A 121,896-nucleotide genomic window follows, 5' to 3' on the forward strand; every position below is an offset into this window, starting at 1 on the left:
CCCTGCCCAGGTCCTTACCACAGGGCCTGCACCTTTCAGAACAGCCCCGAGGCCCTGCACCTCCCAGACCACAGAGCCCTCAGACCTGGAGCCATCACGGCCACTTGCCTCATACTAGGAAAAAAGCTGCACTCGCTTGAGCTTCCTAGTTATGCTTTGGGCTCTTGCTGAGTGTCTCCCTGTCTATGTCTGTCTCTGTCGCTCTCAGTAGAAGCAGAGTCCTTTTCTGAAAGGCCACCTCAGGTGGGGGCATGTGAACTGTTTCCATGTGTCCAGCCACAGACGCAGGCATGTGGTTCTTGAATTCTGGGGAACAGAGGCTTCCTTGTGGCACATACCGTGGGTCTGCGAGGTCTTCTGCTCCCCTGCAGGGACACTGCCCACTGGCTGGCGTGGCCTAGGGGGGTCGATGTCTGCCTTCTCGGGTGTCCTTGAGGCAGGAAATCCTCCTGAGAGTATCTGTCTCCCAAGCTGGCATCAGCCTGTGCCCTACACCTGAATCTCAGGCTATCCACCATGATGGTTAGGATCAACACCCCTGAGGGTCCCTGCCCTGGCCCTCCTGCCTGCCTCACCCCACAGGTCCACCCGTGCTTGCCCCAGGCACAGTGGAACCTTACCCACTGGAGGCAGTTCCATTCTAAACACCCTCAGCTGCACACAGGCAGCCAGGATGCTCCCGGCACAGCCTGACCTCATGGCTGAGCCTCTCTGGACTGCCAGACACCATTCAAGCCCTCGGTCTGCAGGTCAGATACACCCTCCTTTGTTCCCTAGGAATGAGAAGGGACAAGGCTGCAGCCGGCTGGGTTAGCAGGGGAGGTAGCTATCGGTTATGAAAACTGGGGAGTCAGTTGTATCAGCAGAAGCAGAGGTGCAGACAACACTCACTCATCTCAAGAAGAGGCCACTTTGGGGGCAAAACTGTCTGTGCTCAGAGGCTTCCAGGCAGTGGCATCTAGAGCCTCTGCCACCGTCTGCCAGGAGGTGAACGTGTGTGTGTGTGTGTGTGTGTGTGTGTGTGTGTGTGTGTGTGTGTGTGAACGGGGGAATCAGATCACATTCACCTCTGCATACCTGAGGGTCACACTGTATCTAGGGACCAAAGACGTCTTTCCCCTGCTCACTTTCCCCTGTTCCTTCCTGCCTCAGTGGCTGAGCTTCTGTGTGCAGCCAAGTGTGAAGGGAGGAGCAGCTCTTCCTTCCTTCTGTCCTTCCACCTTCCTTCCTTCCTTCCTTCCTTCCTTCCTTCCTTCCTTCCTTCCTTCCTTCTCTCCCTCCCTTCCTCCATCCCTCCCTCCCTTTCTTCCTCTTTCCTTCCTTCCTTCTTCCCTCTCTCTTCCTCCTTTCTGTCCTTTTCCTTTCTTCTTCTTTCCTCCTTCCTTCCTCTCTTCCTCCCTCTCTCCTTTCTTCTTCCCTTTTCCTTACCTCCTTCCTTCTTCTTTCCTTCTTCCTGCTTTTGCTTCCCTCCCTCCCTCTTCCTTTCTTCTTTCCTCCCTTCCTCTCTTCCTCCTCTCCACAGACCTCCCTCTAAAAATGCACGAATAGCTCTGATTTGATGTTGAGACAATATCACGAGCCCCCGCCTTTCTTCAAGGTCATCACCCACCTGTGGCCTCTCAAAGGCCGGCCCTCGTCAGAGCCCACCCAGCCATGTCAGGGCCTCTCGGAGTACAGGTGGTGGGGCCACGTCGCAGGAGGCAGGCACAGTGTCCTGCTCAAGGTGTGCTGGGCCTCCTTCCAGTCCCAGAGCCCTGCTGGCCTTGTGTAACGGGATGGTGCTGGACCTGGTGTCCAGCAGCCCTGCCATGAGGGCTGAGCCCTTGCTGAATCATGGGTAACCACTTGGTCCTGCCCCCCAGGACGGACAAGTGCCCACATGCCCTGGACAGACAGCTGGTAAGAGAGGCAGAGCTGATGTGAGCCAGGCACATCGATGCACGTCTCCTGTGCTGCTTAGCATGCCTTCTTCAGAGGTAGGAGATCCAATGATCAGCCACAAGAGATGACCCCCTCCCCAAAATATCCCATCATGAAGCAATACGCTTTTCATATCCGCTGCCCACTGAAGCCTATTGATGTCCATCAATACCACTGATGCCCGCAGATCCCACTGATGCCCACTGACGGGCAGAGAAGATGGTGCCTCCCACGGCAGAAGGGTCCCACTTGAAGGGTCTCCTGGACACCGGCTGCCATGGACATCCCAGCAGGCCACACAGGGTGGGATGGGCAGTATGCTGTGGTCTGGGTGCCCACTGATGCTCACTGATGCCCACTGAGGCCCACTGATGCCCACTGATGTCCACTGATGCCCACTGAGGCCCACTGATGATCACTGAGGCCCACTGATGACCACTGATGTCCACTGATGACCACTGAGGCCTACTGGTGTTCACTGATATCCACTGATGACCACTGAAGCCCAGTGATGTTCACTGAGGCCCCCTGATGCTCACTGAAGCCCACTGATGTCCACTTATGCCCACTGTTGACCACTGAGGCCCACTGATGATCTCTGAGGCCCACTGGTGTTCGCTGATATCCACTGAGGCCCACTGATGATCACTGATGTCCACTGATGCTCACTGATGTCCACTGATGTCCACTGAGGCCCACTGATGATCACTGAGGCCCACTGATGACCACTGAGACCCACTGATGTCTACTGATGACCACTGAGACCCACTGATGTCCACTGAGGCCCACTGATGATCACTGATGTCCACTGATGCCCACTGAGGCCCACTGATGATCACTGATGTCCACTGATGATCACTGATGTCCACTGATGTCCACTGAGGCCCACTGATGATCACTGAGGTCTACTGATGTCTACTGAAGCCCGCCAATGACCACTGAGACCCACTGAGGCCCACTGATGATCACTGATGTCCACTGATGTTCACTGAGGCCCACTGATGATCACTGAGGCCCACTGATGATCACTGAGACCTACTGATGTCTACTGAAGCCCGCCGATGACCACTGAGACCCACTGAGGCCCACTGATGATCACTGATGTCCACTGATGTCCACTGAGGCCCACTGATGATCACTGATGTCCACTGATGACCACTGAGACCCACTGATGATCACTGAGGCCTACTGATGTCTACTGAGGCCCACTGGTGTTCACTGATGTCCAGCGATGACCACTGAGGCCCGCTGATGCCCACTGATGATCACTGATGACCACTGAGGCCCATTGGTGTCCATGGGTGCCTGCTGGTGCCCACTGAGGCCCTCCACCAGTGGACTTACTTTTCCTAATTTTCCTTCCTCAGTGTGGGTGGGATGAAATAGTCACGCAGAGCTTTTTTTTATTAGGTCGGGAGTCAGAGAAAAGAAGGGGAATGCACTGGAGGGAGGGACAGGTGGGGTGGATTGGAACCTGGCTTCCTTCTCAGCACCAGGGGCCCAGAGCTGAGCAAGTGGGGTGGAACGGAACCTGGCCCCCTTCTCAGCATGAGGGCCAAAGCTGAGCAGGCAGATGCCCTCTGAGGGCCACCCACACAGCTGCAGCATGTGAGAGTGTGTCCCCACAATGCCACCATGCCATGACATCTCCCATTGTACTCACCGTCACAGGAAGTCCAGAGCCAAGAGTGGTCATCCATCCCTACAGGATCCCCAGGGTCCATCGGGCCCAGGGTGACCACAGGTAAGCTTCCCAAGCCTGTACAGTCACCTCCAGCTCACCTCTGACCTCTGCACTTAGGGCACGCAGGGCCTCTCTGGAAGGAGGGGGAAGTGGCCAGGCCTGGCTCCATGTCCTGTGGGATCAGGGACCCTCAGGGAGCCCACAGGGGACACGGGGACCAGGACCTCAGTCCCCGGGGAGCCCACGGGGACACGGGGACCAGAACCTTAGTCCCCAGGGAGCCCATGGGGACATGGGGACACGGGGCCCAGGACCTCAGTCCTCAACACCCATTAGCCCCAACCCTGGTCTCTAATATTCACAGAACCAGTTTTATTCAAGGTGAAGAAATTCATTATGAGCTTTCTCTAAAACTGCCCCAAGAAATGGAATTAGAGGAGAAACACTTGCCCATTTTTGACAGATTAAATGTCAAAATATCAAATAATATTTCTGCTAACCTGCAGACCCTAAATTAATCAGTACAAAAAAGTGATTAAGCACAGGGAGGCCATAAACCATGCCTGCCAAGGTAACATTTAAAAAACAACACAAAGGAGTTTCCTGATCTATCAGAATTTCCCACTGGTGGGGTGTCCCAGCCTGCTGGGCCGGCAGCAGTGACCGTGGGCACTGAATACAGCACCTTCCACCAACCATTCAAGAGGCGCAGCCCCCCGGCCCCGTCCCTTCTAATCACCCACTGCCTCCAGGTCTGCCTCCAGCTCCTTTCTCCCCATCAGAGCTCGGATGGAAGCCAGGCTCACGGCGATGCAACTCACACACACAGCTGGTGGCGTTAGTTCTGTCTGAAAGCCCCAGGAGGACACACTCAGATTTCCACCCCCTGAACTCGAGAGAGGTGTTGTGGAGGGCATCTGTTTGTGCCAACTTGTGACAACAGCCACAGAAAATTAGCACCTGTGGCATGCGTTAAAACACAATCAATTCCTCCTTCCTGGGGAGAAGCTTGAGACCAGGTCAGTAGAGCTTTGCCTGCCAGCTTGGCATCTGCTGAGAGTGCCTGCCTAAGTCAGCAGCTCTTTCCTAAGCCTCTGAGGGGGAGGGGGTTCTGTGCAGGACACCGACGTCTTGTCACATGCTGTCCTGCACGGCCATGCCTGGTCAGGTGCCTCAGACGCCCTCACTCACAGAGGTGTGGGCAGTATTGTCCCTGCAGCCAGGGCTGGCCTCTGTGCTCTTCCTGCACGGCATGCCCGCGCTGTCTGGGTGAAGTGTTCTGGGCTCTTCCGTGCTCTCTGCTTCACCTGGAGTCAGTGTCGGGGAATCGGGATGGCTTTGTGTGATGACCTCTCTGTGTCAGGGCCAGGAAGCGTGTGTGCATAGGTGCATGTGAGGGAAAGGGGTGTGTGTGCACATGTGCACTTGCATGCCTGTATATCGCTGCCATTTGTACATATTGGCGCAGTGCATGTTTGTATGATACATGCATGGGCAGGTGCGCACTCCTGTGTGTGTGTGAAAGTGCATGAGCATCTTCTGTGCACACACGTGGATTTGCGTATCCATGTGTGCACACATGCATATGTGTACATGTTGTGTACATGCACATATGACTCTGTGTGTGTGCGTGCGTGTGTGTACCTTTGCTCGGCCAGACATCTGCTTCCCTTCCCTTCCCACTGTGAGCCTATGACAGTCTGCCGTCTGGAGCGTGTGTGCCCCTCCCTTCTCCCCACCAGCTACCCTGGAGGCGGCTCTCAGGGCCATGGCGGCCTGGCTGCCTCCTCCGGGGAGAGCTGTAGGCTCGTGTGGGAAAGCAGCTCATAGTTTTCCTTAGACACAGTGCTGATCGCCCTGAAGAATCCCATGGAAACCAGGATGCCAGCGGCCCTGCCCTTGGGTCCGGGGGGAGCAGGCGAGGTGGGAGAAACAACCTGTCCATACCTCAGGCGAGGGGGGTGCCAGAGAGGAGTCGCATGAGAAGAGAGGGGATGGGGGCAGCTGTGGGCCTGTGCGTTCAGGGAGGTACTGGCCATTATGAGCATTACGACAGCAAAGCAGCTGTTGAGTGTGGTTGTCTCTGGCTGCTGCAGGCCTGTGCTCAGCTGTCCTTTCTGGCCCGAGGCTGGGGCCCGGTCAGTCCACCTAGAGCCTGCAGGTGGGGGTCCCTCACCCCAAGTTCCCCTCCTAACCCCAGCCAGGAGGCAGGGCCAGGCATCCACGGGCGTCTGGGCTTGAGCCCTTCTGCACTGTCCACTGTGGTGGCAGGAAGAGCGGCCAGCAGCCCTCAGTGCCCCTACCTAGGCCCTGCAGTGTCCGGCCTGGCTCTGCAAGCACTTTGGGGTCCAAGCGTCTTTCAGGAAGCCCCCGGGCCGGCCAGCTCGTCTTCTCACACTCCTCTCGGGAGTAGGGAGGTGCAGTCCTTCTGCCCTGTCCGCGCCTGCTGCCGCAGGCCTCCACATCCTCTCCACGCTGAGCCTCGCCTTGGGTTCTACGACCAGCCTGCCCAGCTGGCACTGAATGCAGTGTGTCTGGAGCGCGGGCGCTGCTCCGACATCTGCATCAACCTGCCCGCAGCTTCCCAAGGTCTTCTTCCCTTACCGCGGTCGAAGCCAGGGTCGAGGTGGCATGTGTGGAGGGGACAAGGGGAGGTCTCTGCTCCTCTGCAGCGAGGCTTCCGGGCCACATCCCCCGTGCAGACAGGCCTGCGCGGCTTTGAATGGCTTGAGGAGAGGAAGGTACTGACACCTGACAAGTTTTATTGTTACATGTGCCTGTCCGGCTGCAAGCACTTGTTACACAATGCAGGCCGAGGTGTTTGCTAAGTGCAAGATGGACTCTGCAAAAAGATAGGGCAAAGAGGGGGAGAGGGAGGGCAGAAGAGCTGGGGGGAGGAGGTACAGAAATAGGAAACCAGGGGGGAAGAGCAGACGGAAGAGTCTGTGGGGTGAGCACGGGCCCCCCACGACTGCCCGTGTCACCAGCCGGCTGCCACCACGTCCACTGCAGGTGTGAGTGGCCTCACTGGCCACCAGAGAGCAGAGCTTTTTCTGCATGGCACTCGACAGGAAGGGGCTGGTGAGCAGGGCACTCGACACCCCGGGCAGGGGACAGGGAGGGGCTGGTGCCGGGCTGGTGAGCACGGCGAGTGGGAGGTGGAACGGGGTTTCTCAGCCAGGCTGGCTCTTCTTAGGATGGGGGACACTGGGCAGCAGTGAGAACCCCAATGCCCGCCTGTTCTGGAGGGGCCGTGAGGCCCCGAGCTGTGTCCCTGCCCGAGGCCCCAGCTCCTGTCCGGGGCAGCTCCGGGGGTCACGAGATGGGCAGCCATGGCGTTGAGGACAGAGTGGGGCACGCGGGCCCCTTAGGAGGGGTAGCGCGGTTCACAGGTCCCTGGTCCCTGTGCTTTGGGTGCTGTGAGGACTTGGGGGACCTCCGGTCGTGTCAGGACCCAGGACGGAGCTCGTTCCCTGCCGTCGGCTTCCCGGGTGGCTCGCGGCATCACACCTCGGTAGAGATCTGAAGGACGGAGGGAAACGGGGCTGGGAAGGGAGTGGAGGACACAGATGTGCGGACGCCTGGAAGGTGAGGAGGAAAATGGACGGGAGGAGCTTTGAAGAAATAAGGGAACCATTGTTTCCCCTGAATTTGATGAAGTTGTACATTTACAGATCCAGAAAAGCCACCAAAATACCAGGTGGAATAAATACAAAGAAGACACAACTAAACACAGCACAATCAAACTAAGAACCACAAACAAAGAGGAAAAAAATTGGGCCGGGAGTTTGGCCTAGTGGTAGAGTGCTTGCCTAGCATGCATGAAGACCGGGGTTTGATTCCTCAGTTCTACATACACAGAAAAAGCCTGAAGTGGTGCTGTGGTTCAAGTGGCAGAGTGCTAGCCATGAAAAAAACCCAAGGACAGTGCTCAGGCCCTGAGTTCAAGACTCAGGACTGGCAGAGAGGAAGAAAGCAAGCAAGCAAGCAAGCAAGCAAAGAAAACAAAAGAAAAGAAAGCAAGCCAGGAGCAGTGGCTCACACCTGTCAACCTAGCTGCTCAGAAGGCTGAGATCTGAGGATTACGGTTCAAAGCCAGCACGGACACTAAAGTCCGTGAGACTCGTATCTTTAATTAACCACCAGAAAAATGGAAGTGGCCCTGTCCCAAGGAGGAAAGCAGCACAAAAGCTGCCTTACTGGAACATAGGAGTGTGTTTAATGATCCAAGAAAGATCGTCACCCACACCTTTTAAATGTATTATGAGCAAACATGACCACCGAGCACGGAGCTACGGAGCTACGAGCAGACATGGGCGCTGGATTGCGCCCGGGGCTCTGGGGTCCTGGACACAGGAGGCATTGCAGCCTGCAGGGAACATGGCCGCCCCTTTCTCCACGCACCAGGCCTGTTGCCCGGCCACTCCAGACACCACAGAGAGCCAGGCAGGAGGAGCGACCTCACTCACGGTGAAGGGCAAATAAAAACCCTGGTACAGATCAGGTTGAGGATAGCAAATTTACATCTATAAGATGGGTAACAAAAAGTGCTTACATTTTTCTTTTCTTTATTTTCCCAGTCTTGGGGCTTGAGCTCAGGGCCTGAGCACTGTCCTTGGGCTTTCTCAAGGCTAGAGCTCTACCACTTGAGTCACAGCACCATTTCTGTATTTTTTTCTATGTATGTGGTACCGAGGAATCGAACCCAGGGCTTCATGCACGCTAGGCAAGCACTCTACCACTAGACTAAACTACCGGCCTTACACTTTTCATTTTCAATCACTCTCAATTTATAAACATCTTTATTCGGTTTTCACTTTGGATTGGGGGAGTGGATCATTTAAATTCTAATTCCAGTAGCTCAAAATACCAGGACTGTTATTCTTGCCCATTTTTTTTTCTTGGAATGGATCAAAAGTTCCTTGCCAAAAGAAAAAATAATCATAATAAATAATGAATACAGAGAAAATACTAATGCTTAATTTTTCAGGCTTCCATGAATATTTCAGCAAATAATAGAAAGGTCTCTTCAGTTTCAACAAGAAGGCTGCCAGGGTGCAGGGAAGACCGCGTGCTTCCTCCCCCCGCCACGGTGTCCCTGGTGAACATCCACACAGGAGCGACGTCCACACACGGGTTCATGGAACACACTCATGAGCACACACGCCCCTCACCCTGTCCTGAGCTCAGCCTGGCCCGTGTGAAGCTCTGCCTGTCTTCCAGTGAGCTCACCCCTCCTCAGGCTGAGCCAGTACAGAGATACAGAGAACAGTCAAAGCATCCCACGGCACTCGCTAGCACCACCCACGGCTCAGCTACCAGCACGGCTACCAGTGTCTAAACGTGAAAAGTGGGGCCCCGGTCACAGGCCCGAGGCTCTGCTTCTTCTGAGCAGATCCAGGCCAGGGCTGTGTCTGGCCTTGTCACCATCCACGGAGGAGCATGGCGGCGGCGGCGTGTGCCCCAGGGCTGCACTCACACACTCTTCCCCTGCAGGCCCACGGGGGTGACACTGGGCCCGGGGCCCTGCTCACTCCAAGGGGCAGGAATGTCTAGAAAATGGACTGCCTGTCTATCAGGGGTGTGACATCCACCATAACGCAGTGCAGGCCTCATCCCAGACATGCTTCCACAGCGACCTGTCCCAAACACACCACTACATCCACACCTACCCCAATACCACACATACCTACCACATCACACCACATCACACCACATCACACCACATCACATCATCATCATCATCACATCATCATCATCACCATCACCATCATCATCATCATCATCATCATCATCATCACCATCACCATCATCATCATCATCATCACCATCATCACCATCATCATCATCATCATCATCACCATCATCATCATCATCATCATCATCATTATCACCATCACCATCATCATCATCATCATCACCATCATCACCATCATCATCATCATCATCATCATCACCATCATCATCATCATCATCATCACCATCATCATCACCATCATCATCATCATCATCATCATCAACATCATCATCATCATCATCATCATCATCACCATCATCATCATCATCATCATCACCATCATCATCATCATCATCATCATCATCATCATCATCATCACCATCACCATCATCATCATCATCACCATCATCACCATCATCATCATCATCATCATCACCATCACCATCATCACCATCATCATCATCATCACCATCATCACCATCATCATCATCATCATCATCACCATCATCATCATCACCATCATCACCATCATCATCACCATCATCATCATCACCATCATCATCACCATCATCATCATCATCATCATCATCATCACCATCATCATCATCATCGTCATCATCACCACCATCATCATCACCATCATCAGGGGTTCTGGGAGCCTGGCAGAGACTGCGATCTGTGGGCACACCAGAGCAACATGCTGGGGGCCGGGGGCCGGGGGTCGGGGGTCGGGTTCGGGGGCTGGGGATCGGGGGCCAAGCCTGTACCTCACACATGTTATTCCATCAGTTCTTCCCCGTGATGTTCCAGCTCTCAAGTGCCGACAGCCCCCCTGCCAGTTTCTGCCATGGACAGTGGAGAGGACTTGGCCACGTGACCTTCAGCCACTCTTTGGCATGAAAGCACTTCAGCCGCTTGAGCGTCAGCTGCTGCCAGGTGCAGCGTAGCCCCCAGCCTGGCAGAACCATGAGAACAGTAAGGCAGGCAGACCTCTGGCTCCAGCCCAGCCTAGCTGTACACAGGTGCTTAATGAGAACTAAATAAGAATTAGGGATCTGGAAGATAGAAAATGATCTGGACAATACTGGCTCATGCCTGTAATCCTCCCAATGCTGATATCTGAGGATTGAAGTTCAAAACCTATGACTCTTATCTCCAGTAAAATCTACTAATAAAACGGAGTGGCGCTGTGCAGGTGGTAGAGTGTTAGCCTTGAGCTAAAGAAGCTTGGGGATAGCCTCTCGGCCCTGAATTCTAGCCCCAGGCCAGGCACAAAAGAGAAAGAAAGAAAGAAAGAAAGAAAGAAAGAAAGAAAGAAAGAAAGAAAGAAAGAAAAGAGAAAAATGACAGGATCAAAAACAATAAAAATCCAAATCCAAAAGATGATTCTTAAACCAATAAAATAGAAATAATTAGCAAATCTAACCAGGAAGAGATATAGAAAATAAGAAAATCAGGTAGGAAAAAAAACCTTTTCCTCTGAGGCTCTTTCTTGGGATTCTGCAAATTAAACTGATAAAAGACATTAGCAAGAGAAAAGACTAAGTGTACACACACACACACACACACACACACACACACACACACACACACACACACAGCGCTCAAACAGACAGCACCAGGGCTTGTCCATCAGGCCCTGATAAGGAGGGATGTGCGGAGAGGCTGTACTGGTGGGCAGAGACTGAGGCGTTCTGGAGAGGACCTGGACAAGCCATCTTGGAAGGTTTCCCTCTGCAGAAGGGCCCGTCACGGCAGGAAGCAAGCCCCAGCTGCCAGCCCTTCCTTCTGTCGACCCTGGGCTCACAGCCTTATGCAACTGGCTCCTTTGAGAGGGGCTGAAAGTTGACCCAAGCAATCAACCGAAACCAGCACACCGGTCTACACAGGAAGCTGGTGCCTTATCACTTGAGCCACACCTCCAGCCCTAGGAAAAAATTGACAGGATGTGGCTTAATTAAAATAGCTCTGTGTCAGATGGTGGCTACACTTAAAATGGTGATGCTTACGTGAAGCAACCACCGCCCGAGGGGCCTGCGTGGAGGGCGGACTGGCTTCTGCTCACACAATTTCTCCCATGGCGGGCAGTGGCTCCCTTGCTTTCACAAGCGCTGAGGCGTCCCTTGAAGGTGCTCCTGGCAGCTGGGTCCTCTGGAAAGTCTGCATTTATGCAGGGGTGAGGGCACAGAAGACGCCTTCTCGGATGGTTGACTGTCATTTGTGTATGCAGGGGTGGGGGCACAGAAGGCGCCTTCTCGGATGGTGGACTGTCATTTGTGTATGCAGGGGTGGGGGCACAGAAGGCGCCTTCTCGGATGGTTGACTGTCACTCATGTAAGCAGGGGTGAGGGCACAGAAGACGCCTTCTCCCATGGTTGACTGTCACTCATGTAAGCAGGGGTGAGGGCACAGAAGGCGCCTTCTCGGATGGTGGACTGTCATTTGTGTATGCAGGGGTGAGGGCACAGAAGGCGCCTTCTCAGATGGTTGACTGTCATTTGTGTATGCAGGGGTGAGGCACAGAAGGCGCCTTCTCGGATGGTTGACTGTCACTCATGTAAGCAGGGATGAGGGCACAGAAGGCGCCTTCTCCCATGGTTGTCACTCACAGCATGTTGTTGTAGCATATTCTGCGTCCACATGCACCCACATATGCAGACCTGTGCACACATCTAAATAAGCACATGCATGTTCCCACACATAGACACATGCGTGCATGTTCCCACACATAGACATATGTGTGCATTTCCCACACATAGACACATGCATGCAGGTTCCCACACATAGACACATGCATGCAGGTTCCCACACATAGACACATGCGTGCAGGTTCCCACACATAGACACATGCATGCATTTCCCACACATAGACACATGCGTGCATTTCCCACACATAGACACATGCGTGCATTTCCACACATAGACACATGTGTGCATTTCCACACATAGACACATGCGTGCATTTCCACACACAGACACATGCATGCATTTCCACACACAGACACATGCATGCATTTCCCATAGACACATGCATGCATGTTCCCACACAGAGACACATGCATGCATGTTCCCACACATAGACACATACATGAATTTCCCACACATAGACACATGCATGCATTTCCACACATAGACACATGCATGCATTTCTCACACATACACACATGAAGGCATGCACATGTACACATACCTCAACATGCACACAAAGACCCATGCACCTGCTCCATGCAACCGTGGAAGGATGCAGTCCAATTCCATAGGTCCTGACCAATTCAGACTGTGAATGCTGTGCCACGCACAGTGTCTCAGCCCCCACCTCGTGTTAGAGGCCAATAGGCCAATCCGTATCGATAAGCTCACTTGTTGATATGGAGACACAAATTTCAAGTCAGCATCATCAATCGGAAAGAACGAGGAAACTAAAAAGGAAATTACACCATGTCTGGATGGCACTCTGCACATCTGAGAGGTGTCAGTCTCTCTAAAGTCATCTACGTCTTGAATACAATCCCAGGGACACTGCCAACAGTATGCTTTCTGCTTTATGTGTTGTATTTTTAAAAAACTAGACCATATTCACATAGAAATAAACATGCAAACAGAGCCCTGAGAGATGCAGTAACGCAGGCTTTCGGGGAAGAGTGGCCTGTCACAGCAGATGCTGAGACACGTTGTACGTCGGAACAACCCAAATAGCTCTGGGAACACTGCGGAGGCCGTGTGTGGCTCATGGAGGCTGGCGTGCTGGGAGGGGAAGCCGGGCTGCACCACGTGCCGGAGCCTAGGCAGTGTTTCTAGGCGCTGCACAGAAGCAGCCTGAGGATTTACACATTCTTCTGGTTAAAATGAAAATAAGCTAAATCAGGGACAACAGCAACAAAAGTATGAGATACACTTGAAATACAAATCACAAAGTGGTGCTCCTTAACACACACAGTGTGTGACAGAGATCCCGCTGACACTGCCAAGGTCTGGCTAACCACAGTTTGTGGAAACTACGACGGCCAGCTGACCAAAAGGACATGAAGTTGAGACCTGCAGTTAAGCTGCCTAAATTAGGCCCTAATAAAACAAATGCACGTTAGAACTACGAGAGGAAAGCTGGTCTCTCATCACACTGGCAATAGTCAACGAGTCTGACAGCAGCCTGTGTAGACATGATGTGAAGACGCTCAGAACTTGTTCTTGTCAGTAGACATGTAAATCATCGGCAGAGTTCAACGGCGTTTGCAAAATGCTAGATGCATAAGATCCTACTGCTACAACTCCAAGTGCAGGAGCCTCAACAGACAGGCAGACAGACAGACAGACAGATAAACAGTCAGGCCAACAGGCAGACAGGCAGGCAGGCAGATGGCAGACACACAGACAGACAGATAGATGGAGAGACAGATAGGCAGGCAGGCAGGCAAACAGATGAGTAGACTGTCATGCAGACAGATGAGCAGTCAGGATGGCAGGCAGACAGGCAGACAGGCAGACAGATAGACAGACAGGCAGGCAGACAGGCAAACAGGCAGAGAGGCAGAGGGCAGATAGACAGATGGGCAGGCAGAAATATAGACAAACAGGCAGCGAGAAAAGTGGGCCAATGTACAGACAAGAAGGTAGGCAGACCGGCAGAGATGATCAAGATGCATACTTTGGCGTAGGGACTGAATCAGGAGGAAGAAGAGCGGGAGTCAGGTGTGGGCAAAGTGCTAAGCCCCTTTCTGTCCATGAACACAACGAGGAAAGCCTTGCTGTCTGGCTGCTCGTGTAGCAGCTTCATTCCTGTGCTTACCATAGGCCTGAAACCAGCACTGTCACCTGTCCCCGGCAGCCCGCGCTCAGGGCCGAGAAGTGTAGGCTCCCTCGGGTCTGCGAGGTGGGGTCTGTGAGTCTGGATCTCAGTCTGGGGTCCAGTGCTACCTCCAGATGCCACCACAGAAGCCGTCCGTAGGACACCCCGTGGCCTCGGAGGGAACGGGAGCCTTCTCAGTGGGCGAGGGAGACAGGTGGTGTCCCAAGTGTTGAGCAACTTTCTTCTTTCAGACGTGGAGCCCAGCGTGGAGCCTGACTGCAGGGTGACAGGGACATCCTGCGGCAGGTGCAGGCCACATCTAGAGGAGAAGACTGAGAGGGGCAGCCAAGGGAAAGCCAGCAGGTCTCCACTGAAGCTGCCCGCTTGCAGGATATGGAGCCAGGGCAGGGTGCTGGGCGGCCTCTGCCTTGGTCCTGCTGTTGGTGAGGGACAGCAGGGAGGGACAGCAGGGAGGGACAGCAGGGAGGGATAGCAGGAGGACAGCAGGAGGACAGCAGGAGGACAGCAGGGAGACAGCAAGGAGGGATAGCAGGAGGACAGCAGGAGGACAGCAGGGAGACAGCAGGGAAGGACAGCAGGGAGGGATAGCAGGAGGGGTGGCTTGGAAGCTCTTGAAGAAGACATGGACCTCAGGGGCTATGGGAACCCCCCACAACCTCCATTCTCAGTCCTCAGGCAGGCAACGTGGGGGGTGGTGACCGGAATGGCCTTGATAAAATGAAACACATTTGGCAAGAAAAATAACTTGTGTCACAGTGTTGTATTTATGACCACTGCATGACCAGAAAAATGAGCTTTACTATTTAGTGGCCTCAGATTCAGAAACTCTGACTGTGTAATGTTTGGGAGACACTTCCTTACAGAGTAAATATTTTATCACACGGCGCTGAGAATCTTCATGGATAAAGAGAGACCCACTTGAGGGCTGTTTTGTGAATGAATGGATGATTACATTGTGGGGGCTGGCATCTAGCTTCAGGTTGGGGCACTGCTCCAGAAGCTGAAGCAAAGCGGATTTTTTTGCCAGTCCTGGGCTTGGGCTCAGGGCCTGAGCGCTGTTCTCCTGCACTCTCAAGACTAGAGCACTGCCATTTGAGGCACAGAACCACTCAAAGCTTTTCCTGTGGATGTGGAACTGAAAAATCGATCCCAGGTCTTCGTACATGCTAGGAAAGCACTCGACCACTAGGCCACACTCCCACCCCAGCATTCAGGTCTGAAAATGACTTGAGAGGCTGTTTTTCCATGTGTGCATGGCACCATACTACAGAAAGAAATCTTCATCATTTCCTGGATAACAAGTGCAGCCTGAGGTCCTCTGGACATGCTGGACAGCTCTGCCACATCTAAGGAAATCCCAGGTCATCTCCACAGCCCATCCCCACAGGTCATCCCCACAGGTCATCTCCACAGGTCATCTCCACAGCACATCCCCACAGGTCATCTCCACAGGTCATCTCCATAGATCATCCCCACAGGTCATCTCCACAGGTCATCCCCACAGGTCATCTCCACAGGTCATCCCCACAGGTCATCTCCATAGATCATCCCCACAGGTCAGCTCCACAGGTCATCTCCACAGGTCATCTCCACAGGTCATCCCCACAGGTCATCCCCATAGATCATCCCCACAGGTCATCGCCACAGGTCATCTCCACAGGTCATCTTCACAGGTCATTCCCACAGGTCATCTCCACAGTCATCCCCACAGGTCATCTCCATAGATCATCCCCACAGGTCAGCTCCACAGGTCATCTCCACAGGTCATCTCCACAGGTCATCCCCACAGGTCATCCCCATAGATCATCCCCACAGGTCATCGCCACAGGTCATCTCCACAGGTCATCGCCACAGGTCATTCCCACAGGTCATCTCCACAGTCATCCACACAGGTCATCTCCACAGGTCATCCCACAGGTCATCCCCACAGGTCATCCCCATAGGTCATCTCCACAGGTCATCTCCATAGATCATCCCCACAGGTCATGTCCACAGGTCATCCCTACAGGTCATCTCCACAGGTCATCCCCACAGGTCATCCCCACAGGTCATCTCCACAGGTCATTTCCACAGGTCATCTCCACAGGTCATCTCCATAGATCATCCCCACAGGTCATCTCCACAGGTCATCTCCACAGGTCATCTCCACAGGTCATCCCCACAGGTCATCTCCACAGGTCATCTCCACAGGTCATCTCCATAGATCATCCCCACAGGTCATCTCCACAGGTCATCTCCATAGATCATCCCCACAGGTCATGTCCACAGGTCATCCCTACAGGTCATCTCCACAGGTCATCCCCACAGGTCATCTCCATAGATCATCCCCACAGGTCATCTCCACAGGTCATCTCCACAGGTCATCCCCACAGGTCATCTCCACAGGTCATCTCCACAGGTCATCCCCACAGGTCATCTCCACAGGTCATCTCCACAGGTCATCTCCATAGATCATCTCCACAGGTCATCTCCACAGGTCATCCCTACAGGTCATCTCCACAGGTCATCCCCACAGGTCATCCCCACAGGTCATCTCCACAGGTCATTTCCACAGGTCATCTCCACAGGTCATCCCACAGGTCATCCCCACAGGTCATCTCCATAGATCATCCCCACAGGTCATCTCCACAGGTCATCTCCACAGGTCATCTCCACAGGTCATCCCCACAGGTCATCCCCACAGGTCATCTACACAGGTCATCCCCACAGGTCATCCCCACAGGTCATCTCCACAGGTCATCCCCACAGGTCATCTCCACAGGTCATCTCCACAGGTCATCGCCACAGATCATCTCCATAGATCATCCCCACAGGTCATCTCCACAGGTCATCTACACAGGTCATCTCCACAGGTCATCCCCACAGGTCATCCCCACAGGTCATCTCCACAGGTCATCCCCACAGGTCATCCCCACAGGTCATCTACACAGGTCATCTCCACAGGTCATCCCCACAGGTCATCTCCACAGGTCATCCCACAGGTCATCCCCACAGGTCATCTCCATAGATCATCCCCACAGGTCATCTCCACAGGTCATCTACACAGGTCATCTCCACAGGTCATCCCCACAGGTCATCCCCACAGGTCATCTCCACAGGTCATCCCCACAGGTCATCTCCACAGGTCATCCCACAGGTCATCCCCACAGGTCATCTCCATAGATCATCCCCACAGGTCATCTCCACAGGTCATCCCCACAGGTCATCTCCACAGGTCATCCCCACAGGTCATCCCCACAGGTCATCTCCACAGGTCATCCCCACAGGTCATCCCCACAGGTCATCTCCACAGGTCATCCCCACAGGTCATCCCCACAGGTCATCTCCACAGGTCATCCCCACAGGTCATCCCCACAGGTCATCTCCACAGGTCATCTCCACAGGTCATCCCACAGGTCATCCCCACAGGTCATCTCCATAGATCATCCCCACAGGTCATCTCCACAGGTCATCTACACAGGTCATCTCCACAGGTCATCCCCACAGGTCATCTCCACAGGTCATCCCCACAGGTCATCCCCACAGGTCATCTCCACAGGTCATCCCCACAGGTCATCTCCACAGGTCATCTCCACAGGTCATCGCCACAGATCATCTCCATAGATCATCCCCACAGGTCATCTCCACAGGTCATCTACACAGGTCATCTCCACAGGTCATCCCCACAGGTCATCCCCACAGGTCATCTCCACAGGTCATCCCACAGGTCATCCCTACAGGTCATCTCCACAGGTCATCCCCACAGGTCATCCCCACAGGTCATCTCCACAGGTCATCCCCACAGGTCATCCCCACAGGTCATCTCCACAGGTCATCCCCACAGGTCATCCCCACAGGTCATCTCCACAGGTCATCTCCACAGGTCATCCCCACAGGTCATCTCCATAGATCATCCCCACAGGTCATCTCCACAGGTCATCTACACAGGTCATCTCCACAGGTCATCCCCACAGGTCATCTCCACAGGTCATCTCCACAGGTCATCCCCACAGGTCATCCCCACAGGTCATCTCCACAGGTCATCCCCACAGGTCATCTCCACAGGTCATCTCCACAGGTCATCGCCACAGATCATCTCCATAGATCATCCCCACAGCCCATCCCCCCAGGTCATCCCCACAGGTCATCTCCATAGATCATCCCCACAGGTCATCTCCACAGGTCATCTCCATAGATCATCCCCACAGGTCATCTCCACAGGTCATCCCCAAATGTCATCTCCACAGGTCATCTCTACAGGTCATCTCCACAGGTCATCCCCACAGGTCATCTCCATAGATCATCCCCACAGGTCATCTCCACAGGTCATCCCCACAGGTCATCTCCACAGGTCATCCCCACAGGTCATCCCCACAGGTCATCCCCACATGTCATCTCCACAGGTCATCCCCACAGGTCATCCCCACAGGTCATCTCCACAGGTCATCCCCACAGGTCATCCCCACAGGTCATCTCCACAGGTCATCCCCACAGGTCATCCCCACAGGTCATCTCCACAGGTCATCTCCACAGGTCATCTCCACAGCCCATCCCCACAGGTCATCCCCACAGGTCATCCCCACAGGTCATCTCCACAGGTCATCCCCACAGGTCATCCCCACAGGTCATCCCCACAGGTCATCTCCACAGGTCATCCCCACAGGTCATCCCACAGGTCATCTCCACAAGTCATCTCCACAGGTCATCTCCACAGGTCATCTCCACGGGTCATCCCCATGGGTCATCTCCACGGGTCATCCCCACGGGTCATCCCCACGGTTCATCCCCATGGGCCAACTTCACAGGTCATCTCCACGGGTCATCTCCATGGGTCATCTCCACGGGTCATCCCCACGGGTCATCCCCACAGGTCATCTCCACAGGTCATCCCCACAGGTCATACCCACAGCTCATCTGCACAGGTCATCTCCACAGGTCATCTCCAAAGGTCATACCCACAGGTCATCTCCACAGGTCATCTCCACAGGTCATACCCACAGGTCATCTCCACAGGTCATCTCCACAGGTCATCTCCACAGGTCATCTCCACAGGTCATGTCCATAGATCATCCCCCCAGGTCATCTCCACAGGTCATCTCCACAGGTCATCTCCATAGATCATCCCCACAGGTCATCTCCACAGGTCATCTCCACAGGTTATCTCCATAGATCATCCCCCCAGGTCATCTCCACAGGTCATCCCCACAGATCATCTCCACAGGTCATCTCCACAGGTCATCTCCACAGGTCATCCCACAGGTCATCCCACAGGTCATCCCCACAGGTCATCTCCACAGGTCATCTCCACAGCCCATTCCCCCAGGTCATCTCCACAGGTCATCCCCATTGATCATCCCCACAGGTCATCTCCACAGGTCATCTCCATAGATCATCTCCACAGGTCATCCCCACAGGTCATCCCCACAGGTCATCTCCACAGGTCATCTCCACGGGTCATCACCACGGGTCATCTCCACGGGTCATCCCCATGGGTCATCTCCACGGATCATCCCCACGGGTCATCCCCACGGTTCATCCCCACGGGCCATCTCCACGGGTCATCTCCACGGGTCATCTCCATGGGTCATCCCCACAGGTCATCTCCACAGGTCATCCCCACAGGTCATAGGCACAGCTCATCTCCACAGGTCATCTCCACAGGTCATCTCCACAGGTCATCTACACAGGTCATCTCCACAGGTCATCTCCACAGGTCATCTACACAGGTCATCCCCACAGGTCATCCCCACAGGTCATCCCCACAGGTCATTCCCACAGGTCATCTCCACAGGTCATCTCCACAGGTCATCCCCACAGGTCATCTCCACAGGTCATCCCCACAGGTCATCCCCACAGGCCATCTCCCCATGTCATCCCCACAGGTCATCCCCACAGGTCATCCTCACAGGTTATCTCCACAGGTCATCCCCACAGGTCATCTCCACAGGTCATCTCCATAGATCATCCCCACAGGTCATCTCCACAGGTCATCTCCACAGGTCATCTCCACAGGTCATCCCCACAGGTCATCCCCATAGGTCATCTCCACAGGTCATCCCCACAGGTCATCCCCACAGGTCATCTCCACAGGTCATCCCCCCCAGGTCATCTCCACAGGTCATCTCCACAGGTCATCCTCACAGGTCATCTCCATAGGTCACCCCCACAGGTCATCTCCACAGGTCATCTCCACAGGTCATCCCCACAGGTCATCTCCACAGGTCATCCCCACAGGTCATCCCCACAGGCCATCTCCCCATGTCATCCCCACAGGTCATCCCCACAGGTCATCCTCACAGGTTATCTCCACAGGTCATCCCCACAGGTCATCTCCACAGGTCATCTCCATAGATCATCCCCACAGGTCATCCCCACAGGTCATCTCCACAGGTCATCTCCATAGATCATCCCCACAGGTCATCTCCATAGATCATCCCCACAGGTCATCTCCACAGGTCATCTCCACAGGTCATCTCCACAGGTCATCCTCACAGGTCATCTCCATAGGTCACCCCCACAGGTCATCCCCACAGGTCATCCCCACAGGTCATCCAGACAGGTCATCTCCACAGGTCTTCCCCACAGGTCATCCCCACGGGTCATCTCTACAGGTTCATAAGAAAGTGGCTGCTCAAGCTAGCAATATAAAGAACATAACTGAACATATAGTACATGCTGCATATGATAAGCCTGTAGCCAATCACATGAAGTAGGAGTAACTAAAGCCATATTATTTAAATTCAAGAACAAGACAGAGTGTCCACTCTTATTTAATATGGTGTTTGACTTCTTAGCCAGAGCAGTAAAACCAGAGAAATAAGTAAATGTGATACAAATAGGGAAGGGAGAGATGAAACATTATTTGTAGAAAACGTGAATCTCTAATTAAAAGACCCCAAAATTTCCACTAAAAAACTTAGGTCTGATAAACATTACAGCAACAGTGTAGTAGGGTATAATATATTAATAGATAAAAACCAGCAGTTTTTCTTTATATCAATACTGAACAGGCAGAGAAAGAAACTGGGAAAACAACTCATTCACAAAAGCCTCAATCAAAAACCTAACAGAGGAAGTGAAAGACACCCTGCAGGGAAAATGCAAAACCCTGGAGTAGGCCCTGGTACCACACTGGGGAAGCTCCTGCCTAAGGGTGAGGCCTGAGTTCTGTCAGGGAATGGCCATATGTGCCAGCAGATCCTATCAGTGAAGCCAGTATGCGCACAAAACCAGTTTCGTCAAAACAAAACTCAGGTAGCCAGAGGCCATTTCATGGGAAAGCATTTATTTATTATGTATTTATTTATTTTTTGTGCTAGTCCTGGGGCATAAACTCAAGGCCTGGGCACTGTCCCTGAGCTTCTTTTTGCTCCAGACTAGCATTCTATGACTTAGCCACAGTTCTACTTCTGGCTTTTCAGTCAGGTAACTGGAGATAGGAGTCTTGCCCAGACTGGCTTTGAGCGGTGATCCTCAGACCTCTGCCTCTCGACGGGCTTTGAGCAGTGATCCTCAGACCTCTGCCTGTCCACTGGCTTTGAGCGTGATCCTCAGACCTCTGCCTCTCCACTGGCTTTGAGCAGTGATCCTCAGACCTCTGCCTCTCGACGGGCTTTCAGCAGTGATCCTCAGACCTCTGCCTCTCGACGGGCTTTGAGTGGTGATCCTCAGACCTCTGCGTCTCCACTGGCTTTGAGTGGTGATCCTCAGACCTCTGCCTCTCCACTGGCTCTGAGGGGTGATCCTCAGACCTCTGCCTCTCCACTGGCTCTGAGCAGTGATCCTCAGACCTCTGCCTCTCTACTGGCTTTGAGGGGTGATCCTCAGACCTCTGCCTCTCCACTGGCTTTGAGGGGTGATCCTCAGACCTCTGCCTCTCCACTGGCTTTGAGGGGTGATCGTCAGACCTCTGCCTCTCGACGGGCTTTCAGCAGTGATCCTCAGACCTCTGCGTCTCCACTGGCTTTGAGCGGTGACCCTCAGACCTCTGCCTCCCGAGTAGCTGGGATTGCAGGTGAGAGCCACCTGGAGGGGCGCTTATTGCAAGCACAAAGGAAACATGCTGCAGGCCCCTGTCTCCCAAGAAGCCAGCTATCCACCTTCTACAACCTAAGGACTAAGTAGGCCCCCCCTGCCGAGTCCATGGCCATCAGGCCACTGTTAACAGGATGATTTTAAGCCTGTGCCAAAGATTTAGGCATTTGTGTTTTCATGATGCACATGTGAGACTTCTTTTTGTTTTAGTACTGGCTCATTTACTGTTTAAATACCAGATAAACCTTGAAAAACACGGAAGAAAGTATGAGATGGAAAGATCTCTCATGCTCATGGGTACAGTTAATACTGTGAAAATCACTGTATTGCCAGTGAAACCCCCACCAGGATTGCAATGTCACTTTCACAGGAGTAGAAAAGCCGAGGGTTTTCTTTTAAGTTTAAATTTTCTTGTAAAGGTCACGCACAGAAGGTTGCAGTCACAGAATTCAGGTAATGAGTGCATTTCTTTCTGAACAGCGCTTCCCCTCCCTCGATTTCTCCCACTTTTTCACCGCCCGGCACCCCTTCCCAGCAGTGTCCAGTGAATGTCACCGTGGCACTGGCTCACCCTTTGTCCCCTCATTTCTGATTCCCCTTCCCTCTCCCAAATCATATAAACTCATATACAAGACGAAGGGCACAGAAATAGGGAAAAAATGGCGACCACAGGGAATAAATCACAGGACAGAAAAGAAAGGGGAAAAGTACCCGGACATGGTACAATTAAAAAGCCTCTGGTCTCCATTTCTTGGAGCTCACCTCGAGGAGCAGGCTTACCTGTGGTGTTGAGCCCCGCGTCCTCTCTTTCCCCTCGCTGGCAGCTGGAATACGATTAGGAGAGGACAGTCAATTCTAAAGCTCCTACGGGAACGTTAGGCTTCAAGGAGCCCGGAGTGACTGCTCAGCTTCAGCCACGGGGCCCAAGAGAAAGCCGGCCTGGGAAACGAGTGCTGCTGCTGCGGGGATGAGAGATGAGCAGGGAGGAAAACCGCGCCTACGCGGGAGCAAAGACTAAACGTCGAAACGACCGTGAGAAAGTGTGCAAGAGCCCTGCGGGAGGACACGGGACGCTAACTGAGGTCAGGACGGACACAGGGAAGGCGTGAAACGACAGCGCGTCCATGGCCAGGGAGATCACCGCGCTGTCAAACCCCAGAGCAGACGGCCCTGAACTATCCCGAAGGTTCCAGGGACTAACAACCTGCAGGCATCGCCTCCTCCCCACACAGGCCACGCCCCTTCACAGTCCAGGCGCCTCCTCCCCACACAGGCCACGCCCCTTCACAGCCCGGGCTCCTCCTCCCCACACAGGCCACACCCCTTTACAGCCCGGGCTCCTCCTCCACACACAGGCCACGTCCCTTTACAGCCCAGGCGCCTCCTCCCCACACAGGCCACACCCCTTTACAGCCCAGGCTCCTCTTCCCAACACAGGCCACGCCCCTTTACAGTCCAGACTCCTCCTCCCCAGCTCCCCACACAGGCCACACCCCTTTACAGCCCACGCTCCTCCTCCCCACACAGGCCACACCCCGTAACAGCCCAGGCTCCTCCTCCCCACACAGGCCACACCCCTTTACAGCCCAGGCTCCTCCTCCCCACACAGGCCACGCCCCTTTACAGCCCAGGCGCCTCCTCCCTACACAGGCCACGTCCCTTTACAGTCCGGGCTCCTCCTCCTCACACAGGCCACACCCCTTTACAGCCCAGGCTCCTCCTCCCCAGCTCCCCACACAGGCCACGCCCCTTTACAGCCCAGGCTCCTCCTCCCCGGCGCCGCACACAAGCCACGCCCCGTTACAGCCCAGGCCTGGGTGCTGGGCGCCCTAAGGCAGTGCCCAGTGGGGTTTTCTGCGTGGCACCCACTCCTTTGCGGAGCTGGCTGGACCGTGGATGGAGGGCGCGTGGATAAAGCGGTCGTGAGAAGCGCTGTCCCCTGTCCTAGGCAGCCGAGCCAGGGGCCTCCTGAGCCAGCTGCAGCCAGTTCACGCCCTGGTCTCCGCGGGCCCCGCCCACCGGCCGTCTGCGTCCCGCTCGTCGCTAGGCAACCGCCGTTGGTCCCGGGCAGCGGTGGACTGATCTGGGACGGAGGCACCATGGACCTGGTCATCACACAGCAGCTGGCCCGTGCAGAAAGCTACCAAGGTACCCTGGGCCTGCTGCCCGCCTCCGCAGAGGCCTGGGGCTCCCTCCTCAGCTCGATGGCAGCCCCCTTTGCGGGCTGGACCAACCCAGCCGCGGAGAACCTGAAGTCTCCTGTGCTGCCACGGCTGGACTGGGGCTGCACTGTGGCTCGGAGCCATTCGTTTGTCCAAGGATAAGCCCGGGGCTCCCCCAGACTCCCTGGGTCAGCCAAGCCCAGGGCTCTACCCGGCCCCCCTGGGTGGGACAGGCCCTGCTGGGTGGGACAGGCCCTGCTGGGTGGGACAGGCCCCGGGCTCCTCCAGGCCCCCCTGGATGGGACAGACCCCGCTGGGTGGGACAGGCCCCGCTGGGTGGGACAGGCCCAGGGCTCCCCCAAGCCCCCTGGGGGAGGCTCTCGCCTGACACCTGCACCTCTGCCCATTTGGTTCCCGCACGGATAGATGGGGAGGCCCTGGAACGAGCCTACCAGCTGATCAAATCTGCCAACCTAGGGAAGTCTGAGTTTGACCCTTCAGAAAGCTTCAGCCCAGACCTGTTTGTGCTGTGTGCAGAGCAGGCCTTTAAGGTGACTGGCGGAGGGTCCAGGCTGGGAGGGCAGCGGGCCCTGAGGGCATCCCTGTCCCTGCATGAGACTACCTGAAGAGGCCAGTGAGGTGGCGAGTGTTACTCTATGAGGGAGGTAGGGGTGGGTGCGTGGGAGACCCCGTGAGGAAAGGGGGGTGTGACCCTGTGGGGGAGGGGTGGGTGACCCTGTGGGGAAAGGGAGGCACCATCTGGAGTGCCTTTCAACTCTTTTCTGTGTGCTGTCTTGCAGATGGGGCGGCCAGAGGTGAGTGAGGACTGCATCCAGATGTACTTCAAGGTGAAGGGACCTGTCACCCAGTTTCTGGGCCGAGCACACCTGTGCAGGGCCCAATTATGTGCCCCACAGTCGGTGGACAACCTGGTGAGAGCAACTGGATCCCTCCTGCAGCCTCCACACCACTCCGGTCTTGTAGCGGGGTCTTAGAATTGTGTCAGCATGGAGTGAAGTGGCCAGATAGGTGTATTCACGGTGACTCCAGTCACTGCCTGGCGGGTGACAGATAGGTGGGCAGATCTGCCTGGCTTGAATTGCAGCGACTTTCTGTCCTCTGTCCCTGCAACTGGTTCTGAGGGAGCAAAGGGAGCTGGGGAAGGCTGGTGCCAATAGCTGGGGCTGTGGTCTCACTCAGGCTCCCCGCCCCACTGTGTGTAAGCACCCTGTCTTCAGTATGAGTGTCAGAAATGACAGCAGTGGCCCTTTGACTTGTGTGTTCTTTATTCTGTTTTAGGAGCAGTTTGAAAATTGTGTGACTCAGTACATGAAGGCTATAAACTTTGCGAAAGGAGAGCCCAGGTAGGCCTTGGTGAGGGTCTGTCTCTGACTGGGTGATGCCAACCTTAGCAGTGGATTTATCTTCTTGGGAAGTCCAGTTCCCCTTTTGGTTTGGTTTTGTGCTTTCAAGGGTGTTGGATCACAGGGGTGTCTTTTTTGTTGGTGGTGGTGGTGGTCGTGGGGCTTGAACTCTGGGCCTGGGCACTGTCCCTGAGCTCTTCAGCTCAGGGCTATTGCTCTACCACTTGAACCACAGCGCCACTTCTGGTTTTCTGGTGGTTAATTGGAGATAAGAGTCACATGGACTTTCGTGTCCTGGCTGGCTTTGAACCGAGACCCTGAGATCTCAGCCTCCTGAGTAGGTAAGATGACAGGTGTGAGCCACTGTGCCCGGCTACACAGGGGTGTCTCATTAGTGTGGGACCTGACCGTGGTGTCACACGTGCCCATGGAGCCACGCCTTCCTGTGTGGGTGCTGGTTTGGGATTTGTAGATGGTGTGCCCCATTGTCTTCTCCATGGCCGGTCCCCTGGGCCCCTCACTCCCAGCCTCTCAAGGTCAGCATCTCAGGCCCTGGTGGCTCAGCTCTGTCACCCTAGCTAGTCAGGAGGCTGAGATCTGAGGATCAGTTTAAAGCCAGTCTAGGAAAATGGCTATCTACAGCTTTAACCACCCCAAAACCCAGAAACAGAGCTGTGATTCTAGCTGACAGAGCGCCAGCCTGAAGTGAAAATGCCGAAGGACAGGGCCTAGGCCCTGAGTTCAAGCCTTAAGACTGAAGCCAATAAATAAATAAATACATAAATACAACTAAAAGTATTTCTCCAAGTGGACTGCCGATTGCCCTGGGCCAAGGGCTCCTGTCTCTGCAAAGGTGTCTTGCTGAAAGTACAGCATAGGTGTCCATTAGGTGAATGTTTTCTTCTCCAGAAACATGGCAGCCTTGACACTGTTAAGCCTGTACCTAAACTGGAATGGATGTGGCATGTGGGGTGAGGGACCTCCTGCATTCTTCTGGTGCCCACAGCTGGCCTGTGATGGGCTTCCCTGGCCCACAGGCTTCCCCCAGGGCTGGGCCCTGTCCTGAGCCAGGCCCGGAGGACAGCAGGGGTTTGCAAAGGAGCCTGTAGTGGACCCTGGGACAGGAGCCTGAGAGCAGGCCCCGAGGGCATCTGGGAGGAGGGCTAACTGGGGACCAAGAGGAGCGTGGTGCCAGGCATTGGGCAGGACATGAGGTACCTGAACCCAGGGGGAGGAGCAGCTCCGCCCAACTCCATCCACTCAGCTCCACCTTCCACAGCAGCCAGTGTGTGGTCCTTCCCTGCCTTCCCTCCCTGGCTCACAGCTTTGCAGAATGAATGAGAATGGCCCAGTCCAGCCTTGGGGGCCATGCAGAGTCATCACCACAGGCACAGCACAGGCCAGGGAAGGCCTCCTGCTGCACATGCAGGGTGGGCGAAGTCCTTGAGACGGGACCCAGCGGCCTCTCTTGGCTGTGGGAGGCACCCGCTCTTTCTCCCGGCCAGGACAGGGAAGCCAGAGCCCCCGGGGCCTGCTCCGGATCCTGACGTGGCTCCTGCCTGCAGGTATTACTTCCTGGTGTTCAATGCATCCGTGCTGTACTGGCACATGGTGAGGCCGTTCCTCAAGCCGGGATATCACCACTTAGTGATCCCCAGCCTCTCGCAGATTGTCAGTGTGTTAAATCAGACGGAGGAAGAAGACACGGAGTGGCGAGCGGAGCTGATGCTGTAAGTGGGGTCCCTTCCCTTGCCCCTCAGGCGACAGACCCCCTTCTCTCTGTGGCCCTGGACTGCAGTTTTGCACGGCCAGGTTGTGTGCCCCCCGATGTGTACTCATGGTGTCTGGTCAGAGGTGCAGAGGTGGTGGTTTCCTCTCACTGTGGCTCTTCTACTGACGAGAGAGGCATGTCCAGTCTCCAATCCAAGGAATTATGGTTCCATAATCTTAGTGCAGTGAATTCTTAGCAGAGTGGGCACTTGAGCAAATAGCTAAGCCACAGACAACCTCAGGCCCCTGCGTGCCCGAGTGGAGTGAGCTGAGAATACAGCCCCGAGAAGTCACCCACACAGAGAGACCATCAGTGTTGGCCTGGCCACTGAGGACAGGCCTGGAAGGAGAGCTGTCTGTGCAGGCCAGGGAGCCAGGCGATGCCAGGTGAAGCAGACTGCACGCTGAAAAAAATCCACCCAGAGATTGTGGGCTCGTGGCTGTTTGGAGAGCCTGTAAGTGAAGTAGCTACAGAGAAAAAATGTTTTTTTCCAAACGCCCTTTGGAGTGTCCCTCGTCATTAGGACACGAGTGACACCCCTTCCCTGTAGCTGCAGGTGGCATCTGCCTCTCCCCCCCTGCTGGCCTTGCCGGGAGCAGTCTGTTGCATGGTCCTCGAGGCTCTTTCTAATGTGTGTGGAACACGTTGTGCCTGCATGTGACTCAGGTTGGCGCCTGCCATGGGAAGCTTCTCGGTGGGTTGGTGCTCACATCTTTCTGTTGCCAGGGAGCTTCTGGAGTGCTACCTGGAGGCTGGGAGAATGGAGGAGGCCGCCAAGTTCTGCACCACAGCGGCGCCTTTCATCAAGGCCAGCGTGCCGCACAAATACCGGCAGATCTTCTCCCTCATGGTGAGATGGGGCTGTGCAGAAAGCCACGTGAGCCACCAGCCCACAAACGCCCGCACACACCAGGGAAAGGAAAGGCACTGCTGACACCATGCCACACAGGCCCCGCCCACCACTGCCACACACTTCTTTGGTCACAGGATTACAGGAAACATGTAATGTTACAATTTCTACAGGAGTGAGCCCCGAGAACATTTACCTGATCTGAAAGTAAAGCTCAGTGAAGGGATATGCCTTCATTACAAATATTAATTTTATAGGAGGAGTAAAATAATAAAGCCGAGATGCAAAGCTAAGTCTCTAACTCCTTGTTTGGATCCAAATCTATACTCCGCTTGTTCTGCACCAGGTTCGTCATGAGCTAATGGACGAGCTCCAGTTGAAGGAAGAAATGAAAGGCTCTATTAACCTGTCTGTCTCCTTCTGCATTAACACCCTGAAGGCGTAAGTGACTGTGGCCTCCCCTGGGCAGCTTGCAGCTGTGGGGACACTGTAGTGGCTTTGAAGCCACTCTACTTGCTCTGCCTCCCACTGACCATGGAGAGTCCAGCGAGGCCTGCAGCAGAAAGAGTGTCCCTGGGGCAAGAAGCCTGGATGAGCCAGGTCAGGCTCAAGGCAGACCAAGGGCTGCACAAATCCAGCACACTTGCTTGAGGTGGGGGTCGAGAGTGGGCCAAATCTCCCCGAAGGCAGAGCCTGGCTGTGGCCTGTCGCAGTCCTGCCAGGACCAAAGGGTATCAGCAAGGTGTTTGTGAGGAGCGGGTAAGGGGACTCCAGTGACCATGGAGGCCACAGTGTGGAGGCTGAGGGAGAGGGGAGGCCACAGTGTGGAGGCTGAGGGAGAGGAGAAAAGACCTTGAGCTGGGAAACTGAAGGGAGCTGGGAAAGAAGCTCTTCTGTGGGAGCAGACGCACAGATTTCGTTTTCCACAGAGTAATGTTAGCAAATCTGACTGTTTGACTTAATTCTAGCAAACTGGCTAGAAATGAAATTCCAGAAGACGTCAATGAAAACCTGAGAAGAACCTATAAAAACTTAAGTCTCTATGATCACCAGCGCTTGCCAGCAAGGAAGGAAGAAAAGTAAGTGCACTTCCACTTGACCTCCCAGAAAGCAGAAAGCACAGCAGGCGTGAGGCGGCCCCCTGGGCTGCAGGTGGGCGCCCTTCTCCCGGGGTGTCCTGAGGTTGGCACTGTTGGAGGGCACCATTAGGGGGCTTCATGTTTAGCTTCTGCACACCAGCATTCTCAAGTCCTTGAGTGTCTCTAGAGCCTATGGTGTGGGACAGCCGGGACAGGACTGGGCGGGGGAACGGGGCCTGTGACTTGAGGCCATGGCTGGAGGATGGGGGGTGCGGCAGCCGGCCGGTGACTTGTCACTGCTGAAGGCCCTTCTCCAGTGAATGCTTTGTCTCTTCCCATTTCCTGAGGGGTGGTGGTGCTGCTGAGAAACCCTCTGCTCTGGCCTCTCCCTTTCTCTGGTCACCAGGGAGGCCTCTGAGAATCTTCCCTCACGTCCTGACCGGCTGTGAGTGCTCCTCAGGTGTGAGATGGTTAGAGTCTGGGGCTCTGGGCAGGTGTGGTGTGAGCGTGGTCACTCCGTCTTCCCCTGGGCCACCAGTGAGCGCGCGCTCTTCAGATGAGGCCGTGAGAGGGACAGGGGGCCTGACTCCGGGACGGCGTCCTCTTCAGGGAGCATGCAGGGAGGAGGCCACGGGACCGGGGGAGATAATCAAGCTAGGATCATGCCAGGGACAGCCAAGTGCGGCCGAGGCTCGGGAGAAGAGCCGGCCTGAGCCGTCAGCTGAGTGCGGCCCCGGGTGTCGGGGCCTGGGCTGGTGAGACACCGCTGCCTGTGTGTGCGCGGCCAGACTGCGGCACTTGGATTGGGGCTGCATGACAGTGGCTGGGGGCCGTGTGGTTAGCACCCAGCTCCAGAGTAGAGAGCAGAGCTTCTGCGTGGCGGCTGCTGCCTCTGTCTGGTGTCTTCATTTGGCTGCCCAGGACCCTGGCCCTGGTCCTGGTGGAGCAGCGCAGCCCAGTGTGGGATGAGGCCTGACCACCGGAGGCCACCAGACTGTGGAGGTCTCTGGGCTGCAGAGAGGGACACGTGAGGGTCGGGGTTCTGGGTCCTGGAGCCCCGTGGCTGAGCGGGTTCCCTCACACAGGCCTCTGATGAGCCGGGCTCCATTGAGCAAGGAAGTCTACTGCCATTTTCCATGGCTTCCGAGGCCGGGTGGCCTGGGAATGTTCTGTCTTGGGGAACCTTCTGGAAGTTCAAGGGGCTGCAGGAGTGACAACGCACAGGCAGGAAGCTTGCTTCTGGCATCCGGAGGATGGCAACTTGCTGGGGAGAGGCCGGATCTGCAGACTGTGGATGGGGTGGCAGATTTGTGTGTTTCTTTTCTTGCTTTTAACTTGGTTTTGGTGGAGCAGGGTGTAGACCATTGTGCAAGTGGTGTGTAAGAGCGTTTCCTGGGTGAAGATTTGAGCCGTTCAGGCCCATGTTGATCAAAACACACTCATGAACTGATGTGTTGAACTGAAAGTCCTGTACAAATACTTAAAATTTTAAACCAACCAGCAGGGCGCGGTGGCTCACACCTGTACTCCTCGCCCCTCAGGAGGCTGTGATCGGAGGATCACAGTTCAAAGCCAGCCTAGGCACTACAAAGTCACCAGAAAACCAGAAGTGGCGCTGTGGCTCCAGGATAGGGTGGTAGCCTGGAGCACAGGGACAACACCCAGACCCAGGTTCAAGCCCCACGATCCAAACAATAAAAATAAAAAATAAAGATGTGAGCCCTTCAGTTCCCATGCATTGACCGCCTGTTGCCATTCTCCATGGCATGCCTGCGTGCTGACAATGCATTCCACTCGGTTTCTCCTCACGCTGTCCCTGCCTATCTCCCCTCAGTCCCAGGACAGCTTCAGCACCTTTCCCTGCTCTCTTTTCATAGTCGCAAACAATCCATTCAGACAGCATTCAGCCTCCTCCATCCACCTGCTAGAACAGCCCCTCCCCTGCCCCCCCTCCCCAGCCCCCTGCTGCTCCCCCTCCCCTGCTCCCCCTCCCCAGCCCCCTGCTGCTCCCCCTCCCCTGCTCCCCCTCCCCAGCCCCCTGCTGCTCCCCCTCCCCTGCTCCCCCTCCCCAGACCCCTGCTGCTCCCCCTCCCCTGCTCTCCCTCCCCAGCCCCCTGCTGCTCCCCCTCCCCTGCTCCCCCTCCCCAGACCCCTGCTGCTCCCCCTCCCCTGCTCTCCCTCCCCAGCCCCCTGCTGCTCCCCCTCCCCTGCTCTCCCTCCCCAGCCCCCTGCTGCTCCCCCTCCCCTGCTCCCCCTCCCCAGCCCCCTGCTGCTCCCCCTCCCCTGCTCCCCCTCCCCAGCCCCCTGCTTCTCCCCCTCCCCATGCTTGTGACTGATCAGCGGTTCTCTTGGAGGTGGTTTATGCTGTGTGTGTGTAGATACATGAATTGTGTCGCAAATGTTTTTTTACCCTTTTTCTTTCTCCCTTCCCCTTTCCTCTCCTAAGCATTCCCTTAGTTTATGTTCTATGTTTATCCATATAAATAATTTTGTATAAGAATGCATGTGCATATATGTTCATGAATTTATGTGTGTTCTAAGATTCACCTTCCACCCAGGAACAAAAACATGTATTCTGCTTAAAGCTTTGCTTGTCTTGCCTCACTCAGTATGACGTCTTCTGGTCGCATCCATTTTCCTGCAAAGGGCATGCGTTCATTATTTCCTTGTAGCAGTGTCGTATCCCATGGTGTACATGCACCATGTCTTCTTTGTCCTTTCCCCTGCATGGAGTGTCTTAGCCGGTTCTACTGTTGGGCTCCTGTGACCAGCGCCCCAGCGAACAGAGGTGTGCAGGACTCTTACACGCTGGGGCTGTCAGGAAGACCCAAGACTGATTTACACACCAGTTCACATGTCTACCAACATGGATGAGCGGCCCTTGTTCCTGCTCCCTGCCAGCGTTTGTTGTTTTCTTCTTACTTTTTGGATATTTTGCCGGGGACTTCCATCCAGCACAGTGTCTCTTGATCTCAACATTCTCTCCCGGTCATTTCCATACCCCAGGGGCCCTCGGGGACGCGTGGATGGAGATAGTGAAGATGCTGTTGCCATTCTGACTGGAGTGAGATGGACTCTTACTGTGATTTTGGATTGCATTTGCTTTGTAGCTGAGGATGATGGACACATCGTCATGTATTGATTAGTCATTTGTGTATTGCTTGTGAGACTTGTCTGTTTGGTTTGCTTGCCCATTTATTAATTGGGTTATTTTTTTTGCCAGTCCTGGGGCTTGAACTCAGGGCCTGGGCACTGTCTCTGAGGCTCTCTGTGCTCAGGGCTAGCACTCTACCACTTTAACCACAGAACTACTTCAGCCTTTTTTCTGTGTATGTGGTACCGAGGAATTGAACCCAGGGCTTCATGCATGCTAGGCAAGCACTCTACCACTAGGCCAAACTCCCAGCCCCCCTCTTAGTTTAATTTTAACCAATTAACCCTATCTAAGAATTTATCGTCCGGGTGCTGATGGCTCATGCCTGTAATCCTAACAACTCAGAAAGCTGAGATCTGAGGATCATGGTTCATAGCCAGCCAGGGCAGAAAAGCCCATAAGAGTTTCATCTTTAATGAATCATAAAAAGCCAGAAGTGGAGCTGTAGCTCCAATGGCAGGGTATTAGGTATGAACACAAAAGGCTAGGGACAGCACCCAGACCCAGGGTCACCAGAAAAAGAACATATCTATTTCTTTTTATGTGAGGATATGTTTCTGTAGGGTTTCCTCATGATTTCTTTGGAATTTGTTGTGATATTCCCTTTTCATCTCTAATTTTATTAATTTGAGTCTCTTCTCCATCTTCCGTCCAATTAGCTAAGGTTATCAATCTTATTTTGTCAAATCATCAATTTTTGTTTAATTCTTCACATATTCTTCAGTCTCCACTCATTCACTTCCTAATTTTTGAGGTTCTTTCTATCTCCTAATTGGGGTTTGGTTTGTTCCTGTTTTTCCAGGTATTTGAGGTGCATTATACGTCTGTCTATTTGAGAACTCTTTTTAGAACTTGTTTTTTGTTGTTTTTAATGGAGGCATTGATGACTATAATTTTTCTCTCAATACTATCTTTTCATCTCTCCAAGTTTATGGTATTTTCAAAATTTCTGTTTTCATGGTCACTTTTTGATTTTTCCTTTTATGGTTTCAGTTACTTACATGCCTGGCATTTGGCAGTGTATTGTTTGGTCTCCATGTGTTTGAATATTTTCTGTAGTATCTTTTGCTGTTGAGCTGTAATTTAATTATGATCTAATAGTATACAAGTAGCTGCTTGCGTCTCCTTGTATATGCTCAGACTTGGTGTAGTCTCGGGCTGTGATCTGAAGAGAGGAATGCTGACAAGAGCGGGCGTTGTGTGGTAGCTGGACGGAATGTTCTGGAGGCATCTGCATACTCCCTCCAGTCTGTGATGCCGCCTCAGGACAAGGGTGATGCGTCCCCCCTTTGTGTGGACGCCCCGCCCCGCCTTTCCCCAGGGGGGATCCCGAGGCACTGTCTGGGGGCTCTGTGGTCTTCCCTCAGGGGTGCTATGGCACTACACGTGGGGGTCCCATACCGCTGTCTGGAGGCTCTTCTGTGGAACAGTTTGGCCTCTGGCGGGTGTTCAAGCCAGATGCTACTGGACAGTCTCCACAGCGTAGTGGCCAGGCATGGCGCCAGTAGACTGGTCTGGTCTGTGCACGGCACACTCTCCAGTCATCCTCACAGCCTCTTAGGAATCTTAACAAATGTCGTTTCCTCTACAACTTGGCTCCCTTTCCAAGTTGATGGGCTACCACAGGTCCTTGTGCTTTGATACACATTTAGCATAAGCCTGCCCGTTGCCACTGAAGGCTGTTTGGACATCTCGGATATCCAAGCACTGACCAGGCAGAAGGTGTCCCTCCCCGTGCTGCCTGCCCCTGGCCAGCCGTCAGCACAGATGCCGGGAAGGGCGGCATCCTGGCCCCGCCCCACCCGGGGAGGGGTCTTCACCACTTGGAGGACCTGGGAGGGGACCTGGCACGGGGTGACAGGGGTGGACAGCAGCCAGGCCTGTCACAGAAGGAGGGCGGCCAGCGGGACAGTCCTGGCAGCTGGTTGGCGCATCTTATACTGCTATTTCATGTCAACTTGTTGCTCCTTCCCAAGTCCCGACAGAGCAGAGACAGGTGGGCTGTGTGCACAGCCATGCCGACGTCTTCCTCGAATCCTGCCCAGCCAGGGCCCTTTTGTTGTTTCTTTCCAGGATGTTTTTGCTTTTTGAATTAGCTCATCTTTGCCTGAACTTGAAATGTCGGGAAGTAGCCTCTGACTGCATCTCAGATCTGAAGGAAATGGAGAGCAAAGTAAGTAGCTTAATGACAGAGCATACCACATGTGGGCATGAGCAGAGCCCCTCCAGCCGTCTGCATGTGTGCTGTGTGTGGTCACCTGCGTGTGCGTGCCACACTGATGGGATGTCTGACGGTGCCCCTCTGCCCCTCCTGTGCCGCCTCGTCACCAGCCTGGCCCATGCGGCCTCCACTCGCTCCTCCAGCCCACATTAGGGGCAGCGTCAAATTCCATGGAAGCAACGTCTCACTTGCTCTCTATCCTTGGTAACGGACACTGAATTCCTATTTAACGTCTGCTTATTGCTTAAGATTATTACTTGCAGTGTGGGGCTTTGAACTGAAGGCTTCAGGCTTGCCTGGCAGGCTCTCTACCACTTGAGCCATCCCCCCAGCCCTCTGGCTTTTTGGTATGTCTAGCTGTCTCAGCTGCCCTTCTCTGTTGCTGCCATTTCAAGCATATGCAGTCAGATCTGGGAAGATGCTCACATATACAAACACTGCTCTCCAGAGGATGTTCAAGAGCTTGCACCAGAAGCGTTAAGGAGGCCCGCTTCAGGTGGTCCTGCCTGTATCTTAGGAAGCCATGGGAGGCTCTGAGCCATGGGGTGGGGAGGGGAGGTGACACAATGAAGGCTTGAAGGCTGCAGCCCCTTCCTGCTGTGCACATTGGCCACCAGCTGTGTCCAGACCCACCTTTCCATGGGGGTAGACGTCAGCAGGCCTCCAGAGTCTGCAGGAGCTGCACAGACAGCAGGGTGCTCCACCAGAGGGAGACCACTGGTGTGCTTGAGTGTGAACTAAGAATACTGTGTCCATGAAAATAAAACCGTTGTCACCAAAGTCACCAAATGACACTTGGACAGTGGGTCAGGGGACTGTCAAGGGAGGCTGGAGACAGTGCCCAGGCCCTGAGTTCAAGTCCCAGTACCAGCAAAGGAAGAAATAATAAGGCAGGAAACAGAAGAAACAAAGAAAGCATATTTTGCTGCATGTAATATATACATCCATCTATATATATATATAATGTATGTATATTTTGATGAAGGTATTTTAAAAGAGAGTCACCCCCCCAAAAAAAAGAAAATCAGTGACTGAAATTGCTGGTTGCAAGGAGGATAAAGGGTTTTGTTGACAACTGCCAGCACTCCTCTTCCGAAGCTGCCTGTAACGGGACAGCTCACTGAGTCACAGCAAGAGTGGAACTGGTCTGATAGCAGAGGAGCAGAATAAATGCTCTGGGTGGCCCGCACGGTTGCTGGACCCAGGTCTGCTCCAGGAGCCCTTAGTGAAGGACGTCACTGCCTTTCCCTCATGGGGGGAGGGCCAGGAGCCCAAGGACCACAGGCCATTTCCACAGCCCTTGCTGTCAGATGCCCAGGGCCACAGGCAGGAATTAAAGGGAAACCTACTGGCTGCATGGCTAGAAGGAGTCTATTAGAGTTGTTTTAATTATTGAAAACTTCAACTAATGAGCTTTCCCCCTCTAGTGAAAAGGTAAAAGCAACAGTAACAAATTAGCTTTCCCATGGAAGCCTTTGGAAACAGTGAGAAGAGCTATGCATCTGTGTTCTCTTTCCTGAACCCCTAGTACATGGCTGAGGTTCTGTGGTCTTCCTGTCACTGGACAGATGGTGGCTTTCCTGACTAGTGGCCTTTTGTATCCACAGGACTCTGGGAAGCCGATTGAAATAGAATGTCTAGAATGTGAGTTAGAGGCTCTGACCCTAGAGAGTGGAGTGAAATTATACCTCCGAGGAGCTGTTGAGGTAAAGCTGCAGAAAAGACTCTCCTTTCCAGGATGGTGCGCTGCAGTTGTTCTGCGGCCTGGTGGAGGGGTGGCCCTGCTGGACGAGGCCTGGTGGAGGGGTGGCCCTGCTGGACGAGGCCTGGTGGAGGGGTGGCCCTGCTGCACGAGGCCTGGTGGAGGGGTGGCCCAGGTGGACGAGGCCTGGTGGAGGGGTGGCCCTGCTGGACGAGGCCTGGTGGAGGGGTGGCCCAGGTGGACGAGGCCTGGTGGAGGGGTGGCCCTGCTGGACGAGGCCTGGTGGAGGGTGGCCCTGCTGGACGAGGCCTGGTGGAGTGGGGGCCCTGCTGGACGAGGCCTGGTGGAGGGGTGGCCCAGGTGGACGAGGCCTGGAGGAGGGGTGGCCCTGCTGGACGAGGCCTGGGGGGGGCACTGCCCGATGAGGCCTGGTGGAGGGGTGGCCCTGCTGGACGAGGCCTGGGGGGGGGCACTGCCCGGTGAGGCCTGGTGGAGGGGTGGCCCTGCTGGACGAGGCCTGGTGGAGGGGTGGCCCAGGTGGACGAGGCCTGGTGGGAGGGGTGGCCCTGCTGGACGAGGCCTGGGGGGGCACTGCCCGATGAGGCCTGGTGGAATGGAGGGATGGCACTGCCGGACGAGAACTGGTCGGGGAGGGGTTAGGAAACACGGTGTGAGACAGGGCAAGAATACAGCACCTCTGGAAGGAACAGCAGAGGTCTGTGAGGAGGACTGGATTGCAGGACTCCAGGAAGGACCATATGGCTCCAGAACATAGCATGTTCATAGTAGGTTAGACACCGTCCTCCAGCCCTTCACAGTGTGTCCATAGCCATTGCAACACATGACTTCTTCAGTGAGACTCAAGTGGAATGAGGTCCTCACGTGTGCACAGAGGTGCCAGCGTGTACAGAGAGGTCTTCCCGTGTGGAGAGATGTCCTCCTCTGTGGAGAGAAGTCCACCCGGGTATAGAGATGTCCTCGTGTGTGTAGAGATGTCCTCCCGTGTGTAGAGATGTCCTCGTGTGTGTAGAGATGTCCTCCCGTGTGTAGAGATGTCCTCCTGTGTGTAGATATGTCCTCGTGTGTGTAGAGATGTCATCCCGTGTGCAGAGATGTCATCATGTGTATAGAGATGTCCTTGTGTGTGTAGAGATGTCATCGTGTGTGTAGAGATGTCCTCCCATGTGTAGAGATGTCCTTAAGTCTGTAGATATGTCCTCGTGTGTGTAGAGATGTCCTTCAGTGTGTAGAGATGTCCTCGTGGGTGTAGAGATGTCCTTCCGTGTGTAGAGATGTCCTCGTGTGTGTACAGATGTCCTCCCATGTGTAGAGATGTCCTCCCGTCTGTAGAGATGTCCTCCCCTGTGTAGAGATGTCCTCCTGTGTGTAGAGATGTCCTCGTGCGTGTACAGATGTTCTCCCGTGTGTAGAGATGTCCTCGTGTGTGTAGAGATGTCCTCGTGTGTGTAGAGGTATCCTCCCGTGTGTAGAGATGTCCTCTCGTGCGTAGAGAGGTCCTCGTGTGTGTAGAGATGTCCTCGTGTGTGTAGAGATGTCCTCCGTGTGTAGAGATGTCCTCCCGTGTGTAGAGATGTCCTCCCATGCATAGAGATTTCCTCGTGTGAGTAGAGATGTCCTCGTGTGTGTAGAGATGTCCTGCCGTGTGTAGAGATATCCTCCCGTGTGTAGTGATGTCCTCCCGTGTGTAGAGATGTCCTCGTGTGTGTACAGATGTCCTCCGGTGTGTAGAGATGTCCTCCCGTGTATAGAGATGTCCTCGTGTGTGTAGAGATGTCCTCCCGTGTGTAGAGATGTCCTCGTGTGTGTAGAGATGTCCTCCCGTGTGTAGAGATGTCCTCCCGTCTGTAGAGATGTCCTCCCGTCTGTAGAGATGTCCTCTCGTGTGTAGAGATGTCCTCTCGTGTGTAGAGATGTCCTCCCGAGTGTAGAAATGTCCTCGTGTGTGTAGAGAGGTCCTCCCGTGTGTAGAGATGTCCTCCCGTGTGTAGAGATGTCCTCGTGTGTGTAGAGATCTCCTCCCGTGTGTAGAGATGTCCTCTCGTGTGTAGAGATGTCCTCCCGTGTGTAGAGATGTCCTCCCGTGTGTAGAGATGTCCTCATGTGTGTAGAGATGTCCTCCCGTGTGTAGAGATGTCCTCCCATGTGTAGAGATGTCCTCGTGTGTGTAGAGATGTCCTCCCGTGTGTAGAGATGTCCTCGTGTGTGTAGAGATGTCCTCCCGTGTGTAGAGATGTCCTCCTGTGTGTAGAGATGTCCTCGTGTGTGTAAAGATGTCCTCGTGTGTGTAGAGATGTCCTCCTGTGTGTAGAGATGTCCTCGTGTGTGGAGAGATGTCCTCCAGTGTGTAGAGATGTCCTCTCGTGTGTAGAGATGTCCTCCCGTGTGTAGAGATTTTCTCCCATGTGTAGATATGTCCTCCTGTGGGTAGAGATGTCCTCCCCTGTGTAGAGATGTCCTCGTGTGTGGAGAGATGTCCTCCCGTGTGTAGAGATGTCCTCCCGTGTGTAGAGATATTCTCGTGTGTGTAGAGATGTCTTCGTCTGTGGAGAGATATCCTCGTGTGTGTAGAGATGTCCGCGTGTATGGAAAGATGTCCTCCTGTGTGTAGAGATGTCCTCCCGTCTGTAGAGATGTCCTCCCCAACATAGTGATGTCCTCGTGTGTGTAGAGATGTCCTCCCGTGTGTAGAGATGTCCTCCCGTGTGTACAGATGTCCTCCTGTGTGTAGAGATGTCCTCCTGTGTGTAAAGATGTCCTCCCATGTTTAGAGATGTCCTCGTGTGTGTAGAGATGTCCTGCCGTGTGTAGAGATATCCTCCCGTGTGTAGTGATGTCCTCCTGTGTGTAGAGATGTCCTCGTGTGTGTAGAGATGTCCTCCTGTGTGTAGAGATGTCCTCCTGTGTAGAGATGTCCTCGTGTGTGTAGAGATGTCCTCCCGTGTGTAGAGATGTCCTCGTGTGTGTAGAGATGTCCTCCCGTGTGTAGAGATGTCCTCCCCTGTGTAGAGATATCCTCCTGTGTGTAGAGATGTCCTCCCGTGTGTAGAGATTTCCTCGTGTGTGTACAGATGTCCTCCGGTGTGTAGAGATGTCCTCCCGTGTATAGAGATGTCCTCGTGTGTGTAGAGATGTCCTCGTGTGTGTAGAGATGTCCTCCCGTGTGTAGAGATGTCCTCCTGTGTGTAGAGATGTCCACGTGTGTGTAGAGATGTCCTCCGGTGTGTAGAGATGTCCTCCCGTGTGTAGAGATGTCCTCCCGTGTGTAGAGATGTCCTCCCCTGTGTAGAGATGTCCTCGTGTGTGGAGAGATGCCCTCCCATGTGTAGAGATGTCCTCCCGTGTGTACAGATGTCCTCCCGAGTGTAGAGATGTCCTCCCGTGTGTAGAGATGTCCTCGTGTGTGTAGAGATATCCTCCCGTGTGTAGAGATGTCCTCTCGTGTGTAGAGATGTCCTCCCGTGTGTAGAGATGTCCTCCCGTGTGTAGAGATGTCCTCGTGTGTGTAAAGATGTCCTCGTGTGTGTACAGATGTCCTCCTGTGTGTAGAGATGTCCTCCTGTGTGGAGAGATGTCCTCCCGTGTGTAGAGATGTCCTCCCGTGTGTAGAGATTTCCTCCCGTGTGTAGAGATGTCCTCCTGTGGGTAGAGATGTCCTCCCCTGTGTAGAGATGTCCTCGTGTGTGGAGAGATGTCCTCCCGTGTGTAAAGATGTCCTCGTTTGTGTAGAGATGTCCTCCCGTGTGTAGACATGTCCTCCCGTGTGTAGAGATATTCTCGTGTGTGTAGAGATGTCCTCGTGTGTGGAGAGATATCCTCGTGTGTGTAGAGATGTCCTCGTGTATGGAAAGATGTCCTCGTGTGTGTAGAGATGTCCTCCCGTGTGTAGAGATGTCCTCCCGTGTGTACAGATGTCCTCGTGTGTGTAGAGATGTCCTCCTGTGTGTAGAGATGTCCTCCCATGTGTAGAGATGTCCTCGTGTGTGTAGAAATGTACTCGTGTGTGTAGAGATGTCCTCCTGTGTGTAGAGATGTCCTCGTGTGTGTAGAGATGTCCTCCCGTGTGTAGAGATGTCCTTCCGTGTAGAGATGTCCTCCCGTGGGTAGAGATATCCTCCCGTGTGTAGAGAAGTCCTCCCGTGTAGAGATATCCTCGTGTGTGTAGAGATGTCCTCGTGTGTGCAGAGATGTCCTCCCATGTGTAGAGATGTCCTCCCGTGTGTAGAGATGTCCTCCTGTGTGTAGAGACGTCCTCCCTTGTGTAGAGATGTCCTCCCGTGTGTAGAGATGTCCTCCCGTGTGTAGAGATGTCCTCGTGTGTGTAGAGATGTCCTCGTGTGTGTAGAGATGTCCTCCCGTGCGTAGAGATGTCCTCCCGTGTGTAGAGATGTCCTTAAGTGTGTGGATATGTCCTCGTGTGTGTAGAGATGTCCTCCCGTGTGTAGAGATGTCCTCCTGTGTGTAGAGATGTCCTCCCGTGTGTAGAGATGTCCTCGTGTGTGTAGAGATGTCCTCGTGTGTGTAGAGATGTCCTCCCGTGTGTGGATATGTCCTCGTGTGTGTAGACATGTCCTCGTGTGTGTAGAGATGTCCTCCAATGTGTAGAGATGTCCTCGTGTGTGTAGAGATGTCCTCCCGTGTGCAGAGATGTCCTCCCGTGTGTAGACATGTCATCGTGTGTGTAGAGATGTCCTTGTGTGTGTAGAGATGTCCTCGTGTGTGTAGAGATGTCCTCCCGTGTGTAGAGATGTCCTTAAGTGTGTAGAGATGTCCTCCCATGTGTAGAGATGTCCTCGTGTGTGTAGAGATGTCCTCCTGTGTGTAGAGATGTCCTCCTGTGTGTAGAGATGTCCTCGTGTGTGTAGAGATGTCCTTCCGTGTGTGGAGATGTCCTCGTGTGTGTACAGATGTCCTCCCATGTGTAGAGATGTCCTCCCGTCTGTAGAGATGTCCTCCCCTGTGTAGAGATGTCCTCCTTTGTGTAGAGATGTCCTCCCGTCTGTAGAGATGTCCTCCCCTGTGTAGAGATGTCCTCGTGTGTGTAGAGATGTCCTCGTGTGTGTAGAGGTTTCCTCCAGTGTGGAGAGATGTCCTCTCGTGCGTAGAGAGGTCCTCGTGTGTGTAGAGATGTCCTCCGTGTGTAGAGATGTCCTCCCGTGTGTAGAGATGTCCTCCCGTGTGTAGAGATGTCCTCTCGTGTGCAGAGATGTCCTCTCGTGTGTAGAGAGGTCCTCCCGTGCATAGAGATTTCCTCGTGTGAGTAGAGATGTCCTCGTGTGTGTAGAGATGTCCTCCCGTGTGTAGAGATGTCCTCGTGGGTGTAGAGATGTCCTCGTGTGTGTAGAGATGTCCTCCCTTGTGTCGAGATGTCCTCTCGTGTGTAGAGATGTCCTCCCGTGTGTAGAGATGTCCTCTCGTGTAGAGATATCCTCTCATGTGTAGAGAGGTCCTCCCATGCATAGAGATGTCCTGCCGTGTGCAGAGATATCCTCCCGTGTGTACACATGTCCTCTTGTGTGTAGACATGTCCTCGTGTGTGTAGAGATGTCCTCGTGTGTGTAGAGATGTCCTCCGTGTGTAGAGATATCCTCCCGTGTGTAGAGATGTCCTCGCGTGTGTAGAGATGTCCTCCTGTGTGTAGAGATGTACTCCCGTGTGTAGAGATGTCTTCGTGTGTCTAGAGATGTCCTCCCCTGTGTAGAGATGTCCTCGTGTGTGTAGAGATGTCCTCGTGTGTGTAGAGATGTCCTCCCGTGTATAGAGAGGTCCTCCTGTGTGTAGAGATGTCCTCCTGTGTGTAGAGATGTCCTCGTGTGTGTAGAGATGTCCTCCCATGTGTAGAGATGTCCTCCTGTGTGTAGAGATGTCCTCGTGTGTGTAGAGATGTCCTCCCGTGTGTAGAGATGTCCTCGCGTGTGTAGAGATGTCCTCTCGTGTGTAGAGATGTCCTCCCGTGTGTAGAGAGGTCCTCGTGTGTGTAGAGATGTCCTCGTGTGTGTAGAGATGTCCTCCGTGTGTAGAGATGTCCTCCCGTGTGTAGAGATGTCCTCCCATGCATAGAGATTTCCTCGTGTGAGTAGAGATGTCCTCGTGTGTGTAGAGATGTCCTGCCGTGTGTAGAGATATCCTCCCGTGTGTAGTGATGTCCTCCCGTGTGTAGAGATGTCCTCGTGTGTGTACAGATGTCCTCCGGTGTGTAGAGATGTCCTCCCGTGTATAGAGATGTCCTCGTGTGTGTAGAGATGTCCTCCCGTGTGTAGAGATGTCCTCGTGTGTGTAGAGATGTCCTCCCGTGTGTAGAGATGTCCTCCCGTCTGTAGAGATGTCCTCCCGTCTGTAGAGATGTCCTCTCGTGTGTAGAGATGTCCTCTCGTGTGTAGAGATGTCCTCCCGAGTGTAGAAATGTCCTCGTGTGTGTAGAGAGGTCCTCCCGTGTGTAGAGATGTCCTCCCGTGTGTAGAGATGTCCTCGTGTGTGTAGAGATCTCCTCCCGTGTGTAGAGATGTCCTCTCGTGTGTAGAGATGTCCTCCCGTGTGTAGAGATGTCCTCCCGTGTGTAGAGATGTCCTCATGTGTGTAGAGATGTCCTCCCGTGTGTAGAGATGTCCTCCCATGTGTAGAGATGTCCTCGTGTGTGTAGAGATGTCCTCCCGTGTGTAGAGATGTCCTCGTGTGTGTAGAGATGTCCTCCCGTGTGTAGAGATGTCCTCCTGTGTGTAGAGATGTCCTCGTGTGTGTAAAGATGTCCTCGTGTGTGTAGAGATGTCCTCCTGTGTGTAGAGATGTCCTCGTGTGTGGAGAGATGTCCTCCAGTGTGTAGAGATGTCCTCTCGTGTGTAGAGATGTCCTCCCGTGTGTAGAGATTTTCTCCCATGTGTAGATATGTCCTCCTGTGGGTAGAGATGTCCTCCCCTGTGTAGAGATGTCCTCGTGTGTGGAGAGATGTCCTCCCGTGTGTAGAGATGTCCTCCCGTGTGTAGAGATATTCTCGTGTGTGTAGAGATGTCTTCGTCTGTGGAGAGATATCCTCGTGTGTGTAGAGATGTCCGCGTGTATGGAAAGATGTCCTCCTGTGTGTAGAGATGTCCTCCCGTCTGTAGAGATGTCCTCCCCAACATAGTGATGTCCTCGTGTGTGTAGAGATGTCCTCCCGTGTGTAGAGATGTCCTCCCGTGTGTACAGATGTCCTCCTGTGTGTAGAGATGTCCTCCTGTGTGTAAAGATGTCCTCCCATGTTTAGAGATGTCCTCGTGTGTGTAGAGATGTCCTGCCGTGTGTAGAGATATCCTCCCGTGTGTAGTGATGTCCTCCTGTGTGTAGAGATGTCCTCGTGTGTGTAGAGATGTCCTCCTGTGTGTAGAGATGTCCTCCTGTGTAGAGATGTCCTCGTGTGTGTAGAGATGTCCTCCCGTGTGTAGAGATGTCCTCGTGTGTGTAGAGATGTCCTCCCGTGTGTAGAGATGTCCTCCCCTGTGTAGAGATATCCTCCTGTGTGTAGAGATGTCCTCCCGTGTGTAGAGATTTCCTCGTGTGTGTACAGATGTCCTCCGGTGTGTAGAGATGTCCTCCCGTGTATAGAGATGTCCTCGTGTGTGTAGAGATGTCCTCGTGTGTGTAGAGATGTCCTCCCGTGTGTAGAGATGTCCTCCTGTGTGTAGAGATGTCCACGTGTGTGTAGAGATGTCCTCCGGTGTGTAGAGATGTCCTCCCGTGTGTAGAGATGTCCTCCCGTGTGTAGAGATGTCCTCCCCTGTGTAGAGATGTCCTCGTGTGTGGAGAGATGCCCTCCCATGTGTAGAGATGTCCTCCCGTGTGTACAGATGTCCTCCCGAGTGTAGAGATGTCCTCCCGTGTGTAGAGATGTCCTCGTGTGTGTAGAGATATCCTCCCGTGTGTAGAGATGTCCTCTCGTGTGTAGAGATGTCCTCCCGTGTGTAGAGATGTCCTCCCGTGTGTAGAGATGTCCTCGTGTGTGTAAAGATGTCCTCGTGTGTGTACAGATGTCCTCCTGTGTGTAGAGATGTCCTCCTGTGTGGAGAGATGTCCTCCCGTGTGTAGAGATGTCCTCCCGTGTGTAGAGATTTCCTCCCGTGTGTAGAGATGTCCTCCTGTGGGTAGAGATGTCCTCCCCTGTGTAGAGATGTCCTCGTGTGTGGAGAGATGTCCTCCCGTGTGTAAAGATGTCCTCGTTTGTGTAGAGATGTCCTCCCGTGTGTAGACATGTCCTCCCGTGTGTAGAGATATTCTCGTGTGTGTAGAGATGTCCTCGTGTGTGGAGAGATATCCTCGTGTGTGTAGAGATGTCCTCGTGTATGGAAAGATGTCCTCGTGTGTGTAGAGATGTCCTCCCGTGTGTAGAGATGTCCTCCCGTGTGTACAGATGTCCTCGTGTGTGTAGAGATGTCCTCCTGTGTGTAGAGATGTCCTCCCATGTGTAGAGATGTCCTCGTGTGTGTAGAAATGTACTCGTGTGTGTAGAGATGTCCTCCTGTGTGTAGAGATGTCCTCGTGTGTGTAGAGATGTCCTCCCGTGTGTAGAGATGTCCTTCCGTGTAGAGATGTCCTCCCGTGGGTAGAGATATCCTCCCGTGTGTAGAGAAGTCCTCCCGTGTAGAGATATCCTCGTGTGTGTAGAGATGTCCTCGTGTGTGCAGAGATGTCCTCCCATGTGTAGAGATGTCCTCCCGTGTGTAGAGATGTCCTCCTGTGTGTAGAGACGTCCTCCCTTGTGTAGAGATGTCCTCCCGTGTGTAGAGATGTCCTCCCGTGTGTAGAGATGTCCTCGTGTGTGTAGAGATGTCCTCGTGTGTGTAGAGATGTCCTCCCGTGCGTAGAGATGTCCTCCCGTGTGTAGAGATGTCCTTAAGTGTGTGGATATGTCCTCGTGTGTGTAGAGATGTCCTCCCGTGTGTAGAGATGTCCTCCTGTGTGTAGAGATGTCCTCCCGTGTGTAGAGATGTCCTCGTGTGTGTAGAGATGTCCTCGTGTGTGTAGAGATGTCCTCCCGTGTGTGGATATGTCCTCGTGTGTGTAGACATGTCCTCGTGTGTGTAGAGATGTCCTCCAATGTGTAGAGATGTCCTCGTGTGTGTAGAGATGTCCTCCCGTGTGCAGAGATGTCCTCCCGTGTGTAGACATGTCATCGTGTGTGTAGAGATGTCCTTGTGTGTGTAGAGATGTCCTCGTGTGTGTAGAGATGTCCTCCCGTGTGTAGAGATGTCCTTAAGTGTGTAGAGATGTCCTCCCATGTGTAGAGATGTCCTCGTGTGTGTAGAGATGTCCTCCTGTGTGTAGAGATGTCCTCCTGTGTGTAGAGATGTCCTCGTGTGTGTAGAGATGTCCTTCCGTGTGTGGAGATGTCCTCGTGTGTGTACAGATGTCCTCCCATGTGTAGAGATGTCCTCCCGTCTGTAGAGATGTCCTCCCCTGTGTAGAGATGTCCTCCTTTGTGTAGAGATGTCCTCCCGTCTGTAGAGATGTCCTCCCCTGTGTAGAGATGTCCTCGTGTGTGTAGAGATGTCCTCGTGTGTGTAGAGGTTTCCTCCAGTGTGGAGAGATGTCCTCTCGTGCGTAGAGAGGTCCTCGTGTGTGTAGAGATGTCCTCCGTGTGTAGAGATGTCCTCCCGTGTGTAGAGATGTCCTCCCGTGTGTAGAGATGTCCTCTCGTGTGCAGAGATGTCCTCTCGTGTGTAGAGAGGTCCTCCCGTGCATAGAGATTTCCTCGTGTGAGTAGAGATGTCCTCGTGTGTGTAGAGATGTCCTCCCGTGTGTAGAGATGTCCTCGTGGGTGTAGAGATGTCCTCGTGTGTGTAGAGATGTCCTCCCTTGTGTCGAGATGTCCTCTCGTGTGTAGAGATGTCCTCCCGTGTGTAGAGATGTCCTCTCGTGTAGAGATATCCTCTCATGTGTAGAGAGGTCCTCCCATGCATAGAGATGTCCTGCCGTGTGCAGAGATATCCTCCCGTGTGTACACATGTCCTCTTGTGTGTAGACATGTCCTCGTGTGTGTAGAGATGTCCTCGTGTGTGTAGAGATGTCCTCCGTGTGTAGAGATATCCTCCCGTGTGTAGAGATGTCCTCGCGTGTGTAGAGATGTCCTCCTGTGTGTAGAGATGTACTCCCGTGTGTAGAGATGTCTTCGTGTGTCTAGAGATGTCCTCCCCTGTGTAGAGATGTCCTCGTGTGTGTAGAGATGTCCTCGTGTGTGTAGAGATGTCCTCCCGTGTATAGAGAGGTCCTCCTGTGTGTAGAGATGTCCTCCTGTGTGTAGAGATGTCCTCGTGTGTGTAGAGATGTCCTCCCATGTGTAGAGATGTCCTCCTGTGTGTAGAGATGTCCTCGTGTGTGTAGAGATGTCCTCCCGTGTGTAGAGATGTCCTCGCGTGTGTAGAGATGTCCTCTCGTGTGTAGAGATGTCCTCCCGTGTGTAGAGATGTCCTCGTGTGTGTAGAGATGTCCTCGTGTGTGTAGAGATGTCCTCCGTGTGTAGAGATATCCTCCCGTGTGTAGAGATGTCCTCCCCTGTGTAGAGATGTCCTCCTGTGTGTAGACATGTCCTCGTGTGTGTAGAGATGTCCTCCCGTGGGTAGAGATGTCCTCGTGTGTGCAGAGATGTCCTCCCGTGTGTAGAGATGTCCTTGTGTGTGTAGAGATGTCCTCGTGTGTGTAGAGATGTCCTCCCCTGTGTAGAGATGTCCTCCTGTGTGTAGACATGTCCTCGTGTGTGTAGAGATGTCCTCCCGTGGGTAGAGATGTCCTCGTGTGTGTAGAGATGTCCTCCCGTGTGTAGAGATGTCCTCGTGTGTGTAGAGATGTCCTCCTGTGTGTAGAGATGTCCTCCTGTGTGTAGAGATGTCCTCGTGTGTGTAGAGATGTCCTCCCGTGTGTAGAGATGTCCTCCTGTGTGTAGAGATGTCCTCGTGTGTGTAGAGATGTCCTCCCGTGTGTAGAGATGTCCTCGCGTGTGTAGAGATGTCCTCTCGTGTGTAGTGATGTCCTCCCGTGTGTAGAGATGTCCTTGTGTGTGTAGAGATGTCCTCGTGTGTGTAGAGATGTCCTCCGTGTGTAGAGATATCCTCCCGTGTGTAGAGATGTCCTCCCCTGTGTAAAGATGTCCTCCTGTGTGTAGACATGTCCTCGTGTGTGTAGAGATGTCCTCCCGTGGGTAGAGATGTCCTCGTGTGTGGAGATGTCCTCCCGTGGGTAGAGATGTCCTCGTGTGTGCAGAGATGTCCTCCCGTGTGTAGAGATGGCCTCGTGTGTGTAGAGATGTCCTCCCGTGTGTAGAGATGTCCTCCCCTGTGTAGAGATGTCCTCCTGTGTGTAGACATGTCCTCGTGTGTGTAGAGATGTCCTCCCGTGGGTAGAGATGTCCTCGTGTGTGTAGCGATGTCCTCCCGTGTGTAGAGATGTCCTCGTGTGTGTAGAGATGTCCTCCTGTGTGTAGAGATGTCCTTAAGTGTGTAGATATGTCCTAGTGTGTGTAGAGATGTCCTCGTGTGTGTAGAGATGTCCTCCTGTGTGTAGAGATGTCCTCGTGTGTGGAGAGACGTCCTCCCGTGTGTAGAGATGTCCTCCCGTGTGTAGAGATGTCCTCCCCTGTGTCGAGATGTCCTCCTGTGTGTAGAGATGTCCTCCGTGTGTAGAGATATCCTCCCGTGTGTAGAGATGTCCTCGTGTGTGCAGAGATGTCCTCCCGTGTGTAGAGATCTCCTCGTGTGTGTAGAGATGTCCTCCCGTGTGTAGAGATGTCCTCCCCTGTGTAGAGATGTCCTCCTGTGTGTAGACATGTCCTCGTGTGTGTAGAGATGTCCTCCCGTGGGTAGAGATGTCCTCGTGTGTGTAGACATGTCCTCGTGTGTGTAGAGATGTCCTCGTGTGTGTAGAGATGTCCTCCGTGTGTAGAGATATCCTCCCGTGTGTAGAGATGTCCTCGCGTGTGTAGAGATGTCCTCCTGTGTGTAGAGATGTCCTCCCGTGTGTAGAGATGTCTTCGTGTGTCTAGAGATGTCCTCCCCTGTGTAGAGATGTCCTCGTGTGTATAGAGATGTCCTCGTGTGTGTAGAGATGTCCTCCGTGTGTAGAGATATCCTCCCGTGTGTAGAGATGTCCTCGCGTGTGTAGAGATGGCCTCCTGTGTGTAGAGATGTCCTCCCGTGTGTAGAGATGTCTTCGTGTGTCTTGAGATGTCCTCCCCTGTGTAGAGATGTCCTCGTGTGTGTAGAGATGTCCTCGTGTGTGTAGAGATGTCCTCCCGTGTATAGAGAGGTCCTCATGTGTGTAGAGATGTCCTCCCGTGTGTAGAGATGTCCTCCCCTGTGTAGAGATGTCCTCCTGTGTGTAGAGATGTCCTCGTGTGTGTAGAGATGTCCTCCTGTGTGTAGAGATGTCCTCCTGTGTATAGAGATGTCCTCGTGTGTGTAGAGATGTCCTCCCGTGTATAGAGATGTCCTCCTGTGTGTAGAGATGTCCTCGTGTGTAGAGATGTCCTCCTGTGTGTAGACATGTCCTCGTGTGTGTAGAGATGTCCTCCCGTGGGTAGAGATGTCCTCGTGTGTGTAGAGATGTCCTCCCGTGTGTAGAGATGTCCTCGTCTGTGTAGAGATGTCCTCCTGTGTGTAGAGATGTCCTTAAGTGTGTAGATATGTCCTCGTGTGTGTAGAGATGTCCTCGTGTGTGTAGAGATGTCCTCCTGTGTGTAGAGATGTCCTCGTGTGTGTAGAGATGTCCTCCCGTGTGTAGAGATGTCCTCCCGTGTGTAGAGATGTCCTCCCCTGTGTCGAGATGTCCTCCTGTGTGTAGAGATATCCTCCGTGTGTAGAGATATCCTCCCGTGTGTAGAGATGTCCTCCCCTGTGTAGAGATGTCCTCGTGTGTGTAGAGATGTCCTCGTGTGTGTAGAGGTTTCCTCCCGTGTGGAGAGATGTCCTCTCGTGCATAGAGAGGTCCTCGTGTGTGTAGAGATGTCCTCCGTGTGTAGAGATGTCCTCCCGTGTGTAGAGATGTCCTCTCGTGTGCAGAGATGTCCTCTCGTGTGTAGAGAGGTCCTCCCGTGCATAGAGATTTCCTCGTGTGAGTAGAGATATCCTCGTGTGTGTAGAGATGTCCTCCCGTGTGTAGAGATGTCCTCGTGGGTGTAGAGATGTCCTCGTGTGTGTAGAGATGTCCTCCCTTGTGTTGAGATGTTCTCTCGTGTGTAGAGATGTCCTCCCGTGTGTAGAGATGTCCTCTCGTGTAGAGATATCCTCTCATGTGTAGAGAGGTCCTCCCATGCATAGAGATGTCCTCTCGTGTGTAGAGATGTCCTCCCGTTTGTAGAGATGTCCTCCCGTGTGTAGAGATATCCTCCCGTGTGTACAGATGTCCTCTTGTGTGTAGACATGTCCTCGTGTGTGTAGAGATGTCCTCGTGTGTGTAGAGATGTCCTCCGTGTGTAGAGATATCCTCCCGTGTGTAGAGATGTCCTCGCGTGTGTAGAGATGTCCTCCTGTGTGTAGAGATGTCCTCCCGTGTGTAGAGATGTCTTCGTGTGTCTAGAGATGTCCTCCCCTTTGTAGAGATGTCCTCGTGTGTGTAGAGATGTCCTCGTGTGTGTAGAGATGTCCTCCCGTGTATAGAGAGGTCATCGTGTGTGTAGAGATGTCCTCCCGTGTGTAGAGATGTCCTCCCCTGTGTAGAGATGTCCTCCTGTGTGTAGAGATGTCCTCCTGTGTGTAGAGATGTCCTCCTGTGTGTAGAGATGTCCTCGTGTGTGTAGAGATGTCCTCCCGTGTGTAGAGATGTCCTCCTGTGTGTAGAGATGTCCTCGTGTGTGTAGAGATGTCCTCCCGTGTGTAGAGATGTCCTCGCGTGTGTAGAGATGTCCTCTCGTGTGTAGAGATGTCCTCCCGTGTGTAGAGATGTCCTTGTGTGTGTAGAGATGTCCTCGTGTGTGTAGAGATGTCCTCCATGTGTAGAGATATCCTCCCGTGTGTAGAGATGTCCTCCCCTGTGTAGAGATGTCCTCCTGTGTGTAGACATGTCCTCGTGTGTGTAGAGATGTCCTCCCGTGGGTAGAGATGTCCTCGTGTGTGCAGAGATGTCCTCCCGTGTGTAGAGATGTCCTCCTGTGTGTAGAGATGTCCTCGTGTGTGGAGAGATGTGCTCCCGTGTGTAGAGATGTCCTCTCGTGTGTAGAGATGTCCTCCCGTGTGTAGAGATTTTCTCCCGTGTGTAGATATGTCCTCCTGTGGGTAGAGATGTCCTCCCCTGTGTAGAGATGTCCTCGTGTGTGCAGAGATGTCCTCCCGTGTGTAGAGATGTCCTCGTGTGTGTAGAGATGTCCTCCCGTGTGTAGAGATGTCCTCCCCTGTGTAGAGAGTTCCTCCTGTGTGTAGACATGTCCTCGTGTGTGTAGAGATGTCCTCCCGTGGGTAGAGATGTCCTCGTGTGTGTAGAGATGTCCTCCCGTGTGTAGAGATGTCCTCGTGTGTGTAGAGATGTCCTCCCGTGTGTAGAGATGTCCTTAAGTGTGTAGATATGTCCTCGTGTGTGTAGAGATGTCCTCGTGTGTGTAGAGATGTCCTCCTGTGTGTAGAGATGTCCTCGTGTGTGGAGAGATGTCCTCCCGTGTGTAGAGATGTCCTCCCGTGTGTAGAGATGTCCTCGTGTGTGTAGAGATGTCCTCATATGTGTAGAGATGTCCTCGTGTGTGTAGAGATGTCCTCCCATGTGTAGAGATGTCTCCCCTGTGTAGAGATGTCCTCCTGTGTGTAGAGATGTCCTCGTGTGTGTAGAGATTTCCTCCAGTGTGTAGAGATGTCCTCGTGCGTGTAGAGATGTCCTTGTGTGTGTAGAGATGTCCTCCCGTGTGTAGAGATGTCCTCTCGTGTGTAGAGATGTCCTCGTGTGTGTAGATATGTCCTCCCGTGTGTAGAGGTGTCCTCGTGTGTGTAGAGATATCCTCCCGTGTGTAGCGATGTCCTCGTGTGTGTAGAGATGTCCTCGTGTGTGTAGAGATGTCCTCCTGTGTGTAGAGATGTCCTCCCGTGTGTAGAGATGTCCTCTCATGTGTAGAGTTGTCCTCCCGTGTGTAGAGATGTCCTCTCGTGTGTAGAGATGTCCTCGTGTGTGTAGAGATGTCCTCTCGTGTGTAGAGATGTCCTCTCGTGTGTAGAGATTTCCTCTCGTGTGTAGAGATGTCCTCTCGTGTGTAGAGATGTCCTCCCGAGTGTAGAAATGTCCTCGTGTGTGTAGAGAAGTCCTCCCGTGTGTAGAGATGTCCTCTCGTGTGTAGAGATGTCCTCGTGTGTGTAGAGATGTCCTCCCGTCTGTAGAGATGTCCTCCCATGTGTAGAGATGTCCTCGTGTGTGTAGGGATGTCCTCCCGTGTGTAGAGATGTCCTTGTGTGTGTAGAGATGTCCTCGTGTGTGTAGAGATGTCCTCCCATGTATAGAGATGTCCTCCCGTGTGTAGAGATGTCCTCGTGTGTGTAGAGATGTCCTCCCATGTGTAGAGATGTCCTCGTGTGTGTAGGGATGTCCTCCCGTGTGTAGAGATGTCCTTGTGTGTGTAGAGATGTCCTCGTGTGTGTAGAGATGTCCTCCCATGTATAGAGATGTCCTCCCGTGTGTAGAGATGTCCTCCGTGTGTAGAGATGTCCTCCCGTGTGTAGAGATGTCCTCTCGTGTGCAGAGATGTCCTCTCGTGTGTAGAGAGGTCCTCCCGTGCGTAGAGATTTCCTCGTGTGAGTAGAGATGTCCTCGTGTGTGTAGAGATGTCCTCCCGTGTGTAGAGATGTCCTCGTGGGTGTAGAGATGTCCTCGTGTGTGTAGAGTTTTCCTCCCTTGTGTCGAGATGTCCTCTCGTGTGTAGAGATGTCCTCCCGTGTGTAGAGATGTCCTCCAGTGTGTAGAGATGTCCTCGTAGGTGTAGAGAGGTCCTCCCATGCATAGAGATGTCCTGCCGTGTGTAGAGATGTCCTCCCGTGTGTAGAGATGTCCTCCCGTGTGTAGAGATGTCCTCGTAGGTCTAGAGAGGTCCTCCCATGCATAGAGATGTCCTGCCGTGTGTAGAGATGTCCTCGTGTGTGTAGAGATGTCCTCCCGTGTGTAGAGATGTCCTCGTGTGTCTAGAGATGTCCTCCCCTGTGTAGAGATGTCCTCGTGTGTGTAGAGATGTCCTCGTGTGTGTAGAGATGTCCTCCCGTGTATAGAGAGGTCCTCGTGTGTGTAGAGATGTCCTCCCGTGTGTAGAGATGTCCTCGTGTGTGTAGAGATGTCCTCGTGTGAGTAGAGATGTCACCCCGTGTATAGAGATGTCCTCCTGTGTGTAGAGATGTCCTCCTGTGTGTAGAGATGTCCTCCCGTGTGTAGAGATGTCCTCGTGTGTGTAGAGATGTCCTCCCGTGTGTAGAGATGTCCTTGTGTGTGTAGAGATGTCCTCGTGTGTGTAGAGATGTCCTCCGTGTGTAGAGATATCCTCCCGTGTGTAGAGATGTCCTCCCCTGTGTAGAGATGTCCTCCTGTGTGTAGACATGTCCTCGTGTGTGTAGAGATGTCCTCCCGTGGGTAGAGATGTCCTCGTGTGTGCAGAGATGTCCTCCCGTGTGTAGAGATGTCCTCGTGTGTGTAGAGATGTCCTCCCGTGTGTAGAGATGTCCTCCCCTGTGTAGAGATGTCCTCCTGTGTGTAGACATGTCCTCGTGTGTGTAGAGATGTCCTCCCGTGTGTAGAGATGTCCTCGTGTGTGTAGAGATGTCCTCCTGTGTGTAGAGATGTCCTTAAGTGTGTAGATATGTCCTCGTGTGTGTAGAGATGTCCTCCCGTGTGTAGAGAGGTCCTCCCGTGTATGGAGATGTCCTCATGTGTGTAGAGATGTCCTCCCGTCTGTAGAGATGTCCTGCCGTGTGTAGAGATGTCCTCCCGTGTGTAGAGATGTCCTCCTGTGTGTAGAGATATCCTCCCGTGTGTAGAGATGTCCTCCCGTGTGTAGAGATGTCCTCGTGTGTGTAGAGATTTCCTCGTGTGTGTAGACATGTCCTTCCGTGTGTAGAGATGTCCTCGCGTGTGTAGAGATGTCCTCCTGTGTGTAGAGATATCCTCCCTTGTGTAGAGATGTCCTCGTGTGTGTAGAGATGTCCTCGTGTGTGCAGAGATGTCCTCCTGTGTGTAGAGATGTCCTCGTGTGTGTAGAGATGTCCTCTCGTGTGTAGGGATGTCCTCGTGTGTGTAGAGATGTCCTTGTGTGTGTAGAGATGTCTTCCCGTGTGTAGAGATGTCCTCGTGTGTGTAGAGATGTCCTCCCGTGTGTAGAGATGTCCTCGTGTGTGTAGAGTTGTCCTTGTGTGTGTAGAGATGTCCTCGTATGTGTAGAGATGTCCTCCCGTGTGTAGAGATGTCGTCGTGTGTGTAGAGATGTCCTCCCGTGTGTAGAGATGTCCTCCCCTGTGTAGAGATATCCTCCTTTGTGTAGAGATATCCTCCTGTGTGTAGAGATGTCCTCCTGTGTGTAGAGATGTCCTTGTATGTGTAGAGATGTCCTCCCGTGTGTAGAGATGTCCTCGTTTGTGTAGTGATGTCCTCCCGTGTGTAGAGATGTCCCCCCGTGTGTAGAGATGTCCTCGTGTGTGTAGAGATGTCCTCCTGTGTGTAGAGATGTCCTCCTGTGTGTAGAGATGTCCTCGTGTGTGTAGAGATGTCCTCCCGTGTGTAGAGATGTCCTCCCCTGTGTAGAGATGTCCTCCTGTGCGTAGAGATGTCCTCGTGTGTGTAGATGTGTCCTCCCGTGTGTAGAGGTGTCCTCGTGTGTGTAGAGATATCCTCCCGTGTGTAGCGATGTCCTCGTGTGTGTAGAGATGTCCTCGTGTGTGTAGAGATGTCCTCGTGTGTGTAGAGATGTCTTTAATTGTGTAGATATGTCCTCGTGTGTGTAGAGATGTCCTCGTGTGTGTAGACATGTCCTCCCGTGTGTAGAGATGTCCTCTCATGTGTAGAGATGTCCTCCCGTGTGTAGAGATGTCCTCCCGTGTGTAGAGATGTCCTCGTGTGTGTAGAGATGTCCTCCCGTCTGTAGAGATGTCCTCTCGTGTGTAGAGATTTCCTCTCGTGTGTAGAGATGTCCTCTCGTGTGTAGAGATGTCCTCCCGAGTGTAGAAATGTCCTCGTGTGTGTAGAGAAGTCCTCCCGTGTGTAGAGATGTCCTCCCGTGTGTAGAGATGTCCTCGTGTGTGTAGAGATGTCCTCCCGTGTGTAGAGATGTCCTCCTGTGTGTAGAGATGTCCTCCTGTGTGTAGAGATGTCCTCCCGTGTGTAGAAATGTCCTCCTGTGTGTAGAGATGTCCTCCTGTGTGTAGAGATGTCCTCCTGTGTGTAGAGATGTCCTCCCGTGTGTAGAGAAGTCCTCCTGTGTGTAGAGATGTCCTCCCGTGTGTAGAGATGTCCTCCCGTGTGTAGAGATGTCCTCGTATGTGTAGAGATGTCCTCTTGTGTGTAGAGATGTCCTCCCGTGTGTAGAGATGTCCTCCTGTGTGTAGAGATGTCCTCCCTTGTGTAGAGATGTCCTCCTGTGTGTAGAGATGTCCTCCTGTGTGTAGAGATGTCCTCCCGTGTGTAGAGATGTCCTCGTGTGTGTAGAGATGTCCTCGTGTGTGTAGAGATGTCCTCCTGTGTGTAGAGATGTCCTCGTATGTGTAGAGATGTCCTCCCGTGTGTAGAGATGTCCTCCTGTGTGTAGAGATGTCCTCGTGTGTGTAGAGATGTCCTCCCGTGTGTAGAGATGTCCTCCCGTGTGTAGAGATGTCCTCGTGTGTGTAGAGATGTCCTCCCGTGTGTAGAGATGTCCTCCTGTGTGTAGAGATGTCCTCCCGTGTGTAGAGATGTCCTCCCGTGTGTAGAGATGTCCTCCCGTGTGTAGAGATGTCCTCCCCTGTGTAGAGAAGTCCTCCTGTGTGTAGAGAAGTCCTTCTGTGAGTAGCGAGTTCCTCCCATGAGTAGCGAGGTCCTCCCATGAATAGACAGGTCCTCAGGTTAATAGGGAGGTCCTCCCGTGAGTAGGGCGGTGCTCTCTTGAGTAGGGCGGTCCTCCCGTGAGTAGGGCGGTGCTCCCTTGAGTAGCGCGGTCCTCCTGTGAGTAGCGCGGTGCTCCCTTGAGTAAGGCGGTCCTCCCGTGTGGACCGGCCTCTGTGGACCCAGGGGCTACTCCACCTCACCCTGCTTCTGGAGGCCTGGTTGGGCTGCAGCCTCTTCAGGGGCTGCACAGTCTCTGTGTCCGTGTTAGGCACTAGGGGGCTTGAGTGCAGTGCTGGGCGGTGCGGGGCAGGTCAGGATGGCCTGGCCTGGGTGCCTCAGGTCGGGCTTGCACTGGCGTGGGTCCTGACACCCTTAGCGTGAGAGGCGCAAAGCACAAACCTGAAAGCTGGTGGTTTGGATAATAAGGGAAGGCGCAGGCCCAGTTAGAGGTAAGAGTCTCTAGTGGAGGCCCTGGCTGTACTCATGGAAGGGAAACGGGGCCTGTGGACTGGGTCAACAGTGTCGCTGGCGTTCTGGAGAGCCCCTGGGCCCTCTCTGGGCAGGACTCCAGCCCCCACTGGCAGAACCCTCCTGCACCCTGTCCCAGCACAGGCTCTTGACAGCTGGCTCTGGCATGCAGCTGCAGGGCCCCGGCCTTCACAGACGTGCTGTCCTCCTGTAGGACCAGCTGAGCATCATCAAGAGGCTGGACATGGCGCTGCAGCAGGCCATCCGCTATGGCGACCCGCAGGTCATCCAGGTTGTCTGCACCACCCAGTGGAACACCTGCCTGCCCCTGCTGCAGCACAGCCTGCGACACCACCTCCGGAAGCCGCTCACCAGCGTCGCAGAGGTCCTGGAGAAGGTGGACAGGTGGGCGCGCTGACCTCGCATTGTCTCCAGAAGGTCCTGGAGAAGGACCCGCAGTCTCCGGCTCACACGCCTGCATGAACGTCCTCTCCATTTTGGGGTTCCACACCCCTGGGGCGGGCATCTGCCTTGTGGATGTTGGGGAGCAGCTGGGAAGGTCCCTGTACCCACGAGTGCTGCACACCTTTCCTGTGAGGATGGCCTGTATCTGGGGGTGGCACTGGGTGTTCCACCAGACCTGGGGTGAACAAAACTGCCTTGTGTGGCAGGCTTGACACCAAGGCCTTTATGAAGTGGGTTGTAGCATGTCTTTCCAAAATCATTTTCCGAAGTTTGTGGTCTGCTTGTAAGTTTTCCCTTAAGCACGAGATACAATTGAACAACAGCACTGCCCGGTCTTGTTCCTTAGCCCGGCCGAGAGCTGAGACCCTCTGTGGCTCCTCAGCACGTGCGCCCCTCACTGACTGCGTGGCTCTTGTCTTCTGTGTGACAAGTAGAGTCATGGCTGCCCTGGCTGTGCCCTGCCTTCTCTGTGTGGCTCGGGGGAGCCCTGGGAGCTGGCAGTCCACCTCCCTGCAGATCCTACCCTCCCTCCCACACCCACGTCCTGGCTGGTGGGTCCGTGCACTTGAACCCTGACCCCAGTGGTAACGGGAAGAACCATCTTTAAACACATTGTTTCCTAGCACGGGGCCACCAGCACTGAGACCAGCATGCTGGCCCTGCTGGCCGCCCCGTAAACTCCCTGCTGTCTCCCTCAGGGCTCTGTGTGCTTTCTAAAAGTTCTCTATTTCCTTGGCTGGCTCTGTGCCTCTCCACTGCAGACCCGGAGGCCTCTGTCTCCACAGCCGTGTGACCTGTCCTCTCTCCTGCCTCCCGCTGGTCCTGTGTCATGACCTGTCACTTCAGGGAAGCAGTAGCCTCTTGGTTTACTCCTCCTTGTCTCCTAGCTGGGTGGCCCTCAGAGCAGAGCCCCCATCCACAGTTGTTCTGCCCTAGCAGAGGCCTGGGCTTCCCCGCTTCCTGGGGAGGGGGCATGGCTGAGGATGCCCTTGGCTCTGCTGACTGTTGTAACCCCACTTCCTATCCCTGCCATCTGGGTAGGGGCAGTTGAGGCATCTTAGCCACCGCGCCTCCTGTCTGTCCAGAAGATGGTCTCTAACTACCTTCCAGTGCCATGGTGGCGATGGTTGTGGAGTCTTTGATTTGAATTCTGTTGGAGATGTCTGTGATTGTGCAGCGCATAAAATGATGCTTTGGAGAGCTCTGGGAATCAGCGATGATTTCTTCAAATTCATTCCTCTCTTCCTCTGAGACCCTGGGCCATACGCATACATGAACACACACACGCGTGCACATGCACACGCACACACATGCACACACATCCACACACACAATGTGTGTGGTTTTCAGGTGCAGAGCCTTGTCCTCTGCCTGCTCAGTCTGTGACCAGGACTTCTCCTTCCTGTGACCCTGTGCCCCCCCTCTCTCATGGAATTCCCTGCCTGCTCACTCACTGCTGTGTGACTCTGTGCCCCCTCTCCCCATGGCCTCCCTCCCGACCTGCCTCTCCCCATGGCCTCCCTCCCGACCTGCCTCTCCCCATGGCCTCCCTCCCGACCTGCCTCTCCCCATGGCCTCCCTCCCGACCTGCCTCTCCCCATGGCCTCCCTTCCGACCTGCCTCCTTTTCCCCACAGCCTCCTGACCCTGCTGCGCTGCCAAGTCCACCTGGAGCTGGGACACATCGAGGAGGATGCCGACCAGCTGGAGACCGCCATGGAGCACCTGCGCAAAGCCTCCTCTCTGGACAGCACAGGCCTCTACCAGGACAAGATCCACCTGGCCTTCAGCCGGATACGCCTGGGCACCATGCTGTACCAGTCCCCTGAGCGTGCCGAAGACAAGGCCAACATGGCCATCCAGCAGGCCAGGCCCCGTCCCTGGGGCGGGGGAGGGGGAGGAGGGGGGCAGACCCAGGACAAGGCTGAGAGGGGTGGGGAGCAAGAGGGAGCTGCAGATAGAGAACAGGGACAAGGGGCATGGGGTGGGGGGGGGGGGAGGAGGGCCTTGTGGAGACAAGAACCAGGCCAAGGAAGACGGGAAGTCATGGGAACCCAGAGCCAGATGCAGGCCAAGCTGCAGGACTAGGGCTGTGGAGGGGCTCGAAAGGACCTGCCAACCACGAGGTAAGGGCACCTGGTGATTTTGCCAGGGAGGAGCCCGAAGGTCAAGAGCTCCCAGGAATCCCAGGAGGAGCCGCCCCCCCAGCCTGGCTCACCCTATCAAACCTTTTTCTGCAGGCAAAAAAAGCCATCCCCAAAGACAGTGTGAGGAAGAAGCGGGCGCTTCTAGTGAATGCAGGGCTGGCCCTGGCCCCGGACACCTTCCAGATTGTGCTGGACAGTGAGAACGAGGCCAGAGGTGAGCCGCCCGCTGCGCTGCAGGGGCCTGGCCAGCCCCAGAGCAGGGCCTGTGCTGTCCTGAGCCCGCCCTTGCTCAGCAAACGCCTGCAGACTCCACCTCCCTCTGCAGCTGCTCCCGGAGGTCTGGACAAAGGACCTGGGAGCATGGGCCCTGCCAGGGCAGCCAGAGCCAGGCCAGAGCCTAGTGCTCCGGAGGGGAGAGGGTGGGCAATGGCCTCCATGGGGCCAGGCATCCCACTTCCCACCTGCTTACTCTGATCACTGCACATGGACAACGGCTCCCACCTGGGGACACAGCCCCCCCAGGCCCTCTGCAGTCCAGAAGGGCCTCTGTCTGCTGTGTCCACCCACCAGTGTCCTCCCGTATCCTCCCATGCTCTCCCATGTCCTCCATGTCATCAGTGTCCTTCATGTCCTCCGTGTCCTCCATGTCCTCCTGTATCCTCCATGTCCTCCATGTCCTCCATGTCCTCCCGTGACCTCCCGTGTCCTCCATGTCCTCCATGTCCTCCATGTCCTCCGTGTCCTCCGTGTCCTCCCGTGTCCTCCCATGACCTCCCATGTCCTCCATGTCCTCCATGTCCTCCATGTCCTCCCATGACCTCCTGTGTCCTCCATGTCCTCCGTGTCCTCCCGTGTCCTCCGTGTCCTCCGTGTCCTCCCATGTCCTCCCGTGACCTCCTGTGTCCTCCCGTGTCCTCCATGTTCTCCGTGTCCTCCCGTGTCCTCCCGTGTCCTCCATGTCCTCCATGTCCTCCCGTGACCTCCCGTGTCCTCCATGTCCTCAATGTCCTCCATGTCCTCCCGTGACCTCCTGTGTCCTCTGTGTCCTCCATGTCCTCCCATGTTCTCCATGTTCTTTATGTCCTCTGTGTCCTCCCATGTCCTCCTGTGTCCTCCTTGTCCTCCGTGTCCTCCCATGTCCTCCCGTGACCTCCCGTGTCCTCCCATGTCCTCCATGTCCTCCGTGTCCTCCCGTGACCTCCTGTGTCCTCCACGTCCTCCGTGTCCTCCATGTCCTCTGTGTCCTCCCGTGACCTCCTGTGACCTCCTGTGTCCTCCTTGTCCTCCGTGTCCTCCCATGTCCTCCCGTGTCCTCCCATGTCCTCCATGTCCTCCATGTCCTCCATGTCCTCCCATGTCCTCCCGTGACCTCCCGTGTCCTCCCATGTCCTCCCGTGTCCTCCGTGTCCTCCCATGACCTCCTGTGTCCTCCCGTGTCCTCCGTGTCCTCCATGTCCTCTGTGTCCTCCTGTGACCTCCTGTGACCTCCTGTGTCCTCCATGTCCTCCATGTCCTCCATGTCCTCCCGTGACCTCCCGTGTCCTCCATGTCCTCCATGTCTTCCATGTCCTCCATGTCCTCCATGTCTTCCATGTCCTCCCATGACCTCCCGTGTCCTCCCGTGTCCTCCCTGTCCTCCGTGTCCTCCCATGACCTCCTGTGTCCTCCACGTCCTCCGTGTCCTCCTGTGACCTCCTGTGACCTCCTGTGTCCTCCATGTCCTCCCGTGTCCTCCATGTCCTCCGTGTCCTCCATGTCCTCTGTGTCCTCCCGTGTCCTCCATGTCCTCCATGTCCTCCCGTGTCCTCCATGTCTTCCATGTCCTCCCATGACCTCCCGTGTCCTCCCGTGTCCTCAATGTCCTCCGTGTCCTCCCGTGACCTCCTGTGTCCTCCACGTCCTCCGTGTCCTCCATGTCCTCTGTGTCCTCCCGTGACCTCCCGTGACCTCCTGTGTCCTCCATATCCTCCATATCCTCCCGTGTCCTCCATGTCCTCCCGTGTCCTCCATGTCCTCCATGTCCTCCCATGTCCTCCATGTCCTCTGTGTCCTCCAGGTCCTCCATGTCCTCCCATGACCTCCTGTATCCTCTGTGTCCTCCATGTCCTCCATGTTCTTTATGTCCTCCGTGTCCTCCCATGTCCTCCCGTGACCTCCCGTGTCCTCCATGTCCTCCGTGTCCTCCCGTGACCTCCTGTGTCCTCCACGTCCTCTGTGTCCTCCACGTCCTCTGTGTCCTCCCGTGACCTCCTGTGACCTCCTGTGTCCTCCTTGTCCTCCGTGTCCTCCCATGTCCTCCATGTCCTCCATGTCCTCCCATGTCCTCCGTGTCCTCCCATGTCCTCCCATGTCCTCCCGTGACCTCCTGTGTCCTCCACGTCCTCCGTGTCCTCCATGTCCTCCGTGTCCTCCCGTGACCTCCTGTGACCTGTGTCCTCCATGTCCTCCATGTCCTCCGTGTCCTCCCGTGTCCTCCCATGACCTCCCGTGTCCTCCCGTGTCCTCCATGTCCTCCCATGACCTCCCGTGTCCTCCCGTGTCCTCCATGTCCTCCCATGACCTCCCGTGACCTCCCGTGTCCTCCATGTCCTCCATGTCCTCCATGTCCTCCCGTGACCTCCTGTGTCCTCCCGTGACCTCCTGTGTCCTCCATGTCCTCCATATCCTCCCATGACCTCCCATGTCCTCCATGTCCTCCCGTGTCCTCCATGTCCTCCATGTCCTCCCATGTCCTCCATGTCCTCTGTGTCCTCCAGGTCCTCCATGTCCTCCCATGACCTCCTGTATCCTCTGTGTCCTCCATGTCCTCCATGTTCTTTATGTCCTCCGTGTCCTCCCATGTCCTCCTGTGACCTCCTGTGTCCTCCTTGTCCTCCGTGTCCTCCCATGTCCTCCCATGTCCTCCCGTGACCTCCCGTGTCCTCCATGTCCTCCGTGACCTCCTGAGACCTCCTGTGTCCTCCACATCCTCCATGTCCTCCACGTCCTCTGTGTCCTCCCGTGACCTCCTGTGACCTCCTGTGACCTCCTGTGTCCTCCTTGTCCTCCGTGTCCTCCCATGTCCTCCATGTCCTCCCATGTCCTCCCATGTCCTCCATGTCCTCCATGTCCTCCCATGTCCTCCGTGTCCTCCCATGTCCTCCATGTCCTCCGTGTCCTCCCATGTCCTCCCGTGACCTCCCATGTCCTCCGTGTCCTCCCGTGACCTCCTGTGTCCTCCACGTCCTCTGTGTCCTCCACGTCCTCTGTGTCCTCCCGTGACCTCCTGTGACCTCCTGTGTCCTCCTTGTCCTCCGTGTCCTCCCATGTCCTCCAGGTCCTCCATGTCCTCCCATGTCCTCCGTGTCCTCCCATGTCCTCCGTGTCCTCCGTGTCCTCCCATGTCCTCCCGTGACCTCCTGTGTCCTCCACGTCCTCCGTGTCCTCCATGTCCTCCGTGTCCTCCCGTGACCTCCTGTGACCTCCTGTGTCCTCCTTGTCCTCCGTGTCCTCCCATGTCCTCCCTGTCCTCCGTGTCCTCCCGTAACCTCCTGTGTCCTCCACGTCCTCCGTGTCCTCTGTGTCCTCCCGTGACCTCCTGTGTCCTTCATGTCCTCCATGTCCTCCATGTCCTCCGTGTCCTCCATGTCCTCTGTGTCCCCCCGTGTTCTCCATGTCCTCCATGTCCTCCATGTCTTCCATGTCCTCCATGTCCTCCCGTGTCCTCCATGTCTTCCATGTCCTCCCATGACCTCCCGTGTCCTCCCGTGTCCTCCCGTGTCCTCCCGTGTCCTCCCGTGACCTCCTGTGTCCTCCACGTCCTCCCTGTCCTCCCTGTCCTCCATGTCCTCCATGTCCTCCATGTCCTCCATGTCTTCCATGTCCTCCATGTCCTCCCGTGTCCTCCATGTCTTCCATGTCCTCCCATGACCTCCCGTGTCCTCCCGTGTCCTCCCTGTCCTCCGTGTCCTCCCGTGACCTCCTGTGTCCTCCACGTCCTCCCTGTCCTCCATGACCTCCTGTGTCCTCCCATGACCTCCTGTGTCCTCCATATCCTCCATGTCCTCCATGTCCTCCCGTGTCCTCCATGTCCTCCCGTGTCCTCCATGTCTTCCATGTCCTCCCATGACCTCCCGTGACCTCCTGTGTCCTCCATGTCCTCCATGTCCTCCATGTCCTCCCGTGTCCTCCATGTCTTCCATGTCCTCCCATGTCCTCCCGTGTCCTCCCGTGTCCTCCGTGTCCTCCCGTGTCCTCCCATGACCTCCCGTGTCCTCCCGTGTCCTCCATGTCCTCCCTCCATGTCCTCCATGTCCTCCATGTCCTCCCGTGTCCTCCATGTCTTCCATGTCCTCCCATGTCCTCCCGTGTCCTCCCGTGTCCTCCGTGTCCTCCCGTGCCCTCCCATGACCTCCCGTGTCCTCCCGTGTCCTCCATGTCCTCCCATGACCTCCCGTGTCCTCCATGTCCTCCCATGACCTCCCGTGTCCTCCCGTGTCCTCCATGTCCTCCCATGACCTCCTGTGACCTCCCGTGTCCTCCATGTCCTCCATGTCCTCCATGTCCTCCCGTGACCTCCTGTGTCCTCCCGTGACCTCCTGTGTTCTCCATGTCCTCCATATCCTCCATGTCCTCCATGTCCTCCCATGTCCTCCATGTCCTCTGTGTCCTCCAGGTCCTCCATGTCCTCCCATGACCTCCTGTATCCTCTGTGTCCTCCATGTCCTCCATGTTCTTTATGTCCTCTGTGTCCTCCCATGTCCTCCTGTGACCTCCTGTGTCCTCCTTGTCCTCCGTGTCCTCCCATGTCCTCCCGTGACCTCCCGTGTCCTCCATGTCCTCCATGTCCTCCCGTGTCCTCCATGTCCTCCATGTCCTCCCATGTCCTCCATGTCCTCTGTGTCCTCCAGGTCCTCCATGTCCTCCCATGACCTCCTGTATCCTCTGTGTCCTCCATGTCCTCCATGTTCTTTATGTCCTCCGTGTCCTCCCATGTCCTCCTGTGACCTCCTGTGTCCTCCTTGTCCTCCGTGTCCTCCCATGTCCTCCCGTGACCTCCCGTGTCCTCCCATGTCCTCCCGTGAAGTCCTGTGTCCTCCACGTCCTCCGTGTCCTCCACGTCCTCTGTGACCTCCTGTGACCTCCTGTGTCCTCCTTGTCCTCCGTGTCCTCCCATGTCCTCCGTGTCCTCCCATGTCCTCCGTGTCCTCCCATGTCCTCCGTGTCCTCCCATGTCCTCCATGTCCTCCGTGTCCTCCCATGTCCTCCCGTGACCTCCCGTGTCCTCCCATGTCCTCCCGTGTCCTCCGTGTCCTCCCGTGACCTCCTGTGTCCTCTGTGTCCTCCATGTCCTCCCGTGTCCTCCATGTCCTCCGTGTCCTCCATGTCCTCCATGTCCTCCCGTGTCCTCCATGTCTTCCATGTCCTCCCATGACCTCCCGTGTCCTCCCGTGTCCTCAATGTCCTCCGTGTCCTCCCGTGACCTCCTGTGTCCTCCACGTCCTCCGTGTCCTCCATGTCCTCTGTGTCCTCCCGTGACCTCCCGTGACCTCCTGTGTCCTCCATATCCTCCATATCCTCCCGTGTCCTCCATGTCCTCCCGTGTCCTCCATGTCCTCCATGTCCTCCCGTGTCCTCCATGTCCTCCCGTGTCCTCCATGTCCTCCATGTCCTCCCGTGTCCTCCATGTCCTCTGTGTCCTCCAGGTCCTCCATGTCCTCCCATGACTTCCTGTGTCCTCCATGTCCTCCGTGTCCTCCCGTGTCCTCCGTGTCCTCCGTGTCCTCCCATGTCCTCCCGTGACCTCCTGTGTCCTCCCGTGTCCTCCATGTTCTCCGTGTCCTCCCGTGTCCTCCCGTGTCCTCCATGTCCTCCATGTCCTCCCGTGACCTCCCGTGTCCTCCATGTCCTCAATGTCCTCCATGTCCTCCTGTGACCCCCTGTGTCCTCTGTGTCCTCCATGTCCTCCCATGTTCTCCATGTTCTTTATGTCCTCTGTGTCCTCCCATGTCCTCCTGTGTCCTCCTTGTCCTCCGTGTCCTCCATGTTCTTTATGTCCTCCGTGTCCTCCCATGTCCTCCCGTGTCCTCCCATGTCCTCCATGTCCTCTGTGTCCTCCCGTGACCTCCTGTGACCTCCTGTGTCCTCCTTGTCCTCCGTGTCCTCCCATGTCCTCCATGTCCTCCCGTGTCCTCCCATGTCCTCCATGTCCTCCATGTCCTCCCATGTCCTCCCGTGACCTCCCGTGTCCTCCCATGTCCTCCCGTGTCCTCCATGTCCTCCCATGACCTCCTGTGTCCTCCCGTGTCCTCCGTGTCCTCCATGTCCTCTGTGTCCTCCTGTGACCTCCTGTGACCTCCTGTGTCCTCCATGTCCTCCATGTCCTCCATGTCCTCCATGTCCTCCCGTGACCTCCCGTGTCCTCCATGTCCTCCATGTCTTCCATGTCCTCCATGTCCTCCATGTCTTCCATGTCCTCCCATGACCTCCCGTGTCCTCCCGTGTCCTCCCTGTCCTCCGTGTCCTCCCATGACCTCCTGTGTCCTCCACGTCCTCCGTGTCCTCCTGTGACCTCCTGTGACCTCCTGTGTCCTCCATGTCCTCCCGTGTCCTCCATGTCCTCCGTGTCCTCCATGTCCTCTGTGTCCTCCCGTGTCCTCCATGTCCTCCATGTCCTCCTGTGTCCTCCATGTCTTCCATGTCCTCCCATGACCTCCCGTGTCCTCCCGTGTCCTCAATGTCCTCCGTGTCCTCCCGTGACCTCCTGTGTCCTCCACGTCCTCCGTGTCCTCCATGTCCTCTGTGTCCTCCCGTGACCTCCCGTGACCTCCTGTGTCCTCCATATCCTCCATATCCTCCCGTGTCCTCCATGTCCTCCCGTGTCCTCCATGTCCTCCATGTCCTCCCATGTCCTCCATGTCCTCTGTGTCCTCCAGGTCCTCCATGTCCTCCCATGACCTCCTGTATCCTCTGTGTCCTCCATGTCCTCCATGTTCTTTATGTCCTCCGTGTCCTCCCATGTCCTCCCGTGACCTCCCGTGTCCTCCATGTCCTCCATGTCCTCCCGTGACCTCCTGTGTCCTCCACGTCCTCTGTGTCCTCCACGTCCTCTGTGTCCTCCCGTGACCTCCTGTGACCTCCTGTGTCCTCCTTGTCCTCCGTGTCCTCCCATGTCCTCCATGTCCTCCATGTCCTCCCATGTCCTCCATGTCCTCCATGTCCTCCCATGTCCTCCGTGTCCTCCCATGTCCTCCGTGTCCTCCGTGTCCTCCCATGTCCTCCCGTGACCTCCTGTGTCCTCCACGTCCTCCGTGTCTTCCATGTCCTCCGTGTCCTCCCGTGACCTCCTGTGACCTCCTGTGTCCTCCATGTCCTCCATGTCCTCCGTGTCCTCCCATGTCCTCCGTGTCCTCCCGTGTCCTCCATGTCCTCCCATGACCTCCCGTGACCTCCCGTGTCCTCCATGTCCTCCATGTCCTCCATGTCCTCCCGTGTCCTCCTGTGTCCTCCATGTCCTCCATGTCTTCCATGTCCTCCATGTCCTCCCGTGTCCTCCCGTGTCCTCCATGTCCTCCATGTCTTCCATGTCCTCCATGTCCTCCCATGTCCTCCATGTCCTCCATGTCTTCCATGTCCTCCATGTCCTCCCGTGTCCTCCATGTCCTCCATGTCTTCCATGTCCTCCATGTCCTCCCGTGTCCTCCATGTACTCCATGTCTTCCATGTCCTCCATGTCCTCCCGTGTCCTCCATGTACTCCATGTCTTCCATGTCCTCCATGTCCTCCCGTGTCCTCCATGTCCTCCATGTCCTCCCATGACCTCCCGTGTCCTCCCGTGTCCTCCCTGTCGTCCGTGTCCTCCCGTGACCTCCTGTGACCTCCTGTGTCCTCCATGTCCTCCATGTCCTCTGTGTCCTCCATGTCCTGTGTGTCCTCCCGTGTCCTCCCATGTCCTCCATGTCCTCCCGTGTCCTCCCGTGTCCTCCCGTGTCCTCCCGTGTCCTCCATGTCCTCCATGTTCTCTGTGTCCTCCCGTGTCCTCCCATGTCCTCCATGTCCTCCATGTCCTCCCGTGTCCTCCCGTGTCCTCCCGTGTCCTCCATGTCCTCCCTCCATGTCCTCCATGTCCTCCATGTCCTCCCGTGTCCTCCATGTCTTCCCGTGTCCTCCCATGACCTCCCGTGTCCTCCCATGTCCTCCCTGTCCTCCGTGTCCTCCCGTGACCTCCCGTGTCCTCCATGTCCTCTGTGTCCTCCCGTGTCCTCCCGTGACCTCCTGTGTCCTCCATGTCCTCCGTGTCCTCCATGTCCTCCATGTCCTCCGTGTCCTCCCATGTCCTCCCGTGTTCTCCATGTTCTTTATGTCCGCCATGTCCTCCGTGTCCTCCCGTGTCCTCCATCTCCTTCCGTGTCCTCCATGTTCTTTATGTCCGCCATGTCCTCCCATGTTCTCCCGTGACCTCCCTTGTTCTTCGTGTCCTCCCGTGCACTCCGTCTCTGCCCACAGTGCCCATTGGGAAGAGCAAGGGCCGGTTTTCCAGCCTGTGTGCGAAGGCCCGACATCACATGGTCAGCGTGGACAAGGCCATTGGGCACCTGCGGCGTCTGGGGTTTGAGAACGAGAAGGAGAGGTGAGAGGGGCGTGGGCTCTGCAGAGCACACATTGGAGCCTCTGGTGGGCACCCTGTGCGGTGGCTCTGGGTCCATGCTCCGTGGGTCTGCACACCCACCAGGACCTGAGCCTTGAGGGAAGCCGTGACCCCTGCGGTCACACACACAGCACCACCTCCCAGCCCTCAGGGAGTCTTCCACCACCACCACCCCCCACCCTCATGAGCTGGGGCTCCTCCTGCTGATGGGTCCAGTGACAGGGAGGGGAGAGGGTGGGGAGCCCCCACGGCCAGCTGCTCCTCCCTCCCTGGCCGGGTCCTCCCCTTCCCTGCCTTCTGACTCCGCCCCCTCCTGCTTGCTTCCTGTCTGGGTTGCAGAATTCAGATCTGGACGGAGTTGGCCAAGGTGGCTCGGAAGCAGGGCGTGTGGGATGTGTGCCGGGCGGCCTGCCGCTTCTGCCTCCTCTACGACAACATCAAGGCCCGGAAGCCCATGAGACTGCGGCGAGGTTGGACCCCCACCCTGGCCCCTGGGGCCAGGGCAGGCTGGGTTTGCGGGCTTTTGTGGCCCCTCTGGGCTCTGACTCCACAGCAGAGGCTGTGAGGCGCCCAGGCCTGCAGCCTCAGGGAACAGGTTCAGGGCTGCACTAGCATGCAGGGCCTCTGGTCTTGCGCTTGGCTTCAGATCCCCTTCTGGTGGGAAGCAGGAGTTCACAGCAGCGCAGGGTCTAGCGAGAGCTCTCTGCACAGAGCCACAGAGCAGGGTTCTGTGTTGTTCCTATGGCATTTTATCGGAGGGCTGGGGCACGTGGGCCTGGGCGTGTTCCCGGTCCTGGGCTCGGCTGCACCTCCTCAGCACTTGTAGGTGACTCCAGAGCAGGTTGCAGTGACTGTGAGGAGAGCAGAGTAGCCTAGGGCTGCCAGCCCACTTGGGCACCATGATCGCATCAGAGAGCCCCACGCTGCCCGTCAGACTCTGGCACAGTGCCGGGCAGGGGCTCAGGCGCCAAAGCTGGCCAGGAATTCCTGGGTTTCTGTTGACTTGGAAAGAGTCCATCCAAGGGGCTCAAGCCTTTCCTCGTAGCTCTTGGAGACACGGCATGAGGGAGGTCTCCATTCAAGGCCAATCAGGGCGACAAGTTCCAGGACTCAGTGTCCACCAAGGTGCAGGGGCGGTGTTCACGCTGTACCCCTGGCTGCTTGGAGAAGCGCAGAGGAGCCTGGTCTAGGCTGCTCAGACTTAAAGCGAGGAGACTTGAAAAATAGCCGGTACACCAAGGGCTGATGGAGTAGATTAAATGGTAGGCTCCCTTGCCTAGCACGCGTGAGGCCCTGAGTTCGAACCCCAGTATTGCCCATGGGAGAGACGCAGGGTTGATCTTCAGCGCTGCTGGTTCTGCAGGACGGAGGAGGAGAGGCACGGAAGGCTCCATGCACGACATCTTGAGCCAGGCCGAGGGGGGCCAGCAGAAGCAGACTGCCCAGGACCTGCTGAGAAAGTTGGCGGAGGTGGGGTTCATCAGTGCCGAGGTGCGTCCATGGGGTTCCTGGAAGCGGAGGCAGGGCTGGTGATGGGGCGGGGCTGTGGGTGGGGCGGCGTGGTGTCAGTACTGAGTGGGCGGGGGCAGCTGCTCATAACCACCATCCATGTCACCATGAATATGAACACTTAGCCTTGGGCCCCGTGTTTTGCTACCCAAGCAAAGTTGTTCTTGGAAGATTTCTGAGGAGAAAAATATGTCCACATGAAACACGATGTGCGTTGATGTGAATTCTTAAAATCAGTTTCTTGTCATTATAGAGGTGATGTACAGAGGGCTAGCGATTACGTGAGTCAGGTAATGAGTAGATTTGTCTTCAGTGTCTTCTCTTCCCTCACTCTCTCCCAGCCGCTCCGTCTCCACCCATGGCTTGTATAGTTCACTTTCCCCAGTGTCCAGTGAACTCACTGCTGTGCTTTTCCACGCTTTTCCTTCAGGTTCTATACTCTACCTGTCCTCCCCCCAAAGATAGACGTGTGAATATACCATAAAGACAGAACCATCAGAAACACTAAACACTGGATGGAGGGAGGGGGGGAGACACTCCATACCACCATATCTTGGAGTTCATTTCACTACATAAATATGAAGAGGCACTTAGGCATTGCATCTTTGTGATTCTCTCCGGAGTATCCTCTTGTGGTCTCACTGTGTGCGTATCTACAGTCCTGTATAATTTCTCATATTCCAGTGCATTCTAAATGGAACTCCTGCATATCAAAGAGAATATGCACTGTTTGCGTCTCTGAGCTTGGCTCACCCACTTAACATGGTTTGTTCTAATTCCAGCCATTTCCCTGCAAATGACATATTCTTTCCACTGGTGTTTAAAATTCCATCGTATATGGTCCACTCATCTAGTGTGGGGCTCTGGGCTGTTTCCCTACCTTGGCTGTTGTGTGGAGTGCAGCAATGAGCATGGATGTGCAGGTGGGCCTGTCGTATCCTGGGTCAGGATGCTCAGGATGCATGCCCAGGAGTGGCTGGCTGGGCTGTAGGGAAGATCTGTCTTTAGTTGTTTTGGGAACCTCCAGACCGCCTTCCAGAGTGGTTGTACTAGTTTACATTCCCACCAGCAATGTCAGAGTGCTCCTTTTCCCCACATCCCTGCCAGCATTTATTATTGCCTGAATCCACAATGGTGCCCAATCTAACTGAGGTGAGATGGAATCTCAGAGTTGTTTTGATTTGCATTTCCTTTATGGTCAGGGATGATGAACATTTCCTTGTGTTTCTTTGCCATTCTTACCTCCTCTTCTGAGAAATCTCTCCTTTGCTTCCTGGCCCATTTAGTGATTGGTTTATTAGGTTTGGAAAGGGTTAGTTTCTTGAGCTCCTTGTACATATTGGATATTAGGCCTTTGTCTGATGTATTGCTGGTAAAAATCTTTTCCCAGTTTGTTAGCTGTCTTTCTAGTTTAGTAACTATGTCCTTAGCTGTGCAGAATTTTTATTTTGATGCAATCCCACTTGTCAAGTCTCTCTTCTATCTGTTGGGCCTCTGGGATTCTATGCAAGAAGTTTCTGCCTATACCCATAAGTTCTAATGCTTCCCCTATTCTGTCTTTTAGTATTTTCAGAGTTTTGGGTCTGACTTTGAGGTCTTTGATCCACTTTGATGTTAATGCATGATATAAAAGTTTTGTCAGAAACCATTTCTGAGCTGGGCACCAGTTGGTTGCATCCACAGTCCTAGCTCCTGGAGAGGCCAAGATCTGAGGGCCTCAGTTCAAGGTCAGACAAGGCATCAAGACTCTGGACTCCAAAAAACCAACAAAATCTTGCAAGTAGAGGCATGACTCACATGGTGGGAAGTTAGCTGTGAGTGAACAAGCTGAGCAAGAGCACGAGAGCCTGAGTTCATGTCTCCATGTTAGAGAGAGAGCGGCTCTGCACCACAAGCCCAATGTCGTGATGGTGGGGAAGGCCGCCTCACCTGGGGACTGAGGCTGCAGCTACGGCAGTCGTTAGAGGAGGGGTGATTTCTACTGGGAGCCGCCATCTCTGTCGGCTCCAGCACCCCAAGGCCCGCAGGACCTTGAAAACCTCAGGACTCTTGGGACCGACCACTGGAGATTGTTCCTCAGGGCTCAGTCAGGATGCCAGGCCAAGGCCTGTGTCTCACCCAACCGGAGGCCCTGGGGACACAGGCAGGACCGGGCCCCCTTGTGTGCCCAGGAGCTCAGGGTTGGAGCGGCTGCAAAAGAGCCATGATGAGACCGGGTCTGTGAGCCCAGGGTTTGCGCAGCCAGGGCTGCCTGACCCTCAGCCCCTTAGCACCTCAGCCATGGCAGGCTTGGAACCTTCAGTGCTGCAGAACAAGTTTCCAAGCCATCCACAAAAACAAGCAGGCAGCTGTTGTCCACTGACAACACGGAGGCCCAGCTGAAGCGCCAGGCCACAGGGTGGAGCGAGGGTCCTCTCAGCATGGGTTTAGGATCGTCACACAGGCCTCTCTGCTTGGGGTTTGGCATTTGCAAAGTAAACTGTAAGGAAACGCGCTCTGCCTCTCCCTGCATGGTCACATCTCCCGCTGCCCATTTTGCTGCAGGCCACCGTCCACTTGCTGCGTTCAGAAGGCGTGGAGCTGAACAACCCTGCCATCCCCCCCGAGGACACGAGCCAGCACCCGGCGGGCTACGTGCCTGAGCCTCCAGACACCAACCCAGAGTGGATCACCTACAGGTAGGGCGCCAGGCTTTAAAAGAAGCGGAGAGAAATCAGGCACCAAACACTAGACTAGCTCACCAGGCCCACCCATGTATGATGCCTGACAGAAAGCACGCACCTGGCCTGGGCTAGCAGGCCAGAAACTTCTCCACATCCTCAAGTGCAGCCTGACAGCATGAGGGAGAAGGTGGCCACAGACTGGGTGTTCCTCAGGCCAGCAGATCCTCGAAGGGGTGAGCCACAGGATGCGAGCCCCGGCCACGGGAGGAGCCAAGGGACTAGGAGGAGTCCCAATAAGACTGAGTTGGGGGAGGACCTGACCCAAGAGAGGAACTGCAGAGATAGCAGAGGAGGAAATGCAGAGGGAGACACAGAGGAAGTAATGCAGAGAGAGCCACAGATGAGGGCATGCAGAGACAGCCCAGGGGAGGAGATGTAGAGACAGCCCAGAGGAGGAGATGCGGAGACAGCCCAGAGGAGGAGATGAACAGACAGCCCAGAGGAGGAGATGCGGAGACAGCCCAGAGGAGGAAATGAACAGACAGCCCAGAGGAGGAGATGCAGAGATAGCCCAGAGGAGGAGATGTAGAGACAGCCCAGAGGAGGAAATGAACAGACAGCCCAGAGGAGGAGATGCAGAGACAGCCCAGAGGAGGAGATGTAGACAGCCCAGAGGAGGAGATGTGGAGACAGCCCAGAGGAGGAGATGTGGAGACAGCCCAGAGGAGGAAATGAACAGACAGCCCAGAGGAGGAGATGCAGAGACAGCCCAGAGGAGGAGATGTAGAGACAGCCCAGAGGAGGAGATGTAGACAGCCCAGAGGAGGAGATGTGGAGACAGCCCAGAGGAGGAGATGTGGAGACAGCCCAGAGGAGGAAATGAACAGACAGCCCAGAGGAGGAGATGCAGAGATAGCCCAGAGGAGGAGATGTAGAGACAGCCCAGAGGAGGAAATGAACAGACAGCCCAGAGGAGGAGATGTGGAGACAGCCCAGAGGAGGAGATGTGGAGACAGCCCAGAGGAGGAGATGTGGAGACAGCCCAGAGGAGGAGATGTAGAGACAGCCCAGAGGCGGAAATGAACAGACAGCCCAGAGGAGGAGATGCAGAGATAGCCCAGAGGAGGAGATGTAGAGACAGCCCAGAGGAGGAGATGTAGAGACAGCCCAGAGGAGGAAATGAACAGACAGCCCAGAGGAGGAGATGTGGAGACAGCCCAGAGGAGGAGATGTAGAGACAGCCCAGAGGAGGAGATGTAGACAGCCCAGAGGAGGAGATGCAGAGATAGCCCAGAGGAGGAGATGTAGAGACAGCCCAGAGGAGGAGATGCAGAGACAGCCCAGAGGAGGAGATGTGGAGACAGCCCAGAGGAGGAGATGTGGAGACAGCCCAGAGGAGGAGATGTAGAGACAGCCCAGAGGCGGAAATGAACAGACAGCCCAGAGGAGGAGATGCAGAGATAGCCCAGAGGAGGAGATGTAGAGACAGCCCAGAGGAGGAGATGTAGAGACAGCCCAGAGGAGGAAATGAACAGACAGCCCAGAGGAGGAGATGTGGAGACAGCCCAGAGGAGGAGATGTAGAGACAGCCCAGAGGAGGAAATGAACAGACAGCCCAGAGGAGGAGATGCAGAGATAGCCCAGAGGAGGAGATGTAGAGACAGCCCAGAGGAGGAGATGTAGACAGCCCAGAGGAGGAGATGCAGAGACAGCCCAGAGGAGGAGATGTGGAGACAGCCCAGAGGAGGAGATGTGGAGACAGCCCAGAGGAGGAGATGTGGAGACAGCCCAGAGGAGGAGATGTAGAGACAGCCCAGAGGAGGAAATGAACAGACAGCCCAGAGGAGGAGATGCAGAGACAGCCCAGAGGAGGAGATGTAGAGACAGCCCAGAGGAGGAGATGTGGAGACAGCCCAGAGGAGGAGATGTGGAGACAGCCCAGAGGAGGAGATGTGGAGACAGCCCAGAGGAGGAAATGAACAGACAGCCCAGAGGAGGAGATGCAGAGACAGCCCAGAGGAGGAGATGTAGAGACAGCCCAGAGGAGGAGATGTGGAGACAGCCCAGAGGAGGAGATGTGGAGACAGCCCAGAGGAGGAGATGTAGAGACAGCCCAGAGGAGGAAATGAACAGACAGCCCAGAGGAGGAGATGCAGAGATAGCCCAGAGGAGGAGATGTAGAGACAGCCCAGAGGGAAATGCAGAAGCCACAGAGGAGGAACTGGGGAGGAGCAGCCAGCTCAGAGCCTGGCAGATGTGCCTGGGGGCTGTGTCTTGGCCACCTCCCTGGTTAGGGTCTGAGCTCCAGGCTGCCATGCAGACAGCCCAGGCCGATGCCCCCATAAGAGCCACCCCCACTGATGCCAGGGTCCCTGGGAAAGGCCAGGCATCACGCTGAGGCGTTGTGCTTGGTTGTCTGCAGAACCTGGATAGAAGGCCTGTCGCAGTACGCCATGAACAGCTGGCTGCGCTCGGCAGACATTGGGCAGGAGATCGGGGAGGCCTGGATCGTGCAGAATGCCACAGTCTACGTCTTGAACCACTGTTATCACCTGATCACGGCCAGGAGGCAGAAGGAACTGGTGGACGCCTTGATGCACCTCCTGAATGCCATCAAGGCCACGGGCCACAATGGGTGGGTGTGGGGCCGGCTGCCGGCTCAGGCTGTGCTGGGGCAGTGTGGGGGGCGGGGGGGATGGTTGGAACTGGGGTGGGAGTCTCTTTTCTGGATAACTGCACTCGGGGAAGACCACTCACTGCGTACGCCGCTGTACTTTGGAATCCCTCCACCCCAAGTTGAATCGAAATCTGGAGTTTGGCTTTCCAGGCATGGCAGGGTGGGGTGCTCCCCTCCCTCCTCCCCTCCCAGGCATGGCAGGGTGGGGTGCTCCCTTCCCTCCCCCCTCCTCCCAGGCATGGCAGGGTGGGATGCTCCCCTCCCTCCCCCCTCCTTCGAGGCATGGCAGGGTGTGATGCTCCTCCTCCTCCCCTCCCAGGCATGGCAGGGTGTGATGCTCCTCCTCCTCCCCTCCCAGGCATGGCAGGGTGTGGTGCTCCCCCCCCCAGGCATGGCAGGGTGTGGTGCTCCCTTCCCTCCCCCTTCCTTGGAGGCATGGCAGGGTGGGATGCTCCCCTCCCTCCCCCCTCCTCCCAGTCATGGCAGGGTGTGGTGCTCCCTTCCCTCCCCCCTCCTCCCAGGCATGGCAGGGTGGGGTGCTCCCTTCCCTCCTGGGCAGGGCAGGGCAGGCAGGGCGGGCTGGCAGGGCAGCCTGCTCAGAGGGCCTCCTCCTCCAGGGACCCTGTCATGCTGACCATGCTGTGCAACACCCTGGCCCGAGGCCTCCTCCTCAGCTGGATCCCCACCCAGACCCCCGAGAGGTCCAAGAAGCTGATGCGGCCAGTCCTGAGCCATGCTACAGTGGACTCCTCTGAGATCAAGACAGCCTTGGAGGTGTGCGGCAGGGGATGGCAGGGCAGGGGAGGGAAAGGGAGGGCAGGGGAGGCCAGGGGAGGGAAAGGGAGGGCAGGGGAGGCCAGGGAAAGGAGGGCAGGGGAGGGTAGGGCAGGGGAGCACAGGGGAGGGCAGGGGAGGGCAGGGAAAGGGAGGGCAGTGGAGGGCAGGGGAGTGCAGGGGAGGACAGGGGAGGGCAGGGAAAGGGAGGGCAGTGGAGGGCAGGGGAGCGCAGGGGAGCCCAGGGGAGGGCAGGGAAAGGGAGGGCAGGGGAGGGCAGGGAAAGGGAGGGCAGGGGAGGGCAGGGGAGGGAAAGGGAGGGCAGGGGGGGCAGGGAAAGGGAGGGCAGGGGAGGGCAGGGAAAGGGAGGGCAGGGGAGGGCAGGGAGGGAAAGGGAGGGCAGGGGAGGGCAGGGAGGGAAAGGGAGGGCAGGGGAGGGCAGGGAGGGAAAGGGAGGGCAGGGGAGGGGAGTGCAGGGGAGGGCAGGGAAAGGGAAGGCAGGGGAGGGCAGGGAAAGGGAGGGCAGGGAAAGGGAGGGCAGGGGAGCACAGGGGAGGGCAGGGGCGGGGAGGGCGGGGGGCAGGGGAGGGCTGGTCACTCAATCACTCGGCATGGGGTAGTGGGGATGGGGCCAGGCGTGGGCCAAGACCTGGTATGAGTGGGAGAGGAGGGTGGGGAGAGGCAGACGGGCCGAGGGCTGAGCGTTAGACAGGACTGGCAGCTGGCAGCCTCACCACCTGTTTCCAGTGAGGAGAGGCTGACTCTGGAGCCTCTGGGTCTTGGTGCCCTGTCAGCAGTCTGTCAGCCGCCCTAACACAGAAGCATGGCACAAAACCCAGGGACAAAGCCAGGGTCCTCGGGGTCCCTGGCACCTGGCACTTCCTGGACACCCAGGTACTACAGAGCTCAGACAGGCGGCACCGGTGGTGGTCAGTCTGCATGCAGGCAGGGCCAAGGCCCTGAGGAGGACGGAGCAGGTTCCTGCTGCAGCCGGACGGGAGGGCAGCACAGGGCTGGAGGCCTGGAGAGGCCACACTGGGCTCAGGTTTCATACCCAGAAGAAGGGGTGGGAATTGGAGGAGGAGAAGGAGGAGGAGGAGGAGGAGGAGGAGGAGGAGGAGGAGGAGGAGGAGGAGGAGGAGGAAAGCACAGGCTATGCGGCTGTGGCCATGACTGGAGGAAGGACTCTCTGCACCTGGTGTGCTGGATGCCAACAGGACCTGCCTAACAGGGAGCAAAACTGCCTGGTGGTGTGGGAGCTGAGAACGCACTGAGGAAGGGAGGAGGGAAAGCGCGTGCTGAGGCACAGTGATGATTGCCCTGAGTCACAGCAAGTGAAGGAGTTCTGGGGCCCCCAGTCCCCACCCCCTGGCTATCAGCACACAGGCCAGGCTCCCACCGGCAGAGCTCTGGCTCTTTCCATCTGCCCCTTGACCCCCGGCCCCTTGGCCTCCTGGCCCCTTGGCCCCTTGGCTGGAGCGGGTCCCTGTGGCCCGTGGCAGGTCTGTGAATTTGCATTGAACCTGACGGACGGCAGCGACCCTGACAACGTGGTTCCCATCAACATGCGGCAGCAGCTCCTCGCCACCTGGGTGAAGGCCAAGCAGCTGCTGCAGCAGCAGATAGGCTCCCGACTGGGCACTGAGGAGCAGGTGAGCAGGCCTGGCGGGCCCTGTGGGCCAGAGGGGGGAGGCAGAGGGGGGGAGCAAGAGGGGGGGAGCCAGAGCAGAGGGGGAGCCAGAGAGGGGGGAGACAGAGAGGGGAGGTGGGGGGGAGGTAGAGGGGGGAGCAAGAGGGGGGAGACAGAGCAGAGGGGGAGCCAGAGAGGGGGGAGACAGAGGGGGGAGGTCGGGGGGAGGTAGAAGGCGGGAGCAGAGGGGGAGCCAGAGAGGGGGGAGACAGAGGGGGGAGGTCGGGGGGAGGTAGAGGGTGGGAGCAAGAGGGGGGAGACAGAGGGGGAGAGGTGGGGGGAGGTAGAGGTGGGGAGCAAGAGGGGGGAACCAGAGAGGGGGGAGACAGAGGGGGGAGGTGGGGGGAGGTAGAGGCAGGGAGCAAGAGGGGAGAGCCAGAGAGGGGGGAGCTAGAGAGGGGGGAGACAGAGCGGGGAGGCAGAGGGGGGTAGGCAGAGGGGAGAATGACAGAGGGGAGAGTGAGAGGGGGAGGAGTCACAGAGGGGGAGAGCCACAGGGGGGGAGGAGTCACAGAGGGAGAGGAGTCACAGAGGGGGTGAGCCACAGAGGGGGAGGAGTCATGGAGGGGAGGAGTCATGGAGGGGAGGAGTCACAGAGGGGGAGGAGTCACAGGGGGAGGAGTCACAGAAGGGGAGAGCCACAGAGGAGGAGGAGTCACGGAGGGGAGGAGTCACAGAGGGGGAGGAGTCACAGGGGGGAGGAGTCACAGAGGGATGTAGTCAAGGAAAGTGGGAGTCACAGAGGGGAGGAGTCACAGAGGGGAGGAGTCACAGAGGGGGAGAGCCACAGAGGGGGAGGAGTCACAGAGGGAGAGGAGTCACAGAGGGGGAGGAGTCACAGAGGGGGAGGAGTCACAGAGGGGAGGAGTCACGGGGGGAGGAGTCACAGAGGGATGTAGTCAAGGAAAGTGGGAGTCACAGAGGGGAGGAGTCACAGAGGGGGAGAGTCACAGAGGGGGAGGAGTCACGGAGGGGAGGAGTCACAGAGGGGGAGGAGTCACAGAGGGGGAGGAGTCACAGAGGGGAGGAGTCACGGGGGGAGGAGTCACAGGGGGAGGAGTCACAGAGGGATGTAGTCAAGGAAAGTGGGGGTCACAGAGGGGGAGGAGTCACGGAGGGGAGGAGTCACGGAGGGGAGGAGTCACGGAGGGGAGGAGCCCCAGAGGGGGAGCAGTGGTTGAGAAAGCCAGGGTGGCTGTGTGGAGCTGTGGCACGGAGTCCTGAGGAGGGAGCAGTGGACCGGGCAGGAGGGAAGCCGAGGTCTAGAGAGTTTGAGGGCAGAACCTCCGGTGAGGGGTTCGTGGCATTAGGGGCAGGGCTTGCGTGTCGGGGTGGAGGTCCTTCGGGTGCTCAGTGTGGCCTCCATGCCAGGGCCAGGCTGGCCACCCCCAGCCATCGAAAGACGGTGCTTTCATGCCTGAGGTCACTTCTTTTATATGAGAAGGTAATGTGGAATAAACTCTCTCAAAAGTGCCTGGATTGGGCCGGGAGTGTGGCCTAGTGGTGGAGTGCTTGCCTGGCATGCACAAAGACCGGGGTTCGATTCCTCGGTACCACATATATAGAAAAAGCCGGAAGTGGTGCTGAGGCTCAAGTGGTAGAGCTCCAGCCTTGAGAAAGTCCAAGGACAGTGCTCAGGCCCTGAGCTCAACAACCACCACCTGCGTGGCGTGTAAATGACTTCTCCATGAGCTCACACTCAGCCTCTGCCCAGTGGCTTGGGATACCTCGGTGCCTTTCCTTTCCTCCAGAACACGGACGAGGACATCAGCTGCATGACCAGAGTCCTGGTGGCCATTGAGATGTACTCATGCAACGGGCTGGGACTCATGGACTTCGTGGTGCCTCCGCTGGCCCAGGTGGGAGACCCCGAAGGGAGGCCCCCCCAGGCCACGTGCACTGAACCTTCTCCTGTAAGGCGGGGAGCTGAGGCCGCGGTGGGGTGGGGGTGGCCCAGGCAGGCAGCGGGGTCTCGGCCCACCACGCCAGAGCTCTCCCACCCTGGCTGCCTCCCTGTGGAGTCTCCCTCGGGGGGCACGCGGCCCTGGTCTGGAGGCAGGCCGCGCTGGCAGCGCTCACACGCGGCCCTTCTCCCTGCTGCCGCCGCTGGAAGGTGATGAAGATGGCCTCCGAGTGCAACTGGACAGACTCCCTGGTGGAGCTGCAGACCCTGACCCGGCTGACACACTTTGCACACGCATCCCGAGACCATGACGTCACCATGTCCTGTGCTCAGATGGCCATGCAGATGGGCATCAGATACCTGAGGAGCCTTGGCCAGTAAGTGACCTGCACGGTCCTTGGGGGGGGAGGGGGAAGGACTCTGCCTGGCAGCCTCCCCGCCTGAGTCCTCCCGGGAGGGTGGGGCAGGACTCCTGTGCCTGGCAGTCTCCCCTCGCTGGGTCATTTGGTTTTCAGTCCTGTTGGAAATGGCGCTGGTCCCAGCATTATTCCTGGCCAGTGCACCAAGGCCCACCTCCAAACACCGTCCCTGGGGGTGAGGTCCCCCTGCACTGGAGGGACACAGAGCAGCTCTTGGATGGGCACCTTCCTGGATCAGGTGCCTTGGTAAGCAGTTCTGTGTGGCGCACGATGCACCCTGCTTGGACTTGCCTACCTGAAGGACAGCGGCCACCTTCTCATGCCCAGGTGGCCCTGAGAGGCATGGGGGCAGCTCTGAGAGGCTCCCGCCTTCCTCCATGGCTTCCACGTTTTCAGTCAGCAGCAGTGTACTTAGTCCCCTCCCGAGTCCGAGGCTGTTTAAAATGGTGATCCCGGGTGTCTTTCTCTGGCTGCATCCCTGAGCCCAGTGATCCTGACACTGAGAGAACATTTTCTGTGGCCAGTGACCAGTTGAATCGGTGGTCACTGGGTCCAAGGAGCACCTAACAGCGTTTGGATTCTGAACCTTGGCCCACACCTGGCGCCTCATTTCTGAGGCTTTCTGGTACTGCAAGCCGGCAAGACTGGGGATGTGGCGATGTCTCCCCAGGTTGGACTGGCTCAGCAGATTGGTGGCAGTGTGCCCAGCTCCCTCAGACTAGCAGCTCTGTGGCTGTGCTCAGCTGGCCACACCAACTGCCACCACAGCGGTTGGAAGGAGCCAGGCTGCAATCCTGTGGCGAGGTGCAGAGGGGGTGAAGAAGCTCTGGCTAGCTGCCATGGTGGGGATGAGCTGCAGACCCTGTCCCAGGCCTGCCTGCCGCTGCGCCATCACAGGAGCAGGCAGGGAACACACCTGCCCCCAGCTCGCTCTCGGCAGAGACCAGAGCCCCTTGTGGGCTGGGGAGGGGAGGGGCGCCCCAGGATTTGGGAAAAGCAGCCCTTCTGGGCATCTTTACTCAAAGAAATTATTTTTAGAAGGAAAGGCAGACGTCTCAGCTGCCAGACACAGCTGAGACAGGGAGGACAGCGGTCGTGCCTGGCCGCTCTTGCATCCATGGTCTTGGCCTCAGCTTGATTTCCGACAGGAAATTCCTGGGTAAAGGAGGTGAAGTTGTAGCTGAGGCTTTGGAGAGAGTGTGTAGGCCGTCACTGCCCCCTGGTGGTCAGCACTGAGATTGCAGCCGCAGACCCAGGCAGGGTGACTTCTGCTTCATGTAGACCTGTTTGCCCTGGCTCAGTTCCCAGACAGTGGCTCAGAAAGCAGCTTCAAGTGGAAGGGAGGTTACCCCTCATCGCCATTGGTCAGCTTCGTCGCCCCTCAGACCACAGATGCTGCTGGCTGGAAATGGCCGGGGGGAGGGTGTGGGGGGAATGTGCTCAGGGCTGACCGCGTGCCTTGGAATGTGTGTGATTTGCATGTGTCCAGGCCATAATGGCAACCTATCAGGCAGGACCTGGAGAGGCTGGGAAGAGGGACCATGCTGCTTTGGGGGCAGGGGCTGGGGTGAGCAGGCCCAGGGCCTGTCCCCCTCTCCCCAGCTGTAGGCACAGACACATGGCCTAGGACTAGACTTCCTTTGGGGCCTGGGAAACAGAGCCTGACCAAAGGTGGGCCCCAAAGATGCCTGGCTCTGCGTGGCCACTACTACACAATAAGCCATGCAAAGTAAATTGTTAAAGAGAGAACAGCAGTTAGTAGCTGGGCGCAGTGTTTCGCACTTGTAATCCCAGCAACTTGGGAGGCAGAGATTAGGACGATTCCAATTTAAGGCCAGGAAGGGAAAAATGCTTGAGACCTTCTCCAAAAAGTAAAGCTAAACCGGACTACAGGCATGGCTCAAAGGGTGTATCACCTTTCTAGCGATGGAGGGCCCTGCATTCAAAGCCTAGTATTGCCAAAATTAAGATAAACGATGTGTAATTGGTGGGACTGGGCTCAGCCACTTAGCTCTGTCTCGGTTCTTCCAGGATCTCTGTGGGAACTTGGGCCTCCAGGGCTCGAGGCTCTGCATCTGGAGCCCACTCCAACCCGGCCACAGGCTCTCCAGGCATTGCGGCTCTGAGGAGCCTCTCCCACTTCCAGGGTTCAGACACCCAGGTGGCACACAGGCCTGCAGCCAAGGCTGTGTTCTGGAGACCAGGGTCATGGGCGCACGGGTGACAAGAGGCCCTGTGGCCAGCACAGACGGAGGGTGAGGCCCTGCAGAGGACAGGTGCCTTGCAGGCCAGCCAGCTCTGCTCCAGTCCTCTGGGCTGTGGAGCCCCAGGCATGCGTGCATGCCTCAGTACCCTAAGTTGACCTCCTCCGCCCTGCAGATTTGAGGTGCAGCTGGTGGCTGAGATGCTGTGCACCACCTCCTGCATCCAGGGCCGGAGCATTATGGACAACCTGAAAGGACGGAAGCAGATGCGGCTGGCGGCCGCCAAGTCCTTTGTGGAGAGCGCCAGGTACAGGGCGCTAAAAAAGCAGCGTGGCTGGCACTGAGGTGCCAGGACCCTGGACGGCTAGGCCCAAGCGAGGGACCTCTGTGTCCCCCTCTGCTTACAGAGGCAGACGGCGGTGGCCAATCCTGCCGGAGGCTCTGCGGGGCCTGAGCGGCGGTGGCTGGGCTCCGAAGCAGGCAGGCCTCACTGGGATCAGGCAGACACTGAGTGACCAGGCCAGGGCTTGGCCCTGAAGAAGGGCAGAGACCTGAGTAGGGAGGCATAATGGGTTGGAAGGGCTAAGCAGATCCCCACGAAAGCTTCTCCCTGGCAGAGCTCAATGGCCACCCTCAACCACCCCAACATGGTCCCTTCCTTCCTCTGAGTCCTTAACATCCCTGGACCGGCCACTGCTGCCTCTTGAGCGAGCAGAGGTTTAGCCCATCCAGAGCCAGCATTGCTCTAGGTCAGGAGTCATCTGAGCCTGCATCCCTCTAGATCAAGAGCGTGAAGAGCCTGCATCCCTCTAGATCAGGAGTCCTCTGAGCCTGCATCCTTCTAGATCAGGAGTCCTCTGAGCCTGCCTCCCTCTAGATCAGGAGTCCTCTGAGCCTGCCTCCCTCTACATCAGGAGTCTTCTGAGCCTGCCTCCCTCTAGATCAGGAGTCCTCTGAGCCTGCCTCCCTCTAGATCAGGAGTCCTCTGAGCCTGCCTCCCTCTAGATCAGGAGTCCTCTGAGCCTGCCTCCCTCTAGATCAGGAGTCCTCTGAGCCTGCCTCCCTCTAGATCAGGAGTCCTCTGAGCCTGCCTCCCTCTAGATCAGGAGTCCTCTGAGCCTGCCTCCCTCTAGATCAGGAGTCCTCTGAGCCTGCCTCCCTCTAGATCAGGAGTCCTCTGAGCCTGCCTCCCTCTAGATCAGGAGTCCTCTGAGCCTGCCTCCCTCTAGATCAGGAGTCCTCTGAGCCTGCCTCCCTCTAGATCAGGAGTCCTCTGAGCCTGCCTCCCTCTAGATCAGGAGTCCTCTGAGCCTGCCTCCCTCTAGATCAGGAGTCCTCTGAGCCTGCCTCCCTCTAGATCAGGAGTCCTCTGAGCCTGCCTCCCTCTAGATCAGGAGTCCTCTGAGCCTGCCTCCGTCTAGATCAGGAGTCCTCTGAGCCTGCCTCCCTCTAGATCAGGAGTCCTCTGAGCCTGCCTCCCTCTAGATCAGGAGTCCTCTGAGCCTGCCTCCCTCTAGATCAGGAGTCCTCTGAGCCTGCCTCCCTCTAGATCAGGAGTCCTCTGAGCCTGCCTCCCTCTAGATCAGGAGTCCTCTGAGCCTGCCTCCCTCTAGATCAGGAGTCCTCTGAGCCTGCCTCCCTCTAGATCAGGAGTCCTCTGAGCCTGCCTCCCTCTAGATCAGGAGTCCTCTGAGCCTGCCTCCCTCTAGATCAGGAGTCCTCTGAGCCTGCCTCCCTCTAGATCAGGAGTCCTCTGAGCCTGCCTCCCTCTAGATCAGGAGTCCTCTGAGCCTGCCTCCCTCTAGATCAGGAGTCCTCTGAGCCTGCCTCCCTCTAGATCAGGAGTCCTCTGAGCTTGCCTCCCTCTAGATCAGGAGTCCTCTGAGCCTGCCTCCCTCTACATCAGGAGTCCTCTGAGCCTGCCTCCCTCTAGATCAGGAGTCCTCTGAGCCTGCCTCCCTCTAGATCAGGAGTCCTCTGAGCCTGCCTCCCTCTAGATCAGGAGTCCTCTGAGCCTGCCTCCCTCTAGATCAGGAGTCCTCTGAGCCTGCCTCCCTCTAGATCAGGAGTCCTCTGAGCCTGCCTCCCTCTAGATCAGGAGTCCTCTGAGCCTGCCTCCCTCTAGATCAGGAGTCCTCTGAGCCTGCCTCCCTCTAGATCAGGAGTCCTCTGAGCCTGCCTCCCTCTAGATCAGGAGTCCTCTGAGCCTGCTTCCCTCTAGATCAGGAGTCCTCTGAGCCTGCATCCCTCTAGATCAGGAGTCCTCTGAGCCTGCATCCCTCTAGATCAAGAGTCCTCTGAGCCTGTCTCCCTCTAGATCAGGAGTCCTCTGAGCCTGCCTCCCTCTAGATCAGGAGTCCTCTGAGCCTGCCTCCCTTTAGATCAGGAGTCCTCTGAGCCTGCCTCCCTCTACATCAGGAGTCCTCTGAGCCTGCCTCCCTCTAGATTAGGAGTCCTCTGAGCCTGCCTCCCTTTAGATCAGGAGTCCTCTGAGCCTGCCTCCCTCTAGATCAGGAGTCCTCTGAGCCTGTCTCCCTCTACATCAGGAGTCCTCTGAGCCTGCCTCCCTCTAGATCAGGAGTCCTCTGAGCCTGCCTCCCTCTAGATCAGGAGTCCTCTGAGCCTGCCTCCCTCTAGATCAGGAGTCCTCTGAGCCTGCCTCCCTCTAGATCAGGAGTCCTCTGAGCCTGCCTCCCTCTAGATCAGGAATCCTCTGAGCCTGCCTCCCTCTAGATCAGGAGTCCTCTGAGCCTGCCTCCCTCTAGATCAGGAGTCCTCTGAGCCTGCCTCCCTCTAGATCAGGAGTCCTCTGAGCCTGCCTCCCTCTAGATCAGGAGTCCTCTGAGCCTGCCTCCCTCTAGATCAGGAGTCCTCTGAGCCTGCCTCCCTCTAGATCAGGAGTCCTCTGAGCCTGCCTCCCTCTAGATCAGGAGTCCTCTGAGCCTGCCTCCCTCTAGATCAGGAGTCCTCTGAGCCTGCCTCCCTCTAGATCAAGAGTCCTCTGAGCCTGCCTCCCTCTAGATCAGGAGTCCTCTGAGCCTGTCTCCCTCTAGATCAGGAGTCTTCTGAGCCTGCTTCCCTCTAGATCAGGAGTCCTCTGAGCCTGCATCCCTCTAGATCAAGAGTCCTCTGAGCCTGCATCCCTCTAGATCAAGAGTCCTCTGAGCCTGTCTCCCTCTAGATCAGGAGTCCTCTGAGCCTGCCTCCCTCTACATCAGGAGTCCTCTGAGCCTGCCTCCCTCTAGATTAGGAGTCCTCTGAGCCTGCCTCCCTTTAGATCAGGAGTCCTCTGAGCCTGCCTCCCTCTAGATCAGGAGTCCTCTGAGCCTGTCTCCCTCTAGATTAGGAGTCCTCTGAGCCTGCCTCCCTTTAGATCAGGAGTCCTCTGAGCCTGCCTCCCTTTAGATCAGGAGTCCTCTGAGCCTGCCTCCCTTTAGATCAGGAGTCCTCTGAGCCTGCCTCCCTTTAGATCAGGAGTCCTCTGAGCCTGCCTCCCTCTAGATCAGGAGTCCTCTGAGCCTGCATCCCTCTAGATCAAGAGTCCTCTGAGCCTGCCTCCCTCTAGATCAGGAGTCCTCTGAGCCTGCCTCCCTCTAGATCAGGAGTCCTCTGAGCCTGCCTCCCTTTAGATCAGTAGTCCTCTGAGCCTGGATCCATCTAGATCAAGAGTCCTCTGAGCCTGCCTCCCTCTAGATCAGGAGTCCTCTGAGCCTGCCTCCTTCTAGATCAGGAGTCCTCTGAGCCTGCCTCCCTCTAGATCAGGAGTCCTCTGAGCCTGCCTCCCTCTAGATCAAGAGTCCTCTGAGCCTGCATCCCTCTAGATCAAGAGTCCTCTGAGCCTGTCTCCCTCTAGATTAGGAGTCTTCTGAGCCTGCCTCCCTTTAGATCAGGAGTCCTCTGAGCCTGCCTCCCTCTAGATCAGGAGTCCTCTGAGCCTGCATCCCTCTAGATCAAGAGTCCTCTGAGCCTGCATCCCTCTAGATCAAGAGTCCTCTGAGCCTGTCTCCCTCTAGATCAGGAGTCCTCTGAGCCTGCCTCCCTCTACATCAGGAGTCCTCTGAGCCTGCCTCCCTTTAGATCAGGAGTCCTCTGAGCCTGCCTCCCTCTAGATCAGGAGTCCTCTGAGCCTGCCTCCCTCTAGATTAGGAGTCCTCTGAGCCTGCCTCCCTTTAGATCAGGAGTCCTCTGAGCCTGCCTCCCTCTAGATCAGGAGTCCTCTGAGCCTGCCTCCCTCTAGATCAGGAGTCCTCTGAGCCTGCATCCCTCTAGATCAAGAGTCTTCTGAGCCTGCCTCCCTCTAGAGCAGGAGTCCTCTGAGCCTGCCTTCCTCTAGATCTGGCGTCCTCTGAGCCTGCCTCCCTCTAGATCAAGAGTCCTCTGAGCCTGCCTCCCTCTAGAGCAGGAGTCCTCTGAGCCTGCCTTCCTCTAGATCTGGCGTCCTCTGAGCCTGCATCCCTCTAGATCAGGAGTCCTCTGAGCCTGCATCCCTCTAGATCAAGAGTCCTCTGAGCCTGCCTCCCTCTAGATCAGGAGTCCTCTGAGCCTGCATCCCTCTGGATCAGGAGTCCTCTGAGCCTGCCTCCCTCTAGAGCAGGAGTCCTCTGAGCCTGCCTTCCTCTAGATCTGGCGTCCTGAGCCTGCATCCCTCTAGATCAGGAATGTCCTTTCAGGTTTGGGGGCTTGGCAGGCAGTAGCAGTCTGGTGATGTTGGCGGCAAGGCACTTCTGGAACACTTGGCTCCCACTCCTGTCCTCGCCAATGAACAGGAAGAAAGCCAGGGTATCTGTGCAGAAGCTTATCAGCATCATCAACAGGACAGAGACCAAAAAGCCAGTAAGCCCAGAAGTGTGAGCACACTGAGGGCCCCTTCCCTGGGGACTGAGCACTCAGGGACAGGTCACCTGCTGGTGATGTAACATCCCAGGTGCCCAGCAGGGAGGCCCTGCTGACCAGAGTGCCGACCTCTGACCTCACCATCCCTGGTCAGAAACCTATCCCTTTCTGTGCCCTTTAACCAACTTTTCAGCATTTCCTGGCTGCTTTCCTCGGCTGGGCTTTTCCTTTCTTCTCTAGGCTTTCCTCTTCCCTTCCCCCTGTCTGCTCTCCTGTGTGGCCTCTCCTGGGAGCACTCCTGCTGTCCCCTCCCCCACCCCCTCCACCACTCTGCACAGTCACCATTCACAGCATGCATGCCCACGAGCCTCTTCTCATGGGTGGAATGTGATCAAATCTGTGTGACTGTCAGAGTGACTGTAGATCAGCAGGGACAGGAGAGGCAGTGGGACAGAGCTCTGGCCCTGCTCACAGAGCTGTTGGTTCTCACCTCAGGACAAAGGGAAGAGGACTCTGCTCCTGCACCAGTGGCCCACAGCTGACTTCCAGACCGTGCCTGTGGCTCAAGTCAAATTCCTCCCAGGTTGGTGGCTTCAGGGCTCTAGCTGGGACCAGGCAGGTGGGGGTGGGGGTGGCCTGGGGCTGTGAGGGTCAGGTGACAGAGTGAGGGGGGAGGGATGGCAAAGGAAGGGGAGGGGGTGGTAGGGGAGAGGGAGGGGATGGTAAGGGGAGGGGATGGCAGGGGGAATAGGGTGAGAGGGAAGGGGGAGGGGTGGGGAGGGGTGGGGGAGGGGAGGGGAAGGGGGCTGGTGGGGGAGGAGCAGCGGGAGGCAGGAGGTCAGAGGTCAGAGGACATAGGTGGCACTCTCCCTCCCAGGTGCCGAGGACGACTACTCGCTCCGTGCTGCGCTCTATGGCCTGCTCTTCCACATCCATGCTGACCAGCAGGACTGGGAGAGTGGCCTCAGGGTGCTGGACGAGGCCGTGCAGATGCTCCCGCGGACGGCCCATCGCCTGTGCGTGCCCCGCCCTCTTCAAGGCCTCCTCCCCCAGGCCCAGCTGATCCTCCCCACGCAGCCGGGTGTCAGCTGTGTGTGTGCACCCGTGTGTGTGCGCACACAGTTCAGACCTCGACTCTTGCTTTTTTTTAGCTTGATTTTCAAGCACATGGTCATTGTGAAGGCCAAACTTGGGCAGAATTTCACTATGGAAATGCAGAAGTTCAAGGACGAAAGTGAAGACTACTTGGCACACATGTGGCACCGCCTGGCCTTGAACTCCAAGAACGTCCTGGGAGAGCTCACCTGCTACCAAAATGCCATCCAAGCCCTGCAGGTCCGTGCTGGCCGTGCTGGGCTCGGGCAGGGGGAGAGGCGAGCCCTGGACAGAACAAGTGTCTCCCCCATCCCACGCGGGAGTGTGGACTGCACGAGTGTATCTGACCTGCTGATCCAGGCACGCTCACCAGTGAGGGGGGCTGGCTAGGGTCAGTGGAGTCTGGGCAAAGGAACAGGGCACCAGAGCAGGTCTCCGCAGTTTCCTTGCTGCTGGCCCACAGGGGCCTGGTCACTGAACTGCCGTCACAGGGCCTGCTGGCCATGTCTCCTAGAGGCCAGAGAGCAACCAGCAGAAGGTGGACTACATCTTGGAGTTCAGTGAGTGGCTGCACTTCAGGCAGTTTCCTCTCGAAGATGTCATCAACCAACTCACGTGGGCCGTTGAGATCTTGCTGTCCATGAAATCCACTGAAAACATGTCAGAGCCAGAGCAGGCATCAGAAAGTGAGGACCCAGAATCCCCATCCCCAGTCCCATACCTGAGAGGCACCACGGCCCTGGGCCGGCTCACCCCGAGAGGCACTGGCTCACCCCGAGAGGCGCTACGGCCCTGGGCCGGCTCACCCCGAGAGGTGCCACGGCCCTGGGCCGGCTCACCCCAAGAGGCGCCACGGCCCTGGGCCGGCTCATCCCGAGAGGCACTGGCTCACCTCGAGAGGAGCCAGCTCACCCCCAGAGGCGCCACGGCCCTGGGCCACTGCACTCCATGGGTGCCACAGCCCTGGTCCACGGCCTTGTAAACAATGAAGTGTGCTCCCAGCAGAAGCTGGCCAGTAGTTGCATGTACACTCAGGACTGGGCCAGCAAGGAGATGGCTCAGAGGACATTGAGGTGGTCTGGCCAGCCTGCCACCGCCCCACAGGGCTGTAAGTGTCATCCCAGCCAGGTCTCTGGGTGCTTGGCCACTGGGTCACCCTGGGCCGTAAAGGCTGTTTCTGCCTGCTCACAGACCCCGGGGACACCGGAGGACAGGACAACTGAGGGGTAGGCGTGCTCTGAGCCTCAGGCTCCCTCCTTGCACAGGGGAGAACAAGCCTGATGATGCACATATGGAGAAGCCGGAGGCCCGGGGCCAGAGCCAGGGGACAGTTTCCTTGGAGCAGTTACAGAGCATACGGAAGCTGGAGCTCCTGGCACGCGTGCACGTCCTGCGGTCGCTGATGCTAACGCCCAGCTCCACCCACTACCAGGACGACTGCCTCATGGCCTACACCTTTTACAGGCACATCTTGCAGGTGGGGCCCGCTGGGCACTCGTGGGGCTTGGGACCCACCCTCCATTTCCCGCCATTTCCTGGGGCCTTGGAAAACTGCACTGGCATTAAAAACAATAAGCAGAATCTTTTCCAACACCTTGCTTTCCTCTTTTGTTTCTCTTCCCTCCCTCCTTCCTGCCTTCCTTTCCTCTTTCTTCTTGTGTTTGTGTGCAGGAATGGGGATTAAACCCTGTGCCTCGTTCTTCCTAGGCAAACATGCTACCATGAGACAACTCTTTTGAGAATTTGAATTTTGTTTCTGAAGTTGATTTTTGTGCTAACTTTGCCAAGGTAGTCCTCAAACTCACATTCTCTTGCTTGTACCTCCAGAGAACCGAGTTTATAGCATGAGCCACCATAGTTGCCTGTTTCCCCTTTATTTACAAGCAAAGGCAAAGCCTCTCCTATGCAACCGTCCTTTTCTGCTTCCGGAAGAATTCCACCTTTATCCACCCTTCCACACTCCGTGTCCTCAGCTCTGTCCTCGTCTCCCCACCCTTCCACACTCCGTGTCTTCTCAGGAGTCTGGTGCTCCCCTAGACCCTCCCTGTAGCATTGCCCTAACAGCATCCAAGCTGCTATTGGGGGCCACTACACAGAATACACAGCAGCTGCTGCCTGGATCTTCCTCTCTGCAGTCCTGACCAGCTCACAGGCTCCCCAAGTTTCTTTGTCCCTCCCCGCCATCTGTGCAGGGAGCTGACCTGCCTGCTCCTCCTCTCCTGCCTCCTCCCCGTGGGGCCCAAGGCAATTCCTTGAGGAGCAGGGGTGTGCCTCTGCCCAGGTCCTGTGGGCAGTGTGTATCAGCAGAGGCCTGAGAAGGGCACGTCAGGAAGCCCTCAGCTGTGGGAGGACCAGGGACTCGCACCCCCGTGTGCGGGCCCAGCTTCCGGCAGAGGATACGCTAGGCCTGCCCCTCTAGGACCCTGCCCAGGGCTGCCCGCATTTTGCCCAGGCCCGTGTCAAAGACATATTTTCTGCACCTGAGCAACTCACCAACCAGGCCTGGCCCCAGGAGGGTTGCCATGACCAAAGCAGGCCTGCAGCAAGAAGTCTGGGTGCTGGGGACACGCAGCTAGAATGGAGGATGTCATGCTGACTGTCACCTCCGAGGGTCTCTGAGGACCACACATGTCCAGGGCCATGTCTCCAGCGATCTGATCTGTGAGGACCACACACCGATTATCATGTGCTTGTAGGCAGGGTTGCGGCCCTAGGCCACTGGGCCCTGCTCTGCAGCGCATTCACTGGCAAAGCCCTCGGTCTAGGAGTCCCTGGAGAGGGTGGGGGGATGTGGTACAGGGTCTGTGTGAATACTGTTAACATGAACTCCATTCTGCCTCAGGTTGCCTTGTCAAAAGGAGGAAAATTGATTCCAGAAAAGGCTACAGTAGTGACCAATTCACAAGCATTACTGCCTAAAAAAGAGAAGGAAAAAAGTAAAGAGAAGGAGAAGGGGAAGGAGGAGAAGGAGAAGGAGAAGGAGAAGGAAAAGGAGAAAGGGAAAGACAGCAAGCAGGTACTCTATCCTGAGGCTCCCTGGGCGGTGGGGGGTGGCTGTAGGGGGTGGGGGTGGGCGGTGGGAGGTGAGGGGTGGAAGACAGATGAGGCTGTGCAGCCTGTATCTGAACCCCATTCTTTGCTGCCTGGACCCCTTACACTCGGGCTCAGGATCCTTAAGATCCTTTCCTTACTTCACAAATAGAAGGCAGTGATTTCACTCACTGTGGGCTTATGTGGCCAGCCTGTGTCTGCATGAGCCCCTGGCATGGACTTTCTCACACAACCCAGGGCAGTGGGCAGCTCAGTGGCCTTGGTTGACCAGCAAGGTCTGGGTCTTGGTGTGCCAGGGAGAATGAGAAAACACTTTCCTAGTATACAGAAGCTTGTGAACTACCCATGAAATCATTTCATCCTCAAATAGTGGCTCTTCCCGCTGCCAGAGCAGGTCTAGAAACTGCTCATTGGCCTGACATGCAGAAGTGGGGCAGGTACAGGTGCTCCACTGAGCACGCATGGAGCCTGAGCCGGGGCCCAAGGCTCACCCTGGGCTGTGTGCCAGGAGGCCCAGGGAGAGCGTGCCTGTATACCGGCCCAGGGCCACCCCAGGCCCCTCCAGAAGACGGTGCCAGAGCAGAGCTGTGCTGTCCTTGAGGCTCTCTGCTTTCCCTCCTGCACAGGGGCAGCCCCCGGCTGCCAGCAGGTGGCCTGAGGAGGTACCCACCAGCATAGAGGAGTGGGCTTCCTACGTCTGCCCGGAGGAGCTGTTGTCTGTGTTCAGGCAGGACAAAAGTGACTTCACAGTCAACGCCAAGAGCTTCCAGAAGCCGGTGAGATGTGAGGGCCAGTCCCAGCCCTGAGGCCCACGGCTGCCTTTGTGGCTTCATTTCCCCACCCTCACTACCCAGCCACTCCTGTCACCAGAGAGACCATGGGATGGGCTTTCCTCGGGACCAGTGTCCTTTGCAGCCATGCCAACATGTGTAGTCAGGTTCCCTCCCGTGTCTACACCGGAGTGCCTGTTGCAGCCTCGGTACCCTGCTCACCCCTCTCGTAGAAGTCCACCAGGGGCCTCTGTCTCTGGGGTTCAGCACCCCCTTCTCTTAGCAGTCCTGCCTGCGGTGGTGTTGGACTGCCTGGTCAGCATCAGAACCATTTGGACATCCTTTTGTGTGTATATGGGTCTTGGGGCTTGAACTCGGCCTGAGCGCTGTCCCTGAGCTCTGGAGCTCCAGGCTACCACCCTACCCTTGAGCCACGCCCCACTTCCCATTTTCTAGAGGTTCATTGGAGATTAGAGTGTCAGGTCCTTTTGTGCCTGGGCTGGCTTTGAACCTTGATCCTCAGATCTCAGCCTCCTGAGTAGCTAGGATGACAGACGTGAGCCACTCCTAGCAGGACATCGTTTTTATGATGTGCCATCTTGTCAGTCTTTGATCTGCTGTGGGAAAGATCCTTGGACAATCAGAGTGACCACAATTGCCTGGGTCAGCCTGTGAGATGTGAAGTTTTTGAGGCTAACAGCAACCTTTTGCTTTGTGATTCAAGGTTTCTTGTGTCCTTAAAAAACAAAAGCAAACACATTTCCTGATTGCCTGTTACAATATCTCGCTGAAAGATGCAAACCTTTATCCGCACAGCACTGTGTCAGGCCCACATCCCGATCCCAGCCTCCCGGCTGCCACGGCCGCCAGCCAGTGCATTCTTCCATAACCCTGGTGCCTTAACTGGAATTGCTTGCTGACCAGCTCCTAGATGAAAACAGTCTGTGTGTCCTTCCAACTGCTCTTGTTTCCTGTACACAAACGTCGTTTTGGCAAACCTAGTCCGACACCATGCAGGCATTTGTTCTTCTCTCTATTTGCCACATTTTAAAGCCCCTGTAATGTGTACACAAAGGAATTCTGTTTCTGATTGATCAGCAGGGTTTTTTATGGAAAAGCATGAATTTGTTGAATAGACACAGAACTGATATTTCTCTTGTGAAGATTTTTACTGTTCTCATGTGGTGATTTCATGTCTTCGCACATGGTACAATGAAATCTATCGATGAGGGAGAAAAGGGAGATGGCACACCCTCCCTCTGTGCCACAGACGCCAGTGGAAGCCCTCCCGTTGCTGGGTACTGTGCGGGAGGCTGGCCTGCCCCCTGGCCTGGCCTGGCACCGGCTGTGTTTCTGCAGACATACACGCTGTACTACCTGGACCACCTGGTGCAGGCCCTGAAGAAGCTGTTCCTCCACGAGCTCACCATCCCCCTGCTGCAGCTGGGAGTCCTCATCTCCCACGCCGTGGTGGAGAGCAGGAGCCTGGCTGAACTCTACCACCTGAGGTTGCCCCCCCGCCCCCCTACCTAGGGAACAAGAGATTCAATCTGTTCCACATGAAACAAAAACAAGCATTCCTTCTGTGGTGACTGTGTAGACAATGCATTCCCCAAGGGTCACAGAAAAGAAAAAAAAAAACCGAACCCTACCCTGGCGGTAGGGTCGCACCCACTAGAGACGGGGTGGGCCAAGAGGAGGAGGTGCAGGGAGAGAATGATGAGGAGGGGTGGTGGCAGGCCCATGGAGGGGGCATTTTCTGGGTGGCTGAAGTCATGTCCAAATGAGAGTGTCATAAACATGTTGCAGAGATTTCTGGTGGAAGCTGTCCGGGGTCTGCCTGACCTCTACCGCTGAACATGACTGAGACAGTAGATGGTGCAGTAAATAAAATATATGAATGGATGATTTAAACTTTTTCTACCTGAACTTTGCTCCAGCCACCTGCTACTTTCCCCTAGAAACTTTGCTTAGCTTTGCAGCGCTTGCAGTTTTCTTAGTTTATAAACTCCTGCAAAGCGTGCATGCCACATCCTGTCTGTCCAATGTTTCCTGACTGACGGTCCAGGTGACGCCTTCCTGTGCCCCTTCCCCACAGGCTTGCCCAGGTCTGCTCTGACCTGCGGCTACGTGACGCCGCAGCCTACCACGAAGAGGTCGTCGGGCAGGTGTACATCGGGGACATGGAGCAGGCCAGGTGTGTCCGACCCTCATCCAGTGACAGCACCCACGCCCGGGGGGAGAGCTCTCTTTCCAGGTTAAGGCTGATGAAGCCCCGCCAGCCTCAGGCAGCCCTACTCATCTGGCCCAGCCCTGCGCTTGGCTGTGCACCTCCTAGGGCCAGGTTCCCCACCACAGATGTTGAACCCCTGTGAGGCCCCAGGCCTGGAGGAGCTGGCTGGAGAGACAGGGGGAAGCACATAGGGCTGCTGTGGGGTCCTCCTGCTTCCACTCAGCTTCCCAGATAGGCCCAAGAGGGGGGAGGCCATTCAGGGCACCCTAGCCCCCCCCGTTTCCTGGGTGAGGGGTAAATGCGGTTCCCTGGTTCCTGGATCTGTGGGTGACTCGGGGGTGCTTGAGATGAGCAAGTATCAGGCTGCTCGGAGGATTCCCGAGCTGCCGCTATATGCAGTTCTATTTCTGTGTATTTCTCGCACTTGGCTTTGTTTTTTCTTATTGCACAGACGATGTTATTTCATTGTACAAGTTTTGGAAAACAGATAAGGAAGAAGATAAATGTCACCCCACCATTAGGTGGCAGCTGCCACTGGCGTCTTGATGTATGCCTTGTGCCCATTTTCCCCATTAGATAAAATGCACACTTCCTGTGGGTTTTCTCTGAGCAATGTGGTAAGAAGCGTGGGGCTTGAGCTCCGGGCTGTCTTGCCGGGCAGGAGTGCTGCCACTGGAGCGCATCTTCTGTTTTTAGTTTTAGTCTTGGTTTTGTCTTCTTTTTCTTTAAGGTCCAGGGTTTTTGAGATTGAGTTTTTGCCTAGTCTGGGAATGAAGTCTGAGATCTTAGGCATGCATTACCTCACCCAGCTGTTGTAGAGACAGGGTCCCCCTGAATTTGCCTGTTGTGCCCACAAACTGCCATCCACCGATCTCTGCTTACCTAGGAGCTGGGATTGCAGGTGTGTCACACCACCGTGCTCATTGTGAGCCTTGGTTGAATAAATGCCCCAAGTGCTAAGTATCCTGGTATGGCAGGAGATCCTGGACACTGACCTCCCCAGAGAGGATCTGGGGGTGTGGAGACTGGCTTTCCCTGTGAGGGTTTAAAAGTGTGGCACTCAAGTCATAGGCACAGCTGCCTGCATCCTCCTACTCCATGATGTATAGTCTGAGCACTTGGGGGGCTGTGGGAAGAAGGAACCTGACCCCCAGATTGTGGCCTGTGGAGTGCAGCCCACCCAGGTTGCTCCCAGGGCTGCTGTACCCTGAGCCAGTGTGTTCCTAATAGACAGCTGGGGTGGGGGCAGCAGGGTGTGTGAAGTTTGAGATTCATATTAAACTTCGGAGTCATTGTGCCAGGTAGTTCCAGAGGGAGACAGTTACCAGCGTGGATCTGGGAACCACAACCCTACCAGGCCCCAACTGTGTTCAGGCTTTTTTTTTTTTTTTTTTTTTTTTTTTTGCCAGTCCTGGGAATTGAACTCGTGGTCAAAGCACTGTCCTTGGGCTTATTTTTTCCCCTCAGGGATAGTGCCCTACCACTTGAGCCACACCATTTCCGGCTTTTCTGTGTATGTGGTTCTGAGGAATCAAACCTGGGTCTCTATGCATGCTAGGCAAGCGCTCTAACCACAAGGCAAAACTCCCAGGCCCCGTGTTCAGGCTTTTAAACAGGAGTGCAGGAATGCTTCTCACTGCTGTGTTTGATCACGAGGGGAACTGACAGTCAGTGGCCATTGGCTCTTCTCTGTTGCATGTTGGCTGTTTCACTTACGATAGCTGCAGAAAAGAGGTTGCATTTAAAAAGACGAAGACCAGGGAGCCTGTGATAGAAGAAAGTATGCCTATCTGGATGGAGTTGTCAGCTCCAGGCTCCCCAGTGAAAGTGAAGCCACTGATAGCCCAGGACAAGGTAAAACCCCACTGCTACGGCCCAGGGGCCACAGCCAGGGGTGATGGGGGCCTGGCTGTGAGCCAGCATTAACTTGCTGTGCACAGCCATAGGCTATGGCAAGCCCAGAGGCCTCACCAAGCTACCTCTGCCTGGGGCCCTGGCAGTCCACCCCAGGGCCGGCCTTCCAGAGGCCCTGGCAGCACATGGGTGGAGACGGGCCCTTGAGCAGGACACCGGTTTCCGCTGGGCTATGCCGCCTTGGCCAGCACATGTCCCAGAGCAGGGCATACGGTCAGGTGGCCTAAGGCCCATGGTTTCTTGCAGATTTTGGAGGTGAATGCGGAGACGGGGAAGGGGCTCCAGGGAACCTCCTACCCCCGGCTGTGGATGCTTAAGGCTGAGGTGCTCCTGAGCATGGACCTGTTCCAGCCGGCTCGGCTGCTCCTGTCTGAGGCCCATCAAGCTTTCCAGGCAAGGAGCCCAGGCCAGCAAGGCCACACCCTCCACCTGCACACAGTGGGGCAGCAGTGTCCAGGAAACACCTTTGTGTCTTCAAAAGCGTCTCTGTGTCCAGTCCCTTCTGTGGGAATGGGTCTCTGGCAGGTCTGTCTGTCTTTCCTACCATTTGCCCATCTTTTCCCCTCTGACGGCTGGGTTTTAGCCTTATGGTCCTGTGTCGGGGCGTGTTGTGGCCCGTCCCGCTTCTTTTTGCTTCCTGACGTAATTCTGGAGGGCGGGGAGGAGCTCGGGAGTCCTGTGGTGTCCTCTGCCAACCAGCGCTGCTGCTCCAGGAGCAAGACTCCGCTTTGCCCACCCGGGCTTCCGTCTTGGCCTTGCTCTAGCATGTCTTCAGCCTTGAGCGCCATGGCATCTGTGCCCATTCTGGGCCTTCAGCGAGTCCCTGGGAAGGGCTGAATTTGTCTTTGCCTGCTGGACACTGCTCAGGCACTCAGGGCCTGGCCGCCCCGCGCAGCAGTGTTGAGTGCGGCCGGCTCGCACCCCCTCTCAGAGACTGGCCCTTGTGCTTCGACCCTGGAAGCCTCACCCTCCAGGATGGCACGGCGTGGATATCCTCCTGGGCTCTGCCTCCCTGTGGAGGGCGGGTGGTGGGACAAGCTGGGGCTGAGGACATGTCCTCTACCCTCTTGTCACCACCACAGAACCTCGCGCTGGCTTGACCCAGAGGCCAGAAATGCTCTTCCACAGAAGGGGACCCCTCCCCACCCCGTCGCTGGCTGTCTGCCAGGTGGCCTGTTGACCTGTCACACACAGCAACGCTGACACAGACAGAGGACAAGCTGCCAGTGGGGTGCCTAGAGTGGGCGGAGGTGGGGACCCACTGCACTCAGAGACTCCTGTCCACCACAGTGCTGGTCTAGAGGAGACGCCAAGGTACAGGGTTCTGAGGGAACCATGCACGCGTAGATGTCACTCCTGGGAGAAGAGGAGGCCTCTTTCTTTAGCAGCCAGAGAAGCCTAGGACCAGAGGAAAAGGCCTGAGGCCCAGAGCGTCTGCGAGCTCACCCCCTGGCCCCGCTCTCCACACGCACCTGCCCCTCCTGGCTGCTCTGCCTCTGCCTCCCCACCCCCACCTCCTCTCTCTGTCACACCCACACGCCCACTGTGCTCTTCCAGGATCTCCATGACCCCTGTGCACAGGCCCAGTGCCTGCTTCTCTTGGCACAGCTGGCCAACAAGGAGAACAACTATGGAAAAGCTAAGAGAATGATCGAGAAGGCCCAGCAGCTGGGGGGAAGTGAGGAGTTCTGGTACAAGTCCACCCTGACACTGGCCGAGGCCATACTGTCTTCAGAAGACTTGGGGAGAGAAGTCTCGGTGAGAGCCAACAGAGGTGCTTGGTGGGAGAAGTGGGAGCTCTGTCCCCCTGGCTGGGTTCTGTCCTCCAGGCTGGGCTCTGTCCCTGGGCTGGGCTCTGTCCCTGGACTGGGCTCTGTCCTCCAGGCTGGGCTCTGTCCCTGGGCTGGGCTCTGTCCCTGGACTGGGCTCTGTCCCTGGGCTGGGCTCTGTCCCTGGGCTGGGCTCTGTCTCTGGGCTGGGCTCTGTCCCTGGGCTGGGCTCTGTCCCTGGGCTGGGCTCTGACCCTGGGCTGGGCTCTGTCTCTGGACTGGGCTCTGTCTCTGGGCTGGGCTCTGTCCCTGGGCTGGGCTCTGTCCCTGGGCTGGGCTCTGTCTCTGGGCTGGGCTCAGTCCGTGGGCATGGCTCTGCCCCTGAGCTGGGCTCTGACCCTGGGCTGGGCTCTGTCTCTGGGCTGGGCTCTGTCCCTGGGCTGGGCTCTGTCCCTGAGCTGGGCTCTGACCCTGGGCTGGGCTCTGTCTCTGGACTGGGCTCTGTCTCTGGGCTGGGCTCTGTCCCTGGGCTGGGCTCTGTCCCTGGGCTGGGCTCTGTCTCTGGACTGGGCTCTATCCCTGGACTGGGCTCTGTCCCTGGGCTGGGTTCTGTCCCTTGGGCTGAACTCTGCCCCTGAGCTGGGCTCTGTCTCTTGGACTGGGCTCTGTCCCTGGGCTGGGCTCTGTCCCTGGGCTGGGTTCTGTCCCTGGGCTGGGCTCTGTCCCTGAGCTGGACTCTGCCTCTGGACTGGGCTCTGTCCCTAGACTGGGCTCTGTCCCTTGGGCTGAACTCTGTCCCTGGACTCGGCTCTGTCCCTGGGCTGGGCTCTGTCTCTGGACTGGGCTCTATCCCTGGACTGGGCTCTGTCCCTGGGCTGGGTTCTGTCCCTTGGGCTGAGCTCTGTCCCTGAGCTGGGCTCTGTCTCTTGGACTGGGCTCTGTCCCTGGGCTGGGCTCTGTCCCTGGGCTGGGTTCTGCCTCTGGACTGGGCTCTGTCCCTGGACTGGGCTCTGTCCCTTGGGCTGAACTCTGTCCCTTGGGCTGAACTCTGTCCCTGAGGTGGGCTCTGTCCCTTGGGCTGAACTCTGTCCCTGAGCTGGGCTCTGTCTCTTGGACTGGGCTCTGTCCCTGGGCTGGGCTCTGTCTCTTGGGCTGGGCTCTGTCCCTGGGCTGGGTTCTGTTCCTGGGCTGGGTTCTGTACCTGGGCTGGGCTCTGTTCCTGGGCTGGGTTCTGTCCCTGGGCTGGGTTCTGTCCCTTGGGCTGAACTCTGTCCCTGATCTGGGCTCTGTCTCTTGGGCTAGGCTCTGTCCCTGAGCTGGGCTCTGTCTCTTGGGCTGGGCTCTGTCCCTGGGCTGGGCTCTGTCTCTTGGGCTGGGCTCTGTCCCTGAGCTGGGCTCTGTCTCTTGGGCTGGGCTCTGTCCCTGAGCTGGGCTCTGTCTCTTGGGCTGGGCTCTGTCCCTGAGCTGGGCTCTGTCTCTTGGGCTGGGCTCTGTCCCTGGGCTGGGCTCTGTCTCTGGGCTGGGTTCTGTCCCTTGGGCTGAACTCTGTCCCTGATCTGGGCTCTGTCTCTTGGGCTGGGCTCTGTCCCTGGGCTGGGCTCTGTCCCTGGGCTGGGCTCTGTCTCTGGGCTGGGCTCTGTCCCTGGGCTGGGTTCTGTCCCTGGGCTGGGCTCTGTTCCTGGGCTGGGTTCTGTCCCTTGGGCTGAACTCTGTCCCTGATCTGGGCTCTGTCTCTTGGGCTGGGCTCTGTCCCTGAGCTGGGGTCTGTCTCTTGGGCTGGGCTCTGTCCCTGATCTGGGCTCTGTCCCTGGGCTGGGTTCTGTCCCTGGGCTGGACTCTGTCTCTTGGGCTGGGCTCTGTCCCTTACCCTGTTGAGTGATGCAGTCATGGTGGGGTTTCTCACCTCTAGGTTTGCTGCCTGTATCAAAAACTCATCAGTGTCTTCAGGCTCCTCCAGAAAAAACGGCCTAACCAGGAACCAGTTCTGGCATTCTTCATCATGGACCTCGATGCTAGGTGGGTTGCTGTGGCTGGGCTCTCCTGTCCAGGCCATCTGCAGGTCCCTGGGGGCCCAGCTGAGGGGCTGAGAACGCCCTCTGCGGCACCTGCTCTTGCTTGTTGGAGAAGTGCTGGAGCCGTGGGCTTGGCTTCCACCATGCTGCTTTCTGTTGCGCTCCCTCTCGTGGGGTGCAGCCTGCGTCCATAGAGCTGCCCGTGCCGTGTGGAGGCCCCGAGTCAGCGCCTGGCACGACAGCCTGGGCCTCGTGTCCCATGCGCAGTTCAGGAGCCTGTGCTGGGGAGGAGGACTGCACGGGTCCCCACCAGGGAGGGAACGAGGCCCCAGCACTGCTGTGCCCTGCTGGGCTCTGGTGCTTTGACTCTGGGCAGCAGAGCTCAACCTGAGGCCCCCGCAGGTGCCTGTACCTCCAGCTGCAGATGGCTCAGAGCTCAGCCACCAGCGAGACCCCGGGAGCCCTGAAGAAGCTGGACAAGCACCTGGAGGAGACAGAGGAGCGGTGCTCCAGCTGTGGGTACCAAACCCACTGCCTGGACCTGAGAGTGGCCCGCGCAAAGCTGAAGCGGTGAGCGCTGCTTGGGGTTCTTCATAACAGCAGTAGGAAGGGTGAGGGTCTAGGTGACCTGGCAGTGGTGCCTTCTGAACAGTCAGAGAGGCGACCTTTGCCAGGCCAGCTGTGGCAGCCACCGCTGCTGCAGTTCCACTGGACCCAGCAGCTCCTCTCCACCTGTGCCCACCCCTGACCCTGTGCCTGCCTGCAGAGCCCTCCCAGGCAGCATCCCCTGGGTGGGCAAAGCCTCCTCCAGGCCCTTCCCCAACTCTGCCTCGGGCACCTGCACACCTTCCACACAAACAAATCCCACGTGGGCCATCCTGACGCCTGCCATGCGCAGCAACAGCAGCAGCAGCAGCGTGTTGTCACACCACCCTGGGCCCAGGGGAGAAGCAGCAGCCGGGGCCATCAGAGCGGCCACTGCTGCGGGCTGCACAGGAGACACTGCTGGACCAATTCCACTGCCTGCAAACACAGTGTCACGGGGACCTACTGTGCTTTGCAGAGTGTCTTCATCTTGCTTTAAAATATATTGAGCCAGGCACCAGTGATTCTAACTACTCAGAAGCCTGATCTCTGACTCTCATGTCAAGTTAACCAGCGAAAAGCTGGAGGTGGAGCTGTGGCTCCAAGTGGTGAAGTGCCAGCCTTCCCACTGGAGAAAACACCTCAGGACACAGGGCCCAGGCTCTGAGGCCAGGCCCAGGACAGGTACAAGTGGTGAAGTGCCAGCCTTCCCACTGGAGAAAACACCTCAGGACACAGGGCCCAGGCTCTGAGGCCAGGCTCAGGACAGGTACAAGTGGTGAAGTGCCAGCCTTCCCACTGGAGAAAACACCTCAGGACACAGGGCCCAGGCTCTGAGGCCAGGCCCAGGACAGGTACAAGTGGTGAAGTGCCAGCCTTCCCACTGGAGAAAACACTTCAGGACAGGGCCCAGGCTCTGAGGCCAGGCCCAGGACAGGTACAATGAACAAATAAATGACACAAAACATATGGAGACTATGTAGCCAGGCTCTAGTGGTTCATACCTATAATTCTGGCTACTCAGGAGACTGAGATCTGAGTATCACGGTTTGAAGCCAGCCTGTGCAAGAAAGTCCATGAACTATTGCTTATAAAAAAAAGAAAGGAAGGAAGGAGGGAAGGAAGGAAAGAAGGAAGGACAGGAGGGATGAAAGACGGGAGGGAGATAGAAAAGCCAGAAGTGGTGCTTGGCTCAAGCGGTAGAGCACTAGTCTTAAGCAAAAGAAGTTCAAGGACAGAACTCGGGCTCAGATTTCAAGCCCCAGAACCGCCCTCCTCCCCGCAAAGAAAGACACCCAACATGTTTTAAGTTAACCACAGACACAATGTAATCATGTGGAGATTATATACGACAGTCAGTGCTAATAGCATTTGTTTTCACGTCTTTGTTTTCTGAACTCCACTTTCATGTCTTATGAAGGTTATGTGCCCAAAAGAAGAAAGATGAACAACAGAAGATATCATTTTACCTGGAAGCCTATGACGTGGCTAGGAGAGCTGTGGCTGAAGAAGAGGTGCTGTTCCACCAGATTCAGGGGTTACTGTCACTCCAGGACGTACGTACTGGTGCGGCTCCCTGTCCCCATCCTGTTCACGGCCCTGGCTCCTCTTAAACCAGGTGACCCCCACACGGAGGTAGAGGAACAGAGGCTAGACGCACTCTCCCCTCCAGACAGAGTACACGAAAGGAGTCAAGGCTCAGGCCTTCCGGGGTGGTGCCAGGCGGTGATGAGCGGAGGGGCGGGGCACCTGTCCACAGGAGGCAGTGTGGAAGCGGATTCCCCGGCATGGGAACCTGGCTGCTCCTCCAGCCTGGCTTCTACCTCGGTGCCCTCAGAGTGGAAGCACACGCCTGTATCTTCCCTGAAATTTTGCCAGACCATATTAGTGAACCCCAACATTGGGTTGCCTATTTTGTTTTTGTTGATTGTGGGGCTTGAACTCTGGGCCTGTGCACTGTCCCTCAGCTCTTCAGCTCAAGGGTAGCGCCCTACCCCTTGAGCCACAGGGCCACTTCCAGTTTTCTAATGGTTAATTGGAGATAAGAGTCTCGAGGTCTATAGTACCCCAGCTGGCTTTGAACCGCGATCCTCAGATCTCAGCTTCCTGAGTAGCTAGGAGTGTTGCCTATTTTTAAAAAGCTTCTTTAAGCATGAAGAAGTAAGTAGGTTAAAGGCCAAAGGAGGGGGGATTTCCAGTTGAAAGTAAGAATAGGTGTGTTAGCAGAGGTAGATTTCAGCAAACATCTCATGGTAAGTGGGTCAGATGCTCAAGACAGCACAGACATCTAAATACTTGTGCACTTTGTTTCAGAGCTTGAAATAAATGAAGCAAAATCTGATAAAATTGCAATGGAGAAATAAATAAATCTATCATTGGAGCTGGGAGTGTCAATACCCCATCTATTACTAGTTGAACAAGTAGACATAAAATCAGCAAATACGTAAATTAACCAATTTGACTATTATTAACTAATAGATATTTTCAGCATTTCACACAGCAATAATGGAATATTATGTGTAAAACATTCTAGAACAAACACAAGGAAGTAGGATTGTCTTTATTCACAAATACCATGATTATATAGAAAATAATATACAGGCCGGGAGTTTGGTCTAGTGGTAGAGTGTTTGCCTAGCATGCACAAAGACCCGGGTTCGATTCCTCAGTACCACATACATAGAAAAAGCTGGAAGTGGTGCTGTGGCTCAAGTGGTAGAGCTCTAGCCTTGAGACAGCCCAAGACAGTGCTCAGGCCCTGAGTTCAAGGCCAGGTCTGGCAAAAAAAAAAAAAAAAAAAAAAAAACACTGCTGAAAAAATTAAAGATGTAAGTATCTGAAGACAATACCATCTTTATGGGTCAGAATCTTTAATATTGCTTGGATGTCAACCCGAAATTCTGATCAATATCACTGAAAGCTTTTTAAAGGGTATTGACAAAATTACTTTAAAATTTACGTGGGAATGCAAAAGATCTAAAATTACCTACACCTTGAAAAAATTTAAAAAAATAAACAACCAAATTAGAACTCTAATTGTACCTAAGTTTAAGTTCTCTGAGTCAGGAATGACGGCAGTGTGTGCTTAGTGTAAATATAGACAAGCAGATCCCGGAGGCCTGGCTGGGGGAAGCGGGCTTTGAGAGGAGGTGTGAGGCAGCGCTGTGGAGGGCTGGAGAAGACAGCCTTGCACTCCCTCCTCACCAGACTCGCCACGTGCTAAAACCATGGGACTTCTCCCCAGGAGGGGACCCGGCTCCACCGCCTGGGCAAAGGTGGTGGCCAGGCTGGGATGGTTAGAAGCTGAGCCTCAGCAGCGGCTCACTTTGGCAGGAGCAGGGGAGAAACCGCAGAGGGTGCTGGGCCCCAGGTGTCAGCCGCACTTCTGGACCTCAGGGGTGTGGGTGGTCTTCCTACCTTGGCGGGGTGAGCTGCCTGCAGACCTACCTGTGTCCATTTGCATGCAGTGGGTGTGTGCAGTGCAGATGTCAGTCACGTCTCCTCAGTTTGGCTGGCCCCTCCCATGACAGAACCACCTCCCCTCCCCTCTCATGACAGAACCTCCCCTCCCCTCTCATGACAGAACCTCCCCTCCCCTCTCATGACAGAATCTCCCCTCCCCTCTCATGACAACCTCCCCTCCCCTCTCATGACAGAATCTCACTCACCTTTCATGACAGAACCTCCCCTCCCCTCTCGTGACAACCTCCCCTCCCCTCTAATGACAGAATCTCACTCACCTCTCATGACAGAACCTCCCCTCCCCTCTCATGACAGAATCTCACTCACCTCTCATGACAGAACCTCCCCTCCCCTCTCATGACAGAACCTCCCCTCCCCTCTCATGACAGAATCTCACTCACACCTCATGACAGAACCTCCCCCCCTCAGTTGCAGAATGTCAACTCCCCGCTGATGCGGAGGCTGGCCTTTGTCAAGTTGCGCCTGGTGAAGGCGTGTGTGGACCTGATGCAGTTCATGTGGCGGGAGAAGCTGGAAAGTCGCCGGGAGCTGAGCTCCACGGAGAAGCTGCTGGATGAGTTCATGCAGAACAGAGACTACCCGGACATGGGCCTGGTGACAGCGGGCGCCCGGGGCTGCGGGTGGCAGGGTTCCACACACCGAAGGCCCCCGTGCACAAGGTTCAGCACAAAGTGTATGGATGGGCTTTGCAGTTGCCTAGCATGGAGAGGCCGGGCACCACAGGGCAGCTGGGCACGGGGAAATGCCCAGCTTTGGAAAGGAACACTTTTGTCTGATGTCCTTCTTCTTAGATGCTATGAAGAACGAGTCAGTTTAATCGTAAACAAATGTACGAATATTGAATATATTGTATTAAAACTTTAGGATCAAAAATGGCCCTACAATTGGACTTGAGGTGATAGGAGAACTTCTGTGACACCCAGCCCTGGTGACTCCGACTGTGCACAAGCCTCAAGGCCCCGGGGTGCTGGGCTGGAGGGGCTGCGGGCTTCGGGCGGGCCTGGGTCCCGGGCACGGAGTAACCAGGCTTCCTCCTCGTCTTCCTGAAGCGATGGTTCACCCTGAAGCGGACCCTGGTGCACATGGCGCTGGTGCAGCTGGAGAGCATGCAGCCCCTGTGCGTGGGCTGCGTGGAAACCCGGGCCAAGTTCCTGGGCCTGAGCGGGAAGGTCTTGCGCCTGCTGGCTGTGCAGACGGACCCCGTGCGCCCCTCCTTCTGCTGGGAGGAGGGCCTCCTGGTAGGTGCCTGGCTATTGACACGGGGATGCTGAGAACACACACTTCCCTGTGCAGCAATGGGGTACATGTGTGCCCCGTGAGGACAGCCCGACCCTGCACAGCCCCTGCCCACCTGCACTCCCCCGCCCACAGCCAGGGAGCCAGAAAGCAGTTTCCACTCCCAGTTGCCTGCTGCTCAGAGCACACAGGAGCCTCTGAGAAGACCTACCATGGCTGCCCATCAGGGTCCTGGCCAGCGTGGATGTCCCCAGAGCCCCTTTTCAAATACCCTTCTCAAAGGCAGCATCTGCCCCAACCAGCCAGCCCCCGCAGTGGACCCTCCAACCCAGCTTAGCAGCTTAGTGGCCTAGTATCCACTCATCTCCAACCCCAGCAGCTCCCATCGGGTCAGCCCCTCGGGAGGTCTGTCCTGAGCCTGCAGGATCTGGGCAGGGTGAGGCCTTCACTGGGGAACCCACAGGGCTCAGCCGTGGCCACGAACCCGCCTGAAGCCCCCCGAAACCCCAAGCCTCCTGGCAGCAGGGTGGAGCTGGTGACACACAAGGAGCCCTGGCCAAGCTTGCAGCAACCACCAGGTGGGGCTTGCAGCCACTCCACTCCCCTGGCTAGGGTCTCTAGTCCATGTCCTGCTACTTGCTTTCTTCTTTGCCCTTAGATGTGGCTTCCTGCCGCTGCATGGCTTCTGGAAATGAAAGCCTTCTAGCCTTTCCCTCTTCATAGGCAGGCTCTGTCCTCTAAGAGCTGTTTTGACAAAGTCCTGCCACGGTGGTGGGTAGTGTTGTCATTCGCCATGTCAGTCTGTAGGGCTTTTACATCCCACGGTTTCGTTGAGGTTGTTTTTAGATTCCTTGACTTATGATATGGTGACTCTATGGACTGTGTTTCATTTCAAGGCAGGCTTGGTGTTCACAGACCTCCAGTATGACTCCACTGTGCCTTGATACAAGATCTCGGTCCTTTGGGCTTTGTGAGGCTGCATGTGGCTCCAGCCTGGGTTTCTGTAGGTGCTCTCAACAGCCGGGCAGGACACCTGGGGTGCCATGTGGCCAGCACAAGGGGCATTGTCCTCTGGCCTTGTCCTAGGCCTTTGTGTACATGGCCTCTTACCAGCCAGCAACAGGGAGTGCATTTAGCCGCATACCAAGTAGCACCCTGTGATCCCACGAGGCCAAGGCCCCACCCCGTCCCAGCCGCCCTGCCCACACCCGTGGCTCGCCCAGTGTTCATCTCTTGACCACACTGAGACTTCAGATGGTGGGACGCTGACTGCTTGTCAGACAGGGTGTTTCCAAACAACTCGACAGTAGGAACCTTGGAGTAGAAGGCTGGGTAGTTGGACCCCCGGGAAGTGATTGGCTCCAGGCCTGTGGCACGGGTCTGTCCTCCTGGAGTGCTGACCCACCCTGGATGCCACTCCTGGGCACTGGAGCCTCTCAAGCCACGGCTTGTCCATGTCCACACAGCTGGTCTTGAGCAGAGCAGGCCTGAGGCCGTGACAGGTCAGACCCTGGCCCCAGCCACCCGGCCTACAGGAGCCCTCACGCACCTACGTCCTGCCCTGTGTGTGCCAGGTGGGTGCCAAGGTGAGCCGACTCCAGTCGCTGGAGATGGAGGCCGAGAGGAGGGGCTCGGAGGCCTTCATCAGGGAGGCTCTGGTCTTCAGGGAAGGCCTTGGGAAGCACAGCAAGAAAGCTGAAAGTCTGAAGGTGGGTGCGCCCGCCACCCGCCGCTCCGTGGCTGCCACGAGGGGAGCCCCAGGCTGACGCTGGTCTGGCCCACAGAAGAAGATGATGCTGGCTCAACGGTACCTGGCGCAGGCGTCCGAGGTGCTGCTGCAGTGCCTGCACACTGCCCTGGGCAACAGGCTGCTGAAGATCGCAGCCGCTGCCAGCCTGGAAATGGTGGAGTGCACGGGCACGCTGGATGCCCCCACGACCTGCCAGTTCCTGGCTCTGTCTCAGGTACAGCCCGGCCCCATGCACTCAGCGAGGTCTCACCGGAGGCCCTGGCCTGAGCGCGGTCCTGGGCGGCCCCGAGGCTCTCTGTGCCCTGCCCCGGGTCCTGCCCGGCGCCAGTGAACACCCAGTCCTGTGTGGACCAAGGCCAAGGAAGCCAGGGCAGTGTCTGCCCTGTGCCCCTCCTGGCCAGCTCCTGCCCACCCACCCCAGGGCCCGCAGGGGTCACGGGGTCGCACTGCGCATGACCGCCTCCCTGGGCTGTTTCAGAGCTGCTCCGCCTCGGAGATGATGCAGGAGGTGCTGCTCAAGGCCACGGCCAACACCAGCAGCTCGCAGCTGGCGGCTCTGCTGCAGCTCCACAGACAGCTGAGGCAGCAGGGCAAGACCTCCACCAGCCTGTTCGCCACCGTGGAGCAGAGGTTGACCGCCACCTTCAAGGTGACCGGGGAGGGTCCCCAGACCTCCATGCCCCCGCTCTGCTCCGGCAGGCCCGGGTCTCCAGAGCCAGGCCCCTCTGGTGCCCTGCGGGGTGCGAAGCCCCAGTGCCCAGGCATGGAGCCGATGTCCTGTGACCCGTTCTGCCCAGCACATGCCCCAACCGCCGCCCTCCCCTCCCGGCTCGGCGAGCATCTAGTGCCCGTGGAGTTATCCCGCACCTCTGCTGTCCTCGGGACAAACAAAACCATGAAGTTCACAAACAGTGGGAAATCAGCAGGAGGAGCCTGGCCTCCGTGGTCCTTTGTGAGTGGGCCTCCCAGACCCCACCCTGGGGTCAGGCCACGCAGCACAGGACGCTGGAGGGCGTCACTGTCCCCACCCTGGCCTTTGTGACAACAATTGTCTATAGACGTGGGAGGTCAGCCTCTCTGGGACTCAAGAGAAGGAAGAAGAGTAGAGGCTCAAAATCTGAGGTCCAGCCTGGACAATGGACCCTAGAGGAAGAGGCCATGCATTTTCAGTTCAACCCGGGGTGGGGGAGAATCCCTCCTGGGGATATAAATGGCTTCCTAGGTGGTTGTTATTGGTCAAGACAACAAAGGCTGCACAGCAGGGCTGTGTCCATGAGCAGAATACCAGTGTGGACCAGAGCCCCGTGCTGCATTCTGAGGTGAGCCCTCGGCTGAGGCAGCCGTCATCACGCCAGTGTGCCAGGACGGAGATGCCACCTAGGGCAGAGCCCTTCCCAGAGCACAAGCCCAGGGAAGCTGGTGCTCAGTGCACGGAGGCAATAGTGCCTGGTGTCCAGGCAGAGGACGCCAGCTGCAGCAGCAGCAGACTTGGAGAAGTTCAAATGACAACAAGGGTGCATTTGTTTGAGTCTTCAGGAAAGGTTAAGATGCACATCCTGTGCTCACAAGATCCCCAGGCTTGGGGATTTACCAACCCCAGTATGTGAAAGCACACACATGCGCGCGCGCACACACACACACACACACACACACACACACACACGTATACACACATGCACGTACACAAGCATTTACAAGCACATACATATACATATATGCACATGCATACACACCAGGAAAATCACCCCCTGGGTACAAGGAGGCACATACACATATACACATGCACACACATGCACACATACGCATGCACGCACACACACATATACACACACACACCAGGAAAATCGCCCCTTGGGTACAAGGAGGCCCGGTGAGATTCATCTGAGCATCTGAAGAGAACAGCACATGACCAGGCCAAAGGAAAGAGCCTCCAGTCTGCAAAAATATAGTTCACAAGGCAGGTACATGAAGATGTTTCTAGGCACATGAAATCCCAAAGCAATCTGTGACCAGATAATAAAAGAAAACGCAAAAGGAGGCTGGCCAGTCGTCTCAGGCAGTCTCATCAGCAGTCAGGAGAGGGCTGAGATCTGACCAGGGGTAATACACAAGCAAAACATGCAGATAGAAGTGTCTTGGCACTGGAAGTGGTGCTGTGGCTCAAGTGGTAGAGGCTCAGTGACAATCACCCAAGCCCTGAGTTCAAGCCCTTCAATCAACCAAAACAAAAAAAAAGGAAGGGCCAGGAGTTTGGCCTAGTGGTAGAGTGCTTGCCTAGCATGCACGAAGGTCCAGGTTCAGTTCCTTGGTACCACATACATAGAAAAAAGCTGGAGAAAAGTCCAAGGACAGTGCTCAGACCCTGAGTTCAAGCCCCACAACTGGCAAAAAAAAAAAAGGAAAGTGCCATGGTGTGAGCTACAACATCCTATGAGCCTCGAGCAGCATGGCAGAGCCACAGTGGACGACAGTAACAGTTCAAAGGTGAGAATGAGGGACAGATGGTGACACCCCATGGCTGGTCTCTGCCAGAGAATAGAATTCAACACCCCATGGCCTTTCAGGAGCAGAGAAATGGTAGAACTCGCATTTCAGAAAGCCTGCCTATCGGCAGCTCCTACCAGCACCCAGAAAACAATGTGTAACTAAGTAAACAAAAAGACACGATTTTACAATAGTACTGTGTCAATTCAAAAGACAACAGGAGAAGAAGAGTACAAGACTCGTACCTCCAGGATGGAAGTTGTTGGATTGAGTGAGGAGGAGCTGTAACTGTGGGCTGCCTTAAAAGAGCTGTTAAGGGGCAGGGAGGGTGGCCTAGTGGTGGAGTGCTTGCCTAGCATGCATGAAGACCCGGGTTCGATTCCTCGGCCCCACATACATAGAAAAAAGCGGGAAGTGGTGCTGGGGCTCAAGCGGTAGAGCTCTAGCCTTGAGAAAGTCCAAGGACAGGGCTCAGGCCCTGAGTTCAAGACCAGGACTGGAAAAAAGAAAAAAAAAAACAAAAACAAAAGCTGTTACTCAGAAAGAAAAAAGGTGAACCAAGACTCATGGGAGGACAAGGAGGGAAGTTGGAAGGTGGACTGGAGGAGGAGGACAAGGAGGAAGGCTGGTAGTGGAAGAGGGAGGCTGGGAGGTGAATGGAGGAAAATAAGGAGGGAGGCTGATGACAAAGGGCTAAGCCACCAAGATGTCACTGCACAGCAGCGGCTGGCAGGGCTGGCTCCATGGACGTCTGGGGACAGCACCCCTGGCCCTGCCACAGGAGAGGGCGGTGGGCAGGACAGGGAGGCACGGGTTCTCACACTTGTGGCCTGCCTCTGTCTCCCCCTGGAGGCGGCTCCCAGCCCCAGCGGGAAAGCCAGGCAGGGAGCCCCAGGACCCGCTGAAATGGCCTCTCCTGGACACCCTCAGGCCTGGGAGAGCCTCTCCGTCACCGAGCAGCATTTCACCTTCCTGAGCGAGCTTCCACCCTCCATCCAGGCGGTCTTCCTGTACCACTCACCAGACAGGTAAGATTCCGTTCCGCCCGACCCAGCCTGTGGAGAAGGCCGGCTGCCCACGGCCCAGCCTCACCGCCAGCCGAGCATGGACAGACAGGTCCAGGGCCCCGAGATGTCCCTCTCTGATCCTTCTGGGAAAGGCCAGAATTTGCTCTGTCACAGCCAGGCCAGTGTGTTGGGGGTGGGGGGCGTCTCCGTGGTGGTCCTGGAACACAAGGTCACCACTGAGACGGCACGGACAGGAGGCGCGTGTGGGCGGCTCTCGTGGGATCCAGGCCTGAAGGGTGGAGGGCGGTCTCACCCTGGCAGCGCCCCCCTGGGGCACGCTGACGTGCCGGGCCCATCTGGGACCCACGGGCCTTGAGACGCCTTTTCCAGGGCTGGCTGGCGACTGTGCTCAACCCACAGGACCCGACTGTATGCCGCTGCCTACGAGAAGCCCAAGTTCACGCCCTCGGCCAAGGGGAAACTGACGCAAGTGAGCGGTGAGCTGGGGCCTGGGGCGGGATGGCACGGGAGTGACTGCCCCTGCTGTGGGCCTCGCACTTCCCGCTGGCCCCACTTCTGGAGGAGAAGGCCTTCCCTCGAGAAGCTCCAAGCACACACCTGGCCATGAGGAAATGTAGGCTCTGCAGGAGCCAGACGTAGTGCCAGGGTCTGCCCCACACTGTCCCGGCTCGTCCTGCAGCAAGGCCTGCCGTCGGGAAGGGCTGGGCTGCGTCTGAACCCTGCCCAGCAGCTCGGCACAGCCCTGGGTCTCCACAGGCCACTGCAAGGTGATGAGGATGACTGTGAGCCCAGCAGCCTTCTCAGACGTGCTGGCCAGCTTCCATCACTTCCGGAAGCTGACCCAGACCCAAGCTCAGGTACGCAGCACACCTACACACCTGCCACCGGGGCTTCAGAAGGCACACGTGGGCTGGGAGAGCAGGACCCTGGGCGGGGGTTGCCAGGCCCAGTGTGGGCCACTCTCTCTGGGCTGAGTCTGACTCTGGAGGGGCCCTGGCAGCCTCTGTCCACTGCACCAGCTGGCCTGTAGGTTGGAACCCCCGTGTTATCATCAGAGGGAATAAGAGGTCTCTGGGGTCTCAGGATGGCCTCCAGAGCACTGCTGGGAGGCCTGGGACTGCAAGAGCCAGGGGTGTATGGAGACTGACTGCATCTACACCCTCTAGACTCTCCAAAGGCAGAAGCCCAGTCCTTCCCTGAGTCTACCTGCTTGCTCAACTGCGTGGAGTCGTGTAGGGTCCTCTCACACACTTGATGACAGGCTCTGGTTTGTGTTGGTACAGAAATTGGAGGCCTTGCCTGATAAAGAGAGACACCTCTGTCTACAGAGGCTCCACAACCTGCTGGAGAGCATGGACAACTACCTGCGGCCCATGTTTCCCCTGCTCAACTTTCCAGAAGTCAGGTACTCCATGGGCTCCCTTCTGGAGGCTGTGGTGGGGCCACAGGCCTCCTCTTGTGCAAGGTATGAGCCTTCCTCTTACCCAGCTGAGGGCATTATGCTGAGGGATAAAGGTTGTTCCTTGGAGCCTGGCAGATGGAGGCCAGCTCCAATCCAGGCCTCCAGATAGAGTGCCTGAGTGAGCTGAGACCATGGTTGGTCACTTTCCTGGGATCTCATGCCACCTGAGGTTTGTGTCTGGACTGTGGCACCCAGGACTCACTGGATGAAGGTGCCTTAGCCTGTCCCAGTGCCCTCTGTCAGTGAATGGACCTCCGGGGAGACGCCCGGGCACACTCTGCCTGAGACCATAGCTTTGACTTTCAGAATTCCGGTTCCTGTGCTTGTGGCTGATCCAGGGAAAACAAAGGGCAAAGAGAAGGAGAAGGAGAAGAAAATGTCTAATGCAACCGGTAGGTGGCAGGTGGCGCAGACCACAGAAGTGTGGGAAGAGGTGGGCTGTGAACAGCTTCTCAAGGAAAGCTGAAGGGGGCCACGCGTCCAGCCAGCAAGATGCAGGTGTGGACACAGTCTGTGGCCGTGTGATCTGGGGTTTCCCTGCATGCCAGCTGAGGAGACCTGAAGGCCCCGCACATAGTTGATGGCCATTATCTGGGAGAGAAAGTTGGATAACATGGCTGCCGCCCTCGGAGGCCAGCAGTCAGTGACGACCCCCTGTGCGCTTGCCAGTGAGAATAGATGGGTCTCACCCTATGTCAGAGATGAAGCTGGCTCCCACCCAGGTGGGCATCCCAAGTGACAGAGGAAGCCATAAAGCTTCTAGAAAGGATGAATTGTCTCCCAGGGGTAGGCGGCAGCTCCCTGCACCCACATGTGGTTTCTGTTGGCCTTAAGGCCTATGGCTACTTGCAGTGGGCACCCCTGTGCTTCTGACTCGACACACAGGAAAATGCAGGGATGTGCTCAAAGCATGCGCCCAGGATGTTAAGGAAGTACCAGGTTCCTTTTTCTTTCCTGGAATCTTCGAGTTTCCTAACCTCTCTTTTTATAAAGGGCAATTTCAATAATTTTCATCTTGCCTTTGTATCTCCCATAAGAAATTAATCCAGTACACAACTAAGGGGGTTGTGACAACATAACCCTTCAAAAAAAAAAAATAAAAAGAGCTTTGACTTCCCAGAGTGCGAGTGCTTCCCTGACCAGCCTCGCTGCCTGTGCAGGGAGACACCGGGCCCAGGCACTGCCAGCCACAGGGGGTTAGACCAGATGAGAGGCCCCAGCTCAACTGCATTTCAGTCCTAAAAATGGCCATGATTCCAATAAGGAAGAAACTGCTGATATAAAGCAAACGTAGTTTGCTTTGTGAATGAAGAAAATCCAAGGAGAGAGGGTGGTGTCATTCAGAGCACCAGTGCAGCCAGGCTCTTCCCAGCAGGCAGCAGCCGGGTCTGCTCCACAGTCAGGCCTTCCTGTGGCTCCCTGGGCGCCTCACAGGCACCCAGGCTCTGCGTGCTGGACACGTGTCCACCCTGGGGCAGTCACATGGGATGGGTGTGCCCCCCCCACACCACTGTTGGGGGTGAGTCCCCCTGGAATGTACGCTGCCATTGTTTCCCTGTTCACAGCTCAGGTGGAGACTGTGGACACAGTCCTGATTGTAGACAGGCACCTTCTGGAACTGCCACTGGAAGGCCTCTCCGTGTTCAACCTGGGGACCACCCAGTCCCTGTCCCGAGAATTCTCCCTCCAAATGCTGAGCAACCGCCTCCGGAAGGAGGAGCCAGGTAGGAAGTGACTTCCGCCTGGAGTCAAAATCATGGCAGGAGCAGAGCAGAGCGTAGGGAGGGGCCCGCTGGGCCCTTCGTCCATCCTTGGTGATGTGGTAGAGATACAAAGCACACACCCTCCAGCGGCCACCAGAAACCACCCGAGCCCCTAGCTAAGAAACCAGAAACCAGACGATGCGAGTGGGTGAGTGCAGGGCTACCCCACCGAGCATGCAGAGACACTGCTGCCACGGCAACCCCGACTCTGCAGACAAGGAAGAGAACGTGCCAGCCGCTTTCCAACCTGACAGCAAACAGACCCAGACGCTGAGCCGTCTGCACGGCCCGGCAGGCCGGAGAGGGCCCATCAGAGGCTGCCTGTGTCCCTGGGCACACTAAACCAAGGGAAAGGCGCCCACGGGAAGGGCTGCCAGCCAGCTGCCCACAGACCCCTGGGGACGGCTGGGGGGAGGGGTGGAAGCCCTTGTCCCCTTGCTGGGGCGTGGGGAGTTGGAGGGCGGGCTACCCCAGGACATGCACACAGACACGTCAGAGCTCCCCTCCCAGCCCATTCCAGGGACCCCATGAACCATTGAGAAATGATTTGTGTTGACTTTCTGGGAATGGGAGTGGGCAGTTCTTATGGTTGAATTGTCGTGCACACACTGCAGTGAAGAATTGAGTGGCACTTGGTGCAGACTGCTGGCTCATAGCTTCCCATCTTGTCTACCACAGAAAGTACCATGAAAAAGGAGGCGAAAAGGAAAGACATGAAGAAGAAAGGGAAAAGGGGTGGAAAGGTAGGCGTGCAGAGGGCCTGGGGCTGCTCTGGGGCTCAGGCCCTTGAGTTCTGACTGCCAAGGCCAAGGCCTCAGGCTAGTGGTCTCCCTTGGCTAAAGGGAGTTGGCCAAGGCCCACCGGAGTGGGACAGCCCAGCCGAACCCCACCCAGTGCCTCTACCCTAGAGCCACGAACCTTGTGTGTTACAGGGCAGCCCCCCCCGCATAATCCCTCCAAACTGCATCATCATCCTCTCCGACAGCTTCAAGTGTATCCTTTGACACCATTGTGGCCCTGTCCTTCCATGCTCCTTCCGGCCCATGCTCCTGTTCCTCCATGCTCCTGATCCTCCATGCTCCTGTCCCCCCCCCATGCTCCTGTTCATCCATGCTCCTGTTCCTCCATGCTCCTGTTCCTCCATGCTCCTGATCCTCGATGCTCCTGTTCCTCCAAGCTCCTGATCCTTCATGCTCCTGTTCCTCCATGCTCCTGTCCCCCCCATGCTCCTAATCCTCCATTCACCTGATCCTCCATGCTCCTGATCCTCCATGCTCCTGATCCTCCATGCTCCTGTTCCTCCATGCACCTGTTCCTCCATGCTCCTGTTCCTCCATGCTCCTGTTCCTCCATGCTCCTGTTCCTCCATGCTCCTGATCCTCCATGCTCCTGTTCCTCCATGCACCTGATCCTCCATGCTCCTGATCCTCCATGCTCCTGATCCCCCCATGCTCCTGTTCCCCCCATGCTCCTGATCCTCCATGCTCCTGATCCTCCATGCTCCTTTTCTTCCATGCTCCTGTTCTTCCATGCTCCTGTTCCTCCATGCTCCTGATCCTCCATGCTCCTGTCCCCCCCATGCTCCTGATCCTCCATGCTCCTGATTCTCCATGCTCCTGATCCTCCATGCTCCTGTTCCTCCATGCTCCTGTTCCTCCATGCTCCTGATCCTCCATGCTCCTGTCCCCCCCATGCTCCTGATCCTCCACGCTCCTGATCCTCCATGCTCCTGTTCCCACCCCATGCTCCTGATCCTTCATGCTCCTGATCCTTCATGCTCCTGATCCTCCATGCTCCTGATCCTCCATGGTCCTGTTCCTCCATGCTCCTGTTCCTCCATGCTCCTGTTCCTCCATGCTCCTGATCCTCCATGCTCCTGTTCCTCCATGCACCTGATCCTCCATGTTCCTGATCCTCCATGCTCCTGATCCCCCCATGCTCCTGTTCCCCCCATGCTCCTGATCCTCCATGCTCCTGATCCTCCATGCTCCTTTTCTTCCATGCTCCTGTTCCTCCATGCACCTGTTCCTCCATGCACCTGATCCTCCATGCTCCTGATCCTCCATGCTCCTGTTCCCCCCCATGCTCCTGATCCTCCATGCTCCTGATCCTCCATGCTCCTGATCCTCCATGCACCTGATCCTCCATGCTCCTGATCCTCCATGCTCCTGTTCCCTCCCATGCTCCTGTTCCTCCATGCACCTGATCCTCCATACTCCTGATCCTCCATGTTCCTGATCCTCCATGCTCCTGTTCCTCCCCCCATGCTCCTGTTCCTCCATGCTCCTGTTCCTCCATGCTCCTGTTCCTCCACGCTCCTGTTCCTCCACGCTCCTGTTCCCCCCATGCTCCTGTTCCTCCATGCTCCTGTTCCTCCATGCTCCTGTTCCTCCATGCTCCTGTTCCTCCATGCTCCTGATCCTCCATGCTCCTGTTCCTCCATGCTTCTGTACCTCCATGCTCCTGATCCTCCATGCTCCTGTCCCCCCCCATGCTCCTGTTCCTCCATGCTCCTGGTCCTCCATGCTCCTGATCCTCCATGCTCCTGATCCTCCATGCTCCTGTTCCTCCATGCTCCTGTTCCTCCATGCTCCTATTCCTCCATGCTCCTGATCCTCCATGCACCTGATCCTCCATGCTCCTGTTCCTCCATGCTCCTGTTCCTCCATGCTCCTGATCCTCCATGCTCCTGTTCCTCCATGCTCCTATTCCTCCATGCTCCTGTTCCTCCATGCTCCTGATCCTCCATGCTCCTGTTCCTCCATGCTCCTGTTCCTCCATGCTCCTGTTCCTCCATGCTCCTGATCCTCCATGCTCCTGTTCCTCCATGCTCCTGTTCCTCCATGCTCCTGTTCCCCCCCATGCTCCTGATCCTCCATGCTCCTGTTCCTCCATGCTCCTGTTCCCCCCCCATGCTCCTGATCCTCCATGCTCCTGTTCCTCCATGCACCTGTTCCTACATGCTCCTGATCCTCCATGCACCTGTTCCTCCATGCTCCTTATCCTCCATGCTCCTGTTCCCCCCATGCCTCTGATCCTCCATGCTCCTGATCCTCCATGCTCCTGATCCTCCATGCTCCTGATCCTCCATGCTCCTGTTCCTCCATGCTCCTGTTTCTCCATGCTCCTGATCCTCCATGCTCCTGATCCTCCATGCTCCTGTTCCTCCATGCTCCTGTTCCTCCATGCTCCTGATCCTCCATGCTCCTGTTCCTCCATGCTCCTGTTCCTCCATGCTCCTGTTCCCCCCCATGCTCCTGATCATCCATGCTCCTGATCCTCCATGCTCCTGTTCCTCCATGCTCCTGTTCCTCCATGCTCCTGTTCCCCCCCATGCTCCTGTTCCCCCCCATGCTCCTGATCATCCATGCTCCTGTTCCTCCATGCTCCCGTTCCTCCATGCTCCCGTTCCTCCATGCTCCCATTCCTCCATGCTCCCATTCCTCCATGCTCCCGATCCTCCATGCTCCCGTTCCTCCATGCTCCTGATCCTCCATGCTCCTGATCCTCCATGCTCCTGTTCCTCCATGCTCCTATTCCTCCATGCTCCTGTTCCTCCATGCTCCTGATCCTCCATGCTCCTGTTCCTCCATGCTCCTGTTCCTCCATGCTCCTGTTCCTCCATGCTCCTGATCCTCCATGCTCCTGATCCTCCATGCTCCTGTCCCCCATGCTCCTGTCCCCCCCCATGCTCCTGATCCTCCATGCTCCTGTTCCTCCATGCACCTGTTCCTACATGCTCCTGATCCTCCATGCACCTGTTCCTCCATGCTCCTTATCCTCCATGCTCCTGTTCCCCCCCATGCTCCTGATCCTCCATGCGCCTGATCCTCCATGCTCCTGATCCTCCATGCTCCTGCTCCTCCATGCTCCTGTTTCTCCATGCTCCTGATCCTCCATGCTCCTGATCCTCCATGCTCCTGTTCCTCCATGCTCCTGTCCCCCCCCCCATACTCCTGATCCTCCATGCTCCTGTTCCTCCATGCTCCTGTCCCCCCCATGCTCCTGATCCTCCATGCACCTGTTCTTCCATGCTCCTGTTCCCCCCCATGCTCCTGATCCTCCATGCTCCTGATCCTCCATGCTCCTGATCCTCCATGCTCCTGTTCCTCCATGCTCCTGTTTCTCCATGCTCCTGACCCTCCATGCTCCTGATCCTCCATGCTCCTGTTCCTCCATGCACCTGTTCCTCCATGCTCCTGATCCTCCATGCTCCTGTTCCTCCATGCACCTGTTCCTCCATGCTCCTGATCCTCCATGTTCCTGTTCCTCCATGCTCCTGTCCCCCCCCATACTCCTGATCCTCCATGCTCCTGTTCCTCCATGCTCCTGTCCCCCCCATGCTCCTAATCCTCCATGCACCTGTTCCTCCATGCTCCTGTTCCTCCATGCTCCTGTTCCTCCATGCTCCTGATCCTCCATGCTCCTGATCCTCCATGCTCCTGATTCTCCATGCTCGTGTTCCTCCATGCTCCTGATCCTCCATGCTCCTGTCCCCCCCCATGCTCCTGATCCTCCATGCACCTGATCCTCCATGCACCTGTTCCTCCATGCTCCTGTTCCCCACCATGTTCCTGTTCCTCCATGCTCCTGATTCCATGCTTGTGATCCTCCATGCTCCTGTTCCTCCATGCTCCTGTTCCCCCCCTATGCTCTTGATCCTCCATGCTCCTGATCCTCCATGCTCCTCTTCCTCTATGCTCCTGATCCTCCATGCTCCTGTTCCTCCCATGCTCCTGATCCTCCATGCTCCTGATCCTCCATGCTCCTGTTCCTCCATGCTCCTGTTCCTCCATGCTCCTGATCCTCCATGCTCCTGATCCTCCATGCTCCTGTTCCTCCATGCTCCTGATCCTCCATGCTCCTTTCCCCCCCCATGCTCCTGAACCTCCATGCACCTGTTCCTCCATGCTCCTGTTCCCCACGATGTTCCTGTTCCTCCATGCTCCTGATTCCATGCTTGTGATCCTCCATGCTCCTGATCCTCCATGCTCCTGTTCCTCCATGCTCCTGATCCTCCATGCTCCTGATTCTCCATGCTCCTGATCCTCCATGCTCCTCTTCCTCTATGCTCCTGATCCTCCATGCTCCTGTTCCTCCCATGCTCCTGATCCTCCATGCTCCTGATCCTCCATGCTCCTGTTCCTCCATGCTCCTGATCCTCCATGCTCCTGTCCCTCCATGCTCCTGATCCTCCATGCTCCTGTCCCCCATGCTCCTGTCCCCCATGTTCCTATTTGTCCTTGACCCCAGTCCAGTCATCGTGGATCCCTACAAAGAAGCCCGTTGCATAGGTGGGTGCCTCTGGTGGCCTCCTAGGCCTCTGAGCCACTGCTCGGGGCTCCCAGGGTCTGGCGGCCCCAGCAAATATCGCCTGCTGGCAAATCTGTTTCAGAATCCATGGACCCTGTTTTTGTGACCCAGGAAATTTTGGAAAAGTTTGGAGAATCGTTTACTGAACAGTGGGAGGGATTCCTAGGCGGCCAGAGCTTCCCAAGGTTTGGATCGGGCTTCCGAGGAGGCTGCTGCTCAGGGGCAGCAGACCAGGCTCCTCCCCCGCTCAGGCTCAGCCAGGGGCCTGGCCTCAGGGGCCAGGACAGAACCCCAAGGCCCCAGACAGGTAGCTCAGCGAGGGGTCTCTAGGACCGGCCAAGTCCCCCCCCCCCCCACTGCTCCCTTGGGCATGCTGCCCGCCCTTGGTCTGTCTGGATGGACATGAGTGGGCTTTCAGGGACGGGGGTGGTGGGCACACCACAGGAGATGCCCAGGGCAGGACTGATGGAGCAAGGGGCCGTGGGGGGGCGGGAGCCCTACGACCCGTCTCCCTTCCCTGGGCACCATTGTGTGCGGGGCCCTCAGGGAAACCCCTGTACCAGCTTTCAGGGCTTGGCTCAGCCCTCTAGCAATCTGCTCCTGGGCAGAGGTTGGCTCTTGAGGTGTTGGTGAGTGTTGGGGGCCGTGTACAGGTGGCAGGAGGCAGCTCCGCACCGAGCACTGAGCACTGAGCGTGCACTGTGGCAGTGCTCGCGGGCGCAGCCTCTGAACGCCCACGGCTCTCCCCCTGCAGCCAGGCCGACTGGGAGCAGGTCCTGTCCAGCTGCAGTGGCTTCTTCTTCTATGGGATGGAGACCTTCCTGGCACACATACTGGTGGAAAGACTGGCCGCCATGAATCTGCAAGGCAAGGACCCTCCCTCCTTTGCCAAACACCTCCCGGCCCTTGAGGGCACAGGAGAATGCACCCGCCCCAGCAGGGACTGCTGTCCTCAGATCCCACCTCACTTCAGAGACCTCAGTTTCCATTTCGCTTGCTTGCAAGCATGGGAGGGGTGTTGAGTGAGGTGCAGGTCACTTCTCAGCCTGGGGTCACTTCAGCCAGGCCTTGGGGTGCCAGCAGCTGTTCCCCCAGCATGCCTGCAGGCTTCCCACAGCCGGCAGAACTGCAGTAGGAGCTCTGGCCCTGTGCACATTTCCTCACCTCCTGCAGCCTGGCCTCTGTGCACGCTGGGGCCAGGGCATGCAGCTGCTGAACAGTGGCTTTCTCTGCAGAGTGCCAGCTGATGGTCTTGCTGGACCAGACGACTTCCTACAGGAGCCGGCGGAGGAAGGCAGAGACCTCTGAAAGCAAGAGGTGCCCGATGTCCCTGCTGTACGGGCAGGAGGCTGGGACCAGGAGGGCTTCCGGGGTGGGCAGGGACCTTGCACCTCCCCATGCCAGCATCCACAGATGCCAGATGAAGTTTACAAGCCCCCAGAAATGCCATTTCTTATTAAATGGCACTTCATGCTGTAGGCGAAATTATTGCAGAACTGTAAGGCTGTGTTCCTGGAACTCGTGGTCTGGTCTGTGGGTGGGGTGGAGCGAGGGGGGCCTGCCAGGGACCCTGGGTGCCCACCAATGGCAGCTGGCCCCACAGCAAGGTGCAGTCCTCCTTGGATAAGCCCATTGAGACCGCCATCCTTCTGAGCCTGGTGGGAGTCAAGAGCCTCATAGCTAACCAGTGGCCAGCGGTGCTGCAGGACAATGCGTGGAGGGCCAGCCTCCTGTGGGAGAGTAAGTTCCTGGGTCCCGCAAGGCTGCGGCCATGGCCCATGGAGGGGCTGCCCCGCCTCGACCGGCTGTGTCCTCGACCTGCTTGAGGCCCACCTAAGGGGCTGCTCATGTCCTAGACCTGCTGCCCGTTGGCAAGACAGTTGGGAGAACAGTCCATCTCCTGCAGAAGATGAAACACAGTGAAATGGCCGGCAAGGGTAAGGCAGAAGCCCCCGTGCAGTTTGTCCTCAGGGCTCTGCGGGGCAGGGTAATGCTGCCGCTTTTGCAGAACAGGGCCCCTGGGACATGAGCTCAAGGGGGAAAGCCTTGCAGTAATCTTCTAGTTAGCTCTCAGCGTGAGCTGAATGGCTTGGTTACATGGCGGGACACGGTGGGAAGCTTGTTGAGCCTCCTCACAGCACTGTCTTGTGAAAAGGAGACGTGTTTGTACCAATCACAGGCCTTCTGCGGGGCCTCTGGGAAGTCCTGGGCAGAAATGGCTTCAGGGTCATCTATAGTCCACTAGGCTTGTGATGGAAAGCCCGACGCATGCCCTCTGAAAGGCAGAGCTGGAACAGTGCCTTCCAGAGCCAGGCTTGTGCTTCCACGGCAAGCAACTGTGTTGCTAGGTAGCTTCCTCCTCGGGTTCTCCATGGAGAGCTCGAAGCCAGGCACGAGGTCAGTCCAGCCAGTTGCTTGGCTGTCAGTCCTTTGCTTAGGATAGTCAGGAAAATGACCAGCTGTCAATGTGGAAGTCAGATTGGCCTGGCTCCCAACGTGTTAGGCAACATAGATTCTAAAATAGATGTTAAAAGGTTTGCTTTCAATAAAAGCCTATCATGAACCTTCATGGTCGGTAACAGTGCGCTCACAGTGCACGACTCCTCTCGAGGCAATGGAAAGACGGACGTCCTCACAGATGAGGACCGGATCTGGCATAGACTTGTGCCACGCAGAGCACCCAGCTTGCTGCTTGGCAATGGACGGGGGGCATGCGAGGCGGGCGCAGGACCAGGCCTCTAACACCGAGATCTGAGCGGAAGTGTGAGCCCGAGGCTCAGGAGGGAGTCCGCCACCTCCCCACATGACTGAGCAAGGGCACTGCTGGCAGCACAGAGGCCCGAGCCCAGTCTCTGGTCCTAACTGCGCCAGAACCTTGTGGCCAGAGGGGAGGGACTGGGCTCAACCAGAGCGGACAGTTCCACCGTTGCCAGCAGCAAAGCCGTAGTTTCTGTGCCCTGACAAGAGAGGCAGCGTGGTAGTGCTGGGCACAGGGCGAATCCCCTGTGACCTCACTTTGCGTCTGGCTCACTGGCAGAGCTAGGAGTGCTGCCTCTCCCTTTCTGTGCCCCTCCCCGTCCCCTCCTCCCAGCCCTGGCCTCCCTTCCCGTCCCCTCCTCCTGGCCCCTCCTCCCAGTCCCGTTCCCCCCCCCATCCCCTCCTCCCAGCTCCCCATCCTCCCACAGCCCCCCCATCCCTGTCCCCTCCTCCCAGCCCAGTCCCCATTCCCCCCATCCCCTCCTCCCAGCTCCCCATCCTCCCACAGCCCCCCCATCCCTGTCCCCTCCTCCCAGCCCAGTCCCCATTCCCCCCATCCCCTCCTCCCAGCTCCCCATCCTCCCACAGCCCCCCCATCCCCGTCCCCTCCTCCCAGCCCAGTCCCACCCCAACCCTCCCTGTCCCACTCCCTCCTCTCCTCCTAGTCTCTAACAGAGCTGGACCTGTGCCAGACAGCCCTTCAGCTTACCCTCTCACCTCCACAGAGGAGCTTCCAACCAACGGCAAGGAGGAGGAGGAGAAGTCCTCCTGGGAGGAGTCTCTAGACCAGGAGCCGCACCCCATGGCCCTCAGCCTGGTTCTGTATGGGCTGCCCCACCTGGCCATCCTGTGATTCCTCCTGGAGCTGCCGCCCCGCCTGCCCCCCCCCCCCCCGCCCTGCCCGAGCACAGACCTGCTCCATCCACGGCACCTGGTCCTAAACTTCAAATCAGGTGTCCGGCCCAGGCTTCTGTTCAGCCTCATAATAAGGAAAGTTGTCAGACTGCACTTTTGGTGTTGTTGGGTTTTAGTAAACAAGAGCAAACCTGAGGTGTGGTTTCTATGGACTCCACATGCTGGGAGCTGGGGGCTCTGCCCCCCAACTTCGAGTGGTGTCAAAACTGAAAAGAGGACACTGCCAGGGTCGGGGGCACACCACTCAAGGAAACTTCTGGTGCAAGGAGCTCCTAGACATGGGTGTGCCTGCCAGCCAAGTACACAGGGAGCACTTCTAGAAGGGAGTCTCCTGTCTGCCCCAGGGCTGCCTGCCTGCAGGCCCGGGAGGGGACATACCTGCAGGCAGTCTCCCTGCACATCCGTGAATTCCTTCCCTGTTGGGCCAGTGTTC

General features: G+C 56.3%; 1 protein-coding gene across 1 annotated transcript; it reads left to right on the forward strand.

Moving 5' to 3' along the window:
• Positions 1 to 24,025: 24,025 nt before the first annotated feature.
• Cfap46 (cilia and flagella associated protein 46) lies at positions 24,026 to 121,598 on the forward strand. Its single transcript, XM_090345573.1, has 59 exons — positions 24,026 to 24,306; positions 24,747 to 24,871; positions 25,121 to 25,252; positions 25,620 to 25,684; positions 27,250 to 27,414; positions 28,182 to 28,305; positions 28,652 to 28,746; positions 29,274 to 29,384; positions 34,612 to 34,711; positions 36,367 to 36,465; positions 56,149 to 56,339; positions 58,036 to 58,264; positions 58,639 to 58,759; positions 67,030 to 67,153; positions 67,511 to 67,641; positions 68,535 to 68,662; positions 71,225 to 71,358; positions 73,766 to 73,978; positions 74,638 to 74,794; positions 76,297 to 76,446; positions 78,236 to 78,343; positions 78,598 to 78,764; positions 81,186 to 81,317; positions 85,681 to 85,843; positions 86,339 to 86,426; positions 86,721 to 86,859; positions 86,995 to 87,178; positions 87,453 to 87,624; positions 88,204 to 88,415; positions 89,781 to 89,954; positions 90,616 to 90,765; positions 92,119 to 92,267; positions 92,858 to 92,956; positions 94,714 to 94,846; positions 95,153 to 95,299; positions 96,464 to 96,664; positions 98,585 to 98,691; positions 99,090 to 99,257; positions 100,693 to 100,828; positions 103,164 to 103,349; positions 103,805 to 103,993; positions 105,566 to 105,700; positions 105,776 to 105,955; positions 106,220 to 106,390; positions 109,156 to 109,253; positions 109,653 to 109,729; positions 110,010 to 110,110; positions 110,537 to 110,658; positions 111,022 to 111,107; positions 112,281 to 112,439; positions 113,157 to 113,221; positions 113,411 to 113,471; positions 117,737 to 117,772; positions 117,874 to 117,976; positions 118,546 to 118,658; positions 119,027 to 119,108; positions 119,395 to 119,531; positions 119,648 to 119,728; positions 121,274 to 121,598. The coding sequence occupies exons 1-59, from the start codon at positions 24,258 to 24,260 to the stop codon at positions 121,399 to 121,401; spliced, it is 7,782 nt and encodes a 2,593-aa protein (XP_090201699.1). The 5' UTR covers positions 24,026 to 24,257; the 3' UTR covers positions 121,402 to 121,598.
• The last annotated feature ends 298 nt before the right edge of the window (positions 121,599 to 121,896 follow it).

The sequence above is a fragment of the Megascapheus bottae genome, chromosome 15 (assembly GCF_031878675.1).
Source record: "Megascapheus bottae isolate mThoBot1 chromosome 15, mThoBot2.hap1, whole genome shotgun sequence".
NCBI lineage: Eukaryota > Metazoa > Chordata > Mammalia > Rodentia > Geomyidae > Megascapheus > Megascapheus bottae.

Excerpts from the sequence above, each read along its gene's own strand:
- Cfap46 (XM_090345573.1), top strand. The coding sequence starts at position 24,258 with ATGGACCTGGTCATCACACAGCAGCTGGCCCGTGCAGAAAGCTACCAA. Across the intron at positions 24,307-24,746 it reads CCGTGCAGAAAGCTACCAAG|ATGGGGAGGCCCTGGAACGA; the intron begins GTACCCTGGGCC and ends CCGCACGGATAG. Across the intron at positions 98,692-99,089 it reads ATCATGGACCTCGATGCTAG|GTGCCTGTACCTCCAGCTGC; the intron begins GTGGGTTGCTGT and ends AGGCCCCCGCAG.